Genomic DNA, 144,179 nt, shown 5'->3' with positions numbered 1-144,179 from the left:
TAGGAAACCAGATATTTCTCATTTGAAAATTTTTGGTTGCATTGCCTATGTACATGTGCCAGATGAGTTGAGATCCAAGTTGGATCCAAAAGCTGAGAAGTGCATCTTTATTGGTTACTCTCTGCAGCAAAAAGGGTATAGATGTTATAACCCTTCTACTCGTAAGTTTACAGTGAGCAGAGATGTTGTTTTTGATGAGATGAGTAGCTGGTATAAACCAGTAAATGTGATTGATGATGTAGATGCACAAAATGGTAATGCTGCACAGAATTCACAGCAGCAGTCACAAAATATTAGTGGACCTGGAGCATCCTCTAGCAATGGTTCACATTCTTCGCCATGGACAGGCAGATTGAGATCGGGAGAATCTTCTGAAGGCAGCGCAAATAGTGGTATGCAGGTATCACGAAAAGGAAAAGAGAAGGTAGATCAGCCCATGTTTGATGTGAATGCAGGTCACTCTTATGTGGATGGTGAATCCAGTGGCTCAGAACAGAGCATTGATGATGAGTTGGGTATTCCTTCTATTGTTACACCTGGAGTAAGGAAGACCAGGGATGTTTTGAGAGCACCTGGGAGTGAACCCACTTTGCGCAGGTCTACCAGAGTTAGGTATCCTGTGGATAGGCTGAAATATGATGGATTTACAGCCATTCACTATGCATATATGGTCAAAGTGATACAGGAACCAGAACCCACTTCTTTTGAGCAAGCCATGGAAAAAGAAAAATGGGAGAAAGCCATGGATGAGGAAATGGATGCCTTGGAAGCAAATGCTACATGGGAGTTAGTACCTTTGCCTAAAGGTAAGAATGCAATTGGCTGTAAGTGGGTTTATAAGGTGAAGCACAATGCAGATGGTTCTGTAAATAGATACAAGGCAAGATTAGTAGTCAAGGGGTATGCACAAACATATGGCATTGACTATGAAGAAACATTCAGTCCGGTTGCAAGGATGGCAACCGTAAGAGCAGTCATTGCTATGGCTGCATCAAAGGGATGGTCTTTACATCAGATGGATGTAAAGAATGCCTTCTTGCATGGTGATTTGCAAGAAGAGGTCTATACGGAGCAGCCACCAGGTTATGTGCATGCTGTTCATCCTGAGTTTGTTTGCAGGTTGAAGAAAGCATTGTATGGCTTGAAGCAAGCACCTAGAGCATGGTCTGACAAGATAGGACAGTATCTTGTCACTATTGGCTTTCAGATTTCCAAGGCAGATTTCTCACTTTATGTGAGAAAAACAGAGAAAGGTATTATGCTACTTGTCATTTATGTTGATGATCTGATTATGACAGGTGACAGTGATGAAGATATCCTTCATGTGAAAATGCTATTGAAGCAGAAGTTTGAGATGAAGGATTTGGGAGAGCTGCGTTATTTCTTGGGCATTGAGGTGATCAGATCACCAAGTGGGATACAGCTCTTGCAGAGGCAGTATGGATTGGACATGCTGTCCAAATATGGGATGACAGGCTGTAAGCCTATTTCAGTTCCTTTGGAGCAGAATGTGAAGCTGAGCACAGATATAGGTGAGCTTTTGGAAGACCCTACTATGTACAGACGCATAGTAGGAAGTTTGATTTATATGACTATTACCAGGCCAGATTTGAGCTATGCTGTTGGATTGGTAAGTCAGTATATGCAGGCTCCAAGGAAACCACATTTGGATGCGGCTAGACGCATACTCAGGTATGTGAAGTCCACATTGCAGTATGGACTATTTTATGAGACTGGGGTTCAGATACAGTTACATGGATACACTGATGCTGATTGGGCTGGTAGCATTTCTGATAGACGATCTACCAGTGGATATGTGTTCTCTTTTGGGAGTGCTGCAGTCACTTGGAGCAGCAAGAAACAGCCTACAGTTGCCTTGTCGAGCACAGAGGCTGAGTACAGGGGTGCAGCAATGGCTGCATGTGAGGTAGCTTGGTTACATAAGCTACTTTATGATATGCATCAGTCTACAGATGGGCCAGTTGTTATTTATTGTGACAACATGAGTAGTATACACTTGGCAAATAACCCAGTCTATCATGCTAGAACAAAGCACATTGAGGTGCATTATCACTATGTGCGAGAGAGGGTTTTACTAGGTCTTATTGATCTAGTTTATGTCAGCACAGAGGATCAGGTAGCTGACATATTCACGAAGGCATTGGACGCAGAGAAGCTGCGCAAGTTCAGAGACCTGCTTGGTGTGCAGGAATTGGGATTGAGCTCGAGGGGGAGTGTTGAGATATCGAGCTCCACTCGTGATACGCCAGGGTGACCGTTGTGTATTTATGTCACCGACTTGTCAGTTGCAGATGCGGTTGGTACACCGCCCATGAATAATAGCTACATGATAGCTATCCTTATCTACTCTAGTTCGTGGCTCAGTTAGTATGCCACCTTAGTTAGTTGAGTTTGGTTTTGAGACCCATACATAGGGTTCTTCTATTCCTTTGTACTTGAGTTCTTTTGGCTTACACAACTAAGAAGAGGAAAACTGTTTTCAGCCTCCACCCTTGTGTGTCTTCCCCCATTTTGCAAGCAAGAAAGCTTCAAGCGAGACTCCTTCCTTCTCTCCCACAATCTTGACATATATTGATGGCATCTTGGTAGAAAGTTCTGTGGTAGACTTGGGCTCATCTATAAACATCACGAGTATGGACTTACTAGAGAGGCTTGGTTTTCCCATTCAGAAGGATGTTACGACTATCCTAAAAGTGGCTAATTACGGTTCAAGATAGACATAAGAAATAGTCTCTCAAGTACATGTAAAAGTAGCACATATTGAGTGTGTTCTTGATTTCCCAATTATCTAATTTGCTGGGAGACCAAGCTATCAGTTACTCTTGGGATAGTGGTGGATATTATACTTCAATTTTTGGTAGAGATCACAGCTAGTCAATTGACCTCTAGGCATGGATCGAGGAGAATGATTTTGGATGCTTACCTTGAATGCCCATTGAATGAAAGGGCACCATCTCCCACTATAGAATGGGAGGCACTTGAGGGCACCTCTACCATTGGAACTTCAAGCTCCATTCAGTCTAATGAGGGTTCCACAATAGAGGAAGACTATCAAGTGTATTTTAATGAGTTGATAGGGACAAAGTATTAGATACGCGATATTAATGTAATAGAGTGGGATCTTGGGACTCCTAATGATCCTTGTTCAATCAAACTTAGTACTATATTATCTAATGATGAGCATACAAATTATGTATCACTCCTATGAAATTTTAGGGATATATTTGCATGGATCTATGATGAATTGAAAGGGATTCCCCTACTGTTGCCATGTACACAATCCCATTGAAAGAAGACAATAAGCCAGTAAGGTAGAAGGTTAGACGAATGTATTTTGAGCAGAGAGAGCCTCTCTTTGAGGAATTGATGCACCTAAGGAAGGCACGTCTGATCTTTCTCGTTGAAGGCACTAAATGGTGCTCATCGATTGTGATAAGAAAGAAGAAGAACAATCAAATACACCTATCCATAGATTTTAAGGAGTTGAACAAGTAGACAATAAAGGACTACTACCCATTGCCCTTTGTTTACTAGATTTTAGATTAGTTGGCAAGGTGAGAAATGTGCTCCTTCATAGATTACTTTGTAGACTATAATCAAATGGCCATAGCTTAAAAGGATAAGTTGAAAACGATGTTCATTACAGTCTTTGGTACCTTTGCATACCGTGTCATAGCTTTTGGTCCATGTAATGCTCTTAGGTCTTGGCAAAGAATAAGTTACAATATGTTTGCTAATATCTCCCTTGAAGAACTTAAGGTTTTTATAGATGATTTGGAGGCAGCTATCACAACTCTGATAGACAACTCATCATTCTACATAAGTTCTTTGAGCATTGTCGTGAGTAATAAATAGCACTAAATCCTCGAATGTGTGTATCAGGGTTCCTTAAATCTTATTGTTAGGTCATGTTATGCGGGTGGCTGGTATTGCCATTGATCCTGAGAAAGTAGCAATAATTGTGGCCATGAACCCATCCATGAGCCCTAGGGAGGTTCACAACTTTGTTTAATCCGTGGGCTATTATCATCAATTCATTAATACATTGGTTGAGAGCTCATTACCTTAGACAAATCTCCTGGTGCACAACCATGTTTTTGAATGGACTAAACCATGTGCAATGGTGTTTGAGGATATTAAGATGGAATTATCCAAAATGCTAGTATTAAAAGCTTCAAAAAGGGGTAAGACTTTCTAAATCTTTACAACTACAATAAGGCATAGTATTAGTTGTTTCCTATCACATATTTGGAGATGCAACTTTATCATATGATCACTTTTGCAAGTCGAACATTAGGCATTTCAAAGCTCCATTATAGTTATTTAGAAAAGTATGCTTGACTATGGTGTTCGCCACCAAGAAGTTTAGAAATTGAATTCCTTATAAGAAGGTGGTTTCTTTCATCAAGGCATTGAGGGTCTACTCTTATTGTTGAACAAGCATCAACCCTTTGATTGCCTAGCCAAGTAGTAGTTAATCTCTTTTCAAGAGTTTGACTATGAGATTCACAGTAACCTGCCATAATTGCAGTGAATTGTTAAATGTTTAGTATATTTTGGTGAGTCTAAGGAAGAGTGGGATGATATTAGTGGTTGCAAGTATATATGCAAGATTGATGAAACTTCAATACCATCATGGTATGCATCTATCATACATTATCTATCCATGGGCAACCTAGCAAAAACTCTTTCTAGAACTGAGAAGAGAAAGATTAAGTAACAAATACTTTGTTTTTCCATTATAGTTGGCATCTTTATAGAAGGGGAGTGGATGAGGTGTATCATCATTGCATAGTGCCTAATGAGGTACCATTCATTTTACTATGATTCAGTGCGTGGGGTCATTTTGTTGGTTAGCTTACTACCTAGAAAGCTTTACGTGCTAGCTATTGGTGGCTGACAATTTTAGTGATATTTTGACTTTTATTTACAATCTTCTTCCCATAATTAGATTTGAAGAGTTTTAGACCACTAAATAGAGGTACTCTCCAATAAAATAATCCAAAATTCATCATCTGACACCTTCTAGGGCCAATAAGATCTATAGACATCTATCACGAAGAGCACCATACGCATGGTAATCATGGACCGTAATTCAGAACAACTGACTAAGCACATTTAAAACTTAGAAAGTAAGAGAAAGCCTAAAGCTTTAAAGCCTAGAGAAGACGATAAATAGGCGCTTGCTCCCCCCCTTTTCTTAAATGAGAAAAAACAGTGCCATATTTCTCTCTCTCTTTCAAAATTGGGAGATGTTGAAACCATTAAACAAAGCCTCAATTCTCCTTCTCAATCTCAGTAGAAGACTCCAGTAATCTCCCCCTTTTCTCAGTTCGACAAGAGGCCTAGATTGGAGTAACATCATCCAAAAGCCAAGTGAATCACTCATGGAATCTTTGGCAACCTCTCTAGACCTCAAAGATTAGATCAACAGTATCAAATTGCATCTTGAAAGCTTTTAGATTGCTAGATTGCCAAAATATCCTCCACAAAGAGCTCCTCTTCTTAGCCACAATCCATAAACCCCCTCTTCTTCAATTTAACTATCAATATGGGGCATGAGGAGCCATTGGGGAGGAGGCAGCCTGATCAAAGAGAAGAGGCTCTTCTCAAACCAAGATTATAGAGCAAGGGGGAGTGGGGAAAGAGGAGCGTGAGGATGAAAATTCTTGTCACAAAGAGGAGGATACTCCACAATCCCTTGAAATCAAATCTCCCATCCCTTATACCCTCATTTCCCTGAGGAATCAAGACTCTACTCGATTTTTCTCAATTCCTAATGATCGTCATCCCCCATCGATCCGATTGTGACAACCCCCAAGCTCTATTACCAAAATCTCATCTGCAATCTCTAATTAAAGACCATGGCCCCAAAGAAGAAAATTATGAAGGTCGCGGAGGTAGGAGCTGCCAATGATGCTATGGATACAACCACTACAAATGGAATATCGAGTACTGGGATTACAAACGAAGCTACGAAAACCATCAACCAAGCACTCATCATAGATCCCCAGGTACCATATTTTGATATTAAAGGTGACTAGCTAATCATCATCCTATGAGTTGGTAACAAAACGCTACATTCGTAAAATATGACCTTTTTTATCCCCTACATAAAATATTTTAAAGAAATTCTTAACCATAAATTCCAAGGGATAATTTGGGTTTGTACAAGAAGTTCCAAAGAGAAGTACAAGGAAGGTACATTGCTCTAAAAATACTTTAAAATTTTGATCTGTATTGAACTAATGGTACCTTTGATGGATAAATACGGTCACTAATTTTTCGTATGAAAAAAAGGGACCTTGAAGTATAATTTTCATAATAAAACTAACCAATATTTTTTTTTAGCAAAGACCCACAAACTCCGCTGAGAAAAGAAAAGACCGTCACGGGAATCGTTCTCAAAAATAGAATTCTTTTTTAGATTCGAACCGGACTAGATCCCAAGGGGAGGCTAATCCGAGAAGATTATTGGAAGATATTGCTACTTACGCTAAGTTTTACCTTGATATTATTAATTTTGGGAAGGAAAGAATTGTCTCAGGAATAAATTTCTTAAAAGCTTACATATAATGCATTCGAAATAATATGTTTGTGATTGTAAGTTAGGTACTAATCTTTTCTAAAATCATTAGGCTAAAAGATGGATGATTTAATACAGATCGCCAACCAATGCAGTATTCCAATGAACACAGAATGCCGACTGAGGTAGTGTTTTTCGATGGTGGTACTAGACCTCCCCAATGCTAGCATGGATAAAACCTACTCCAAGGGTTTTTTATTTTTGTGTTAGCAAGTATAGATCAATCATGGTGCAAAAGGTCTTATTGTAGGGAACTCTAGTTGGCATGAGGAGGTGTAGATACTAGGGGGCTCTAGTCATAAACTCCTTAGACTCTTACAAACTGCCAACTACCCTTCGAATTCCAAATAGTATCCTTGAAGTTTCAATACTAGTTTAGGAACTGAACTTGGAGAGAATAATGCATTTGGGTTGACATCATATCTAGCTAGAACAGAAAACATTGTAAAAAGCTATTTTTGTTAAAGAAACTATTGAGAAGGAATTGCTTTACTCTGTCTTTGTGTCGTGAAATAAAGGCGTGTAACGAATTTGTATCAGGAGATAATCAAAGAAGTTATTTTTATATGTTGAATCTAAGGTAGTAGGTAATTAGGTAATTAAAAATACTCTTTTGAGGGAAGTGGGAGGATGGATCCTTGACGGATCCAAACCTACGGTTCGATGGACTTGGTGGTGAGAGCTTTTCTAAAAATGAAAAATTTACACATTTCTTAACAGGTAATGTATGACCACCAGAGATCAGGAAGCCTGACTTGCATCTTTTCAGGGCCCGGAATGGGATTTTGCACCATGGGCAAAAGGGATCGAAGTGCCACACTCCTCTTCATCTCCCATTCTCTTTGAACCAAGTACAATGCAAGTCCATTTCAGTCAGGTGGTAATTTTATAAGAAGTGGAAACTCGAACTGTTGACACTAATCAACTGTTAATAGTTGATTTGACTCATAATAGGAACCAAAAACCCAGGTGGATCCTCATGGGAATGGTCGGAACTTCCACTGCAGGATAGACTCAAGTAAGCCTAGATAGCAAACTCCCAGGTATTTCATCAAATCCTGGATGGCATTTTCTAGGACATCTCTTGAAGGGCTACTAAGAATGTGTCGACGAGGAAGCGGCTCGGGCGGGCACATTACAGTTGGTATCAGAGCACATGTTGATACAGGATATGACACAAGAAAATAAAACTAGTTATAACTACAACATAAAATATCTTAAGTTGTTAAAATCTTCTCTTGTTAATATATAATCTTGATTTTTGGCAGAGGGAAAAACCTTGGAAACGATTCTTGATTTTCCAAATTATGTTTATGTCAGCAATGCACTCCTCTAGTTTCAGCTAGAGAAATTGGATGATGCGAATATTAGATTAGATATACATTCCTTTGCCCTTGTATTATGAAAGACAATGGATGTTAAGTGGAGGGTATTGTTACATTGACACAAACCATCTTGCTTACCTCCAAAACAATTTAAAGAGGCTAAGGTGGATGGAAACCCTTAAGGTTGCCAGGATTTATCTCTTATATGAGGCCAGAGTAAACTCAAACATGTTCACTAGATGATGAAAAGTCAAATTCAATCGATACATCTATGAGGAGGTTACAAAGGTTATACCGATTTACCAATTCATGATTGTAGGACGCTCCAATTGCTGTAACTACAAGAAAGATGGATTACTTGATCTTCCCCTAAAATATAAATTTTTGGATATCTATTCCCAGAATCCTAATTACTATGTAATGGATGTAGCATAATGCCATGCCTAGGTTGTAGTAAGGAATCCTCTTCCAAGAATAATATGAGGTTCTGAATGACTCGAATAATATATTCCCTTCCTATTGACATAAAGAATTATTTTTGTCCACCCATTATAATCAAAATTGGTTGTCTCCTTGGTAATCAGGAATAGTGGGAAGATATTATCCATTTGATGAAATTTTTAAACCCGAGTAGAAATAGAGTTAACTAATAGAGGTGACGAATTCAGAAGAAATTCCCTGAATTTGAAGTCGTGTATATATCTGCCAAGCATTCAAATGGAGAAATAATTTTTGACTATTTTGTAATGAATATACGGTTCTAACCTCTCCTATCCAGAATGGAAATATGGGATGGATTGATTCATTGAAGCTAACCGCCCCGACTATATCATAGATAAATCCAATGGATGGAGGACTCAAAGGCTCGTTAAACTACCCTTCCTTAACAGGACCCCATTCTTCATACTAACGATTGATAGATCAGAAAATCATCTCATAAAATAAGAAAACCAACTAAGTTTGTCTCGATCGATGGAATTGCTATTTTAGGGAGTAACCCTCATCATAAGGATATCTAGACCTTCCCACAAAATATCAAGATATAGATATACGCGCTATAACTCCAGTTCGGTGAGGTCTGCTAAGTTACTAGAGATCCATGAGTAAGTAGAAATAATTTCTAACTAAGATTAAAACCCTCTTTTAAAGTGTAAACCGTGGTTATTATCAGAAAGACTAAGTAGTACATAATACCCTTCCTAAATTAGTGAGGTAGATTGAGCAAGTTAACATCTTTCTGAATATTGTTGGAGAGAAAATTGATAATGAAAATTGCATAATTCCCCAGAGCATCACCCCGAATCTCAATATTATAAAAGCTCAAGAGAAGAAATTTCTTCTCAAGCGGTACAAGCCACCGGATTTTGATGGTAAGGGGAGGGATATTCCAACTGACGTAGAAACATGAATAGAATCTATGGAAGACTATTACATTGCTACAGGGACTACACCGTCAACTCAAGCAATTATCACCAAACTAAAACTCATAGGAGATGCATGTCTTTGGTGGAAACAGTGGTGCAAGGACCAAAGAATATCTGAAAGTGCTATCACTTGGGACAAGATAGTGAAGCCAAGGACCAACTATCTTGACTAAAAGATTATGAAAATGTTTTTCTGGAAGACCTGACAGAGCTTCCACCAACAAGAGAAGTAGATCACAAAATCCAACTCATTCCAAGCACTGCCCCCATTGCCAAACGGCCCTACCAAATGTCAATTCCTAAAGCTATTGAGCCAAAAGAACAATCCAAATAGCTATTAGACTAAGGATACATCTGACCAAGTAATTCACATTGGGGATCCCCAATACTATTTCAAGAAAATAAAGGCGAAACACTCTGCCTTTGCATTGATTACCGTGGATTAAACCAAGTGACAATGAAAAACAAATATCCAATCCCTAGGATAGACAAGTTGCTTAACTGACTCCAAGGAGAAAAGGTCTTTCCAAATATCAATCTTAGATCATGCTACTATCAAATAAGAATTAGGGAGGAAGATATCCCTAAAATTGCTTTTAACACAAGGTACGGTCATTATGAGTTTATTGTGATGCCATTTGGATTAACAAATGCTCTTGCCACCTTCAATAGGTTGATGCAAGACATTTTCTGACCCTACCTTGACAACTTTTTCCTCATCTTCTTAGATGGTATCTTAACATATTCCAAGAATGAAGAAAACCATGGACCATAGCTACGAGTAGTTCTTGAAACAATGAGAGCCCACAAACTGTATGCTAAAAAGAAGAAATGTGCCTTCTTCAAAAAGCAAATTGAATATCTAGGATTCATAGTATCAGTACATGGCATTTCAATGGATCCTACCAAGGTCCAAGACGTACAAGATTGGCCATCCCCAACACCGGTCAAGGAAGTGCAAATCTTTCTAGGGATAACAGCTTGGTATATAGTCTTCATTAAAGACTATGCCTCGATCACCACACCTCTCATCAACCTTCTCACAAAGCAGGTCTTCATTATATGGACATCCACTGAACAATCTAGCTTTAAGAATCTAAAGCACAATTTGGTAACCACCCCTATTTTAAGGCTACATAACCTAAGCAAAGAATTCAAAGTCATAACTGATGGGAGCTCTCTAGCTTTGGGTTGTGTGCTTATGAAAGAAGGACATCCGGTTGCCTATGCTTCAAGAAAATTAAAGATCCACGAAAGAAACTATGCCACACATGATCTAGAATTACTTGTGCAATTCATGCCTTTAAATTATGGAGATATTACCTGCTTGTTAATAGGTTTTCTCTAGCCATTGATTATAAAAACATGAAGTGGATTTTTACTCAACCAGACCTCAATATGAGACAATGCCGATGGATTGATACCTTGCAGGAATTTGACTTTGAAATCAAATATAGACGAGGAAAGGAGAATGTAATTGTGGATGCCCTAAGCTGAAAATCATTTCTTAATAGTCTAATCCTAGAGGAAGCCTTTGGGGCATGAACTCTTGCTACAATGATTTTAATACCCAATAACCCTCTCATAGAAATGGTTAAAGAAGAAGGAATGAAGTATCCAAGCTATCAAAGAATGTTAAGAGATATTTTCATTAAGGATTCAAGTCCAAAACTCAAGTCTAAGTATCAAGATTTTTCCATAAACGAGAAGCTTTCCTATTTTAAGACAAGACTATGTATTCCTACAAGCCATGACCTCAAGAAGAAAATACTCTCGAAAGCTCACGATTCTCCATTTTTGGGTCAACTTGGATATGCTAAAACTCTTAATACAGTTAGAAGAAGCTTCTATTGGGAAAGACTCAAGGGTGATGTACTCAAGTATGCTATCGAATGCCTAAACTGCCAATAAATTAAGGCCAAACTTGTCAAGTTGCTAGGAAAGCTTCAGCCACTTGACATCCCTCAAATGAAATGGAATTATATCAACATGGACTTCATAGTTGGATTACCCCAGGTACAAGGAGGATATAACTCCATAATGGTAGTCATTAATATGCTAACAAAAGTTACACACCTTATTCCTATAAAAACCAATTACAAGGCTTACGATATTGCCAGGCTTTTCATTAAGAAAATTTTTAGATTACATGGATTACCCCAAAGAATCATTAGTTTCCATGATTCTCTCTTCACATCAAACTTTTGGAAGAGTTTGTTTGAAGCTCTAGGAACCTATCTCTGCTTCAGTACTACTTAGCATCCCCAAACCGATGGTCAAACAGAGTGGCTTAACCAAGTTATTGAAGACATACTGAGAGCTTATTGTAATAGGGAGCCCAAATAGTGGATCCAATACCTAGCCTTAGTTGAATTTGCCTACAATGAATCATACCATCAAAGTATTTAAATGAGTCCTTTTCAAGCACTATATGGGAAAGGTTATCTTACACCACTAAATTTTCCGACCCTACGCTACGGATAGAAGCATCTAGGCAAATATTGAAAGAAATAGATCAATAAGTGAAGACTATAAGGCAAGATATTCAAACCACCAAGGATCGACAGAAAGCATATTCCGATCGACAAAGACAAGAATGTGTTTTCAAATAAGGTGATATGGTTTTCATTCGAGTTTGTCCAAAGAAAAGTTCCTTATCTTTGGGGTAATTCAAGAAACTAAGTCCCCGGTTTTGTGGACCATATAAGGTGCTAAATTTTCTAGGACCAAAATGCCTACAAGTTGCAACCCCCTAACAACTTGAAAGTACATAATCTATTTCATGTCAGCCTATTGAAAGCATGTGTTCCTAACCATGACCATGTACTTAACGACCAAAAAATTGTGATTCCATGCCAAGAAGTCCTCAAAATTCAACCATAAAATATACTTGGCATGCAGGAGAGAACTCTAATAAACAAAACCCTTAGAGAGTATCTCGTCTAGTGGAAAGACTACCCTGAAGAGGATGCCACTTGGGTTGACCAAAAATCACTATGTAACAAATATCCCTAGTTTCATTCGAGATGAGGATATCTCAATTCCTCTAAGGGAAAGAGGATGTGATATTCCCACTTTAATTTTCAATCTTCTTCCCATAATTAGATTTGGAGAGTTTTAGACCACTAAATACAGGTAGTCTCCAATAAAATAATCCAAAATTCATAACCCAACACCTTCCAAGGCCGATAAGATCTATAAACATCTATCATAAAAATCACCATATGCACAGTAGTCATGGACCATAAATCAAAACTAACTAAGCATATTTAAAACTTAGAAAGTAGGAGAAAGCCTAAAGCTTTAAAGCTTAAAGCTTTAAAAAAGAAATCTTATGGAAGGAGAACATGACGAATAGGTTGTTGCTCTCATTTTTTTAAATGAAAAAAAAGGTGACATATTTCTCTCTCTCTTCTCAAATTGGGAGATGCCAAAAGTATGAAACAAAGCCTGAATTCTCCTCCTCAATCTTAGCAGAAGACTCAAGCAATCTCCCCCTCTTCTTAGTTCAGCAAGAGGCCTAGATTGGAGCAACATCATTTGAGAGCTAGGTGAATCAGTCATGGCATCTCTAGCAACCTCTTTAGACCTCAAAAATCAGATCCCCAGCATCAGATTACATCTTGAAAGCTTCCAAATTGTTGGATTGCTAAGATACCCTCCACAAAGAGCTCCTCTTCTTGGCCACAACACATAAACCCCTTCTTCTTCAATTTAACTATAAATATGGGGCATGAGAACTCATTGGAGAGGTAGCCTAATTGAAGAGAAGAGGCTCTTCTCAAACTAAGAGTATAGAGAAAGGGGGAGTGGGGCAAGAGGAGCATGAGGATGGAAATTCTTATTGCGAAGACAAGGAGGATACTCCACCGAATCTTGGAATTGAGTTCCCCATCCCTTCCACCCTCACTTCCCTGTGGAATCAAGACTCTACTCGATTTTTCTCAATTTCTAGTGATCGTCATCCCCCATCAATTCGATTGTGACAACCCCAAGCTCTATTGCCAAAATCTTTTCTATAATCTCGTAACTAAAGACCATGGCCCTGAAGAAGAAAATTATGAAGGTCGTGGAGGTAGGAGCTGCCAATAACGCTATGGATACAACCACTACAAATGAAATGGCGAGTACTGGGATTACAAACAAAGCTACAAATACCACCAACCAAGCACTCATCGTAGATCCCCAGGCACCATATTTTGTTATTAAAGGCGGCTAGCAGATCATCATCATATGAGTTGGTAACAAAACACTACATTCATAAAATAGTACCTTTTTTTATCTCCTACATAAAATCTTTTAAAGAAATTCTTAACCGCAAATTCCAAGGGATAATTTGGCTTTGTACGAGAAGTTCTAAGGAGAAGTACAAGGAAGGTACTATGTTCTTAAAAAGTCTTAAAAATTTTCATATGTATTAAACTAGTGGAACCTTTGATGGATAAACACGAACACTAATTTTCCATATGAAAGAAAATGGTCTTGAAGTATAATTTTCATAATAAAACTAACCAAGTTTTTTTTTTAGCAAAGACCCATGAAGTCCATTGAGAAAAGAAAAGACCATTACGGGAATTATTCTTAAAAATAGAATTCTTGTTTAGATTCAATCCAGACTAGATCCCAAGGGGAGGGTAATTCAAGAAGATTATTGGAAGATATTGCCACTTATGCTAAGTTTTGCCTTGATATTATTATTTTTTGAAAGGAAAGAATTGTCTTGAAAATAAATTTATTAAAAGTTTACGTATAATGCATTCGAAATAAGATGTTTGAGATTGTAAGTTAGGTTCTAATCTTTCCTAAAATCATCAAGCTACAAGATGGATGATTGGATACAAATTGCCGGCCGATGCACTATTCCAATGAACACTGAACTCCAACTAAGATAGAAGCATGTTCTTTGATGGCGCTAGACCTCCCCAAGGTCAACATAGATAAAACCTACTCCAAGGGGTTTTTTTTGCATTAGCAAGTATAGACCAATCATGGCACAAAAGGTTTTATCGTAGGAAACTCTAGTTGGTAAGAGAAGGTGAGGATACTAGGGGGCTCTGGTCATAAACTCCCTAGACTCTTACAAACTGCCATCTACCCTTTGAATTCCAAATAGTATCTTGGAAGTTCCAATACTAGTTTAGGAACTGAACTAATTGGAGAGAATAATACCTTCGGGTTGACATCATATCTAGCTAGAACAAAAAACATTGTAAAAAGTTATTTTTTTAAAAGGAACTATTGAGAAGGAATTTCTTTACTCTATCTTTGTGTCATGAAATAAAGATGTGTAACGAATTTGTATCAGGACATAATCAAAGAAGTTGTTTTTATATGTTGAATCTAAGCTGGTAGATAATTAGGTGATTAAAAATACTATTTTCAAGGAAGCGGGAGGATGAATCCCCAATGGATCCAGACCAACAATTGGGTGGACTCGATAAGCCACGAGCTTTCCTAAAAAGAGAAAAAGATTTACACTTTTTAATAGGTAAATGTATGACCACTAGAGATCAGGAAGCGTGACTTGCATTGTATTAGGGCCCAGAATGGGATTTTGCACCATGGGCAGAAGGGATCAAAGTGCCACACTCCTCTTCGTCTCCCATTCTTTTTGAACCAAGCATAATGCAAGTCTGTTTGAGTCAAATAATTCTATAAGAAGTGAAAACTCGAACTACTGACACTAATCAATCGTTAGTAGTTGATACGACTCATAATAGGAACCAAAAACCTAGGTCGATCCTCGTGGGGACAGCCAAAACTTCCACTATGGGGTAGACTCAAGTGAGCCTAGATAACAAACTCCCAGGTATTTCATCAAATCCCAGATGACATTTTCTAGGACATCTTTTGATGGGATACTAAGAACGTGCCGACAAGAAAGCGGCTCGGGCGGGCACATTACAATTTTCGAGGATGCTTTTGCATATGTTAAGCATTGTGATGTCTATTAGAGACATGATACTAGGAAAAAAACATAGGAGGCTACTAAACCCTATTCTAGTTACCTTTTGAGAAGTGCATTATTGACTTTATTGGACCTATAAATCCTTGGTCTACTACACGAAAGCGTTATATCATTGTGGCAACAGACTATATTATGAAGTGGTTTGAAGCCCCTCCTACAATGATAAATAATGCCAAGACGACTACTTTTATTTTGGAGAAAAATTTTTGTCATTTTGGTCTGCCTTTCTAACGAGCTCGTGTTTGACTTTGGGATGCATTTTTTGAATAAAGTGATTAAGGCTTTGATCAAAACTCTAAAAATTAAACACAGTAAGACCACACTTTATAACCCCCAAGCAAGTAGAGAGTACCAATAAGCAACTTGTAGGGATTTTATCTAAGATGGTATTAAAGGTAAGTTGATTGGAATAAAAAGTAATATGTGGCTATTTGGGCTTATAATATGACATTTAAAATAGGTACATGCCACACCCCTTTCAAATTAGTATATGAAAATGTCTTTCTCAACTATGGTCGTGAGTGCCTTTTATAATTTCCTTCTGATATTAGTCTAGGGCTACTATAGGGACTTCTTGTTGGTTGTCGATATGCCGTATTTTGGCTCACCAATGGTTAGTATGGATCATGAGTCAGGTAGTGATTGACCATCTTTCTACTTTTTCATGGACGCTTTGGATCATCCAACAACATATTCGTCAAACTCCCCTTTCCATTTATGCAAGGAACTTAGGTAATAATTTTATGCATTTAGTATAGGGCCTGAGAGCAACCCATCCCCTTGGTCTAGTTTTGTGCTTCGGTAGGATTTTATGGGGACCAAGGGTTTGCTTTCAGTAATAGGTTGCTGAATGATGCACTTTATGGTTGATTCTATTAGGCTAGCAGTGTCCTTTTTTTAATAGTGAAATGTTATATTTTGTTAGGCCAAAAGGGCTATTTCTTTTATAGAGAAATGATTTGTCTCATTAGGCCCAGAGGGCCATTTGTCTGTTTGATGCAAGTGCATTTGATGGTTCTTTGTTTTAGTTGCTACACTACATAAGTTTGAAGGAGCACTAAGAGGGAGCCAATTGTTGCATGGAAGCTTTCTATAGTTAGTCCAAGTGATATCTTTCCTTTCTAAGTTATTTTCCCTTAAGAAAAATGTGTTATGTATACTTTGGGGGTTTTTCTTTCTTGCGTCAAAGATCGACAATCAAGGCATGAAGACCCAAGATTAGGCTAGGTATCTTTGGAGAGATTTGAGCAGTTGTCACCTTTTGTGAAGACATTGTCGGGCATGTAAAAAGTTGTTTTAGAGGGTAGTCCTAGTGACCCTATCGTTCTAGTCTACTAGGGGGTTGGTACTAGGAATCCATGTTAGTTGTGAGGCAACTAGGAAAGCCTACTAAATAAAAGAGAAAATAGTAAATATATCTCAAACGTATATAATACAGAGGTGTGTAAAAAGGGGTTCTAACCCCTGCAATAAGGAAGTAAATAAGGAAATTTTTCAAATTGATAATGTTCATCACTATGTGAAGGCCTAGTAGGTTCCTAGGGATGAGTTAGGTGCCTTGTCCTCCTTAGGGGTAACATCTAGCCAAAAGGAAATAAGAACGGTTGAAGCGAAAATAAAAGTGAGTGGGAATAGAAAGAAAAATTATGTTGCCTCGTGAGAGCTTGGTAGGTTCTTGGTACTAAGACTGGACCTAACACATTTGATGCCTTGTTTTCCTTAGGTCACGATATGCTTAGCTCCCTCTTTTTTACACATCTGAGTACATCTGAGTACAAAATAATAAAGAATAGAAACTGATATGTGTGTGCGTGTATGTGTGTGTGACAACTATAAGAGTACTCACCTAGTAGGAGTTTCTGATCCACTTATCCTAGGTCAAGTATGTGGTGACCACCACTTAGAATGATTCATTTTATAGCTCTTTTATCTACTCTGTGTTGGAGAAACTGGTTATCAACTCACTTTTGACTTCTTTGTCAAATTAGGCTTGGCTTATCCCTTGTGGAATTCATGCCTTGATTTTTTCATGGGTAGAGCAAGAGTTGTTTTGTGCTATGCTATGTATTTTATTTGAAGTAACTTAATGCTCTTTACATTTTGTATATGTGCATATCAATTCATGGATTCAATAGGCTGAGTCTCCCTATCCCATGGTCACCATTAGAGCTGATTTCAAGACATAAGTTAAAACGCAAAAGTAGCCCAAGAGTTGTAAAAGTGATGGTTTTGGTAGGGAGCTGGTGTATTTTTAGGTGGATTTTGACGCCATGAATCCAATGTAAGTGTAACTTCGTCAATTTGGGGCCCATTTGACCCCCCCCCCATTTAATGGCCATAGGATTTGGCATTATAAAGTAGCTACTTGATCGAGAAGCCAAAAAGTAAGTGACAAAGGCTAGGATAATAGTTTTTTATGCCAAGAAGCCAGATGTCTAGTCAAATTGTGAGTCCAAGGCCATTTGCCCCTCCATTTGGCACGAAACCACCTATCGGGTAGTATGAACGCAAAGGAGATGAATGTTATAATTTACCAATTAGTATTTAATTAGGAGTAAAAGAGCAAAAAACTCAAAAACTCAACAAGATGGGGAGAGGGTGGGGATGCAATGTTGATAAATATGGCATATCCTAAGCCATATCCTATGGATGTATGTATCTAAAATAGAAGCATATGTAAAGTGTCCTTAAGTTGGGGGTATCTATCTTTTGAGGATACCACTTGTTGTAGTTGACCTGGAGAATGGAAGAAGAATAGTGGAGGAGAAGATAACATGGAGCTCCGGACCTCTGATCTGATCTAATCTATCTCACAGACTTCACTTCAGTTTATCATTTTGGTATCATAGCAGAATTTGAGGGTATGAGAATAAAAGCAATACCAAGAGTATCGACAGGAAGAAGAAGAAGAAGAAGAAGAAACAGCAAAACAAGAGGGAAGGACACTTGAGGTAAAGTTATGGCGGAGCACCTGACTGACGACCAGATTGCTGAGTTTGAAGAGGACTCATCATCATGATTGGTCGAATTTTTGTCGGATGACATAGGAGAGAGAGAGAGAGAGATGAATCTTGTTTCACATTAGCTGCCCTTAGATCTTGTGCATCGCAACGAAGACACAGAGAAGCTACCAAAAAGCACAAGACCGAAACAAAAAAAAGAAAAGAAAATCATACTATAGGATCATGCAAAGATCACATTCAATGGTGCAATGCGAGGAGTAGAGTCCCACAAAAAGAGATCAATCATACCAGAACTTGATCCCTCCATCGATCCTTCTTCAAAAAGCTTCTATTGATCAGGAAACAAAGCAAGAGAATGAACAATAATCATATTTCTAAAATTTAGCTCAGAGATTAGCTTGGAGACGCTGCAACGATCTTGATCCTGCTCTCACCAAGGTCACAAGACACCCAGGAACGTCGCCAAGGGCTCTTCTCAACTGTTGGAGTAAAGACATAGAGAATACTTGCTTGGGTCTCTTTCTAATCTAATTAGCCATATCTCAATTAGGCTAGCAAGTTGAGACTTGCTGATTCCCACGATGAAATGAGCAGACTCTGCTCATGCGTTGTCTCCTTGTAGCATGAGAAGCACAGTGTTCATGAGAATCCTAAGATGATCAAAAAATTGTTCTGGTTTGGGAAAAGCAAAAAGGACTCAGAACAAGAGGACAGCAAGGAGAAGGTTCCTCCGCGAAGGCAAACCATATCAGGGGGAAAGGCCAATTTGTTAAAGCACACAACAGACCTAAGCTGACAGACTATGACCGACTATGACCAAGCCCGATACATGACTTTCAATTTGATGCTTTATCTTGGAAGTCAAGAAGAACAACCGGTCTATTCTGTGTCGTAGGTAGTAAAAGGACTGAATCGAATCCTCGCTTTTCTGTACTCTACCATAATCTGGAGGCAGGTCCAGAAGTCTAACAGAGTAACTAACGATAGGTTTGGCTTGGCTGTTGTCTGTTACATCATGAACGCAGGAGCAGGGACAAGAGTAGAGCTTTAACATAGTAACTGAGGGAACTCTTTGGCTTTGTTTGGACATGCTTACAGCTTAGTTGGGCCAGTATTGTCATCACCAATGACAGCAGTCCCACAGACTCAAGAAGGACAGCATTTTGCTACACCCACAATGAATGATTTACTTGTAATTTTGGGTCATGATGCCATGATGCATTTTGGGTCATACGCACACCGTTTGGGATCCGAATTCGATATTTCTTGTTGGGAACTAAATGTATGATAATCATATTGCTGGAAGCTATTTTTACATGCGTTTTTGGACTATTTTTTATGCTTTTTGGTCTCAGATTGGACCATTGATGTTTCAGATTGGGGCATACTACTAAATATCATTTGTGGACAGTTTGTATTGCTGTTTTTTTCTGAATTTGCAACAGCCATAATGTCTGACACAGCACAGATCACTCAGATTGTGAGAGACAAATTGACCAAAGACAATTATAGTGTTTGGTCTTACAAGATGGAGAATTTTTTTATGGGGTAGAGGTCTATGGGACCTCATAGCAGGTGATGATGAATGTCCAAAAGTTCCTAAATATCCAACTCAAGAGAAAAAGAAAGTGTACAAGGATTGGACAGGGAAGAACAGGAAATTTTTGCATTGGATCTCCAAATGTATTTCAGAAACATTGATTCCTCATATCAAAAAGGAAAGTACTTGTAAGGAGGCATAGGAAAGCATAGAAAAAATGTATGGAACATGTACAGAGGCTCATAAGATACAACTCAAGCAGAGATTGCATGGTGCATGGAGAGGCATAATTTACATATGAGTAATTTTATGTAAAGTACCATCAAGCAAATTGCAGAAGACCTTGCATCCAATAATGCACCTGTTGATGATGATGATTTAGTGTCAGTGACACTAAATGGACTTGGACCAGCTTTCAAATCTTTGAATACCTCTATTTCAGTTAGAGGAGGCTCTATGCCTGACTTTGAGGAGCTTATTGGTTTGCTACTTACAAAAGAAATCAAGTTGGGACTGAATGCATCTAGCAGTGGCAAAAATGCAGGTAGAGGTAGTGTTTTCTATCACCAGAGAGGTCGTGGCAGCTCATCTAGAGCTAGAGGCTCTTCACTTGGTCATAGTAATTATGATTTTGCTCGTGGAAGAGATAACTTTGGTCGTGGTGGCTTCATGCACAGAGGCAGGGGGAGATCTTTTTCTAGAGGTAGAGGACGGTCTAATCATTCTTCACAGAGAGATGGCACTTGTCATTATTATGGGCAGTTTGGTCACTTTGAGAGAAATTGTTATCAGAAATAGAATGCCATGTCTAGGGGTCGTGGAAGGACCCAATATGGCCACTATGCAGGCACTTATGGTGGTACAGGTTATGGACCTAGAGGTGGATCGCCTAGAGGTCACCTATTTCCTATGGAGCATGTGCTTGGGAGCATGACTCACCCTCTTCGTGATAATAACTAGTTTTTGGATTCAGGAGCTATAAACCACATGACTCATCATGCTGAGTGGTTTGATAGCAAGGAGCAAATGCAGAATGAGAAATATGTTGCCACTGGTGATGATACTTTACATAAAATTACTCAAATTGGTAGTGTACCACTTGTTACTAAAGATGGGATTGAGAACAAGCTTGGTGATGTACTTTATGTTCCCACAATAATTAAAAACTTAGCATCGGTTGGTCAAATGGCAGATCAAGGATTGCAGGTGAGATTCAATAAGTTTGTATGTTTCATTGAAGAGTTCCATAATGGGAGAACTGGCAGGGTGTTTGCTCATGGTAGAAAGAAAGGGAGATTATTTGCTTTGGATGTAGGTACTTCAGTGATTCAAAACTCTATGTATGTTGAGAGAGGACATGGGCAAGATAAGGATGTCGAATTATGGCATAGAAGGATTGGTCATGTCAATTTGCAAAGATTGAAGGAAATGCAATCGAGATAGATAGTCCGTGGTGGTCTACCGCATTTTGGATATGTGAATTTTGATCATGTATGTGAGGCTTGTCAATTTGGCAAGCAGTCCAGATTGTCATTTCCAAAGAGGGGGAGAATAAGCAGCTATCCTTTGGAAATAATACACGCAGATAATTTGGGCCCATGTCAGAATGTTTCCATGAGCGGAAGATGTAGATTCTATATCACTTTCACTGATGATTTTAGCACAATGACTTGGGTGTACTTTATGCAGCTTAAAAGTGAAGCATTTGAAAAGTTCTTGAAATTTAAATCTCTGAAAAGCAGTTTGGACACTACATAAAATGTTTGAGGTCAGATAATGGTGGAGAGTACATGTCATATGAGTTTTGTGACTTCTTGAGAGATCATGGTATCAAAAGGCAATTGACATGCAGGTACACACCTCAGCAAAATGGTGTGGCTGAAAGGAAGAATCGGATTATTGTAGAGGTTGCAAGGGCAATGATGAACCAAATGAACATGCCATTGTCATATTGGGCAGAAGCAGTGCATACTGCAGTTCACATTATGAATAGAACACCTACAGCCTTGACTCATAATATGTCACCATATGAGAGAATGTATGGCAGGACACCCACTGTTGCATACCTTAGAGTCTTTGGATGTGTTTGTTATGTTCATGTTCCGGATGATTTGAGAAAGAAGATGGAACCAAAGGCTGCAAAATGCATTTTCCTTGGATATCTTGATGAGAAGAAGGGATACAAATGATATGATCCAGTGAGTAAGAAAGTACACATAAGCAGGGATGTCAAATTCAGTGAATATGAATCATGGTACAAGCCCAAAATTGCACTGGATGTTGAGTCCTATGAAAGCAATGATGATGATGGCTATGGAAGGAAACTTTCAGCAAACAACAAGGCTAAAAATCAGCATGTGGAAGATGCTTCAGGACCTCAAGAGAATGTGGAAAGCAGTGGCAGCTACAATCCATGGAGTGGTAGATTGAGAAATGCACAAAGGAGTGCAGAAGTTGCAAAAGGAAAGAGACCTATGGCTAAAAGTTCAGAAGATGAATCTATAGATGACGAGTATGGCATTCTGCATGTTAAAACACCTAGCACTAGAAGTGCAGGAAAGTATGTTCCACCACATGCTAGATCATATGAGATACATGGTAGTGCACCTCAATTGAGAAGGTCAGAAAGGGTAAGGTATCCAATTGATAGATTGACTAATAATGGATTCATGAAGATGCATTATGCATACATGGTTTCTTATGTACAACATATGGAGCCTACTTGCTTTGAAGAAGAAGTAGAGAGCAAAGATTGGAGAAAAGCAATGGATGAAGAGATGGATGCACTAAGAAAAAACAAGACTTGGGATTTGGTGAAATTACCTCATGGCAAGAAATCCATTGGATGTAAATGGGTTTATAAGGTCAAATGTAAGTCGGATGGTTCTCTTGAGAGGTATAAAGCAAGGCCGGTTGCAAAAGGATATGCACAAACTTATGGTTTGGACTATGAAGAAACATTCAGTCCAGTAGCTAAAATGACGACATTGAGATCGCTAATTGCTTTGGCTTCTATCTATGGTTGGAAGCTTTATCAAATGGATGTGAAAAATGCATTTTTGAATGGAAACTTAGAAGAGGAAGTGTACATGGATCAACCAGAGGGCTATGTGGATCCAAAATACCCACATTATGTATGCATGTTGAAGAAGGCTTTATATGGACTGAAGCAAGCACTAAGATCATGGTGTGATAGAATCAGCAAATTCTTATGCAGTATGGGATTTCAACAGAGCAAAGCTGATTATTCACTTTATGTGAGGCATACAGAAGATGGTATGGTTGTTGTTGTCATCTATGTTGATGATCTCATTATTACAGGTACACTTGAGAAGGAGATTACTGAAGTCAAGTATGGGTTACATAAAGAGTTTGATATAAAGGACCTTGGTTTGTTGAGATACTTCTTGGGTATTGAGGTTATTAACACACCTCATGGTATATGGCTGATAAAAAGGCAATATGCATTGGATATGTTGGAAAAATATGGCATCAAAAGATGCAAACCGGTTGATACACCATTGGATCAAAATGTTAAGTTGATGGATGATGGATCTTATGTTGAGGATGTCACTATGTTCAGAAAGATGGTTGGTAGTCTTATCTACTTGACGACTACAAGACCACTTGAGTTATGATGTTGGATTGATAAGTCAATTTATGCAGAAACCATGCAAATCAAATTTGGATGTAGTGAGAAGAGTTCTTAGGTATGTGAAGAAGACACCTGGATTTGGCTTGTTTTATGAAAAAGGAATCAAGCCTACATTGTTTGGATACTCAGATGCAGACTGGGCAGGTAGCTATATGGATAGAAGATCTACTAGTGGCTATGCATTCTCATTTGGATCAGCCATGGTAAGTTGGAGCTGTAAGAAGCAACCTACAATTGCTCTATCAAGCATTGAACCAGAGTATAGAGGCATTGCATTGGCAGCATGTGAGCAGACATGGCTGAGATTGATCTTATATGACATGGGGATAGAGATTGATGGTGGAGTCATTATGTATTGTGACAATGTTAACAGCATTATGTTGGCAAAGAACCCAGTCTACCATGCAAGGACAAAACACATAGAAGTGCACTATCATTTCATTAGAGAAAAAGTCATTGATGGAGAGATTGACTTGGTCCATGTGAAAACAAATGACCAAGTTGCTGATATCTTTACCAAAGCATTAGGTAAAGATAAGTTTGAGTACTTCAAGAGTGCACTTGGAGTCTTATGTGTGCAAGCTCATTGTGAGCTTGAGGGGGAGTGTTGATAAATACGACATATCCTAAGCCATACCCTATGGATGTATGTATCTAAAATAGAAGCATATGTAATGTGTCCTTGAGTTGGGGGTATCTATCTTTTGAGGATACCACTTGTTGTAGTTGACTTGGAGAATGGAAGAAGAATAATGGAGGAGAAGATAACATGGAGCTCTGGACCTTCGATCTGATCTGATCTATCTCACGGACTCCCTCCACTTCAGTTTATCATTTTGCAAGGGGGCGCATTTTTCGATGTATCCCTTCATGGCCCCAAAAATGTGATTTTTCACCCCATCAAATTAGGAGAAACTGGATCTGCCATGGATTCTTGCAATTATTCACCTCAAATTGCCATAACAAGCACAAAAAATTATGTATTCTATTGAAATGTCAAATTTTAGTATTTCTCTCTCCTCTTTCTCACGTGCCATAATTGATGTTTGTATGGGCTGAAAGAATGAGGGGGAATGGGTATTGGATCATAGCAAAATGCAAGGATGGAGAGAGGAAGCACAAAGGTGGTCATGATAGTGGCCATGTGATGGTATTAGTGGCTCCATTTTCTCAAAATATGATATGTCACATATGCAGGATTTAGAGTAAGTGCAAAATTATTACATATTATGTCATATATCTTATGTCTATCTCATGAAAAATGGTTGAAAATTCTTGGTTTATATTTGCAAATGTGTGAAACCATTAAAAAATTGATCACTTTCAATCGTTTTCATTAAAAATATTAAAACCTCAAAACCCAAGATGTGAAATTTAATGCAAAAATAGATATTTTATTAGGTTTTGCGGGTCCAATGTTGTTCAAATGGAATAATAATTGATATGTTGATGGATCATAATCCATAAAAGTCACATAAATCAAAAAATCAAGAAATTTTTTAATTGATATTCAAATAAATAAAAATAAGAAAAATAGTCATTTTGAGGGAGAAAAATAGAGAAATTTTAGTTTTAATGCGCTAAAATTTATCAAAAATTAAGAGTGTGTATGTGGATGTATAATGAGGGTAGGGCATGAGAATTTTCCTCATCCTATCTCCATTTATGTGTGAAAAGTTTATATTTACTACTTATTCATACAAAAATGATGACAAAGTCCTTTTATACCTATGCACAAAAGCAAAATCTAAGCGGTAGGAGAAAAAGAGGTAAAAAGAGATAAGATTTGAATAAGTTTTGATTTCATTGCATATTGTGCATATAGGCTTCGATTGATTTAAGTTTCAAGAGGAATAGTAGCATGGGTTAGCCCGATACTATCCCTTTACACTGCAACATAACATTAGGAAAAAATATCATTGAAAGACTGTTTTTGCATAACACTTGGCTGATTTATAGTTAAAATTGTTTGAGCATAATGAGTCATATATGTTGCATTTGCATTCAAGTATGGTATTAAAAGGAAAACTCCTAGATACATGGTGCATGAATGCCTAATTGTGACCATTGAGTATGTGAGATACCTTTATTGTAGGATAGCATGATGATATTTGGTGAGACGTTATGTGAAGGTAATATATCATGGATTGTTATATACATCATGAGAGGATTTTTTCATGTTTTTTCTTTATGTTTGAGATGGCACATCATGGGGCCCAAAATCCTACGATGTAGGAGAGCCATAGGAGCCATAGCAATTAGCTCTAGGGGTGCTCTATTTGTGTGTATAACAAGGTGCTAGTCACCTATATGTTTGGGATAGTCCCTCTACTTGGAGTCAAATTGGACTGTATATTGGACTATATTTTGATACTCATATCTACAAACACATTTGTTAGATTAACCATTCTATAGCATCCAGATGCTCCTTGCCACAAGGCCATGGGGATTGTTTGGAGTGTGTGGGAGCCCAGGTAGAGCCTTAGAGCTAGTGTCTGGCCCATTTTTTGTCTTGACACCATGCTACATTATCTTACTTGGAAGCATTTTGTCCTAGGGAGGTTGCATGGCATTAAGACGGCCAAAGAAACAAGGGATCATACTCAAGAAAGGATAATTATGGGCATTACATTGAGGACAACAAACACAATACATACTATTGAAAATTGTTTGTTCATAGCATAATGTTGATTTGAAAAAAATACAAAGTGTGATTGGGCACGAGTGCACTTGAGAATCTCAAACTTTAACTCAATGGATTCATTAACAGGATTGAAAGCTTAGTTGTACACGTGTACTCATTTATCATTATCAAGGGGAAAGAACTCCAAACACCATACATGCCTTGTAACAAAAACCATTCCAACAAGCATACAAGGAACAAAATGTGAGTACTTCAAACAAAATTAATGAAGAAACATAGGAAGTGCACATGCAAAATAATGATAAGGAAATAGGGAACCACATTGCAACAGACATAGACAAAAGAGAGACTAACATGTCACCAAGCATTGTCAAAGGGAGATAACTAAGAATCTATGGGAGAAAAAACTAAGGAGTGGCCACATCTAAGAAATATACCTCAATAAATAAGAAGTCACAAGGATGAAGGGAAGCATGCAAAAGAACAAGGGGAAAATAGAGACCATAGAACTTTAACAAGCCATAATAGCCATCAAGGAAAACTAGGCTGTGCAAGAACACCTGCACACTGCATGGTGTCATCTTACCTCATTCCATGCTTGTGACAATATTATCCTCTACCATAAATAAGTTGCTAATGCCTCAAAGGTATTGAAACCCCTCTTTTGATTTGTTGTGCACTCCTCTCATAGCTTCCTCATCATCTCCTTGTCAAAGTGTGCTCTTGTCCAATGTAGCTCCTCTTGTGAGAGGCACATCAAGTCCATTATCTCTATCTTCTCCTTGAGTCCTATTGATGGTTCTGTGTCACTATTGTACAAGAATCCTACACTAACCCCCACCCATTGGGCATCTTATAAGGGTATTAGGAGGTGCTCAAGATGTTCTAGAACATCTATTTGTCCACATGTGAGAGCAGGTCCTCTAGGACTATGCATGTTCGCAAAGTGGTTGTGTACATTCACCTGCAATGGTTGAGGTGTCCTACTTCTCTCCATCTCTATGTGCTGGCTCCTCCCATGCTCCACAACATGAGGATATGTGAGTGGAGGATAGATATCTTTTCTTTCCCAAGTTGAGGATATGCTCCAAAGGGTGAGGATATATGAGTGGAGGATAGATAACTTTTCTTCCTCACATCCCAAACTACTGTTGCTAGCTATCCCAGTCTAAAATGATAGTGCCAAGCATATGGGACAATGCAAGTGGGAGGCTAGTCCAAAACAATAGTTCAAAGCATATTGAATAAGCACATGAGAGAGAGAGAGAGAGAGAGATGCAGTGAAGGAAAAACATAAAGAGTGATGATAGCTCTCCTCCTAGTCTTCCTTTCCCTCTAAGTATTTATACATTTATTGGTTTGCATTGTTTATGAGCCCTCTTCTTCTTGTGTCTATCCCTATCCTATGTATTGGACTCAATCTTTCTCATTGTCATATCTTTTGAAGTTACCTCCTACACTGAGGACATTGCAATGTCTTCCTGGGTACCTATTACCAACTCCCTGAAGTGTTGAAGTCATTTAATGCTTCTTCAATGATGGCAATTAGTCTACCCCCGAATGCAACCATGGCAACTTTACTTGTAGCCTTTCCCCTTTTAGGTTTCCTACTCCCCATAGTGGCCTCCTCAAACTTAGATACATCATTGAGTATCTTGGCTGTTGAATGTATTGTGCTTCCTATGTACACATTCAAATCCATGTTTCTTAGATGCCTTGTAGCCAAATCTTCATACATGTTTAGGTGGATTCTATTCATTGTGCTAAGTTATGGCAAGTTCTAGAGAACATTTATCAACTTGGCCTGCAATCTTAGGCTTGGTTACCTTAGCTTGATTGCATCATTACCCATTTTCTTCTTTGTGAACTTGAACTTTGCCACAACATCTATTTTCTCTCAAGTTTCTCTCTGTGGATGCTTTTGTAAGTCTAGGGCCTATGCACCAGCTCTACTGAAAGGAAAATTTCCACTTTTAGTAGGCCCTCTACTATTTTTATAGTGATTGTCTTGGTTCTCTTGCTCCCATTATAGTTAGTTAGGAATTTAGTGCATCTACTAGGATGGTTTATCTGGGCTCCAAAATTTTCCACATATCTAGACAAGAAACACATCTCCACTAGTTCTCGTGTTTTCTATTCCTGATCTACCACCTCTCTAAGGTTATGTATTTGCTTGTACCTTATATTCCCATTCCTCAAAATGTACATGTTCATGTTGTACCTTGCTAGCTCTGCTTTTGTGAAAGGGATTTGTGGCTTCCCATGCCTTTCACATATAGCCTTTTCATAGACTCCTGCCATTTTTTTATATATTTGGAAGAAAAAAAGATACATATGATGAGAGAGTAAGTTGAGAATACATAACCCCAAAATTTTTATTTGTTCAAAAATGTGTGTTGCCTAATTCTTTAAAGAAAATAACCTAAAGAAAATAGCCTCTATCGACCCCTACCTTCAAGAAAATTTTACAATGCTTCCTAGTTTGTAGGGGAGGGGAGTCATGTGATACAATGTTGCATGGCTTAAGAATGTGTGTTAAGTAATGAGAAAGAGAATCAAATAAAGTGAAAGGAAAAGTGTGCATATACAAAACGATTATAGTATTTGTGCAAGTAAATTTAGACTATGTGTATGATATAGGACCTTTCTACTGAAGCCAATCATAAAAGTTACAATAGTATTCCATGGAAACGTAATGATCCATGTCACTTGGCTTGATGCCCACATGAGTGATGTAAGTAAGTATATCCATGAGGAAACCTCCTATGTGTAGGAGGCTAGCAATGTGAAGTCCTCCTCATAGAGTACTCTATCCAAATATGGATGTAGTAGAACATGGTCTTCTAGTGGTGTCATTCATGTGATTGCTAATATGTAGAGGGAAATCAAAGTAGTGTAAATGGGATCATCCTTAGTTGTTTTGATGGCTTGACATTGTTTGGTGTTTGTCATTATCTAACAATTCCACTAAATAATACCATCCCTTTTCCTCTTTATATTATCAATGCTACCTCTTTCTCAATTCATGTTATTAAAAAGTGTCCTAGCCCAGTTTCATTTTGGCTAGGTGGTTCCCCTTTTCCCACCCTTAATGAGGAAAGAAATGACACTTGTGAAAAGGCCATAGAGTTGGATTTTCTCCGTCATTGAATGGTTCCCCCACTAAGGAAATTATACAAGAAACCTTTACTTTCTCTCTTAGAGGTGAAATTTTCTTTTTCATAAGTTTTTTATTAAATATGAAAAATGGTAGTGTAAGAAATCAACCATTTTGAGAAAATATGCCATTTAGTTTCTCTTTTAGAGGTGAAATTTCCTTTTTCATAATTTTTTAATTAAGTATGGAAAATGTTAGTGCAAGTAAACCATTTAAAGAAAATACGCCATTTGTGCCATCTCGTTTCCAATCCATCCACATTATTTTCATTAGGGAAAGCCACTTTAGCAATGCATTGATCTCATGTTTGGGCCACAAAAAGATGCATAAATTAATGATTTTGTAGAGTCATTTATCATTCCACTCATTACCTACCAAAACTCATTTAATGTCTTACTCTTCAGCTTGCAATAGCCAAATTCCATCCAACTTATTAAGAATATAATAAATCTTAATCCAAACTTAATCTTTGTCTTATTTTGAACAATACTAATCTTGCAAATTTTCAAAGTTTCTTTAGTTGACCAAGGAAAAATGCCATTGATTTCATGGATAACCTAGAGATTGTCTTTTTTTAATCTTAGAAGAGATGATGAGGTAACAAAGCTTCATGGTTTACCATTGGTTCTCAAGGAGAGCAAGAGTTTGGTATCAATGTCTAAATGATGAAACCAAAGTGACTTGGGAGGGCCTCAAGTATGCATTTATTCTCCAATATATAGGAGGTGATGCCCCAAAGGACTTATAGAGATAGTTCTCAAAATTATGTCAATATTCGCTAAAGGACAATGCTAGTCATGAGTCTAAGTTTGTGAGCATTTGGATGCAATGGTTAGATACCCTTCCCAAATGGAGAACAGGCCCCAAATTTCCTTAAGAGAGAAAATTTTGTGACTAACCCTTTCCCCCTCCTCCAAGAGAAGGTGAAGAGCAAGTTTCTTGCTACATTTGAAGAGATAATAGAGATAACAAGGCCTAAGGATCATCAATTGAGATTCCAAGTCCAAGTATCAAGGATGAAGTACCTACAATCACAACCCATGCTTGCGGTGTCCAACCACCACATACAGTTCCCACAAACCCTCAAATAGGGGATCATAATCAAGAATTACTAGAAATAATAACTAATCAACCAGATAATCTTTCAATCAACTTAGTATATTGTGCTAGGATTCCACAACAAACTCTTTCAATAGCTTGTGGCAAAAATGATCGAGTTCTAAGAAGGCTAGCAAGGGAATATTTTTGCTATAATTGTCATGAAGTGGGGCATGGTACATATTTTTTCCCTATCCAAGAAGGACCACAGGAGATGCTCACACCAACAACAAGTTATAGCTCCTAGAGTAAGGCCTCCTACCCTGTCTCACAACCCCTTTTACAAACACTACCACAACCACAAATTCTAAGGCCTCAAGTAACATCTCACCCAGTGGCTATAATTCCTCCCTTGCCAACCAATCCATAAGATTGTGTTGTGAACATGATTTCTTTGGTGGAAATAGGAAAATGAAAATGAAAAATGGTAGAGGTGGATACCATGCCAATCAAGAAAGCTTGAGTTAATGAGTCTAAGAATTTGCACCATAGCAAGACCAAAATGGGAAATGGTAAAGGTACTTCAAAAGAGAGTAAGCAAAGAAAGAAGTGATTGTATCACTCTCGATGCAAAATAGGAATCAAAGATTATCCATTAGGAGAGGAAGTTGAATCCTATAGTCTAATCAAGAATTAAGTTCACAAAGACCAAAACTCACATGGCCACATGTACTACATCTATCACCACAAGTGTGACAACAATGGGCATGTATGGTGAGTGTAAGAAAAGCTATAAAGAAGGTGTTGGGCTTAATCAAGACCCAAGGCATTGAGGATGTGTTACTAATAGTAAAGGCTTATATCAAAGGACAAAGAGTATCCAAGGTATATGTTAATAGGGTGCACAAATGTGTGTAATGAGTGATAAGGTAATGCATCATTTAGGTCTAGAGGTGAGGGGAACCTCTACTTTTAAGGCAAAAATGGCAAATAATGTTTATATCAATGTTTTGGTGTGATAAAAGGTATGAAATTTATAGTATATGGCATTGAAGTAGAATTGGATATGTGTGTTGCTATCCAAAGGGGAGAGCTATCCAATTATACTAAGAATACATTGGCTCATTGATATGAAAGCAAGGCAAGATTTGGAGCCTAGTACACTCATGTTGTAACTAGAAGGAAGGGTTCGGAGCCATTGTGTACAATCTTCATGAAGGGAGACAAGAGAGTATAGAGTTGGAAACTTCAGAAGATGAGTGGAGCTCAAAGAAATGCTCCTCATCTAATGAAGAGACGTCTGAAGAAGAAGATAGTAGTTCATTAGAAGTTATGGGAGTTTTCCCAAATGAACCACAACTGATGGAGGTGAGTCAAGCATTTGGGTGGAGCCAAGTAAAAAGGAGCTAGAAAAGATGATGGCCAACGATCTTTGTGTAAAGAAGAATGAGGATTACATGGCAATGTTAAGAAAGCATGCCATTCTCTTTATATCTAATTATGATAACATTGCAAGAGTGACCATTGTGGAATGCCACATCAACTTGAAGCTAGTAATATAAAAGTTGCAATGGTTGGGGGTCATACAACAAAATGCTCTTCTAGTGGAGGTAAAAAAACTCTTAAGGGTGTAAAAACATGGATCTAGAACATGGCTTGAGATGGAAGCTATGGAGGTTGGAAGAGAAAGAGTGAGTTCATGAAGACACTGACATGACTGACTCTTACACAAGTGAATTAGGTTCCAAGATTGAAGCTTGGACTCATAAACACAATCTTGTGTATAGACTGATAATAACACAAAGACCTTACTGAATGACAAAAGTACTATGACATTTTTTAGAAAAGAGAGCAAGTACAATGCTTTATAGGAAACTGGATGGTAGCACTTCTCCTACTGTGCTTATGGGATTCTAGTCCTGAGCCCACACTGCTCCATACAAAGAGTCTAAGTAGGTGTGATTGCAAAAATCTCAACACCCCTCCTCAATCACAACCAGATATACAAAGTGAGTAGAGGCTTTAGTGAGAGCAACACCTGCAAAGTGTGGGCACACCATAAACATGGCAAAACACTAGAGGTTGTTGCAAAAAAGGCTAAGTGTGGATACCACAAACATTGTGGACATCCAGAGGCTATAATAGGGGCCTCACAAAGTATACAGAGGCTGTAGTACAAGGCTACATGAGGATTTTACAAGCGTATAATAGAGGCATTATAGGGTAGGTAGAGAAAAGCTAAAAAAGTCTATCAGAATAGTGAGAATAGAAGGACTGGTGAGGCTTGTCCTTCTGATCCTGGTGGTCTTCTTCTTCTTCCTCCTCCTTTGGTCCATGGTCTTCTTCTTCTTTCACTGTAGCAAGATATGCCTTTTGGGACCTCTTTCTAGCGTGGCAGAACTTTTCAGTGTGTCCAGCCCTTTTGCAAAAATCACAGAATAGCTAGTCCTTGCCTTTGTACATGTTGCCAACATATAACATTTGTTCATCTCTAGAGGTGCTTGGTTCTTCTTTAGATTTCAGCTTCTTTTTCTCCTCTAGCAGTAATGCCTGGATATCAACAAGCTTAGGATTTGGCATATTGATTAAGGTTATTGATACATTATTATATTTAGGATGAAACTTTTAAGCAGAACACCAATACTAATATTGTCATCCATTTTCAAATTTATTCCTGCTAGCTGGTTTAGAAGTCCTTCCATGTAATTTAAATATGTAGCAAGAGGTGTGCTGGACTTCATGTCAAGCCTGAAGAATTTAATCAAGAGACCATACTTTGATGACTTAGACTGTGTACCAAACAAAGTATAAAGTCTCTTCCATGTATCATGTGAAGTATCACAATTATCCACATGGTGGATATAGATGTTGTCTAGCTCCACTTTGATAATGGCCTGAGCCTTATCATCATTCTTTTGCCAAGTGATTGCAAGGTCCGCACCATTGCAAGGTCTACATCATTGCAAGGTCTGCATCATGAGGCTTCTCTTTGCCACTAGTGATGGCCCAAAGACCCTTCTTCATTGGGATGAGCTTGATGCGGGTCTGCCAGGTGTGAAACCCAACCCCTTTGAAGCGAACTATCAAAGAGTCCTTGCACATGCTGGAGTTGGAGGATTAACGACAAATCAGCTTCAAAATTCTCAGATTTCAGTAGTAGAAGACTTGATCTTGAGTGTACTTGATAAGCACAACTGCCAAAAGACACTAGATGAGTAGTATCAAGAGATATTGATGCTTGTGGTTCGAAGCTTAAGACCTTTAGAATGACCTTCAGAATATCCCCTCCTTAATTTGATGTAGAACAAAGTGCTGGACAACTTCAGATTCATTGGATCAAAGTGGCAAAGGCTTGGGTTGAGTGTCATGAGAGAGAAAATAATGAAAAGATGAAGCTTTGAGTTCTTGGCTATGGCAGTCACAATTAGGGTTTGCAGGGCAGTCTGATTTTTCACAATTGTAGGAGCTGTAGTGCATCATTTCCAAAAAAAAATTATAGAAATGAAGCTTACTTCAATGGCTATAAATTCCCTATGAAGGTGCCCTAAATCGCAGCGTGTACAGAGAACGAGATGAGTATGAATAGGGCGGGTGCAGTTTTGAGCAGCATGCTGAAAAATTCACAATATTGGGCTATATACAACCTAATGTCGAGGTCATAGTGATAGGAAGAAGCGCCTTGATGTGGGAAACAAGTCCTCAAAAGGAAGCATGAGGAGATATTGCGCCTAGATGTGGAGATATACGAGCTCCAAGCAAGGTTGGTATTGCCTGGCTATGGCTACCATGGAAGGTTGGTGAAGATAGAGTAAGAAAATGAACTCATTGGTTGAGCTGAGTTGGAGAGAGGCTGGAAGGGGGGTTTACTGATGTGAACTGATGTATACCATGCTCACCATGGCTCTAATATCATGTAAAAACATGGATCTAGAACATGACTTGAGGCGAAAGCTATGGATGTTGAAAGAGAAAGAGTGAGTTCATGAAGACAATGACATGACTGATTGATACACAAGTGAATTAGGTTCCAAGATGGAAGCTTGGACTCATAAACACAATCTTGTGTATAGATTGGCAATGATACAGAAACTTTATTGAAGGACAAAAGTACTATGACATTTTTTTAAAAAGAGAGCAAGACAATGCTTTATAGGAAACTGAATTGTAGCACCTCTCCTACTGTGCTTATGGGATTCTAGTCCTGAGCCCACACTGCTCCATACAAAGAGGCTAAGTAGGTGTGATTGCAGAAATCTCAACAAAAGGCAAGTTATAACTATCCTTTGGAGGATTTAGAATGGGTTTCACAAGTTGTAGTAACACCTAAGAAAACTAGAAATTTTCCTCTTCCATTTCAAGATGAGATTCTTGATGACATAGCCGATCATGAAAGACACATTGTTTGTGATAGATAGTCAATATATTTTCACATTTGAATTGCCAAAGAAATTCAAAGAAAAACAACATTCATTACTCTTGGGGGATACTTTGCATATAGGGTCATGCCTATCATGAATCTTGTTGTGGGATACTTGCTTGAGTTACTGTGTCGAACACACTCAACATACATGTTGAAGCCCACTAAAGAACACAAGAAGAGAGATGGAAGAAAAAACATTTTCTTGTTGGTTTTTTTGTCTTTCTTCGTCAGACAATATAATATACACAAAGTATAGATAAGATACAATATAAAGAAAAATGGCCTAGTAAGTCAAACACTACATAACTGACTATACTAATTGATTGGTGTTACAACTATGCCAGCTATAGGTAGATGTAACAAACTAAATATAACAAGTAACAAATCAGTGGGACCATGTAAGGATCATAATGACCACTAACATGCTAAGTGTAGATATATGCACCCATCTAACCAAGCAATCCATGATCAATGTCTGTACGTATTGAGCCTTCTATCTCAATACTTCCCCTCAAGCTCAAATGCATCTTTGCAACTCCAAATAAGCTTCAAAAATGTCAAAGCTTCCTTATATCCAATGCCTTTGTGAAAATATCAACTATATGATCATGTATGCTGACATATACCAAGTTTACATCTCCTACAAGTACCTTCTCTCTCACAAAATGTTAATGCACCTCAATGTGTTTTGGCATATTTGGTTTCTAGCCAACTATATACTACTCATGTTATCATAGTGAATGAAAATTGGACCATCACCTTGCACATTCAAATCATCCAATAACTTTTGCATGCATAACATCTCACATGCTATCACAATAGTACATCTATACTTAGCCTTTGTACTCAATAAAGCAACTATTGGTTGCTTTTTGCTACTCTAACTAACTGCTATACTACTAAGGAAAAACCTGAATCCACTAGTAGATCTTCTATCAAACTTGCTACCAGCCCAATCTATATCTATGTAACCAAACACTTATACATCCTTATCTACCTCATAAAGAAGTCCATACTCCAAGATGGACTTCATATACCTCAATATACATCTAACTTCATCAAAATGAGGCTTCCTAGTACTTGCATAAAGTGATTCACAAGTCCAACAATATAGCTCAAGTCTAGCCTTGCAATAGTCATATAGATCAAACTCCCTACTATCTTCCTAAATATAGTATAGCCTTCTATCTCATCCCCAACATCATCATTCAAGTTTACATTTTGCTCTAATCACACTAAAAGAGGCTTACATGCCATCATACCATGCTTGGATAACATATCCATGTCATACTAGCTTTGGGACAACCATATATCATCAGCACATCTAATCATCTCAATACCAAGAAAGTGCCTTAGCTCACCCAAATCCTTTATCTAAAACTTTTGATTTAAAAGGCTCTTAGTATAAGCAATCACACTGTCACTATTATCCATAATCATCAAGTTATCCACATAGATGACTATGACAATCAAACATGCATAAGCCTTCCTCACATAAAGTGAGTGATTTGCATCGAAAACATAAAAGCCAATGTTGATAAGATACTCTTCCATATTTTCAAGCCATGCTATAGGTCCTTGTGTTAGTCCATAAAGTGCATTATTTAACCTACACACATACGTAGGATGCTCTATATCCTCGTAACTTGTTGGTTGCTCCATATACACCTCTTCTTACCAATCACCATCTAAAAAAGCATTTTTCACATCCATTTGTTGTAAACTCCAACTTTGGCTACTATCAAAGCAATCACACGTCTAACAATTGCCATCCTAGCAATTAGACTGAATATCTCCTCATAATCTATGTCGTATGTCTGTGCATACCCTTTTATAACTAGCTGAGCTTTATACCTACTCATAGAACCAGTGGATTATGCTTTATTTTATAGATATGCTTACAACCAATAGCTTTCTTACCCTTAGGCAAAGTACTAGATCTGAAGTCTTATAGGTCTCTAATGCAACCATCTTCTCATCCATTGTTGCATCCCAATGAACATGACCAACAGCTTACTCTGTGCAAAAAAAAGAGGAAACACAAGACGCCCAAACGGAGCAAGAATCATGGGCTCAACTCTCTCTCACTGTGTGTGTGTGTGTGTGTGTGTGGTTTCACAAGCAATGATCAAGACGAACCCTGATCACAACCTAAAAACATCCAAGAAAAAGGAGTGCCAGAAAATCGAAAGACTTTGTTTATAAATGAAACTCAACAAAATCATTTTTTTAGCAGAAAGAAACCTCCAAGACAGGATTCAAATAGTTATAGAATACAAAACACAAAGCAACAATTTTTTTCATTAAGTTCATATCTCAAGGTGTCAAAAAAATTTTAAAAATCCACAAAATTTATTACATCCTTAATGTAAGAAGCTTCAAACAAGCCAAGCTCTATATCCAGTTTTACATTCAAGTGACCCTCCTCTCCTCACATGAACAAAATTAATCTCAAGATAGGGGCCCATACTTCTTAATTTATTATCCTTATATAGTTTTCTTCTCAACATATTTGTGTGTTTGTTAAAGCATAAAGCTAAATCTTTTAGCTTTTAGAACTTTCATTCTTCTTACGTTTGGGCTTTTCTTAAAAAACCTAAAGCTTCACCACTTGGTTTTAAGGTAAGCAATTGTGCAGCAAATGAACACCAAATCCAGGCGACTCTGATAAGCTTCTTTTAATCAAAATAATTCTTCCAACCTGCAACTCTTTTCCTATGCATTAATCATGCAATGCCACAATGATCAACTCAAAGCAGTGTTTGAAAGAATTTAGTGATGCTTCAAATAGCTATTGAAAATTCTCCTATGATAGTCCCATGTGTGAACTCAACATGATTAGTAGCCCCAATTATCTTCCTCCCAATTGTCACATCACCCTTTCCTCTTGGTTGACCCATAATCAATAATTTTCCTTCTTTCTCTAATCGATAGGCAGCATTTACGCCTCACATGCAATTTGCATATCGTGCCAATCTAGCCTTATTTTTTTAATCAATATTAAAAACATTGTCTCCTCCTCCCCAATCAAAATCTCTATGTTCATGGAAAAAGAGCATCATCGCCAACTTAACTTGAGGATAGTGTCATGCTTCTCTCCAATCAACTATAACAAAGTAACAATGCCACCAAGACTCCCGCACCAAAACCAATGTTCATAACACATTGTAGTAGCTCATATAAATCACTTTTTGTAAGAATGCACTCTCTACCAAGCCCATCTACCACCATCAATGAATCCTTTGTAGTTCTACTCCCATGGACTACTTCTAGCTCACAGTGAAGTTGATACACAACTATCACAAAACATACACTCTTTTTTAGCCTATTTGTATAGGAAGGAGCAAAGACTCATTTCTAGTGAATCCACACACAAGGGAAAAGTAAGGGATTCAGCCCCAAATCAAGTAGCGGGCCCGTGTATGCATTTATAGCATAAGGAATGAGAAAAGTTTCTTCTTGTATTAAGGCTTCTAGTGCACAGAAAATCTAATCCACAGGTAACTAGTGCGACTACTGAAGCTGTAAAAGTGGAAGACCCACAAGAAACTCCAAGCAGCTTTCCCTAGCACCTCGATATGCAAAAAGATTTCCAAGCATCATTGCAAAAGCGAGCCAAGTCTAGATCTCCTTGCCTATATTGCATGTCTCCAACCATAGAGTTAAACTCAAGCAATTGGAATAGAGCTCCCTCTAGGCACAACAAGGATCCACAGTTTAAGCCAGTTCTAGATATTTCTTTAGTGAATGTCCATATCTGTACACTTCATGTGCTTTGTAGGATAATTGAAAAGCTTGTTCATCTTTATATAGGATTTGCATGAAAACTGAAGCCATTATCAGCTAGAACAGATACTACAACAAAGATTGAAAAAGTCTTATCTACAATTCGTTTGCATGGTGGTAATGTTGTTATTGAACCAGATCTTAAAAAGTCTAAGGATGGCAATTGTGTCCCCAAAAAGCCATCTATTGGTGAGTGAAGGCTAGAAGGTTCCTAGACTTTCATGGGAGACTTGGTAAGATTAACTCTAGGAATGGTGGCTCAACTATTAGATACAATCAATGGAAGTGCTTACATAATGCAGTTAAGGATCATACTGATAATGGACAAGCTCGGAATAGAAAAGCCAATGTTTGGAAAACACTAGACAAAGTATTCTTTTACTGTGATAAAACAGAGTGGAATGATGATTATCTTAAAGACTTCAAAAAACCAATTGAACCTTTTTAAAAATGCAATGACAAAAGCTTGGAGTAATCAACACTTCACGCATTAAATGGTAAGAAATTTACATATGTATATCTCTTTATTGTCTGACTTATATAGGGTTTTTTAACTGAATATCTTTATTTGCTAACTATGCAACATATTTTATATAACCATGCTCCATATTTTATCAAGAAATATGGATCACTATCTATTTGGTCAACCCAAGAAATGAAAAAATCACATTATCAAGCAAAAACAAAATATTTTAGACACACAAGACATGGAGATGGAAGATACAAAGTAAAAAGTTTATTAGAGGTCTTTCAATGATTCTACATACAAATTTGGTACAAATTCAAGCTCAATGACACAATCGCATCATGTAATACATCATCTTTGGCAAGGACTATATCCACTATTACCCAAATAAGAAAAAGAGGATATTTAAACTATTGTGCAAAGCAAAGATATTCCGAATGGTTACAAACTCGACAGAGAGATGAAAAAATATGGGTTTCAAGAAACCCTTAACATCTTTTAGTCTGACTCTATTGTAGAAGAGTTTTTAGTTTCAGGGAATTCACTAAGTCCTCTAAGGGAATCTTTTGTTTCATCCCATTCGATGAGATCTCTACATTTTAAGAACTCTTGTTTCTTATAGCTTGGAAGGAGCTTCAAATTCTTGGCATCTCCTACATGGAAGAGCAAATAACAGGCAAGAACTCCAAAGTATTGTATCCATGCATGAAGCCAAAAACTTTTACAACTTCTTTCTTCTCCACCAAAATTATCTTGTCTGAACCTGTATTGAAAGCTTGGGATCCAATCACCTTGGAGATATCTTTCAAAGCCATTATTGGTAAACTTGGAGAGTTTAACAATCTGCTATGATAAATTGCAATTGCTTGATTATTTAAGCTTCCAATATAATGACGAAGGCCTTGACTTTTGCCAAGTTTCAATGGCCTTGACCCCTTGGCTCTTCCAAGAAAGTTGTCCACATCTTCAATTTCTATCTGCACAATAAATCACAATAGTATAATATGTCAGTAGGTAAATATCTAAAAATATTCGTCTATAATGCATAGCATACTTTAATATAAATCACAATGGATATCTTAGAATTATTTTTCATACCTTAGGGTTTTCATCTTCTTCAAGAAGACTATTATCATATAGATTTATTGAACTTTTTGGTTTTTCCTCTAATGGAGACTTCAATTTCTCTTCATACCCCATGTTATCAATACAAAGTCTCTGTTGAATTTGTAAGTACTCTTCCTCTGTAGGTATCCCTCCCTTTTCATATTCCACGATTTGATTAACACAAGATTGCAAGGCTACAGAACTTCTTGAAAATTCTCTTCCTCAACATCAAGAGTTACTAGCAATTCCTCTTCATAACCTATAAAATTCTTATCAATTTGATCCCATGTAGCAAGGATTGCCAAGCAATAATCTTCTCTAAGATCAAAAAGGTGTTGAATATCATTTAGCAATATATATCTCTTTTTGTTGATGAGATAACTAGGAAATGTTGGGACAACACTCTAGCTTTTGCGTAGAGTTTGGATCAAACGAAGATTTTAATACACAAAGCATATTGGATAGTGCGCCTAGGAATCCAAGGATCTACATTCGAAAGGTTGGGGTTATAGACATAGAACCAAGAGATAATGAGATAATACATCTTGCCTATCTCATTGTCAAACTTACTAAAACAAGAGAGTATGTTGTTGATGCACTCATCAACAAAGGAGGAGACTTTAATATTTTGACCAACAAAGCATGGATTAAAATAGGCAACTACAGCTTACACCAACCAACACAATCCTCAATTCCTATAGGAGAAAACCATGTTCTCTCTTAGGGAAGTGCCAAACCCTCAATAGTTATTGAAACCAAAAGCCTAACCACCTTATTCCATGTACTTCCAAAATGTGAGGATGTAGAAAAGAAAATACTTCGTGGTAGATCTTTCAAGCAAGCAACAAAATGCAAGGATGATTATGCAATGCAATGGATACATCTGACACTCCCGAATGTGAGGATAACTACGTCTTTCAATAAGGATAATCTTGTTGATCCTCAAGGAAAGGGTAAGGAGAAAACCTCTAACTCAAGAGAGATGCCAAATGGAAGAAGCAAGGAGATGCTTAAGTAGTTACTTTGAGCACACCATAAAGAAAGAAAACCTATTAGCATGATCATTCTAGTTGAGGAGTAATGCCACAGATACAAGATAGACCTACAAAATCAAAGAAAGCCTCAAAAAAGACCCAAACCTCATTGGCAAATACATCGATGAAGATTTAGTACACAGCGATGGGTTCCACAATCCCTCTTGCTTGCACAAGGATACTATGTGGAAAAGCATTAGTTGTGGTTGCCTAAACCACCTACAAAACCACCTCTGTCACCCCACACACGAGTGCCTCCTTAACAGAAGAAAAACAAAACTCGTGTGCCTCAAAGACTAACCTATGAATGAATTAGCAAGGATGGTAAAAACGTTCTTGATCAAAGTTTGGAAAGCTGAAAATGGCACTAATCGCATTCAATGGAAGCACGGTCAGAATGAATGAAACCAACTTGTAAATTGTCATGGATTAGTATCATGAGAATGGGATTGCATTCTCTCATTTGAGAAAGAGCAAGGCGAATATCTATGTTCTCGCCATTCATGTGCTATCGAAACAGACCAAAAGGGACATCTAATCTACAGATCTGGAAATGAAAGGAGGCATCATCCAACCAATGTTCATGTAAAACAATTGTTTATGTTCAACCATACATCCGGGGAAATTTTAGCCTACAGAGGACCCACCTCTTGGTGACCCTACCAAGGAAGGGAACCAACCTAGTGTTCTGGTTAGCAAGAGCCCAGACTTACACACAGACACCATGTGAATATAGGTGTCCAAGAGAGGCAGCAAGAGGGAAGATCAATACATACCATGTACACCATCTCACTTTGAACTGTACTAGCACTGATAGGCAATTTAGCATAAACAAAAGCATGTTGCTTTGGCATATTACAGCCAATCAAGGCCCAAATTTGACAGCATCATGCTTGTTTTTGGTTATTTTGACCATCCAAACAAGTTTTTAAAAGATTGTATCTATCAAACATGCCTCGTTAGATGTTGTCTGACATTTTTTTCATTGATATTATCGCAGATACCTAGATTTCACATGGTTTGAGGCTCAAACTAGATAAAAGAGGTACCACAGAAAACTTACATGTCACATGAAATAGTGGACACACTAGCAAATTTAGGCCTTGCATGCAAGCTTCTGGCCAACTAGATGATGCAGTGACAGGGAGTTACAAATACATAGACAGGCATAACATAAGCTTGGCCTCACGATTTTTGATATCTTATCACTCCCTATTATCTTGGATGCGTGTATCAAAACCTCAATTTAACTGCTCTCTCCAAACCAGCCCTTATAATTAAGCAGTTGATCTTGTTTATGGTTCATGCTCTTATAGCCCATAATTGCATGAAGAAACTAGAAGAGAAATTCTTCCCAGAACTTGCATCATCTTACATAGAAAGACACTAATAAGTTACTCCTAGACTTGTATATAGAAATTTAAAGTGCTGAGAAACCTGTCAAAAGATCACTCCCTTAATGAAGGTTCAATTAATAGGTGCATAAACTTTGAATACAATCTTGTTCAGGTAACTTATGAAGTCCTAAGAGTGAGGTCACGCGCAGGCCTACTACACCTTTTACATGTCATATAGGTGAAGTATGAAGGTGTGAGATGTCTTTTTTTCTTTCTCACTTAAGTAAATATGTAATCATCTTTAGGTGAGGATGCAAATACAGACTAACCGTGGGGCAGCACTCTAAGCTTCAAAACGTCTATGATCAGGTCTGTTGAGTAAAAGGTGGTGTACAAAAAAGGGCTCCCAAAATAGTCAAGTCCAAAAACGTGATTTATTTCTGAAACCTGACCATTTTGGTGGTATTACAGGCCTTGGAAAGCCCAATAATGGACTCTCATTAAGATGGCTGGACTTTGCCTATCCCAAACTAAACACTTACCAAAAATAAAAGAGACCAAGAATGTGATTCATTCTTTTTTACAGAAGAAAACTAATGGATGTAAAGGAAAGGCTGTTAATACCTCAACCTTATCGACCAATTCTTATTCCCGAAACTCCTGTCAAGCTCAACTTTGATACAAGGATTCTTGATAAAGCTGGAGGCCTGGGGAACCCCATAGCTGCACTGAACTCATTAGCATATTTGATGAGCTTTTCCTTGTCGATCGCAATCCCCTTCAGGGACTGATAGTAGCCAATCCAAGCTGTATATGCCTGTTCTCTGATCTTGGTATCCAGCTGTGAAGCTGTGATGTGGATCTGCATAGCATTCTCAAAATATTAGCCCAAACTCCCTCTCTATCGCACGGAAAAGGGCTTAAAAACTACAAAGGAGGACTCACTTTCTCTTCCAATTGTGAGCTCAGCTGCGGAATGGGAAGCTGTTGAATGGGCAAGTTCTTTAATTTGTCCAGAAAGAAACTCTCCCAGGGAGCAAGAATTAGTAAGCCTTCACCACTCTTGCCTGCTCGACCTGTTCTGCCAAGCCTATGAACATATTGTTCTGTCTCAGTCGGGATGCCAACCTGAAACAAAAGCACCAAGTTTGGGTTGCATTCTCTTTGTGAGCACAGTAAAGGCATCTAGCTTGTATAGGATGATCATAGAGAAAGCATTCCAAGAAAAATTACTGAATTGCAAGTTCCCCGTACTTGTTCTTTACAGTTATCAGGGTTTAGCCATTTCATAAGAGAACAGATCACCCAGGCCAAACCTGCAGGCTTCTTATGGAGATATTCTTGAGGGGATAGCTTTGACGGAAATATAAGTAGTTTTCCAGCATGAATTTGTTAGTTTATAATAGAAGATATCATTCGGAAACCACAAAAATCATCTTATAATCCTGCCTATCGAGCTTGTGCACACAAAGAAAGTCAAACTTTCCCCCTTTTTCCTGAAGGACAGATTTTTCATAAGCAAGGAGCTAAGAAAGTTGGAAAAAGAAAAAAAGCAAGACGCCCTAATTAAAATCCTGCCAAAAGAATCACTTTTCAACTCTCTTTCTCCGTATGTATGTATCTTGTTTCTCCCTTTTCTTATCCTTCTGCTTTTAGCATGCCAGGCCCTTGTCTTTTTTTACACTCTCATCTATTAAATTCATCAACACGTGGGAAAGTCCTTCAGAATGACCAACTGGGCCCAACCATTATTTTCTTTTTACAGAACAAGAGCTTATAACCCCCAACCACCCCCCGGGGGCGCAAAAGGCATACAGATTTAAGCATTAACCTTCTACAAGTAAGATGTAATATTAGAAAGGCGGCATGAATGGACAGAAAGAGGTCTTTCTCTTAGTCAAATAAAGACTTAAGCTACTTAATTAGCATTATATCTGAATAATCGAAGTACTCTTACTCAAATAAAGACTTAAGCTACATAGTTGGTGCAATACCTGAATAACCAAAGTAACATTTGGATAATCAACTCCTCTGGCTGACACATCAGAAGTAAAAAGTATGATGCCACCCTTGGAATGTCGGAACTCATCAGAGATACGAGTCCGATAAGATTGGTCTTTTTTTGAATGGATCTCCCTGGAGTTGAAACCAAGAAACCTGAAAAGTTGGGCCATGAAGCCAGTTGACCTGGCAGTCGTGCAAAATACTAGCACCTGGAGAAACTATATTAGCACCATGAAAAATATTTCATGCCAACAGCTGCTCTGCAAAATCAACCTCCATACTACCTTATACTGAGGCTCTGCTTCCATATGTTCTTTCAATGCAGAATACACAACTCCTAGCTGTTTGCCGAGAGGAGCAAGAATGCACTGTTGCTTCACCTGCAAGCATTAAAGCCAACCTTGAAAATGCTGACCACGAACACAAGAACAAAATAATAGATTTGGAACTGTGTCAAGAGAAAACAAGATAGTTGTACAAGCAAGGACGAGTCGAATGACGACATCAACAAGACCTCAGATTTTGAGAAACAACTGGCAACAAGGTGTAAAAGAATTAACCATGTTATCTAGTAAACTACTAAAATTTAACCAGACCTTAGCATGTGTATCTTGGCTGTCACTCCCAACAGTATCGATGAAAACATGACCACCTTTCAGAGCCACTTTTGCCATACTATGCACCTGGAATGCATCATAGGAAATGCATCATAGGAAACAAAAGTACCAATTAAAAGCAAAGATTATGTACAAGATCCTCATAAATACCACTTAAGTTTGAGACATACTTCTTTTGGGATGGTGGCAGAAAACAGTAGTGTTTGCCGATGAGAGGGTAGGGCCTGCATTATTTTCTTAAGACTCTCTCTAAAACCCATGTCCAACATATGATCGGCTTCATCCAGCACAAACAGCTTTACACACTTCAGTTGCCTTGCAAAGTCTGGAGTTCTTGTGATATGGTCCACCAGCCTTCCTGGTGTGCCTACAAGGATCTGCACGACCAGGTAGGTCAAAGCTTTCACAATATCTCACTGAGAGCAAAGACTTTGTATATCAATTAAAAACGCACACAGCGCATAAAAATTGAGATTACTGAATCCAAGCATTTCACAGCTCATAACTTCAGTAAGTCCCCCAAGACAGCACATAAAAAATGAGAGAACTGAATCCAAGCATTTCACAGCTGATAACTTCAGTAAGTCCCCCAAGACATTGCCAACTGCACCCTGTTCTGATAATCAGGTGTCACTGTGGACATGTCATTACAAAACCAGCTCAGTCAGGATCCAATAGAGAAGCTTGGTCGCACTAGGGCACTCCTTGTTGATGCTATGACAAGGAGGACTAATTGTGTATTCAAGTGGGTAAGAGCCCCCGAGTTTCACAAATGCACTATGTGAATATGTGTCCAATCAAGTATGCACCCAACAAGACATGGTTTACAACCTCACGACCCTGAATCCTAAGTTTGGACCACCAGGCCACCACCTTTAGACTCTTCAGTGATAGTTCTAGCTCCCTCGTCTTCTTTCTATTATCTATAGGAGACATGATCAATAAAATCCTCATACACCTAAGAGCATAGACTTGAGCACCATCTCGACTCTATCAACAGCGATACGTTTAAATCAACTGCAGTATTTCAATAATAAGAAAATTGCTACTAGTATCTAGGCAGGCAAATCAATAAACAACATTCAGCATGCATTAGCCACACAGCAGAAGAAAGTCGGGGATATGTTAAACATACCTGACATGGATGTCTACTAAGTTCAGTCTGCTCTTTACGAATTGGAGTGCCACCAAACACTACTTGAGCCCCAAGACCACTATGGAACTTTAATAAGGTTCTTGCTTCCGCTGTAGCTTGTTGTGCTAGCTCTCGAGTAGGGCAGACTATAAGAACATTTATAGGATTTCGATGTTTTCCTCCTGATGATTCTCGTAATATCACTTCTATTGCAGGCAACTAAAAACAAAAGGAGAGAAGAACTTTGATCCACAGTAAGAACAGTTTCAAATTTAAACTGGAGTTCTACTTTAGAGACAATCACTCACCAGAAAAGCAATAGTTTTCCCTGTACCAGTCCTTGCTTTAGCCAGCACATCGTGGCCTGCCCTTGTACAATAGCAAAGATACCTTGAGTGAGACATGTTGTAGTGACAGTATCATGTGTCATCAAAAAATGCATTCCACTAAATGCTAGCTAGAGGCAAGCCGCATTCATTGTTCTTAGCAAGTAATTACACATAGGTACCAGAAAAAGAACGTGATATTATATGAGAGAGAAAGAGAGGTGTATTAGAAAACAGTTATACATCAAATATGTGTACGAGAGAGAGAGAGAGAGAGAGAGAGAGAGAGAGAGAGAAGGAAAGAAAGAAAAAACCATATATCAACATCTACTAGAGGCCAAATTTCCTTATGGATCAATACGCCATAAGTCCCTGTCCCAAGACACACCAAAACTGCCAAGGTTGAAGGAACTAATTAAATATTATAATCACAATTCAAATGCATCCCATGTCTATTCCCTAGCTAGCATGCTACAAGGGCACAATTATGATATGAAATCCACCATTAAGCTCATCCATCAAGTGCATGGGGTGTAATATGTCAAAGATGGGGAAGAATCTGTTGGGTATTTCACTTACACCAACGCTCACATAGTTGTGTCAGTGATCAATAGGATACTGGGGCACTTTTTACTCTCCATAGGAGAGGTTTTTTCCCCTAGACTTATGGTATTATTCTGTATGTGCTTATGACACACACTTATGAGCACTTACCGTGTTCGGGTGTGAACACCCGCTACAATCCTAAGGTTTTAAAGGTTGTACCTTGTACTTTCAGTTTACACTCTTTAGTCTATTGCATTGGGTGTCGTGCTTCACTCTCACACTGTCTACTAAGTTTCTGTGCTGAGCTTAGATCCTGCCTTCTTCTCACATTTGGTATCAGAGCAGCATTGGCTCTGTTCAGCTGAAGCTCAGGTTCTCCTCAGCTCAACTCTGCCCCGTCAGATTTGCCACGACCTGCAGCAGCTCAATTGCTCCTTGTGCCACACACCAGTCTGCCCCGAGACGTACGTCAGCTGCTGCCTCACCAGTCCAGACTGCACACGCCCCACGAGTGCCGCCCGTCAGCAGACGCCACGCCCACCTGCGCTCACCTGGACCAGCGCCCGCCCTTGCATGCTGCACCATTCCTGTTTGACCATGCCAGCTCACAGCAGTTCTGACGCCCGCTAGCCTGCGACGTCCAGCCCGCCCGACTGTACTCACATCAGCCATGTCACCCTCCCTGACACTCGCCTGTCATCAGCGACAGCCCGTCATCACAAAGGTATTCTTTTTTAAAAAAACATTATCCTTTTATTCCAAAATATATTTCTGGAAAGAGGGGTTCCTACGCAGCAGGCACAGAATTCAAGGAACGTGTCTGGGACACATTGGATGGAAATTTTTTGGGCACATTCATCAAAAATTTTGGGGCTTTTATGTTTTCTGAGGGCATTGGCATATGTACTGCAGTTACAGTCATTGATAGACTGTTTTGAACAAATCTGAAGCAAGAAATTTTGGGGATTTTGCTGATACAGTGTTGTTGAACACTGATTGCACCTTGGATTGCATACATTACAAACAGTTTTGACAGAGTGCACCTCTGTATACTAATTGCAGAAAGTTATTTCCAGCAATTTCTGGGAATTTTCAGATTTCCAGTTTGGCCCCGCTTCGACATTGTCTTTTGCCTCTCTTGGTAATTGATTATCATGGCAAATCAGGGAGGAGATGTCTTCACCTATGTATCCAAGGAGGACAAATTGGATGGAAATAACTATTCACTTTGGTCCTTCATGATGAAGAATGTACTTGTGGCGAAAAATCGTTGGGATTATGTCAGTGGAGAAGAAGCTAGACCTGGAGTTGTGGCTCCAGCTACTCCTCCTCTAGGAGGACGTGCACAACGAACACCTCAGCCTATTCCACTCCAACCACTTCCACAAAGATCAGCAGCTCAAAAAGCATGGGATACACGGGATGCACAAGCGTTGTCGCCGATTGCATTGGCAGTTCAACAGTCAATCATTCCCCACATCCGTTCAATAGCTTCTTTACGAGAAGCTTGGCTAAGTCTCGAGCAGATGTTTGCACCCAAGTAAAAAACAAGGAGGCATGCAAGCCAAAAAGAACAAATGCCATTATTGCAAGAAGCCAGGCCACTACATTACTGAGTGCAGAAAGCGCATTGCCAAGGAGGAGGAATCAAGAATGTCTGTTTCTAATGTTCCTTCCACTACTACTGAGTCTGTGTCCTTTGTTGCAGATAGGGACTATTGCTTTTACACATGCAGTTATGACACTTCTTGGGCTGATCAAGCATTTAGCTCTACTGAGGATGAAAGCACTTGGTTATTTGACAGTGGTGCTTCTAGACATATTACATCTCACAGAGACAGTTGGCAAGTCTGTACAGTGTGCCAACAATGCATCATACCCTGTTAGAGGTATTGGGGAGATTGTGCTCACAACCATTGATAGCTCTATTCTCCGCCTATAGGATGCTTTGTTTGTGCTAGGCATAAAGAAAAATCTGCTCTCTATTTCTTCTTTGGCACGTTGTGGATTGCAAGTCACATTTGATGATGACAGATGCATAGTGAGAGACAAAGAACACATGACTTTAGTCTTGACAGGCACTTTATGTCATGGGTTATACGAGTTGGATGCTCTTTCAATTGATCAGTCAACGTACTTGGCATCCACTCTTACTCCTGCTATGATACAGGTAGAGTTATGGCATGCTAGGATGGGGCATGCGAACTTAGGCAGCTTGATGCTCTTACAACGTATACAAATGCTAGATGGATAACCTCTACTGGAGAGACCTCCTGAGCACTTGTGCGAAGGATGCATTTTGGGAAAAATGCATCTTTTTTTGTTTCCCTGTGATGTTGCTTTTAGAGCAACAGTCAAGTTGCAATTAGTGCATTCAGATGTATGTGAGCCTATGCAGACAAAGTCATTGGCAGGATGTTACTATTTTGTGACTTTTATTGATGACTTTACTCGATTTTGCTGGGTCTACTCTTTGGTTAAAAAGTCAGAAATATATGATGCATTTTTTGCTTTTATTGCACTTGTTGAAAACCAGTCTGCTTGTAAAATTAAAACTCTCCATTCGGACCTAGGGGGGAATACATATCCTCTATGCTGAATCCTTTTTTGAAGCAGAATGGGGTTACAAAGAGGAAGAATCAATCACTCATGGAGACGGCAAGATATATGCTGAAGGCAAAGAGCTTGCCTCACAGTTTTTGGATGGAAGCCGTCATGTGTACTTGCCATGTTTTGAACAGATGCCCCATCAAAGCTTTGAAGAAAATTACACCTTTTGAGGCTTGGAACAATCGGAAACCTTTTATTGGACACTTTTGTACATTTGGGTGCCTTGCATATGCACACATTCCACAAGTACTCAGAAAAAAGTTGGATAACAAGGCTGTCAAATGCATTTTTGTGGATTATAGTAGTGAAAGCAAAGGCTACAGACTCTATGATCCTATTTCTAAAAAGGTGTTTGTCAGTAGGGAAGTACTAATTGATGAAAAATCAGAATTGTCCCTGGTTGGTTTAGACACATATTAGGCTGCCTGTGATGTATTTGAAGGACTACTGCCCATTACATTTGGTGATTCAACTAGAGTTTCAGCAAGTGAACTCAATGTTCAGCCAGCTACTCCTTTGGAAAATGCAGAAAATCAGCCATTGGCTGATCTAAATATTCAGCAAAGTGCTGAAACTGAAATTCAACAAGAGCTTATGCACAGTCAAGAGGCAAAACAAATGCCTAGATGGTATTTACAGACTATGAAAGATAGTCATCTGGATGCACCCATGGCTGGTCATACTTGAAAGCAAGCTCGTATACATGATATTGCACATACCATGGAGTCTGTTATGGTAGCAAGCACCCTTGATGATGAAGAGCCTGAATGTTTTGAGGATGCACAACAAAGTGTGCATTGAATGGCAACAATGAAAGCGGAATTGGATTCTATCACTAAGAATCAAACATGGGATTTAGTGTCTTTGCCATTTGGGAAGAAACCCATTGGAACAAAATGGGTCTACAAGCTGAAACGAAATGCAGATGGATCGATTGACAAATACAAGGCAAGGCTTGTGGCTAAACGCTATGCACAGAAGAAAGGCATTGACTATGAGTAGACATTTGCTCCTACTTCCCGCATGACGACCATCAGGTCTGTGGTTGCTTTGGCTGCTCATTATGGATGGACTGTGCATCAGTTGGATATTAAAATTGCATTTTTACATGGGAAACTTCATGAGGAAGTATATATCCAACAGCCCATTGGTTTTGCAGTTGAAGGATCAGAACACTTGGTTTGCAAGCTGAAAAAAGCTTTATATGGTTTGAAACAAGCTCCTAGAGCTTGGTATGCAAAGATAGATGCTTTCTTGCTTAGCCAAGGGTTCATAAACAACTCATCTAAGTCTAGCCTTTACGTATATAAAGAGGGGGGATCCATGCTAATCATTTGTCTATATGTTGATGATCTCTTGCTTACAGGGACACATGCTAATCAAATTTCAGTGTTTATACAAAATTTGCAGCAAACTTTTGACATGTCAGACTTGGGATCTTTGCATTATTACTTGGGCATTCAGTTCATACATGATGCTAGAGGTATTGGGCTATCACAGTCAAGATACATTGGTAAACTTCTTGAGAAGTTTGGCTTACAGAATTGCAAGCCAGTCTGTATACCAATGGTGTTAGACTTCAAGCTCATCTTTCTGTCTTTGGTATGATTGTACCCGACACTTGAATTGTCCAGCTGTACTACATGATGCGGACATTAAATAAGTCAGTGCTTAGGACTTAGTTGTTTGGTGTGAATGGTCCTTGTGACCTTAGGTTGTAAACAATCATTTGAGTTATGGAAAAAATACATAATGGAATATACGTGAGAGAGTAGATGGCTTCTCACTATGTGTTAGCTCCAACCTCTCTCTTTGACTTTTAACATGGTATCAGAGCCATGAATGGGCTCTCTAGAGGATGGCAATGGTGGAGCAGACCCTGAAGCTTAAAGACAAAGTATGTCCCTTGAAAAAGCAGGCTGCCATTGACCTCATGTAAAAGGTATGCATTTCAGTTTGAGTCTCTGGAACTGTTAGAGCTTGTTAGGGGTTGCTCGAGGGATCAAGAACATATATTAGAGCCTACGTATGATGTCATTCATGCTCAGTATGAGCAGCAAAATACAGACGTGGAACTGGAATTTTTGCGCCTGTTTTTTATGGGAAGGATTGGACAGCTTAAGTCATCCAATGGTGCACTCTATTGCTCATGAAGGAGGAGCAATGCTATGTAAAGCTTAGAGAAGCTTGTTTGAGCATGGTAAAGTGGATGCTAATCTTCATAACCAGCAGGTCTGAGGCAAAAATATATTCAGACAAATCACATATTTGGGGCTGATTGCAACCTACACTATGTTGGTCTAAGTGTATGTGGTGACACTAGAAGCAAGGCAAAGCAAAAATCTCAAATTGTTGTGAGATATGGTGTGTAAGCATAGCACTATATATTCTGCACATAAGCCCTTTAGGGTCGTCCCACTGCTTTTTTGTGCACATAAGGCCATTTCGTACCTTGTTTTAGACACACAAGGTTGCTAACAACAGTTTCAAGGTATATCACAATTTTGGCTGTGTCAGCCCAAAGTGGGTGCACAAGTTACAAATTTCAAATTTGTAAGTTTTGAGTTGTTTGCCAAAAAGAAAACATAAGTCTTATCTACGAACAGGTTGCAAATTGAATGTATTGTTGACCAGTCACTAAAAAGGCCTACTTGGTGTAATGTTCTATACTTGTTGTGAAAGGTTGCAAAAGACTTGCTTATTGTTTTATATCATTTTTTTGATGATAACAGAGAATAGTGGAAACCCCATTGTTGAGAAGCTAGACAAGAATAACTACCCATCATGGAAGTTCTGTGTAACGAACTTTCTTATTGAAAAAGACTTTATGAGTTTGTTTCAGGTGAAGAAAAGAAGCCAACATTGAGTAACCCTACCATGTAGATGTATTTAAGCACTTCAAAACTTTCAAGGTTGCTATTGAAATAAAAACAAGTTTGAAAGTTAAGTGCTTGAGATCAGATGGAGAGAAAGAGTATTTCTCTAATGAGTTTAGCGACTTTTTGAGGTCTCATGGGATAAAGAGATAGTTTACTTACACGTATACCCCACACCAAAATGGAATTGCAAAATGAAAAAATAGGCATATTGCAAAAGTTGCACAAGCATTGATAGCTAAAAAGAATATGCTATAATATTTTTGGTATGGAGTTGTTCATACTATTGTCTATATTAAGAACAGAACTTCCACACCTACAATTCATGAGATAACCTCCGAAAAATGCTTTACAGGCAATAAGCCCAATGTGTCACACTTGAAAGTATTTAGTTATATTGCATATGTTCCTATGTCAGATAAGCTACGAAAAAAGCTTGATCCAAAGGCTAAAAAATGTATTTTTATCGGATACTCTTTAGGGCTGAAAGGGTATAATTGTTATAACCCTATCACAAGTGAATTCAAAGTAAGCAAAGATGTTAGTTTTGAAGCAATTGATATGCATCTAGTGGTAATGCATTGAACGATGATGATGATCATGATAGTTATGTGCAAAAAGAAAAGCAAGAATCATGGAGCCTTAGTAAATCAAAAACACCATCCAATACTACATTTACAGTTAGCCCTTGGTCTAGGAGACTAAGGAGTAGCCCCACATCTTCAGATACATCTACAAGTGTTACTATTAAAGACAAAGAGAATAAGAAAGTTTCCAATGGTAGTGATGCATCTACTAGTCATTTGAGATTTAATGGAAATTCTAGTAGTTCGAAGAGTTTGGATGATCAACTTGGTATTCCTTCAGTCCAAACACGAGGTGTACAGAGAACACATGGTAATGTAAAGGCTCTACTAAACGATCCAATGATACGCAGGTCTAGTAAGGTTAGATACCCTATTAAAAGATTTGGCTTTGAAGGTTATGTAACTCATCATTATACTTATATGGTATAAAGGTTGTTAAGGATGTTGAGCCCACTTGTTTTGAGAATGCTATTGGTCATGCTCATTAGGATGTAGCAATGAATGAGAATATGGCTGTATTAAAAGCCAATAAGACTTGGGATTTGGTACCCTTGCCTAAGGGCAAGATAGCTATTAGCTGTGAGTGGGTTTACAAAATCAAGCATAATGCAGATAGTTTGGTTAGCAGGTATAAGGCTAGGTTGGTTACAAAAGGTTATGCTCAAACATATGGCATAGATTATGAAAATACCGTCAGCCCAGTTGCTAGGATAGTAACTGTTAGATACGTGATTGCTTTGGCAGCAACCAAAGGTTGGAGTTCGCAGCAAATGGATGTTAAGAATGCCTTCTTGCATGGTAAATTGCAAGAAGATGTGTATATGAAGCAGCCAACAGGCTATGAGGATTTAGAGCATCCCACATATATGTGCAAGTTAAAGAAAGCACTCTATGGGCTGAAGCAATCACTTAAAGCATGATTTGACAAGATCGGGGAGTATCTTGTCAATATTGACTTTTATATTTTTTATGTCAATCGCTCAATTTATGTGAGAAAGGGGGATACAAGTTTGGTCATCATAGTTATCTATGTGGATGTCTTGATTATTACAAAGTGACACTGACAATGGAATTGCTGAAGTTAAGAACTTTTTGAAAAAAAAAGTTTAAGATCAAAAATTTTGGTGAGTTGAGATACTTTCTTAGTCTTAAGGTCATCAGATGCGATGATGGTATATGGCTATCCCAAAGACAAAATGGCTTGGATATGTTATCCAAGTATGGTATGATGGCATGTAAGCCTCTTTCAGTACCATTGGAGCAAAATGTCAAGTTGAGTGTTGACGTTGGGGATGAGATAGAAGACTCCACTATGTTCAAAAGGATAGTAGAGAGTTTCATTTACATGGCTATCACACGGCCAGACTTGAGCTATGTTGTTAGCCTTGTCAGTCAGTTTAAGCAGATGCCTAGAAAGCCTCATTTGGATGCAGTTAGATACATATTGAGGTATGTGAAGTCCACTTTACATCATGGAATTTTTTATGAGGCAGATAAGGATGTACATGTGTTTGGATACACAAATGCAGATTGGGGTGGTAACATGTCAGACAAAAGATATACTAGCAGATTCATATTTTCCCTTGATAGTACAGCAGTTGCATGGAGCGACAAAAAGCAACCTACGATTGCTTTATCAAGTACAAAGGCTGAGTAGTGCAGCAGTTACATGGAGCAACAAAAAGCAACATACGGTTGCTTTGTTGAATACAAAGATTGAGTAGTGCAGCAATTATCTACTAGCGGATTCATGTTTTTCCTTGGTAGTACAACAGTTACATGGAGTAACAAAAAGCAACCTACGGTTGCTCTATTGAGTACAAAGGCTGAGTATAGAGGTGATACTATAGCTGCAGGTGGTATGGCTATAGAAGTTATTGGATGATTTGGATGTGCAGGGAGATGGTCCAATTGTCATTCACTGTGACAACATGAGCAATATACAGCTAGCTAGGAACCCAATGTTCCATGCTAGAAAAAACACATTGAGGTGCACTACCACTTTGTGAGAGAAAAGATTACTTGCAAGAGAGATTGACTTAGTATATGTCAACACACAAGATCAAATAGCTGGCATTTTCACAAAGACATTAGGTCCAGAGAAGCTTCAAAAGTTTCGAAGCTTACTTGGAGTTGCAAAGATACAATTGAGCTTGAGGAGTGTTGAGATGGCAAGCTCAACACGTGCAGACATTGATGATGAACCGTATGGCTAGATGAGTCTACATATCTATACTTAGTATGTTGGTAGTCATTAAGATTCTCGCATCGCCACTGACTTATCACTTATTGTATTTAGTTTATTGCACCTATCTACAACTGACATAGTTATAGCGCCAGTCGATTAGTATAGTCAATTATGCATTGTTTGACTTAGTAGGTGACTTTCCTTTATGTTGTATCTTATCTATATACTTTATGTGTATTGTATTGTGTGTAAGATGAAAAAAAAAACCAGCAAGAAAACGTTTTGGTCTCCATCTCTCTTCTAGTGTTCTTAAGTGAGCTTCCTTTTGCGTGTATGGTGTGTATTTGGTATAGCAACTCAATCGAGTCCCCCACCATGCGATTCTTGACGAAGAGTAGCAACTTTGTCATGGATATCAACCACTACATACATGTGATGGCACTAAGGTATTCCAAGTAATACATCACATCTTTCCAATTGTGCTATACAAAACTCTTCCTTGTCTACATAACACTGAATCTACAAGCGACGCTTCCCGATTATGGAAGTGACAAGCTCTATATATTCCTTACATGCCATACCAATCTCTCCCATGGGATCCATCTCATCCTCTCTTATGCCTAAATGGACAACCATGTCTATAGAAATAAAATTCAAATCTGCACTAGGACCAAAGGTAATCAATGCATCTTGATCTCTAATCTTACGCCAAGCTCTGCAAAGTTATGTAGCATTATCATTAAGCTAATTTGTCAACACATCACGAACCAAATGAGTCAAGGTTTGGGGCTTTTTTCCATTGCGATCTCTCTTATTTTCAGCCTTTTCACTTGCTACCTATTAGAACAATCCCTTGCCATGTGATCCGCTTGTTCACATACAAAGCATTCATTTGCAACCATTAATTTTTTGCGTTGAATAATTGATTTTATAACATACATACAATCTCAATGAGAGTTGTGACATACCGGTCATAGTGATCTTTATACAAAAAATTACCAATTTCCTTGAGTAGCCAATAACAACACTTCTCATATTGCTCCATCCACTCAACTTATTCCAGAAGTGGAGTGGAGAGAGCGAAAGAGGAGAGAGAAGACTGTAGAAGAGGGAAGAACGAGTGCAAAAGAGAGAAAGAGTGACGAAGAGAGAGAAAGACTAGAATAGGAGAGAAGATAGAAAAGAGAAAGAAGCCATTGAAGCTGTAAGCAAGGAGAGAGAAGGACAGTAATGTATTAATGTGTCAAAAGATTTAAAAAATTACATGTCCTCTCCTTTTATACCAATGTCAGTGTGACATGGCAGAACATCAATATTATTTACATACTAAATCCTTATTCTTCCCAGCTTCTTACAATCCATCCCACCACAAAGGTTTTTGCCCTAAAAAACAAACTATAAAGACTGGAAAAAGACGGATAGAGGAGAGCACTACTCTGGTACAAGGGGCTACAAAAATAGGAAATGCACTAATATGTACCAAGTAATGGATGGAATCGGAAGTAGAAAAGTGAATAGACCATACGAACATCCATTTGAAATGATAAAACTCAAAACTAAACCACCATAACTCTAAGAAAAGACGCCTGTAAACAATGGGCAACTTGCTATCAAAAGAAAGCTCATCGGATATACTTGCAGTCCACATAGGTATTTCTCTTCTGTAATCAGATCAGAATTGAAATTGAGCCAAAATAGTATGCTGTCTAGAAACTTTCTGTAATAGAACAAGAGATAAATTGACTAGTTTTAGCCAAATAAACCTTTGAAAGATAAAAGATTTTGCACCCCAATATGGATGTTGGCCTAATGAGGATGCAAAATCCTACCCAAAACCTCCTAGATCAAAAGGTATACCATCATAATAATGATCAAGAGGAGAAGATTTATCATCAAACTTATAATCTTGACCACCCGAGTCAAATGGGTAGGAAGAAAGATCCCCATAATTATCACCATAAGCATATCCATCATCCATCATATTATAACCATCATGAATCTCATGTACATCCTCATTATCAGCATACCAATCATCAAAATCATTATCCAAGTTTTCATAACCATGATCGTATGCATTCAACTCCTCTTCTAGTTGATGTAGTTCCTGATTGAGTGTGAACTAATGCATATCCTCAACTAAACCATCATAAGCATGATCAAGAACTTTAGAGTCTTCATTTTCAGCATGCGCATATTCCTCCTCAAATAGTCCAAAAGGCTGATCGCTTATCAAGTGATCTCAATATACATTGGCTTCAACTACAGCATCAACTTGCTGATAAGCTTGGTCTTCTTCATATGGTTTACCTTCATGATCTTCATCTTGGTCATTAACCTCTTCATGTTCTTCCTCTTTCTCATCATAGAACCCATTGTCCACTTCACCATCATCATTACCTTGAAGAGACAAAGAATTCAGCACTGCAATTGGTCGATTCTCATTGATTTGTTGTCCAAGATCTATGGAATAATCCTCTTCATCCTGGCTTTATACAAAGTATACTTGATGTCCATGATTTACTTCTACAAATTTAGACATAAGCGCAGCATCAAAGTATTCAAAAGAAATAATCACACTTGTAGAGTAGGCGGAGCACTATCCTTGAAGTCGTTACACCAAGCAAGCATTTTCTTTTTCCATGAAGCATGTTTCAATAAAATATTAATAGCCATCTTTACACAATGGCAAATATCCTCATGGTAAATACAAAGACGAATCAAGATGAAAGCAACATATTCCTTTAGCTTGGTAGAGGATTTCCCAAGAAATTTGACCAATGAAATCATACCAACATCCAAGATTTCCCATGCTAGCTGTCCTTCTAATGAATTCTATGATTGCTTACTATCCAATGGAGGTGTATGAACCATCCTAGCCCACTGATTAGTATCAATCTTAGCAAAGAGAGTAGAAAGCAATACCAATGCGAAAAGGCCAAAGAAACTGAAGATAAAGCTCAAATCTCCATCACATGAACTGCCAATCCCATGGCTATGATCTCTTTGTTGATTAAGCTCTTCCAATGGAGTTTCCTACCCAGAACAATGAAAAATTTTCATGCTGTCTTGAAGCAAAAGTTTATTAAACACTCCATAAAATGGTGCTTGATCTCCTCTAAATCACGAATCAAAGGTCCTCCAGCAATTCCTTGATATCAGTAGGTGAAGATGAAGGAGTGAGATGAAGTAGAGCCTGTGGTTTGCCATGAAACTTGGAAGAGGCTTGGGAAAGTTGAAGAATAAGAAGAAGACTCTTTGAGAACTAACTATGAATACTAGCTTCTAGCCTTGCATCATTTAGTAGTTTAAAAATATGTGTGGTTGAAACTGAAAGAACTTCATGGTATATTGTCACTATTCTTGCTACTACATTGACCATTACTTGATGAACGCCAGGGACTGATTCTCGTATTTTCTTCACAAAGGGGACCTCTGCAGCAGGACAGCAAATTCCAAGAACATCTATTGTAGTCTTTTGCAACTCAAATAGTGCAACTTCGCTATCTATTTGCAGTTTTACATTCGCCTACTGTAGCAATGTCTTTCTTGAGTCACATGCCTGTTCTATTGGAGGAGAAGTTGCAAGAGTTGACAATCTGGCTGCAATAACATCTGTGCATAGAGCCTCAAAACTTACTCTAGTGATAGAGTAGCAACATACTATGCAAGTTTAAGATTGCTATACCACACATAATCACTAGCCTCCAGCTGTACCAAGATAGCAGCATTTTGTACAAGCCTGACTATTGTGCCACGTGTTAAGGTTGAGAAGCAACAATTGAATTGCCAGTTAAGGGTCTTATCTCACACTGAGATACTTGCTGCAAAGAATGTCATTGACAGCATGCTCAGAATAACTGTAGAAATACTCTGTACATGCCAGCATCCCATACTCTTCTCTCCTACAATACTTGGAGAATTAAGGGATTACTTCTAGTAGGATCACTGATCTTTCACCTAGAATTGCTTCCAAGTAGGGGATTTTGCCTCTATTATAGTAAGCATTCTATCTACAACAAGGCTCTTCAAATTTGGTAAGATTGAAGATTGTAAAGCTATGGGCTTCAATTTAGAAGCAACATCTTGGGGCTTCTGATAGCAACAAGTTGGAAACTCATTACTCTTTTTTGAGCTATTGCATGTTGAAGCATTGTATGGTACATGGATTATGCTGATGGCATATTTGTGGTAGCATGGGATCTTCAATTAGCCACTTAAATGCTTATGCGGATCTGTCTACAACAATGTTTTGCTATTGTTGATAGTAGTGATAAGATGATGGTCACATAGTCATTGCAAACAGTCATGTCAGCATTAGTCGATTCATCTTGGCAGTGATTCAATTCATACAATGATTTCAGGACATTACTCCATCGTAGTCACTAAAATGGATGGTATGGGACTTTGTTTACATTTTATTGATCGTGAATTGATGTCTTGGTACCGTACAAAGTCCTCTCAATTCTATTTGTGAGTATTCAAGGTTCAACAAGGTCAAAGTTGGATCCATAGACCTCTTACAGACTCATTCAAAATAGGACGGGTTGTCGACAATTTTAGTCAACCAACTTTAGGCTATCATATCTTTTTCTGACCTGCTCTGAAATTTACCATTAAGGGCTCTAGAGATTCAAAGAGGAAAGTGTTAGCTTCAATTTGAATCAAAAAGTTTGTCAATCGGAGCTTTCAGTCAAAAGTTATGGCTGATTTAATACCTATAGGTACTACAGGACTGCACTTTCCATAGACAAGGAAATAGAGTATTATGGATCTAATTAGAGATGTTGGTTCTAATAGGTTGGATATTCCTTTGGTAGACATTATGAGTACTTTGGCACATGCTTTTATGGCTTATGATGACTCTCAAATGGCATTAGAAGTGATAGATGTGAGTCTGGTTGAGCAAGTACTTATCCATCAATTGCAACCAAATACCTCTCAGTTGGTTCAACAAGGTGTAATGCAAGCTCTTATTAATCTCTATGATAATAATATCTTACAAGGATGTATATATAATGTTAAAGATAAACGCATGTTGTTGGGATTACTAACCATGGAGAAAGTGGAGTTTCAAGCTAATTTGTGGACATCAATAAAGTATTTTTACAACAGCGGTACTACTCTTTTGCAGTCTTTTCAAGGCAAGGATATACTACACTGGTTGATATCATTGCTTAATCAATCGTCTCATCAACAGTTAGAATATGCATTGGTATTGCTTTCTACTCTCTTTGCTGAGATTGATGCTAATCAGTGGGCTACAATGATTCATACACCTCCATTGGTTAGTAAGTAATCACGGAATTTGTTAGAAGGACAGCTAGCATGGGAAATCTTGGATGTTGGTATGATTTCATTTTAAGGATATTTGCCATTGTGTAAAGATGGCTATTAATATTTTATTGAAACATGCTTCATGGAAAAAGAAAATGCTTGCTTGGTGCAATGACTTCAAGGATAGTGCTTCGCCTACTCTACAAGTGTGATTATTTCTTTTGAATACTTTGATGCTGAGCTTATGTCTAAATTTGCAGAAGTAAATCATGGACAGCAAGTATACTTTGTATAAAGCCAGGATGACGAGGATTATTCCATAGATCTTCGACAGCAAATCCATGAGAATCGACCAATTGCAGTGCTGAATTCTTTATCTCTTCAAGGTAATGATGATGGTGAAGTGGACAATGGGTTCTATGATGGGAAAGAGGAAGAACATGAAGAGGTTAATGACCAAGATGAAGATCAACCATATGAAGAAGACCAAGCTTATCAACAAGTTGATGCTGTAGTTGAAGCCAATGTATATGGAGATCACTTGATAAGTGATCAGTCTTTTGGACTATTTGAGGAGAAATATGCGCATGTTGAAAATAAAGACTCTAAAGTTCTTGATCATGCTTATGATGGTTTAGTTGAGGATACGCATTACTTCACACTCAATAAAGAACTACATCAACTAGAAGAGGAGTTGAATGCATACGATCATGGTTATGAAAACTTGGATAATGATTTTGATGATTGGTATGCTGATAATGAGGATGTACATGAGATTCATGATGGTTATAATATGATGGATGATGAATATGCTTATGGTGATGATTATGGGGATCTTTCTTCCTACCCATTTGACTCGGGTGGTCAAGATTATGAGTTTTATGACAAATCTTCTCCTCTTGATCATTATTATGATGGTATACCTTTTGATCTAGGAGGTTTTGGGTAGGATTTTGCACCCTCATTAGACCAACATCCATATTGGGGTTCAAAATCTTTATCTTTCAAAGGTTTATTTGGCTGAAAACTAGTCATTTTATCTCTTGTTCTACTGCACAGACAGTTTCTGGACAATTTACTGTTTTGGCTCAGTTTCAATTCTGATCTGATTACAAAAGAGAAATGCCTATATGGACTGCAAGTATATCCGATGAGCTTTCTTTTGACTCATAGAACACTTGATTTGGATATGCCCATCAAAAGATATCTCAATCTTACTACAACAGGTTCTGTAGTAGACAGCAAGCTACCTATTTGTTTGCAAGTGTCTTTTCTTAGAGTTATGGTGGTTTAGTTTTCAGTTTTATCATTTCAAATGGATGTTCATATGGTCTATTCACTTTTCTACTTCCGATTCCATCCATTACTTGGTACATATTAGTGCATTTCCTATTTTTGTATCCCCTTGTACTAGATTAGTACTCTGTTCAATCCATCCTTTTCCAGTCTTTATAGTTTGTTTTTTAGGGCAAAAACCTTTGGGATGGGATGGATTGTAAGAAGCTGGGAAAAATAAGGATTTAGTATGCAAATAATATTGATGTTCTGCCATGTCACACTGACATTGGTATAAAAGGAGAGGACATGTAATTTTTCTTATCTTTTGACACATTAATACATTACTGTCATTCTTCTCTCTCCTTGCTCACAACTTCAATGGCTTCTTTCTCTTTTCTATATTTCTCTCTCCTATTCTAGTCTCTCTCTCTCCTCGTCACTCTATTTCTCTCTTCTACACTCTTTCTTCCCTCTGCTACAGTCTTCTCTCTCCTCTTTCTCTCTCTCCAGTCCACTTCTTGACAAGTGGTATTAGAGCTTTGGTCTTTGGTCCATTTTTCCTTCTATTTCAATCCAATTTCTCTCCATCAAAATCAATTTCAGGCGAGTACTTGACAAAGACAGTGACTAGTAAAGAGTTGCAGACCATCTACAGTTAGCAGGAGACTACATCTGGAGATCTTCAAGATCAGATATGGTAGTGGAAGATCAAAATAGCAGGTCGTCACTTTTTAGGTAAATTTTAACAAGCAATCATAATATCCTAGAACTACTTACCAATTTCAACACCATTTTAGAAAAATGGAGCTAAGATTTTGTCTTATACATAGAGGTATGAAGTTACACTCTCCCCCATTTCTCACTCTCTTGAATGAAGTGCAATGTTTACCCTGCTCTCACCTCTGAGTGATAAAAAGTGATCTTTCTTAGGCAAGCACTAGACTGTTGTTATGGGTGACCTATATCTTCCCTTGTAAAGGGGAACCATGATTCCCATGTTCAACTAAGCCCAACATTTCCTATGGAAAGAAGGGACTGCGTTGTGCATGGACACAAATTTTGGTCAACAACTAGAGGATTCCTCTAAGCTTGATAGAGGAAGCACCTCATAACTACTCATGCACAAACTCACATATGAATCTACTAATATGCTAATACCCTCTCTCATATCATGGATGATCTAGTATAATACAGTACACAATGTTAATGACTTATCTTAGTACACACAACAATGATCATCAGCATGAACCATGGATGGATACCCAAGCAGTGGGTCATCAAGCAATCATTAAAGTACCTTAGAGAGATCTGATGTCAATGTCAATCATACCAGCTCCCAAAAATAGAGAGAAATAATCATAGCAGCTCTTTATGTCTATTAGCTATGCATCTCCAATAGCATACATGACCATCCTCTAGGAAATGCCTATAAGCATATATAACCATGGATTCCCAGCCTTCAACCAAAACTACAAAAGTATCCCCTCATGTGAGCTTGGATTAGGAGCAAAGCCTAGTCTCTATGAGATAACATCTCATCATAAGTCTACATGTCAAACCTAGCTCGGAGACTTCGAAACCTACCAAACTTATAGTCGATGCGAAAAGGAAGCCTCTCTTTGGATCCGTTGCACCTAAATAGCTATATAGATGAGGCTCAATTGACCCACCTTACTTTCCTCTCATGTTGGGCTTTACTCACGCCTACACTCACATGAGTATCAATGATCCACACATAGAACACTATGGCACTATTTACTTTCTATAAGAGAGGTTTTCTCCCCGAGTCACATTATTCTTCATTTGTGTATTTATGTTGTATAGTTTGGTCACTTACCGCACATTACACACATCTGTATGTTTATGCACTTTAAGTCACTTACACAACCCTAAAGTCTAAGGGTTGTACTTTGTAATTTATACTTTGTACCTCGCTTTTGCAATAATCAATCAAGTGTCAATCAATGACCACACACACTCTCTCAACTATTGTTGATAGTCTCCCAAGCTAAGTTACTACTGTTATTCTCCTCCAACAAGAGATATCAGAGTGAGCTCAGCCACTCATTAGCCACCTCAGCCACCCTACAGCTCAGCTAGCTATCGCCCTGTCGTTGCTAGTCCTGCACATTGCACGGCCAGCAATCAATAAGCTCCGCCCACCCTACAATCCGCAGCTCCGCCCTCACTGGCCTGCCAACTCTACCAATTGTGCCACCCTATCCTACACCAGCTTGACGCCGCTTGCAATCCGCCCTATGCATGGCACCACCTGCAACCATACCTACCAACCCAGCTACGCTACCTGCATCCCACCTGCCAAGAGCAGCTACGCCCGCCAACTCGTTAGTTCTCCACAATCTCAACTAGTCCTGCGACAACTCTGCCAGTTGTTCCAACACCTCCAACTACCACATCAACGTTCTTGCAGCTTGTCCTCAGCTGCCACATGTATATTTTATTATGTTATTCAAAACATCAAAGCCCCTCTACCAAGGAAAGGTCGATTTTTACTTCAGCAAGTGCTTCAGTGCACAAATTGCAGAAATTTGCAAGCATTTGGGTCAGTAAATTTGAGCCTTTTGTATTTTTGGCAGACATTGGCATATGTATTGAAGTTTTAGTCTGAAATTGATTGAAATCTTGCACATTGTACGATCAAATTTTGGGACTTTTGCATTTTAGTGTTGTTGAGCACTCTTATTGCATTGGGTAGCGAGTTGCTTGCTGAAATCTGACAAATTTCAGCACATTGAGGTAGTAGTAGTCAACTGTGACACGATTTAGTTTATTACAGCTTGGCATTTGTTGTAATTTCTGGAAATTTGCAAATTTCTAGGTTATGTCAGCTTTTTTTATTGCTCTTGTGCATTTGGAAGAGTGACATTTATCATGGCAAATCAAGGACAAAGTGATGTCTTCACTTATGTATCAAAAGAGGATAGATTGGATGGCAATAACTATTCTCTAAGGGTCCTTCATGATGAAGAATATGCTTGTTGCAAAAAAAAATTGAGATTATGTCAATGGGGAAGAAGCACATCCTAGTGATATGGCTCCTACAACTCCTCCACAAGGAGGTCATGGTCGAAGGCAAGCTCCCGCTCAGCCACCATCCCAAAAGAATAGTTGCACATAAGGCTTGGGACACTAGGGACGCCCAAGCATTGTCACTTTTGGCATTGGCAATTCAACAGTCAATAATCCCACATATCTATTCTACTACTACTTCATAAGTAGCATGGCTTACACTTCAGCATATGTTTGCCGGAAAAAATGATGCTCGCATTTCTTTTTAGAAGGAGCTTGAAATTTTGAAGATGGAAGAAGGTAATTCTATGCAAAATCACCTTAATAAAATTCAAGACTTGCACGAGCAATTGATGAACGTAGATGAGTGTTATTCTGATGCTCATATGATCTCTATGACTTTGAACTCTTTGCCACCTTCTTATTTGGCCTTTCATACGCCATTGAATCTTACAATGCAGATTTCTACGCAGCCACTTACTTTTCTTCAGTTGGTTAGCTTATTATTGGAAGAAGAGCAAACAAAGAAGGGATAGTGGGGTGGATGTTGTAGCTTCTGAACAAGCCTTTATGGCAAGACTAAAGGGCAAGGGCAATCAGTCCAAGAATGCTCCGTAGATTTTTGGAATTCTAGAACTTCCAAACAACAAGAAGCAAGGGAGCACACAAGCCAAGAAAGGCAAGTGCCATTACCATAAAAAGCCACATCATTATATCACAGAATGCAAGAAACACATTACCAAGGAGAAAAAGGAATCTGGGATATCAATTTCAGATGCACCTTCTACCACTATTGTTATAAAATATGCATCGTTCATCATTGACCATGACTACTTTTTTTATATTTGTAGTTATGATTCTTCTTGGGCAGATAGAGCATTCAGCTCTACGCTAGCACTTGGTTCTAAGCACGTTACATCCCAGAGGGATTTTTTTACTTCTATTGTTGAAACTCCTATTGGCAAATCCGTGCAATGTGCCAACAATGCATCTTATCCTATTAGAGATGTTGGAGAGTTTGCTTTGAAAACCATTGATAGCTCTCTCTCTGTGTTTACAAATTGCTTTATATGGCCATGGATAAAGAAAAATTTGTTATCAATTTCTTATTTCGCAAAATGTGAAATGCAAGTCACTTTTCTTATTCGTGACTTTGGTACTCACTAGCACATTATGTCATGGACTTCATGAGTTGAATGCTCGTTTGGTTGATCAATCAATTTATTTGGCATCTACTATTATTCCTGCTATGTCATAGGCAGACTTATGGTATGCTCATATGGGACATGTGAATTACGACAATTTGATGCTTATGCAACATGCTTAAATGTTGGAAGGCTTATCTCTCTTGGAGAGACATAAGCATATTTGTGAGGGATGCATTTTGGAAAAATTGCATCAGTTTTCTTTTTCTCGTGATGTTGCCTTTAAAGCTACGGCCAAGTTGCAGATTGTGCATTCAAATGTATGTAGACCCATGCAAACAAAGTCATTGGGTGGATGTTATTACTTCGTCACCTTCATTGATGACTTATATATTTTTGTTGGGTTTATGCATTGGTTAAAAAGTCAGAAGTATATGATGCATATTTGGCTTTTACTATACTTGTGAAAAATCAATCTAGCTATCAACTTAAGACTCTCTGTTCGGACTGAGAGGGGAAATATATGTCTTCCCTGTTGAATAATTTTTTAAAGCAAAAAGGTATTACACATCAATATACTACAACATATACTCCATAGCAAAATGGGTTTGTGGAAAGGAAAAATCGATCAATCATGGAGATGGCTAGATATATGCTGAAAGCTTAAAAAATGCCACATGGATTTTGGACGGAAGTAATTACATCTGCTTGTCACATTTTGAATAGGTGCCCTACTAAGGCATTGAAAAATATAACAACTTTTGAGGCTTGAAACAATCGTAAACCTTCAGTTCGTCACTTTCATACTTTTGGGTGTCTTGCATATGCTCATATTCCTAGACTATTGAGAGAATAGTTGGACAATAAGGCTATCAAGTGCATATTTTTCCGCCATCACGTCGCAAGCTGCCCCCTGCCTCCATCTATTCTGACACCACACTAGTAATCTCCCCCTGCCTGCACCAGTCCCCCCCCCCCGACCTGCGCCAGTCCTCCCCCCCCCCCCCCCACTCGACAGTCCTCCACCTCCCTCTCGCTCAACAATCTTCCCCCTCCCCCTCTGCCTTGTGGCCACCTGCCCACCCGGCGCCCATCGCCTATCAGCCCTATCCTCCTTGCCTGCCTTGCGCCCAGTCCCCCCGCCGCCTTGCTCGCCCCCCCCACCTTGCGGCAACGTGCCTTGCCCCCCCTCCCGCCTCCAACCGTGCCTGCCTTGCACCCCCTCTGGCCTACCTGTTGCCCTACACCCGCCTTCCCCCTGGCTGCCCATGGCCCCCCCCCCCCTTGCGTGCCTCTTTCACCTTTGAGGCCCGTCGGCCAAGCGATCTTACCACCTTTCAGAAAACAATGATCCCCCCTCCCCTCCAACTCCCCTCTCCTCGCCATCAACTCCCCCCCCCCCACGTCCAGTTGCTCCCTCCCCCCTGCAACAACTTCCCCCCCAGTAGCACGCCAACGTGATTGGTAGGTTCCCAACAGGGACACACAATGGAAACCCCTGGTCAAATGCCGGCGCATTCTGCAAGTGCCCCCCAGTCAAACACCTTGCGCATCATCCTCTCTCAGGAACAACTCTTAGCCATCCGGGCCCAAGAGTTGGAGCTGAAAGAAACAACGATATTTAGTCACATCATTGGACACTCCCCATCGAGGGCCCAGCTGTGGGACTGGCTTCTCTCCACACTGCGCATTGGCATAGCACAGATCGTAAAGACAGTCCTCATGGGCCGAGGTATCTTCATGGTTTGCCTCACCTCTGCGGACGCAACTCGTGAGTTAATGGAGAGCTCGCCCTATGCCTCCACGAAGGGGGTCATCTACATGGTTTCCTGGTATAGCAACTTCACAGTGGAGACATTTACGCTCCACAACAATTTTCTCAGACACCTAGTCACCCTACTTTTCCCCGGACTGGCGGTAGAGTACCGCCAGTTAGTGGAGGACTTTGGATGGCTCTTTGGCTCAGTTCTTCCTACCTCCTTCACAGATGCGGTGACAACTACAGAAGTCCCAAAGATACGAGTGGCCGTGAAGGACACAAAGAGTATACCAAAGTTCTTGGAGATTGAGGAGGAGGTCACTCCTTTCGGCGGGCAGGTCATTGTGACTGGGCAACCGCGGCAGTGCCTACGCTACCATGACTTTGGGCATCAGGCAACAGATTGCACACTTAGGCAAGGTGGTTCCGCTGATAGGCCCACAGGTGGACGCTGACGGATTCACACGGGTCCAAAGACAACAGAGAGAGACGTCAAGGAAAGCCACAACCAACTCCTCAGACCCAACCTTAACAGCAAGGAGCAAGAGGGCGGGCGACGCGTCCTCGACAGAGCACTTCACAACCCCCCCTGCTTACCCCCCCTGGCAGGACTGCAGTCCCCCACACCCACCACCTACACCACAGATTGCCTCACCTAAGATTCCACAACCCCCACACCCACCCCCTCCCCTCCCATGTCCCCCCTAACCCTGGCCTGCAGCCCCTCCCCTTCCAAGACCACCAGTCCCCCCCACACCTGCCACGTATCTCCGATCATCCCACCATCCCCTGACCCTCTTCCCCACCACCACCTATCAAAAGATGGCATACCAGCGAGTCAATAGGGTATGCGGTGAGGAACACGGAGTAAACTCGTCAAACATGGAGAAGAGAAGAAAAGAGAGAACAAACTCTGATGAATGGAATGATGAAGTTCCGAATCATGGAGTAAATGTGATACAAGGGAACAAGGGTGCCGTAGCACAAGGAAGATGATAAAGACAGCCATGAACCACGAACAGCAATGTCCTCCTGAAGGGGTGTGAGGATAGTGGAGAGGCTGGAGAGAAAAGGTAACGGACTGAATGAATCAACCGTGAGGAATGAATGAGACAGTGGCCTATAAATAGGCACAGTCAATCTAGGATGGCGCCCCTTTTTGGGGCTGCAAACTCTAAACGCAAACCCTAAAAGCAAAACGAAGAAACGCAAAAACGCAAACTGTAGGTGAAGAGTGAAGGGTTTTTCAACACTCCCTCTCAGACCCAAAAAGGGAAACAAGAGAAGAGTGAGGTGGAGATGTAATGCCTATGCAATAGATGCCACTTGGAAAGTGTCCCTCGTGGGAAAATTGTTCACTTGCCCAAGCGCACTAGTACAAAGATGATGAAAACATACAATGCATAGAAGGAATGTCGAACTTTATGTGGCGTCGAGAACCATAAGGATATGCCCGTACTCAATCTCGGGAGATGGCTCCATGCTCACCAAGGGACGAAGGCAAGAAAAAGAGGAGAAAGAAGATATAGAGAATCCCGAAGATCCAAGATTTTCACCGGAAAGAGAACCTGCAATAAAGAACAATAGACAGAGTAAACTAGAGAATCCAAAACTCAACCTCGAAAAGAAGCCACTAGCTCCATGCATCCATGCTGGAAGGAATACAAAGGTCTCATCACCAAGTCACAATTGAACCTCCGAGGTCCTGATCTAGGTGGTACCTGAAGATCCGAGGTATCAATAGAAGAGATGACTGGTCAAAGAGAGCCACCCTGAGAAAGTAGAGGATGAGTGAAGAACTTCATGTGGAGTAGGTTTCCCCTCTGAGGTGGGAGGTGGAGGGGCCCCCGCTGAAGTCAAAGAAGTAGATGCCTCCACTGAGAGCAAAGAAATAGCATCCCCCTCTGAAGTAGATAGGGAATCCAAAAACTCATGGATCACAGACTCCGAAATGTCTGATGACGTAGAAAGTGCAGCCGTCGTGCTAAAGAAGGTATCCGGGGTGCCGAAGAGCTCCCAGAGGTGGCCTCTTGAACCTGAGTAGTCGAGGGTGGGGAAGGGTGGGGCTCAGAATAAACAAGAGGTGGGCAACAGTCGCTATCTCTCAATGGAGCGGACTGGGTAGCCAAAGAAGAGGAAGGGTTCGAGCAGCCATTGTCTCTTGAAGAAGCAGACTGACGAGGAGACGGTATCAAACAATCACTCTCTCTCGATGAAGTGGACTGCAGAACCGCAGGCCGTGGTAGCCACTATACCCGAAAAGAGATGGGAGAAGACTGTCGTTGGCATTGTGACGATCTCCAAGAGGTCGTAGCGCCGATCAATCCTCCATGTTCTTAAAAGAACTTAGTGCGCATCGGATGCGTCTTATTGCCTTGAGCATAATACTCTGATAGCCAATGCAGAACGATCTCTGTGGTCCAGAAAGAAGAGGTGGCACAAGGAGTGCCTGGTGAAAGACGCATGTACTCCGGAGGGGTTGGGAGCAAAGGTCAAAATCGGCAAGCATAGATGGTGTGTCTGGTAATGCCACAGTAGAAGCACCCAGTAGTCTGGTCATCTGTTGGTAAAGAAGCCATGGATAAAATACACCCAAACTTTTCTGCTATAGTCATCAATAAAAGTGACAAAATAATGACAGCCTCCAAGAGATGCAGCTTTAGTAGTCCACACATCCGAGTGGATTAATTCCAATGGCTTCTTACTCTCTTGAACATGTCTAGGAAATAGTTTCCTTGCCTGTTTTCCAAATTGACAGGCTTCACATACCTTATGCATTTCTGCAACCTTGAATTTAGGCAATCCTGCAACAATATTTTGGTCTTGCATTGATTTAAGTCGCTGTACATTAACATGACCAATGCGTTTATGCCAGATATCAATATCTGCAACTACACCAGTCCCATGTGCAAACATTGCTGCACTCAATTCACGCATGTCTGCATCCAACGTAAACATTCTGCCCTTCTTCTTTCCTTTTGCTATCAAGCGACCTTTATTTTTCATATCCTCAACAAAGCATCCATGAGAATTAAATCTGACCTGCAAGCCCTGCTCAACCATTTGACCAACAAAAACCAGGTTCTTGGTGATATTCGAGGAAGAGGTCAGCCACCATGAAAACGAACCGCAAAGTCCGCCTCAAGGGGTGTGATGACAGTGTGAAACAAGAACCGCAATGTCCGCCTCAAGGAGTGGGAGGGTAGTGGAAGGGCTGGAAGTGAGCTGCCAGTGGGAGAAGGATGTGACCAGCAATAAGAGGTTGCAACCAGTAGAAAAACGCAGGTGAGGAGAGAGAGACTAAAAACGCAAGAAAAAACAGCAGCAACAGTCAATATGCTGAAATCAGCTCCGAACAGTGTGTGATAGGCTGGAAACAGACGCCAAGCTGTTCGAGAAAGCAATGGCCAGCTTGGACCACGATGTTCTCCACGTTCGGGGTGTGGGCAGCAAGCTGAAATACCTGAAATCTGCAAAAACGAGATTGTTTTCTAAATGGAGAGTGATCAGCAATAGTCGCTCTTCTGTAAACAGAAGAAATTTGCGGGTGGAAGGCTGGAAACAGGCGCTAGACTGTAGATGACAGCAAGGGACAGCTGAGACTGCGATGTCCTCTGCGAAAGGGGTGTGGGCAGCAAGCTGAAAACACCTAAAACTTGCAAAAACGAGATTTTGATGCAACGGAAGAAGAAGAGAAGTGGATACCGAACCCAGCACCGATCTTTGCCTTCACTCGAGTGGAGGATCTTTGCCGCTGTTTAAGCAGATCCAGCTCTAATACCTTGTCAAAAGACGACGTATCAGCGAGAGAGTAAGGTTTGCGAGGAGGAACACGGAGTGAACTCGACAAACATGGAGAAGAGGAGAGAAGAGAGAAGAAACTCTGATGAATGGAATGATGAAGTTCCGAATCATGGAGTGAGTGTGATACAAGGGAACAGGGGTGCCGTAGCACAAGGAAGATGATGAAGACAGCCACGAACCACGAACCGCAATGTCCTCTTGAAGGGGTGTGAGGGCAGTGGAGAGGCTGGAGAGAATAGGTGATGGACTGAATGAATCAGCCGTGAGGAATGAATGAGAGAGTGGCCTATAAATAGGCACAGTCAGTCTAGGATGGCGCCCCTTTTTGGGGCTGCAAACTCTAAACGCAATACGCAAAAACGCAAATTGCAGGTGAAGGGTAAGGGTTTCTCAACACCACCTCCCCTACCGAGTACCCCCCCCTGATTTGCACCCGATTCAGGTGATCCCCCCAAACCCACCCCCCCTCCTCCCACAGGAGGTGATGAGCCACACACGCCTATATCCTCCTTGCACCAACAATCTTCCCCCTCCCACACAGCCACTAGCTCATCCGCCCCTGCCGCCCGTCACACTTTCTCGAGACAAGCACAGTTGTTGCCACAGTTCTTCCGCAGTGGCCCATGGTCCTACCTGAGAGTTGCGGAGCACAGAGAGTTCCCACTACCTCCAGAGGCGGGGATCTTCGTGGTTTGTAAGTCAAGGAGGGGCAAGGTCCATCTACTAGCACCACCGGATGGACCAAACTACACTTTTTCCCTTCAATCCTCTCACTCAGAGGAGTGGACGACGACACAGATAGAGGAGAAGTTGAAGAGTCGGGTAGCAAACCATACCTCCCAGTGGATGGGAGGGGAAGGACTAGCATTGTTTGCACAGCAATGGCCTAGTTGCATGATGGACATTAACTGGTGCGCTGGTGCCGAGGTCCCATACTTGAGCATTATCTTTCGAGCCCCTCCACAATGGAGAGCTCTGCGGGATGTGATCAAGTGGCCCCTGGCACAGGCGGCCCATTTTTACCAATGTACAGAGTCACGACTCTCAGCATGGCTGATAGATGCATTGATAATACCACCCGGAGCATCTATTACCCCTATGGTCCGATCGAGGGCCACCACGTGGGAATGGAGTTCCCCGTCCAGACCGGCGGCAAAGCGTACTCGTATGCCCCATAGTTTTTCCTCCTCATCAACAGCCTTCACACTGAACAGATGCCTGTTTCGGTCAGTCACAGGTTTCCCCATGAGCTTACACCTTGCATCCTGGAATGTGAATAGTCTCCACTATAGTGGGGCATATGGTTCCAAGAAGTTGATTGCTTGGCAACAGCGAGGCATGGGAGGTCTTTCTATTGGCAATCGGACCATGCAATGCCTGGAGAGACCCTGCCTTTCACAGGAAGAAGAGGTCACTGTACTTCTCTTGGGGATACAAGCGGCTAGGCAGAGTCTTACTGGAACGGTTGGACAGGTTTAATGTGGGAGAGTGGGAAAGCTCTCGTGGAGGCCAAATCAAGCAATTGGTGGGCACCACGCTATCCGATCATTGCCCGGTTCTCCTGACACTTGATCTCCCAGTGTCTACCCTAAACACACAATCCTGTCGGATCCCTAACTCAATCTATAGGAGGGAGCAGGTAACGAGACAAATAGAGCGAATTTGGACCAAGGATTGGGGCAGGAGGGACCGGATTGCAGAGGAGGTTGCAGAGGCCCTAGCCGAGTCGAGCAGAATCTGCTAAGCGGCAGCCATACAAGCCAGAGAGCAGAGCTGGGAGGAGGAGAGAGCACTCTGACGGGACCTCGCAGTCACGCAGAGATTATTACAGGAGATACCAAGGGATCCTACCCTCCACGCATAGGTGTGCACGCGAGCTACCATTGCTGACCTAGAGGACAAGCGTTCGGAGAAGTTGGACCATGCGATGCCTGGAGAGACCTTGCCTTTCACAGAAGGGAGAGGTCTTTGTACTTCTCTTGGGAATACAGGCGGCTAGGCGGAGTCTTACTGGAACGGTTGAACAGGTTTTATGTGGGAAAGTGGGGAGGCTCTCGTGGAGGCCAGATCCAATCGGCAAGCACCACACTATCCGATAATTGCCCGGTTCTCCTGACACTTGATCTCCCAGTGTCAACCCTAGACACACGATCCTGTCGGATCCCTGACTCAATCTATAGGAGGAAGGAGGTAACGAGACAGATAGAGCAAATTTGGACCAGGGATTGGGGCAAGAGGGACCGGATCGCAAAGGAGGTTGTAGAGGTCCTAGACGAGTCGAGCAGAATCTACCAAGCGGCAGCCATACAAGCCAGGTAGCAGAGCTAGGAGGAGGAGAGAGCATTCCGACAGGACCTTGCAGCCATGCAGAGATTATTACAGGAGGTACTAGGGGATCCTACCCTCCACGCATAGGAGGTGCGCACGCAAGCTACCATTGCTGACCTAGAGGACAAGCGTTTGGAGTTCTCTTTCCGCACCTCAACAACCTTCTGGGCACGGAAGGGAGACACGATGTGTAGGGAATTCTTCCAGGTGCACCAGCCTCGCACCGCAGGAGAGTAGATACGTAACCTTTGGGATCAATATGGGAGGACTCTTTCTAGCCCAGACGAGGTGATGGAGATTACCACCGACTACTACAGGTGTCTTTTCCAGCAAGAGACGGCCTCAGCTAGAGGACAGTGATGTAGACAACAAGTCTGGGATCACATCCCATCCCTCGTCACAGAGGAGATGGGATGCTTCCTCCTAGCCCCCTTCACATAGAAGGAACTAGAGAAGGCTTTCCATACATAGGATGGGCAGAAATGCCCTGGAGAGGATGGCCTCTCTAAGGCCTTCTTCACTACCTACTGGGAAGTGGTGAAGGCTTTCCATACACAGGATGGGCAAAAATGCCCGGGAGAGGATGGCCTCTCTAAGGCCTTCTTCACTACCTACTGGGAAGTGGTGAAGGACCCCCTCCTGATGGCCTTCCAAGAGATTTTCACTTCACGACACATGCCAAGGAGTCTTTCAGCAGGCCTTATTAGCCTTCTCCCCAAAGAGGGAGACCGATTGGAGCTTTCCCAATGGAGACTGATCACCTTATTGTCAATGGCCTATAAGGCACTGGCAAAGATGATTAATAGGCAACTATGCTCCATACTTCGAGACATCATCCATGACACACAGACAAGCTTTGTCCAGGATAGGAGCATCCTGGACAATGTATTCACCTTCTTTGAGGCGAGACAGAGTAGAGTCAGCACAGTGGGTAGAGACTGGCCGTACTACTCTGGGATTTTGAGAAAGCTTATGACAGGGTGGACTAGGACTTCCTAGAGGGCACCATGGTGAGGTTGGGTTTACCTCAGGCTTGGATTCGCAAGGTCTCTGCACTTTACAGATCGGCCACCAGCAGGGTTTTCATAGGTAAAAGGCGAGGAGAGGAGTTTCCGCTGGAGAGATCGGTCCGTTAGGGCTGCCCCCTGGCCCCATACCTGTTTCTACTTTTTGCAGAGGCGAAGTCTCACTTCCTAAGGTCACATATGAGCGGATTACGCAACCTCTGACTTTCAATGAGAGAGGAGACTGAGTTGTTAGACTCAGAGTATACAAATGACACAACACTCTACATAGAGGACGATGAGTTGATGCTAGAGAGAGTGATGCTGGCTCTTGACGTGTTCTGTTCTACAACCGGGGCGAATATCAACTGGCGAAAGTCGGTTGGTTTCCTCACAAACCTGGACTCTAGCACGGAGTGAGGCGTCCACTTCAGAGGGCAAACCGTCCGGTACCTAGGGTTCCAGGTGGGACTCGACATCACTTCAGCCCAGCAATTTCTTCCTGTCCTTGATTCTATTCTGAGGAAGCTAACATACTGGAGCACGGCTCGCCTTTCACTAACCGGCCAAGCCCTAATGGTCAACCAGGTCCTAGCGACGGCCCGGTACATCGCCTCGTGTCGGTGCTTCTCCTCATCCTGCGTAGTGCAGCTTCACCGCCTAGTGCGAAATTTTCTTTGGTCAAGGTCAAATGGCTCCGAGGACTCCACGGCCAAGGTGGCGTGGGCGATCATCATACGGCATCGGTCACAGGGAGGGCTTGGGATCATAGACCCACAATATTTGAGTATGGCCCTTTTGGACAAGCCTGTTGTCTGCGGCCTCACACCAGGCAGGCAAACCTGGAAGGTCTTGTTGTAGGAGGGTCTTCAAGCCCAGATCACCCCCCTCCCCCAATCACCTTTTCTACGCAACTTACTTCGCGTGTGGCAGGGCCTCCGTAAGGCCCTAATCCAAAGCCCCCCAGGCTACCAGGAGAAGATAGATCATCAGCCGGTGATCTGGAACTCCCAGGTCAAAGATCGGAAAGGGGCACAGATTGGGGAGTGTCTCACATCCAGTGGGCTAGTTGGGAGGCCAGCCCAACCCGTACCATCAGGACTTGGCAAGAGGTATACAGGATGGCGGACGAGGAGATATTGCAGCGTGTATTAGGCTACTAGAGAGGAGTAGAGTTGAGGAGAAGGGAGATAGACGCAGCAATACCTCTGGAGTGGCTTGCTCCCCCAATACGAGAGTCGATAGAGCCCGGGAAGGTATGGGCCACTAGATTTTCACCAACAGGCATTCCCCTACAGGTGGCAGGTAGGGTGGGCGACACCACACAGGGGATTTTCTTCACCGTTCAGGAGGGGGGGGGGGGGGGGGGCGTCTGGCCCTTGACAGAGGGCAGCAGGATGAGGGGATAGCTACCCTTTTGTGGAGGAGGATTCGGGTGGTGGGCCTTTAGGGAAAAACATGGCGACTGGACCCCTATGTTTTCGGGAGAGACTCAAGGATTGGCGCCTTTGGATTTGGGATAGCAGACCACTTGATGAGCTGGAGTGGAATCCAGGAGAGTGGCTATGGCCGGCCACTGCGATTGCCAAGAAGCCACCGAGATTCCTGGAGTACACTGTCAGGATTGGCAGACACGTACTGATGTAGAAGGATATGGATTGCGTGTCGTGATGTAGCAGGTACTAGGCGAAGCACAGCATCACCGAGCCTTTCCGACGGACTTTCTGGCGCCGCCTATGGGATAGCTGGAGGCCAAGAAGGATATCGTATTTTTTATGGCTGGTGGCACATGGAGGCTTGGCGGTGGAAAGTTGGCTTGCCCAGATACAAAAGGAGGGAGGTTGTAAGCGCTACATACAGCAGTCTCTAGAACCCCCAAAGCACTACCTTTGGTCCTGTAAGGAGGTGCGGCTCGTGTGGAGAGGAGCATGCCGCATCCTTCGCCAAATAGCACCCGACCTTGGATGTATCTTATGGGGAGCTTTCTGCTGGCAAGTAATCACCCACGGCCGCCACCTTCTGTATGAGGCCGGGATACAAAACACGATATTCATTATCGAGACAGGGTCGTATGCAATGGTCAGTTTGGAGACCCTACCTATCCGCCAAGTACTGGAGCCCACAGCAGACCGCTCTGAGGTATGGGAGATCATAGGGAGTTGTATTGGATGGCATATTTGAAAGGCGCGGTGTCAAGAGGCTTTTGGCGGAGAGAGACTTTCAGTACAGGCGACCTTAGCAGAGCTCTGGACCTCCATCATCCACTCCCTCCGCAGCCGATGGGATCAGGTGTAGAGCAAGTCCAAGGCTCGTTAGGAGCTCCGTTGTCAGTTCATGCGCACTTGGGGCGGTCTGGACCTGTTCTTCATGATGCAAGCAAGCAGCCCCAAATAGCAATACACCCCCCTCCATGGCTTCTTGCCCCTATCCCTCCACACCGCCTTGAGAGGCCTGTATACATGATGTAATTGTGACTTTGCATCAGCTCCAGCTAGTCTGTTGAGCATGAGCACTCCATTGTAATCAGGTTTTTTGAGTAATATAATCAACCACATTCTACTTGCAAAAAAAAAAAAAATCAAGTGCATATTTGTGGGGTACAATAGTGAAAGCTGAGGGTACAAATTGTACGATCCTATTTCCAAGAAAGTTTTCGTAATAGAGATGTGGTTTTTAATGAAAAATCAGAATTATCTCTTGCTGGTTATGACACATATCAAACTACAAAAGATGTTTGAAGGGCTATTGCCTATTTCTTTTGGTGATACAACTAGAGCTTCATTAAATGAACAAAATGTTCAACCAACTGCTCCATTAAATAATGCAGAAATTCCACCTATGGATGACCTAAATATTCAACAAGATGTTGAACATGAGGTTCATCAAGAGCATGTACATAATCAAGAGGCTAGATATATACCTAGATGGTACTTGCAAACTCTACAAGACCATAATTAGGAGGCTAGATATAACCTAGATGGTACGTGCAAACTCTACAAGACAGTCATTTGGATGCTCCTCTTGCTAGTCGTACCCAAAGACAAACATGTCTGCATGATCATGCTAATGCTATGGAGTTTGTTATGGCAGCAAACACACTTAATGATGATGAGCATGATTCTTTTGAGGATGCACAACAAAGTGTGCATTGGACGGCAGCAATGCAAGCTGAATATGATTCTATCATAAAGAATTAAACATGGGATTTAGTTATATTGCCTGTTGGAAATAAAGCCATTGGTACTAAATGGGTCCATAAGCTCAAACGAAAAGCGGATGGATCCATTGATAAGTACAAAGCCATTGTAGCAAAAGGCTATGTGCAAAAGAAAGGCATTGATTATGAGGAGACATTTGTTCTTACATCCCGTATGACCACTATCAGGTATATGGGTGCATTGATTGTCCATTATGGTTGGATTGTACACCAGGTTGACATTAAAACTGCATTTTTACATGGGAACCTCATGAAGAAGTGTTTGTTCAACAGCCCCTGGGATTTTGTAGTTAAAGGATCCGAACATTTGGTATGCAAGCTGAAAAAGTCTTTGTATGGTTTGAAACAAGCTCCACAAGCTTGGTATGCCAAGATTGATGCCTTCTTACTTAGTCAAGGGTTCATTAGCAGCCCATCAGAGTTTACTCTTTACGTATAAAAAGAGGGGGAATCCTTGCTGGTTATTTGTCTTTATGTGGATGATCTTCTACTCACAGGGGCACATGCTGATCAAATTTCAGCGTTTAAGAAAAGTTTGCGGCGAACTTTTGATATGGCGGATTTGGGATCTTTGCATTACGATTTGGGCATTCAATTTATTCATGATACCAAAGGCATTGGATTGTCACACTCCAAATATATTAGCAAACTCCTTGAGAGATTCGGCTTCCAAGATTGCAAGCCAGCCAGTAAGCACACCAAGGGAGATTGGACTTAAGCTGTTACATGCTTACAATGATTCTGATTTGGGCTGGAGATATTGATTCTCATCACTCTAGAAGTGGAAATTGTTTCTTTATTGGGTCTTCTTGCATTTCTTGGCTTAGCAAGAAACAATCCATTGTTTCTACATTGTCTTGTGAAGCATGTATATGGCTAAGACGTTTGTTAGCTGATCTTGATGTATCTGTCACAGAGCCTACTCCTTTGTTATTGATAGTCAAAGTGCCATTTCAATGGCACAAAACCCAATGTTTCATTCAGTATTTCTTTATCTTGTATTGATTTAGGTTGAAGTACAGTGAGAAATGGGCTGATCTCCTTCAATCTTCAATACAAATTGCTGTCACAAATGACCAGCACCACTAAGAATCAACTTGCCCCTTGATTAGATTACAATTTGGGCACAAATTTCAAGATCTTGCATGCAGACTGACACACCTTAAAAGAGACACATACAGTAGCAATTTCTCTATTAAATGTCATGAATACACCTATTCCACCTTGCAACATGGTCAAGTTTAAACTCAAAACTTATGTGTGTTACGGTGTTTTGGCAAGTCTTGTTCAATATTTGAGTTCCCCTTAGAAAAATCACCCATAGTGTTTGAAGGAGCTCCAATCCCAATACAGCTGTCATGCAAAGCCCTAATAAAGCCGTTTAGCACAACCCTTTATGGCAGCAAGTCCACCTAAGCTCTCATGGAGCCTATTCCAATACGGCTTTCATGCAAAGCCCTAATAAAGCCATTTAGCACAACCCTTCATGGCAGCAAGTTCTTCTTAGAAGCCTATTCCAATTGAGCCACCCTAACAGAGCATTCAACCATGTGGGGGCTCCCTCTAGTGTCTCTCTCACTCATCAAATACCTATGAGTTCCATGCATGGTTCAGCCCTCCTTCCTTTCCCTTCTCTTTTCCAACAATTCGATCGATTTTCCCAACAATTGTGCCATTGATGAGACATATCCCAATGGAGTGCCTTTATCCATGAGTAGTGTTCTCTCCCTCCCCTTCGACGTTGGGGTGCTTATACTCCCATACCTCCCTTAGGATGACAAAGAAACACAAAATGTCATTTTTAACAACTGGATTCACTTGTGTCCTCTAGTGTGTACCACAAGAAAGCTAGGTAGAAAAGCGTTGACATAATGGCAAAGTACCTTGGGCTTTTTAGCTCCAAACATTCAGATAATGACAAAGTACATTGGACTTCTTAGCCACAAGTAGCCAAAAGGTACACAACAGGCTTAGTCTTCCCTGTTTGAGTAACAATGTCCATGCTTTCACACCTTCCAACTAGGTGAATATGTGCTCAAAGTGGGAGAATCACCAAATTATAATCATTCCATGCCATCCTAGTACATGGCACTCAACAAGCTGCTTCTCGAAATTTGGCAGCTGAAAGGATCCTTGCCGTAAGTGCAGACAGTGGAAAATAAGAATCCTTGACAAAACCAAGCAGACAAGGGACAAAGGCAGAATAACAAAGCCACGAAAAAGGATCAAGTACACCTTTCTCCAATCCTAATGGGGAACACTAGTAAGTAAATAACTCACAGACAAGGAGTTGGAAGCCTGCAGAAAGGCTTCCATTGTTGAAAGCATGGCCATAAGGAAGACTTCTGTCCCAAGAATGAGAGTGCAAATCCATAATGACTTCTAGCTTGTGGAGTCGGTTAGCCAAAACCTATGCTAAAAAAGCAAGCTATAAGAAGCTCACAGCTATCTCATGTTTGCTTGTCTTGTGCCATGATGATGATGGATGAGTCCATGCTTGCAAATTCAGTTGTATCAGCCCACACAACAACATGAAAAAGTCTTTGACAGGCTGGTGGTTGTAGTTAGCTCCAATGGAAAGTGGCTGGAGGGTAGCTAGCCCCCGTGTGTGGCCACCTGCATTGGTTAGTGGGGTGGTTGTTTGATCGATAGTGGCCCATTTCATACTGATCAGCAGCTTTCATGATTAGAGATGATTAGGATGGAATTGTTGAGGGTCTCTCCTCATTGATGGTCATGATATAGTGAATATGATAAATGAGATAAGATGCTAGCAAAATGCTAATATAACAGGCATTTTATAAGATACAAGATAAGATGCTAACAAAATCCTAATACCACAGGCATAACAGAATCATCAATCCCAAAACAAATATTGTCTGGAAACATGAAACCAGAAGTTCTAGCACCACAACTGCATTTAAGATGAGCAACAAAAAAAGAATAAATACCTTTCAGAATTACAGGAAAAGTTGTCTCTTGCACTGTTGTCATTTTCTCATATTTGAGTACAGTATGTAAAGCTTTAATTGAAAGCGGGGAAATTTTAAAACTGTCAAACCTGTAGCATAAAACTGAGTGTTATTATACAATTTGTAGACAGTCTGTACATAATGCATTGGCAACTCCTGCAATTTTACCACTATTCCATGTATACTAGAGGAAAAGGATCTGGAAGGAAAATAGTAGAAGTTAAAAGAGACTCTACACTAAGAGCAGCATTGTACTATGTTTAGAAAACTGCAAGAGTTCTAAGCAATCAGAGTGACCAACAACTGTCTTCGCTAAATGTCAAGCAATGGGAGCATTTGAGCTCTTTCTTTTTGTCTGAATGCTTGCTGATTATAGCTTAGCATGCAGGCAGTTGAAAAGCAAAGATAAAACCACAAAATGTTCAGAAGAAGATGGAGGCCTTGTAGAATAAACAGACCCAATGGAAGATATGCAAGTTTTCACGCATAGATCAGCTCCTAAACGAGCAATTTTGAGGTGCCTCACATGATATATGGAAATAAGGACAATGCACAGCATTGTACTACATTTGGAAAACTGCAAGAGTTCTAAGCAATCATAGTGACCAACAACTAGCTTGCTAAATATCAAGCAACAGGAGCATTCGAGCTCTTTCTTTTCTCTAAATGCTTGCTGATTATAGCCTAGCATATAGGGCAGTTGAACAGCAAAGATAAAACCACAAAATGTTCAACAATTGATGGAGGCCTTGTAGAATAAACAGAAACAATGGAAGACATGCAAGCCTTCACACATAGATGAGCTCCTAAACGAGCAATTTTTGGGTGTCCGCACTGATATATAGAAATAAGAACAATGCACTTATTTTGGCATGTTACAATATATACAAGTGCAACAGGATAGTGGTAAGAAATAAGATCTTGTGAAATTACAATCCACCTCTTCTTAAATAAGAAAACACATGTTGTACATCACTAGGTAAGTTGATCGATCCACTTTCCTGTGTAAAGTCACAAAAACAACTACAGCTTGGGAACATTCCCTATCTACCATGGTTTTAACTTTGCACTGTTAAAAGTTAGAGGTGGCAGATGATCTCTTGTTTCATGGCTAATGTTAAATGATGGCTTTGGAGTGAATGGGGATCCATGAACTCCTCCAGCAAAGATACTTGTACCAATTGTACCCGTTGTACTATGAAAGAAGCAGCTGTTCAGAAATGTCAATTATTCATGTGTCCACAGTACCAATGAAAAGAGCAAAATCCTTCTAGGGGTCAGAAAATTTCTAAATGATCAAGCTCATCCCATGTGTGTCTTTTGCCTATTACAGACCGAGAAACTGTCACCAAACCTAAAAATTGCTTGACTCTACTTGGTTTGGGTTGGATGCTAAACTAAGAATCACTTGTTGCATGCATGAGCATAAGATGTATAAGTGGCCTTGACCATGAGCCCGAACTTGCTGCTCCTCATATGGCACACCATCATCACCAAGGAAGCTTGTGTGGCCAAAGTTGCATCCCCCCCACAAGGATAATTAGCTATCTATTAGAAGCACCAACCCGTAGCTCACACTCCTAATGCAAGGAACTCACCACCCCAAAAGTAAGACCTTGGCATAGTAACAAGGAACAGCCATCCCACACCCCCAAGACATGGAGACACGGTCCAAGATGGATATGCCAAAGGGGACACCAAAATGAGATGGGGGACATCCCTTGTCATGTCCCTAACAGCCGTCCCGCATCCTGGCCATCCACTACCCTGTCTCCTTGTCAAGGACAGCTGATATGGGACGTTTTTTACTAGAGCTTTTTTTTGGTTGGTTTTGGTATTTTGGGCTCTCTCGGTCTTCTTTCAAGAGTTTAACATTATAGTTATCTTTGGTTCCTCACTATTTTGTGTCACACAAACACATACAAAATCACCATACTCTTGTATGAAAAATCAGCCCACATTACATATGCACTTCTACATTGAAAAATACATGTATGTGTGCATGCACATGCATATGGTCTTTGGTAGTACACATTTCACCTACACATCTCCCCACCACATCACATGCATGTGGGGCCAACAAGGTGTCCAATGTCTAAGAATGTTATGGTGAAGTGTGCATTTCAATTTTTATTGAACCTATTAATTGTTGTAATTAAGTGCTTGATTAGGTTTTACCACCCTCTCCAAGAAGGAGAGTTGTTCCCCAAAGACCTTCAATGGTGCACAAGATAGGCTGAAAGCTGACTTTGATTCAATAGTTTGATGTAGCCTATTTGTAAGGCCATTTCACTAACTCATATCAGAGTCGAAAGGCAGCCACTTTCTTGAAGAAAAATGCATTGCAATGGTGGTTTGCACTTCTAATGTAAAATAGAGCACCGTCAATATAAGCAAATGTTTGCTTCTAATTGGTTGGCGAGCACCTTTGAAGTAGATATTACAAGTGCTTGAAATAAGTTGGATGTATCACAATGCAAAAACTTAAAGCAAATGGCAATACAATCAAAAGTTTTGGGGTGCATTACTGCCCATTACTTCTTATCGAGCTTTCCCTCTTCATGAGCAAGTGAAGAAGTATTGTGGGCTTCCTAAAGGAATTAGGGATTTTTGCATAAAGACCACAATGACCAACATGTCACAAGTCATAGAGACGGCAAGTACAACCGATGCTTTGCTGCATGGAAAAGATTCGAGCTTCCAAAATGATGAGAAGGTGGCATCCGAGAAGTTTTCAAAGGCTGAAAGGAGGGTCAAATCTGAAAATAGGGCTAAGAAAAGGCAAAAACAATAAGAAAAAACTTGGAAAACACTTGCACAATGCAAGGAGTTAATGGCTGCAAATAAATGCTTTGTATATAAACAAGAGGGGCACATGGCAAGGGATTGTCCCAATAGGCAGCAAGGTGAAAATAAGAAAATAGGAGGTAAAGTTTCCACGAGGTACTTGGTGGAACTTCAAAATTATTCACCAATGGATGCAGATGGATGGAAGAGGATAACTTGGGATAACTTGGCAAACCAATCTCAATTGTTGCAACTTTACCTAGAAGCCTTTTGGATGGAACCGACTTTAGATCAGGCTCAATCAAGCTTAGTAGAGCTTAGAAGGCCTAGAGCATTGCCTAATGCTCAAGGGCATTGCCTAATACTCAAGGGGAAGATAGCACTTTCTTTTCTCTAGTGATGGACAACTCTATTATATTGTGGATCTCTAAGTGTATTCAACATGCATCCAAGGCATTGTTTGCTAACAATATGTTTCCCAAGAGATCACAAGTTAGTATACTAGTCACTATAGTTGGTATGCAAATGGGTATGGTTTTCACTGCAGCTCTGAAATTGTACATTTGCATTAATGTACGATCATTATGTTGAGATGTCAAGCTTTACATGAGCTGGCATCTACTACATGCCTTGGTAATGTAGCAAGATATTACTCATTGGTATGTTAGGTGACCGACATAAGGATACACTAGTGATTCTACAACTGGACTACACCCACATAGTCTACCCTTGGTTATGGCACAATTATTGTGCCACATCTTTTTTTCTAAGCAGGCTCACACTTAGTGACCGCGTGTACATATATTAGTTTTATATTATGTTGTAGACTTAGTTCGTTTGTGTGGAAGAAGAAGAAAAAAGAAAAAGAAGATTTCAGCCCTATCTCTCTATGTGCTCAAGCCTCCATTGTTTTGTGTATATACTATTGGTTTCTTCACCTCTCTCCCCTCTTATCCATTTTCATCGTATCAAAGTTGGCCCATGGATCCACAGAGCTTGGTTAAAAGCTGAGGTGAAGGCATTGAAGCACGAAAGCAAGCAAGCAAATATGTAAAAAGCTCTTCCACCTTGCTCAATTTGCCTTGGATTATAGCCGCAAGAGACTCCTGAGGCAACAAGGCTACAGTCTTTGATTGCAATGAAACTTGGTGAGCAGGAAGAACAAGGTATATATTGCATATCAACCCTTTAAGGCTGTCCCACTATGATTTTTTGCATCTAAGGTCATTTCAGCCTCCATTTTAAACCTACAAGTGGTCCCACAACAATTTTTGGATATACTATAGTTTCAATTGCATTGGTCGTTTACAAGTATATAGATTACAAATTTCGAATTAGTAAGATTTTAAGTGTTTGTTGGGTTGCAAATACAAAAGGCATCTACATACAGATTACAAATTCCAATTGTTGTTGTGCAATCAGTGAAAAAGGTTGCATGATTAGTTGTGGTGCACTTGGTATTAGCTTGCTTATTACAGACTGCAATGTTTTGCAAGTGTTTGTTTTGTCACAATATCTAACAACTTCAACCAGATTGTCTACAAGAAGCTTGATTAGAACAATTATCCTACATGGAAGTTTAGGATAATAAATTTCTTAAAGGACAAAGGTGTTTGGAATTATATTGAAGGAGACATGGCAATGGCACCCGAAGTTCCTGTGCAAAATGCTACTGCAAAATAGGTAAAGGCTAGGAAAGATTGAGAGTAGACACAGAGTAGAGTCATATATTGGCTATCTGTCAATGTCACAAATAACATGATATGGGCTACTTGTAGGAATCTAATACCCCCACTATTGCATGGAAGAATCTAGCAAGGTTGTTCGAAGTAAACACAAAGGCTAGAAAGCTGCAAGTCAAGTCGGCACTTAACCAAGTAAAAAGAAGAAACCTATCTATTAATGATTATGTCTTGAAGATCAAGAGTATTGTGGAAGCTCTTGGATCTATCAATGTGGTAGTTGATGATATTGATATTAGGCGTGCATACTTAGATGGACTTGGAGATGGATGCAAGAGCTTCAGGTCATCTATGAATACGAGAGATTATATCCTTGCTTTTGCAAACTTAATTTCTATACCGATACTTAAGGAGAAGAACCTTGACTTAGATTCCTCTTCTTCTCAAAGCATAAATAAGTCTAATCATGTGATTTACTCTACTAGCAAAGGTAGAGGTTGCGGTACAGGCCAAGGTGGTGATTGTGGTCAAAGTTATGATGCACAGCAGAATAAAGAAGGGCAATCTCAAGGAAGGGGAAGCCAAAGAGGCCAAGTTGCAAATTCTAATGGGCAACTAAATTCTAGTATTAGCAAGGAATACTGGCATTATGGTTAGAAATGCCACATTCCTAAAAATTACTTTAAAAAGAAGGTTGAAAGTAGAAACCGGAAAAAGCAGCAAGGCAATTATACATCCAATAGCAAAAACAATGATGACAAACTGAGCAATTATTTGTAATACAGCAATTTATGAATACTATGACTATTGATGGTTCATCAAAGAATGATGTATGGTATGTAGACTTAGGTATCTTTAACCACATGAAAAGCATGGCTTCTCTTAGAGAGTAGTTTAGAGATACATCTCATAGAGAGTAGTTTAGAGATGCATAATCGAGAGTCTCCATGCTATGTGGAGGTAGGGGATGATACAACTCATCCCATTACTCATGTTGGAAATGTTCACTTGACTATGCAAGATAATAAAACTAAGTACTTGGCTAATGAGTTGCATGTAACAAATATTACAAAAATTTTGATTTCTATTAGTCAAATGGTAAAACAAGGATTACAAGTTTGATTCACCTTTGATGGTTGTTATATAGAAGTTCCTAAAAATGATTGTCGGTTGATTGCAAAAGGGAAATGTGCTAGTAGACTGTTTACTCTTGATGTAAGTCTGTCTGAAATGTTTGCACAAGCTTCATGTGTTGCGGCTAATATTAAAATTTAACATCAAAAAACTTGTCATGTGAATGTGCATCAACTAAAAGAAATGCAATCAAAAAAAAAAATCGTGGATGCCACTTGAATTGATATATTCTAATGTGTGGAATCCCACAAAGGCTGCAACTTAAATGGTTGCAAGTATTATGTTTCCTTCGTTGATGATTACACTCGGAAAGTATAGGTTTACTTTATGCAGAAGAAAAGTGAGTTGTTCACTCACTTTAAAAGCTTTAGGGATCTGGTTGAGAAGGGGGCAAGATTGCATATTAAATGCCTAAGATCGGATTGAGAGGAGAATATCTCTCCAACGTGTTTTTTGATTTCTTACAAAAAAATGGTATACAGAGTCAGTATACATAAAGATATACTTCACAACAAAATGGAGTTGTTGAGTGAAAAAACAAGCATATTGCAAAAGTGACTCAAGCATTGATGTTAGAAAGAAACTTGCCTCATTACTATTAGGCTAAAGCAATTGCTACTATTGTATACATTATAAATAAGACACCCACTACTATTATACATGGTATGACACCCAAAGAGAAATTTATAGATAGAAAGTCAAATTTGTCCTATCTAAAAGTATTTGGATATATTGCTTATGTGCAATTTCCTGATGAGTTACGCAGTAAATTGGATTTCAAAGTAGAAAAATGTGTATTTGTGGAATATTCTCTTGAGCAGAAAGAATATAGATATTATAACCCTGTTACACGTGAGTTGAGAGTTAACAGGGATGTTTTTTAGGAAATGAGTACCAGGTATAGTAATGTGTAGAATGTACTTGGGGCTAATAAGCATGAGTGTAGCTATGCAAAAAACAGGTCGGCAATTAGACGTTACTCCACCAAGTACATCACAAATGTCAAGAACTCATATTGATGTTAATTCAAATGGCTCTGAGCAGAGCTTGGATGAGGAGTTAGGGGTTCCGTCAATTAAAACACCTGGTGTGCATAACACACAAAGAGGATACTAAAGCACCTAGTAGTTGTCCAAGTCCACACAGATCAAGCAGAGTAAGAAAGCCGACGTAGCCATTAATATATGATAGCTATGTAACTCATCACTATGCATACATGGCCAAGATTGTGCAAAATATGGAAGCCACTTGTGGGTAATGAGTATTGGGATCGTGCTATGGATGAAGAAATGGTTGCCCTTAAGGACAATGACACATGGGAGATGATGCCTTTACGTAAAGGCAAGAAAGCTATTGGCTACAAATGGGTTTACAAGGTCAAGCATAAGCTAGATAGATCTATTGAGCGCTATAAGATATGACTAGTTACCAAAAGATAAGCGCTGACTCATGGTATTCATTATGAGGAGACTTTTGCTCTAGTGGCTAAAATAGCCACTATAAGGATTCTCATAGCAATGGCTATATCAAATGGTTGGATCACGCATCAAATGGACGTTAAGAATGCCTACTTACAAGGGGAGTTGCAAGAGGAAGTTTACATGGAGCAACCACCTAATGGGGTCTGTCGAGCTAAAATTGCATTAGCTTGACTTAAACAGCCCAAAACATGCTTAATTAATGAAGAAAACTGTTTACTTTAAAAAGAAATGGAATCCTAGAAAGTTTTTGTATCCCACATGCAAAACCCTAATTTGGGTGCCCCAAACTTTCTATAAATAGACATGCAGCCCACCACTCTCCCTAATCTCATTTTTGCATATTTCAGGTCTTTCAACTTGCTGCCCACACCTCGGACGCAAAGGACATCAAGCTGGCCATTGTTGTTTACAACAGTCTGGCGTCCGTTTCCAACCTACCACACACTATTCGGAGCTGATTTCAGCCTGCTAACTATTACTATTGTTTTCCCTGCTATCACCAGCCTGCCACATCATCTACCAGCCTGTGTTTGCTGTCTACAGAGTTGTCGTCTTCTCCTGCAATGTACAGTATTTACTCTCTGCATAGTGTGTTTGCTGCATGAGCATTGTATATTCACCAGTCATTCATTTCATTATTATCTATGTTCATTGTCTTTGAAATACCCTAATCCTAACTTTGTTCTGTGTTATGGGTTTGTGCTTTGTTGTGTGATTGGTATTGTGTTTTAGTGTTTAGAGCATCTCGTCACATGGAATCATAGCCAAGTTCTCTTTGAGAAACCTTGGGCTTGATCACAGAGCTCATTCACAGAAGCAATAACAACAAAAGGTTCAAATGACTTCAAACACCGACACACCACTCTAGACTCCACAGCCAAGCATGTCAAGAAACAAGTAGGAGTGGGCCTCCCAACTTGCCCCTGCTAGATCTGGCGTGGGTGGAGAAACTTCGGACTATCATGGAGTCCATCAACTGTACGAGCTTTCAGCCGCCGCTGAGTATGATCTCATCCTTATACATAGGGCTCAGCAATAGATTGAAGGTAAGCTTGAGTTTTCCTCCTTTAGATTTGGTGCATAGAGCTATTGACCATGCAAGTACGACAGAATCTTCACTTCAAACTGGCCATCCTCAAGTGGAAACTTGCACGAATTACATACCACTTTCATCTTACTTCTTTTCTCTAGTGCCAAGTATGCATAATCTTGTTTTTGATTCTATGCTATATGATTCTTCTATTCCTCATGGTTCCGAAGATCCTCTTAAAGAAGATATAATACATAACATCTTTTGGTTTGGAAGTAATGAGGAAGATAGATATTCCTTTGAAAACTCCAAACAAGGTAAGAAAAAGAAGCAAGAGCTTATAACTTGTTTTTTATTCTATGCTATATGATTCTTCTATTCCTCATGGTTCCGGAGATCCTCTTGAAGAAGGGATAATACATAACATCTTTTGGTTTGGAAGTAATGAGGAAGATAGATATTCCTTTGAAAACTCCAAACAAGGTAAGAAACAGAAGCAAGAGCTTGTAAATATCCCTTCTCTTCCTTTTCCTTCAAAAAATTTTGTTTCCCATGGTCATACTAGAGTAGGTGCATCTCATTTTGTTGCATTTAATGGACAAAAGGAACCAATGATGTTTCCCACATTTGCATCCATCACAAATCCATTCGGGCTCTCACCCATCCCTGGGGGGGGGTGGTTCCTCCTCCATTAGGCACAGCCTTTAGGACTCCTTTCTTCTATTCGAGTGGTGTACCCATGATATGCATCCATCACAAATCCATTTGGGCTCTCACCCATCCCTCCCTCATCTTCCACTACATATTCCTTTCAGTCTCCATTAAGTGCACCTATATATTCACCACACCCAACACCAGGGGGAGGGGAGAGGTCCTCCATTAGGCACAGCCTTTAGGACTCCTTTCTCCTATTCAAGTAATATACCCGTGATTTCCCCCACACGCACTTTTGAGTTTCCCCCCTCCAATGCATTCTTCAAGTGTGGATCATTTGGTACCACAATTTGCCTCTATGGCTTTACCTAGAAGATAAGAAAAAGAAGCAAGAACTTGTAAGTATCCCTTCTCTTCCTTTTCCTTCAAATAATTTTATTTCTCATGGTCATACTAGAGTAGGTTCATCTCATTTTGTTGCATTTAATGGACAAAAGGAACCAATGATGTTTCCCACATCTGCATCCATCACAAATCCATTCATCCCTCCCTCATCTTCCGCTACATATTCCTTTCAATCTCCATTAAGTGCACCTATATATTCACCACACGCCACACTTGGAAGGGGGGGTTTCCTCCATTAGGCACAACCTTTAGGACTCCTTTCTCCTATTCAGGTAGTGTACTCGAGATTTCCCCCACACACACTTTTGAGTTTTCCCCCACCAGTGCATTCTTCGAGTGTGGATCATTTGGTACCACAATTTGCCTCTATGGCTTTACCTAGAAGGTAAGAAAAAGAAGCAAGAACTTGTAAGTATCCCTTCTTTTCCTTTTCCTTCAAATAATCTTATTTCTCATGGTCATACTAGAGTAGGTTCATCTCATTTTGTTGCATTTAATGGACAAAAGGAACCAATGATGTTTCCCACATCTGCATCCATCACAAATCCATTTGGGCTCTCACCCATTCCTCCCTCATCTTCCGCTACATATTCCTTTAGTCTCCATTAAGTGCACCTATATATTCACCACACACCACACCGGGAGGGGGGCCTCCATTAGGCACAGCCTTTAGGACTCCTTTCTCCTATTTGGGTGGTGTACTTGCGATTTCCCCATACACACTTTTGAGTTTTTCCCCTCCAGTGCATTGTTCGAGTATGGATCATTTGGTACCACAATTTGCCTCTATGGCATTACCTAGAGGACCACTTGGTCATTCTGTTGTGCCCAAGCCAACTCCTAGATAAGGCTACCGTATCCCATTGCCATCACCTCTACATTTGGCACCTTATGGAAACACTTTTATTCCAATGCCTCCGTATAGCAATCAGCACTCTTTGGGCATCAACAGCCCACTACATTACACTTATCCCCCTCCACCAACACCTCATGGTTCTAGCTCCTCATCTACCAAGAACTCATTCAATAACAAGACTTGTTTCAACGCGTCTAACTACACCACCTAGTCTAATTTTATTGAGACATGTCCTAGACTTCCAGAACCTATGGGATCTTATGCACGGTTTGAAACCCCAACCCAATCCTGCACTTGTTACATATGAGATCATCTACTCATGGAAGGCTCGTAATGCCTCCGCTATAGTTGAGAGCTAATGTAGGGCTTACTACCTAAGTTTCATTCTCAGCTTTAGCATTTCAACTTAGCGTCTGAGCATTGGACACACTTGACTCACCGCTATGCAGCTCGAGATAGGACCCGACCGTTGCATTAATCTTGACCATGAGCATCAGATTTTCACCATTAATGATAAGGATGACCTTAAGGACAAGTTGTCTATGTATCGCCGACTCCTCGATGAGTTCTCTACGACGGGGGCAATTAAGTTCCCTAGCGACCAGGTCACACTATTCCTAAACAAGCTGCCAAATTATACTTTTGTGCAGCAGGTTATCTCACAACCCACTATGCTCACATTCTATGAATTTGAATGTCAGCTCTTGCAATATGCTAGGCGGTTCAATCGGTTTCACATGGCATCTCCTGTCGTGGAGGCCCTTGTTGCCACTTCTCAGAAGGGACAACAAGGGAAGGGTAAGAAACCTCAAAATTCCACTCAAACCTCATCTAGTGAGACCCAAGAGAATAGTCAATCCTCTCTTAAACCAAGGTGGCAGAATGCACCTAAGAAGAATAGATATTGTTAACATTATTAGAAGGTTGGCCATTTTGATGACGAGTGTTGATCAAAGGCAAGAGGCACACAGCTAAAATCCAGGTCTTAGACCCCCGCACCCTAGCAGGGTACCCCCCAACAAGGGAAGTAGGGTGGTAGCAAACTGTGACATTAAAAGTGACATTTAATGTAACATTAAGGTAAATCTAGGGGAACATGCACGAGAATGACCGTCCGGGCTCTTGGGCGCCCGAACGGGGTTAAGGGGAGCCTAGAGAGTAAGAGAGTCCAAAAATAGTAGGACTTACCAAAAGTGGACGGCTGGCAGAGGAAACGGGGAGAGAGGTGCCAACACTTATCTAGGCGTGGTTGGGAGGAGAATAATCACTCGTGCTCACCGATCTGGACTGAAAATTTTCTCTTCTGGCTTCATCGTTTTCTGTCTTGGCCTGAGTCATCTTTCATTGGTATCAGAGCCTATGGTTCAACGGACAGATCCGTCATCCACCAGGTCGTCAGTCATCTGCCAAGTCGTCAGTTATTCGCTAGGTCGCGCGTCACCCGTCATAGATGAGTACTGGCCGAAAAGAGACGCCGTGAAAGCGTGACGGGCCGTAAAGAAAAAAAAAAAAGATGAGACGTGCCACGTCACGTAAATGTGACACGTTACGGGCAGAAAAAATGTTCAGGCGAAACGACCAGGCGTGTGGTCGTGAGGTGAAACGTGACACGACTGTTGTCACGACTGCTATGAGATGGAGGCAAAACGTGAAACATGACACGACTGTTGCCACGACTGCTGTGAGACGGACATGACACGACTGTTGTCACGACTGCTGTGAGAGGGACAGAAAAATGTCATGGAACGGACAGAAAAATGTCATACACGACTGAAGTCAGGAAATTGAATTTCCAGCATGACTGCTTCACTGCTCTAGTCCGGGAAGATAAAATTTGTTCCTTACTCTTCGGGTTTCTTTCCAAACCAGCAACCACTGCCTGCCATTAAAATCAGGGAAGTACTTTACTTTGTATGCAAATTTCTTATCTTTGCTTTCCAATTCCAGTGTATTAATGGCAGAAAAAGGGAAAGAAAGGGTAATGGAAAGCTCTAGTTCTGGGGACCAACCTATGGTAGATCCCCATGAACCAGAAATACAAGAAGAACAATGGGAAGAATTTTTTGCTACACGAGAGCAATTCGATGATCTTACTGCTCGTGTGCAAGCTCAGGGGGTTCAAATGGAATTTTTAACTCAAACACTCACTGAAATAAAATCTCAATTAACTTTATTGTTGGAAAGAGATAAAAATAAGCTAGAAACCTCGGATGTCCCATCTTCATCGAAAGATTTAGATGTGACTATGCGAGATCCTAAGGAACCCCAACCTTACCATAAATTGAGGGATAATCCAGTTCTAAAGGATATGAAACCACCTCAATTTTACGGGGAGGAAAAAGATAGGAATAAAGACACAATCTTTAATTTCCTCCAAAAATGAAAAGATTTACATAAACTAAAAAATACCCCACCACATCTCCAAGCACTGGAGGCTAGTTTAACTTTGGGGCCCAAAGCATATAAGTGGTGGCGAACTTTAAAGGAGGCGAATAAAATACCTGAAACCTGGGCTCAATTTGAATCCGTCTTTTTGAAAGAATTTCTTCCTGAAAATGAAATGGAAAGAAATTGGGAAGATTGGGATTATGTCAGACAAAAGGGAAGACCCCTGCTAACATATCTGGAGGAATATCGTGAGATAATCCTCAAATTGGAAGGAATAGATGAATTCCAAAAAACAAGAGAATTCATTAGGGGACTAGATAAAGCCTGTAAAAAGGAAGTAAAACGGAGTTTACCTAAGACGCTGGAAGAGGCAATTAAATTTGCATTAATTCATGAAGATAGTATGCGCCCAGGTACACTCACTAGTCTCACTGATACGGAGCCCAAGTCTAAGGAATTGGAAACCTCAAAATTTGTCGGCAAATTTAAAAGGAAAATGCCATTCTTTAAGGGTAAAAAACAACCTTTTGAAAAGAAACCATATATGAGGCCAAAGTTAAATCCTGATGACTTTGATAAGGCCAAAAAAGAAAAGTTGTGTTTCAATTGCCTATCCCCTAACCATGCTGCTTGGAATTGCCCTCAAAAGAAAAAGGGGAAAGACAAAGAAAAGGATAAGGACAAGGGCAAGGGAAAAGAGAAACAAATCCATGTAGTGCAGACCTTAGAATTAAAGGGCCATGAAAAGTACAAATCTTTAGAGGTCTTGCACATGGATGTACAACATAAGTGTTGTATGTCAACTTCTATGTGGCAGCCTACTTTTGGGCCACATAATATGCACTTGTCAAAAATTTGAAACTTCCCCAACAAAAGAGTGGGCATCAATATGTTGTTCGTATGATGCAAGGCCAAGACAATAAAATATGGGATACAATGGTATCTAATTTGGAAATTGAGATTCAAGGATATAAAGATAAACTTGATTTCCAAATAATGAACATGGAAAGAGCTGATATTGCTCTAGGGAGGGAGTGGCTATGGGGATTGGAACCATCCTTAAAACGTAGTTACCATCATAATACACTGGAATTTGAAAGGGATGGTAAGACTTTTGTCATTCAAGGTGAACATGAAGTATCTGATAATCCTTTGCTGTGTTCTACTGAAGTTCAGAAGCTGATAAAGAAGGAAGTTTGTGAGGTATATATGTTATGGTCTCTTCCTGTACAGAACACTTTTACTTTCTGTAATATAAAGCAACAATTTTCTTATGTTTGTGAGTTGAACGTTAATAATGAATTAAGTAATTTGTTAGATGATTTTAAAGATGTGTTTCCTTCTGATTTACCAAGTGGCCTTCCACCAGATAGGGGTGATATAAATCACCCAATTGATATAAATAAGGATATACATCCTATTTCTAAACCACCGTATAGGTTAAGCGAAACACAGCATCAAGAAGTTGAAAGACAAATTAAGGATTACCTGAATAAAGGGTTTATTCAACCCAGTAATTTACCTTGGGCTTCACCAATTTTATTGGTAAAGAAAAAAGACGGTTCTATGCGACTTTGTGTTGACTATAGAGCACTTAATAAAATAACGGTGAAAAATAAATTTCCTATGCCCAGAATGGAAGATCTTTTTGATCAATTACAAGGGGCAAAATTCTTCACAAAGATAGATTTAAGATCAGGTTATCACCAAGTAAGAATTAAAGCACAAGATGTTTCCAAGACAGCATTTCGTACTAGATACGGGCATTATGATTTTTTGGTGATGCCTTTTGGCCTCACTAATGCACCAGATACTTTTATGAAGCTGATGAATAGTGTTTTACGGCCCTATCTAGGACATTTTGTAGTAGTCTTCTTGGATGATATCTTGATCTTTAGTAAATCAAGAGAAGAACATTTGGAACACTTACAATTAGTATTCCAACTGTTAAGAACGCATTCCCTTTATGCAAAGAAAACTAAATGTGAATTCTTTGCACAAGAGGTCAAATATTTGGGACATATTATCTCGAAAGAGGGAATCAACATGGATCCAGAAAAAGTAAGGGCAATTATTGAATGGCCACCTTTAAGAAATCTGGAAGAGCTGCAGATCTTCCTAGGTTTATCTGGATTTTATCGTAGATTCATTCAAGATTATACCAAAATAGCTATTCCAATGACAGACCAACTTAAAGGGAAAGGAAAAAGTTTTAATTGGGAAACAGACCAAAATGAAAGTTTTCAAAAACTTAAGGTAGCTATTGCTACAGCTCCAGTACTATTAATAGTGGATCCCAATAAACCATTTGCGGTTGAAGCTGATGCCAGTGATAAGGCAATAGGTGCGGTCTTATTACAAGAAGGTCGACCAGTTGCTTTTGAAAGCAAGAAATTAGACCGTGCAAAACAGAATTATTCTGTTTATGAGAGGGAGCTGTATGCAATAGTACATGCAATGAAGAAATGGAGGCACTATTTGTATGGTGCCAAACTTTTGATTTTATCGGATCATGAAAGCATTAAGTGGCTTAATGATCAACCGGATTTACACGGGCGTAAAGCCAGATGGGCCGAACTCCTCCAAGAGTTAACTATGAGATAAGATATAGAAAAGGAAAGTATAATATAGTAGCTGATGTACTCAGCAGAATGCCCATCATTAATGAATTGAGTTTTACTCAGTTCACTTCCAACTTGCTTGAATCCTTAAAAGGGAAATGCCAGGTTGATCCGGCATATTCCAACATATGGGAAGCAATAAAAAATGGGGATCCAAATGAAAGTGCTTCTACTGAGGAAGGAATATCTGAGGATGTTCAACAAGGAAATGGAGCATCAGGGGTTGCTCAAACTGGATTCAAGTGGAAGAATTTTACCATTGATAATGGTTATTTACTCTACAAGGGTAGGGTATGTGTCCCGAAAGATATAGAAATAAGGCGCCAGATACTCTTTGAGTGTCATGATACCCCTAGCGCGGGACATCCAAGAGTTAATAAGACTTATAGTCTTATTAAAAGGCAGTTCTATTGGCCTGGAATGAATAAGGACGTCCTTGACTATGTGGTCAAATGTAATAAATGCCAGGTTAATAAAGCTGAAAGATTAAAAATGGGAGCACTTCTCCATCCACTAGAAATTCCTTCGGGAAAATGGGAGAGTATCTCCATGGACTTTATTGTTGCTTTACCTAGAACACAGAGGGGGCACGACTCTGTGTGGGTGATTGTGGATAGGTTAACCAAAATGGCTAGGTTCATTCCAACTTCAACTGATGTTAAAACACCAGAATTGGCTAGATTGTTCGTAGAGAACATATACCGATTGTATGGCCTTCCGGCAAATATAGTTTCTCATCGGGATAGAAAATTTGATAGCCATTTTTGGCGTGCGGTATTTAGGAAATTGGATACTAAACTTAGCATGAGTACGGCGGATCATCCGCAAACAGATGGGCAAACTGAAAGGGTTAACCAAATTCTTGAAGATATACTTAGGGCATATGTAAGTAAAAGGCAAACTAATTGGGAAGAGTATTTACCGATAGCAGAGTTTGCATATAACAGTGCCAAGCACTCTTCCACTGGATATAGTCCATTTATGTTAATGTATGGGTTTCAGCCCAGAGCTCCTTTTGCAGTAGAACTGCATAAGGAAAAGGTTCAGGCAGCTAAAGACTTTTTGGAGGATATGAATAGTATGTTAAAATTTGCTCAAGAAAATATTAAAAAAGCTCAAAATCGAGCTAGAGCATATGCAGATCCTCACCGAAGAGACATCTCCTTTGAAGAAGGAGAATTGGTCTATCTTAAGGTGCCTGAACAAGCTAAAACTATGAAAAAGGGACAATGTCCAAAGCTTTCACCAAGGTATTGTGGTCCTTTCATAATACTTAAAAAGGTGGGAGAATTGGCTTACAAGCTCCAACTACCTGCTGGTAGTAAAATACATCCAGTTTTTCATGAAAGTAAATTAAGGAAGAAGCTGGATGATTTGGATAATCTAATCTTAAATGATGATATTGAGGAGCTATTCAATGACTAATCTAATCCACATGAACCAGAAAAAATATTAAATGTTCGTAATAGACGAACAAGGAATACTATTTATCAAGAATGTTTGGTTAAGTGGAAAGATTGTTCAGAAGAAAGCTCAACATGGGAGCGAGTAAGTACTTTAAAGAAAAGGTTTCCCGATTTACAGTTAGACCTTCCAAGTATCGTTTTCGAGGACGAAACCGATTCTTAAGAGGAAGGAAATGTGACATTAATGTGACATTAAAAGTGACATTTAATGTAACGTTAAGGTAAATCTAGGGGAACATGCACGAGAATGACCGTCCGGGCTCTTGGGCGCCCGAACGGGGTTAAGGGAAGCCTAGAGAGTAAGAGAGTCCAAAAATAGTAGGACTCACCAAAAGTGGACGGCTGGCAGAGGAAACGGGGAGAGAGGTGCCAGCACTTATCTAGGCGTGGTTGGGAGGAGAATAATCACTCGTGCTCACCGATCTGGACTGAAAATTTTCTCTTCTGGCTTCCTCGTTTTCTGTCTTGGCCTGAGTCATCTTTCACAAACAATCTCAAGGGCCGTGGAAAGCTTAGTCTCACATTGCCACCGGTCAGCCATCACAATCGACAATGTTCTCAACACCAAAGGGCTTGTCTGACTAGTTTGTAGAGACCCACATTGTCTCTTTAGAGGCATTAGATGTGAGGTTGGTCCATATCTATGAGCTCTCTTCCGAGAAGATACTCACAAAGGCCCACTTGTCACAACCAAGCACTTCTGCTCCTGCATGGATTGTGGACAGTGAAGCTTCTCATCACATGACCCCTATAGATGACATTTTTCTCACCAAAGATCCTACAACTAGGAGAGTCAAAGTAGGGAACAACTCCTCGTCAAGATCCAAGCATGTGGTCGCATCAATTTTGCCACTGATTGAGGGTCAAAATCGCACTACGCTGGACAACATTTATCATGTCTCCCAGCTTGGGCTGAGAACTTATTTTCTATTCAACAGCTTTGTCAATTGAGGCAAGCAGTCTTCTTTATATCAACCACAATCAAAGTCATTGATGGCACGATTGGTTTAGTAGTTGCTCACAACAAGGCATCGAGATATGACTCTCTTTATGAATTGTCACATTGCCAAATGGTGTTCCCCGCCTGAAGCTATCTCGAGAGGTCAGTAAAGCATGTCAACTAGGTAAGCAACACTGTACCCCATTTCCACAGCAGTCCACTCATACAGCTAAGGCTCCATTAAGATTGATTTACGTTGATCTTTTTGGCCCACCCCCACTGCCACCTTAAATGGCACGCTTTACTTTTCTTTGAGAGTGGATGATTTCTCTCGACACATGTGGGTGTACTTTCTCAAGCACAAGTCTGATGCTTTCACCTATTTCAGTGCTTGGGTATTGTTGATTCATAACCAAACTAGACATCGTATAGGTACCATGAGGAGTGATAGCGGTGGCAAGTTTATCCCCCACAAGTTTTCTAAGTTTCTATAAGAGCATGGCATTTCTCAAAAGTTCACCTCTACCAACTCACCTTCCCAAATGGAATCGAACAGTTTTGAACATGGCATACTTTATGTTGTTCGTAGAAGAGATTCCCGATCGTCTCTAGCCGAATAGTTGACAAGAGGCTATCCAAGACCCTCTGTGGTGTGAGGCCATGGAGAGAACCTAGATAGCATTGACCAAAATGAGACTTGGACCTTGGTGAATCCTCCTAGTCACAAGAAGATCATTGAGACGAAGTCAATTTTTAGCACCAAGCTAAAGGTTGAAGGAACTCTAGACAAGTACAACGCTCACCTTGTAGTACAAGGTTTTCACCAAAAGCAAGGTATTGATTATAAGGAGACCTTCACACCCGCTGCTCGAATGACATCTTTCCATCTGCTAGTTGCGCTTGCTACTCACCGCGGTTGGCCGCTATACTAAATGGATGTCAAGAGTGCTTTTCTGAATGGTTTTTTGGAGGAAGAAATCTATGTGGAGCAACCACCCGGGTTTCCTTCTACAAACCATTTGGATAAGGTATTCTGTTTGCGAAAAGCTCTTTATAGGCTAAAGCAAGCTCTGAATTCTTGGTTCTAGAGGATAGACAAGTTCTTGCAAACTCATGGATACCATTCTAAACCCTTGATCCACATCTCTAAGTGCACATCACATGCGCAAGGGTCAGCTATATCCTATTGTACGTCTATGACTTACTTATCACCGACTCCAATTCTACTGCCACAGCGGAAATTAAGGCCAAGCTTTGTGCTACCTTTTAGATGACTAATCTCAGTCTGTTATCTGATTTCTTGGGAATAGAGATAATTCATTTTGGGGGAAGTATTTTTGTCTCACAACAAGTATGCCATTCAACTAATGGAACAATATTGCACCAATCAGACACACCATGTGGCCACACCTCTTGATCCCAGTGTCCATCTCTCAAAGGATACCCTAGGTCAACCCTTTGATGCACACCTATCAATCTGTTGTAGGTAAGCTTCTCTGGTTGATTCATACTAGGCCAAATTTAGCATACTCAGTTACTATACTTTATTAGTATTTTTCGGTACCTAAGATGTCACATTGAATTGCTTGTCTTCGTGTGTTAAGATATTTATAGTGTATTTTTCATTATGAACTGACTTATGGACATGGTTTATGCTTTTGCAAGGTTACACCGATTTTGACTAGGCAAGAGATCCTAACACCCAACATTCCCATGGCGGTTACCTCTTTTCCTTGGACATAGCTCCCATTGCTTGGTCCAACCGTAAGAAGAAAACGATGGTAGCTTCCACCGTCAAAGCTGAGTATAGTGCTCTCTTTGATGGTACCACTGAGGCCATCTATCTGAGGAGCTTGATGGCTCTGCTTCAATTCCCCTGCAATTCTTTTATAGTTGCCTATTGCGACAACCAGAGTGTCATTGCCCTTGCGAGCAACCCAATCATCACACCTCAAATGCAACATGCGGAAGCCACTTCCACTTCACCAAAGAGTAGATTGACCTAGGCACTATTCGCCTATAGTCTGTATCTTCAAGCAACAATTCTACAAACATTTTAACCAAAGCAGTCAATCAACCGATACTACAATACATCCTATCTCGGATCCACCCTGCTCTACTACTTCTTCAAATGGACGAGGAAAGAGTGTTTCCCTCCTGCTCCTCCCTCCAGTTTAAGAGGGGATGGTTTTTTCTCTTATTCAATAACAGTGATGATATTTACAATTTAGCTTTAGACTTTGTATTATACTTAGGACATTTGAACCTTGATCTACACCATCAGGATAACATAATTGTAAAAGAGCATTGAGACAAGTAAACAATTCCCCTACGAGGGCACTATCCAATGGCACCATTGCATCACATTCTGCATGAGCATGAAATCTTGCATCCCTTTGCATTACCCCATGCATTGGCATTCTGTTCATGTAAACATACATCTGCACGCATTTATTCCTTTTTTGGTCTTTCATGAGTGGTCGACTTTGGATCCACCATATTCGTGGCATTGCACATGACAGTTCTCCCTGGCAACTTCCCCATGCTTGCTTGCTTGCTTTGCTTGTCTTACTAAGCTCACTATTATCTTTTTTGCCTCCTCACATATTTTCCATATGATTGACACATACACACTTAAGTATCCCTAGGCACCTATCCTAGTAGTATGTGGGATTGCTTTGCTTGTATAAAGTTAGTGGAGCTATCCATCCTTATTTTCCTGTACTTCGGGGCATAGTGGCTCAATAGGAAAAAAACTGATTTCAAACCCTCACTGCTAAATCTTTTGAAAAAATCAAACCAACCGCCCTTTCCAACCAAAAAAAAAGTCCATTGATGATTCCATCTGCCTTTGCAATAGTTGGTAGGCCCCTGGGCAGCCGATGCGCACCCTTGGTCCGATACCCTACCCTCTTTGGGGTGATCACTAGGTTCCCTTGATAATATAACCATCGCCTTTGTAGTCTTGGTAGGTCATTAAGCAACGGACGTGCACCCTTTGCCTGATGCCCTGGCTGCTTTGGGGTGGATGCCTTGGGGTAAAAGACTATATATGTTAAGGGCTTATTTCTCATGGCTCTGTTTTGGACTTGAGAGGAGGTGTTGAGGTAAAAACGCATTAGCTTGACTTAAACAGCCCCAAAACATGCTTAATTAATGAAGAAAACCTTTATTTTAAAACAAAACGAGATCCTAGGGAGTTATTGCGTACGGCATACAAAACCCTAATTTGGGTGCCTCAAACTTTTTATAAATAGGCATGCAGTCCACCACTCTCTCTAATCTCGTTTTTGCAGATTTCAAGTCTTGCAACTTGATGCCCACACCTCATACGTGGAGGACATCGAGGTCCAAGCTGGCCATTACTGTTTACAATAGTCTAGCGTCTGTTTCCAACCTACCACAAACTGTTCGGAGCTAACTTCAGCATGTTGACTGCTACTACTGATTTTTCCTGTTGTCACCAACCTACCACGTCATCAATCAACCTGTGTTTGCTATCAGCAACTATTGCCTTCTCTAGCAAGCTGTCACCTAGCCTTTATTGGCTGCGTTTAGCAGTTTTCTCTCTCCTACAACTATCGCCCAACCTAAACAAGCTATGTTTCATTGTTTTCTCTCTCCTCACCTACGTTTTTAATCTCTCTCACCTACACTACCGTGCATCAAATCCAAGCTTCCTTGGCTACATTTGCCAATGTTCAATATCTGAAAGCTACCTTGCTACATTTCGAGATCCATTCAAAGTACGACACACTTTCCAACTCGTTACCCTTGTCCTAATCCTCGAGATACAGGAGTTTATGGTACAATATTCACTCTTTGCATAGTGTATTTATTGCATGAGCATTATACATTTAGCAGTCATTCAGTTCATTATTATCTATATTCATTGTCTCTGAGTTACCCTAACCCTAACTATGTTTTGTGTTATCAATTTGTGCTTTGTCATACAATTGGTATTGTGTTTTTGTGTTTGGAGTATCTCATCACAGCATCCACTAAGTGCCTTGGTGATATCGCAGGATATTACCCACTGGCATGTTATGTGTTGATATGAGGATACACCAATAATTCTACAACTGGACTACACCCACGTAGTCAACCCTTGGTTATGGCACATTTATTGTGCAACATCTTCTTTCCTTAGCAAGTTCATACTTAGTGACCACATGTACATACGTGGTGGTACTTTCATATTAGTCTTTTATCATGTTGTGGACTTAGTTCTTTTGTGTGGAAGAAAAAGAAGATTTCAACCCTATCTCTCTGTGTGCTCAAGTCTCCATTGCTTTGTGTATATGCTATCGGTTTCTTCACCTCTCCCCCTTCTTGTCAATTTTCACATTAGAGTATGGTCATCAAATTATGATCATCAAAGATTGATTAGCTGATTTTCAGCATATGGTCATTACTTTTCAATGGTATTCAACTGGTTTTGATAGACAGTAGCATGTGAAGTAATACCAATGATAGTACAACCATGGTTTATACTTGGTTTATGCTTTATTATGGTTGTTTCATCTATACTCTACCTAGTCAATCTCCACGCCAAAGGGGGGGACCACCTAGAGCTAGCCTAGTGGCAAACCGCGGTCGATCACCTTGTTGTCAATAGCCTATAAGGCACCAGCAAATATGATTGGCAGCTAACTCCACCCTTCCCCCAAACATCATTCATGACATACACACAAGCTTTGTCCAAATTAGGAGCACCCTCGATAACATCTTCACCTTCTTCAAGGCTACCAAGTGGGTCCAGCATAGTGACAAGAAAGTGATGGTAATCCTCTTGGACTTCAAGATTTGGTAGGGTTAACTGGGACTTGCTAGAGGGCACACTGGCGTGGGTAGGATTTCCTCGGCAATAAATTACCAATAACTTTGCACTACATAAATCAACCACCAGTAATGCTCATAGGGGGAGGAGAGGTATAAAGTTCCAACTAAAGCAGTTTGTTCAATAGGGCTGCCCCCTAGCTTCTTACTTCTTACTTTTTGAGAAGGCAATGTCTTATTTCCTTTGATCGAGAGTGAGTGGCCTACTAGGGCTCAAAATACCAATGCGAGCTAAGACAAAGTTAGTAGATTTAGAGTATGCAAATAATATAGCCCTCTATGTTGAGGATAACAAGGTGAAACTAAAGAGAGTGAGATTGATGCTATAGGTGTTTTGCATGGCAAGAAATGCAAAAATGAACTAGTAGAGATGCCCCTTGGCTTCTTACATATTCTTACTTTTTGAGGAGACAATGTCTTATTTTCTTTAATCTAGAGTGAGCAACATGCGAGGTCTTGGGCTACCAAGCGGGTTAAGACAAAACTATAAAATTTGGAGTATGCAAACAACACACCTCCCTATGTTGAGGATAGTAAAGTGATACTTGAGAGAGCAAGACTGACAATGTTCTATGCGGCAGCAAATGCAAAAATCAACTGGTGAAAGTCAATTGTGTTGGGGGTAAAGGCGCCTCCGCCTAGCCGCCCATGTATTACTACACTGACAGTACTCGCCACTGCACACTACAAGTGGCGGGCATCCATCACAGTCACTTATTCTTTATTCTTTTAGTGACAATTTGAATAAAGGAAGGCCCGGCCACACATTGTGGTTGTTGGAGTTCCCACTTTGAGTTTCACTCTCTCTCTTGCTCTTGCTCTCCATCCGCCATAGCTCTCACCGCCAAGCTTCTTCTTCACACACAGAGAACACATGAGAGGAGGGGCTTACTTAATAAAATGAGGGATTTTCAAATCAATTTTCAACACATGTTGTATGTAGAGATGTGTATTATTTAAACTAAGTATTCAAAATTGAATAGAAAAAGGGTATATTTTATTCATGAAATTTCGAAGGATTATAGTTTTTCTATATAGGCTTTGAATAGAAGCAATGTAGAGTTTACATATGTAGTCTTTCTTACTTTATCCAAGATTGAAGTTCTTATATGTGAGTGTCATGGTGTTAATGTAATTAGAAATCGCATTACTTTAATGATGGTTACATCACCAGTAAAATACATTGGTTTCTTTTTTGATATCAAATCATGGATTAGTTTGTGGTGAATTTCATATGGAACTATATTGATAGTGTTATATGATGCATTCATGCAATCACGGGGCTACAGCCCCAGTGCTATGGATCCGTACTTGTATACGAAGAAAGCCCGTAACGGTTCTTTATTGATTTTGATACTCTATGTGAATGACATGCTTTACGCAATGACAGCTCATGAGAAGCTAGATGCTCTTAAGGCTCAACTCAAGAAGAGCTTTGAGATGAAAGATCTGGGACAGGCCTCTCATTATCTTGGTATGCGCATTACACATGATAGATCTCAAGGACTACTCTATCTGTCACAGAGGGAGTACATTCATAAAGTCCTCTCATTATCTTGGTATGCGCATTACACATGATAGATCTCAGAGACTACTCTATCTGTCACAGAGAGAGTACATTCATAAAATCCTTGGGCGCTTCCATATGCAAGATGTTAAGCCTATTGGCTGTCCATTATATTCTCATGTGAAGGTTTCATAGGCCGATTGTCCGCAGACAGATGAGCAGAGGGCCGAGATGGCCAAGATTCCCTATGCATCAGTCGTGGACAGTCTTATGTATGCCATGATAGCCACCCATCCAAATATTGCTTTTGCAGTTGGGATTGTGGCACGTTATATGGCTACACCTGGCAAGAAACATTGGGATGCCATGAAGGGTATCATGAGGTACCTGAAAGGCACAACAGATATGTGTATTTGCTATGGCAGCCAGGATACAAGAATCGTGGGGTACACTGACTTTGATTATGCAGGACATACAAATAGTAGAAAATCCACTTCTGATTATGTGTTCACTTATGCTGAAGAGGCTATCTCTTGGATGTCCAGGGTGCAAAAGTATACGGCTCTTTCTACTACAGAGGCCGAGTATACTGCAGCCACAGAGGCTTGCAAGGAAGCTATCTGGTTAGGCCATTTGATTGCAGACCTCGGTATGACAGGTGCTATGCCTACACTGCATTCAGATTCTATGAGTGCCATTCAGTTGGCCAAGAATCCGATCTTCCATGCGAAGACGAAACATATTGAGATGAGGTATCACTTCATTCGCCAAGTCATTGAGGACAAGTTTGTGGACCTTGTCAAGATTCCGACTGATCAAAATCCTACAAACTTGTTCATGAAGAGCCTCACTACAGAGCACTTTGCCTTCCTTAGAAGATTGATGGGCATTGAATGAGATGACGTCTTTTTTCTCATCCTGTTGTACATGTATACGTGTTGTACTGTCTTTTCTTTTATTTTCTCTCACTGGGGCAGATTCGCCTTTAAGTGGGAGGTTGTTGGGGGTAAAGGCGCCTCCGCCTAGCCGCCCGTGTATTACTACACTGATAGTACCCGTCACTGCACACTACAGGTGGCGAGCGTCCGTCACAGTCACTTATTCTTTATTCTTTTAGTGACAGTTTGAATAAAGGAAGGCCCAGCCACACATTGTGGTTGTTGGAGTTTCCACTTTGAGTTTCACTCTCTCTTGCTCTTGCTCTCCATCCGCCATAACTCTCACTGCCAAGCTTCTTCCTCCTGGGTTCCACTTCCCTTTCAAATTAGTTTACCTAAATTCAAAGACCGAGTGGGATATACACTCGGGTTTCAAATGGGTGAGAAAGGATTAGACCGTCAAGTACCTTGGGTTTCAAGTGGGACTTGGCATCATAGCACCCCAAAGGTTTATCCATGTGCTCAACTCCATCTGTTGACCTACTACAACATAGTCTACCTCTCCTTGGCAGGTGCTAGGCAGGGCCCTTGAAACCAACCTTTCTTCGTAGAAAAGGTGGTAATTCCCTAATTAAGCACTTAATTATAGTAAACAATAAATTAACATAACTTAAAATGCACAAATTACCTTAATAATCTCGGACATTAGACACCCCATTAGCCCCAAAACTAGTGCCCCTTTTGGTATTTCTTTAACTTGATTGCTAATGGAATGAGTATAAGCTAAGATTTCCAATCTCCTTTGCAATTCCAAAAACCTCTTTGCTATAGCAACAATCAGCAATCAATTCGGCCAATTGCACCTTGATTTTTTACCCAAGACTTGCATGAATGGAACCTCCAATTGGCCGAATGCTACCCCAAATTACAATAAATGGGCTGGCATCTGAATTCCCTAATAGTTACACAAATTTGAGGTGCTGAATTTAGTATACAATGCCTTCACTAATTGGCATGGATCTTGGCATGGATCCCCCGGTGACAGTCAAACCCTGATTTTTGCAGAAATTTAGGATTTACAGCAAAGATCTCTCTACTATCCACCAAATTTGGTTGAGATCTACTCAAATTGGTCGAGAAATGTTGAGATCTCCTAAGAATGGGCTGGAGAATATGAGAGAAAGCCAAGATGAGAGAGAAATCTGATTTTCTTCACAAGAAAACCTTAAATTTTGCTTGTTGCTTGCTCCAACTTGCATTTAATGCAATCACCTACTGCCAAACACCTCCAAAATCCTGTCACCTAATCAGCAATGTTGTTACCAGCCTCTAGAAGGTAATTCCTTGCTGTCCCTTGCCTATTGAGGCCCCCAAATGGCTATCTTTTACAACAAATTGTAGTTCTCTAATCAGAAAATGAACCAACAGCTCTAGCTCTCTCTCCCCCAAGCTATAAACTAATTAAATAGCTGAGACCCAACCCCCAAAAATGTTTTCTCAGTTTGCATGGGCATTTTTGCCAAGTGGTAGACTTCTAAACCCATTTTTCAACATTATCTAGCCAATTAATTAATTTTCAAAGTGAAATAATCCTAAAAATTAATTTCAATCCTTTAGAACCTACCCAAAATAAATGTGCTCATCCATAATTAAATTGGCTAGGCCATTTGCAACCTAGAGCGGTCCCCAACCTCTGTTGATCCTTAGACGTGCATTAATTAATTAATTAAGGCTAGTCCCTAGTGTCACCACTAACATTTATTGGCCAAATAACTGTCCTAGGGTCAAAACTAGCACGAATTGACCGCCAAAGCCCAGTTGGCAAAACTTATCACAACTTTTGCCTGACACCCACTACATCCTCGGGGTCCTTTGCCTGCTACCATGAAATAACTGCCGTGTGCATCACATGTACAAAATAACCTTGCACATTTGATTAATAACTTAATCAAATGTTATCGGCAAGATCGAAGCATTTCAAAATTTCATGTCCCCATGACAACCCCAATGGTCAACTAGGTTCAATTAACGACAACCTGGTAGCATTGTCTTTTGCTAGTATTTCTCTTCATCATGTGTAGCTAAGCTGCGCCGCCTAGCTCCAAACTTTCTGTGGTCTTGCTTGGATGGGTCCAAGGATTCCCATACTAAGGTGGCTTGGGAGATAATCATCCTATTGAGAAACCACCTCTTCCATGTATCCCACCTCAATTAGGGTTTCACACTAATAGCCCCAAAAAGAATTGGTACCCTCACTCGGGGGCACTTTTGTTAATGGGCACCCACACAACAGTGCGCCACCCTAGACAACTAAGGCCTATAAATAGGCCACCTCTCCATTTATTTCACATCTCTCTTCTCATTCATTCACCGCTCTTCTTCCATTATTCTAGCATCCTTCTCTCTCTTTGCCATTGTTGCTCGCACCTCTATTGGAGGACATTGCAGTTTGTGACCACCTTCCGCCTTTCATCCATCCCCACTTAGCATTCTACTGTCACATTTTACTACTGCGTTTTACTACAGAATTCTACTACCGCATTCTACTGCAATGTTCTACTACTACTTGAGCTAACTCCCTTGGCCATTTCAACCTATACAAGTCTCTTCTCTTCCCATCTACAAATTGTGTATTAAGTCGCTGTGAGCATACATTACAAGACAAGATAAAGCTGATTTTCTCGCATCACACTACAGTTTTTATAATATGCTTGTTCATAACATCGCATGATGAAGTTCCACCTTAAAGGACTTTGGGCCTTATGAAAAATAAAATCTCAACTCTACTTTGTGTGTATCATCACTCAGAAGCTGAAATACCCTGGGTGTGAACCATTTCATCTTTCGCATCTACAATTCATAAGATCATGATCATTAAACATATTGAAGTTGTGTAGTGTTCGGATATGGAAAGTGGTTCTAGCACTAATTCTAGTTCTGAAATATTCCATTACCCTCCCAAGGGGCAGCCTTAATGTAGACATCACCCACAAAAAGCTCCTCATTGCATGTGTCAGCAATTAACCTGCACCAGTGCATAGAACTTGGGTGCTGATCAGCACATCGTCCAAATCTCTATTCATGCAGCAACCAGCCTGCCACTGTCTAATACAGCCTGCGTGCAACTTACATCATTCAAAGACCCAAAACCAGTGAAACCCTCATGCACTACCAAGCAAATATTTGTGAACAACCTTCTTGAAGCTGTTGATTTTCAAACAAGGAGACAGGATAGCATACCTTCTAACAAATTTTAGTACAGAATGCAATCCTCTCCACCCCACTGTCCGAAAACGAACCCCAAAGAAAAAGGGCAAAAACTTGTCCTTGATAACAATGAACCCACTTGCTAGACCACTACCATCACCAAAAACTATCTTCCTCACCTGATTACCAAATATCTTTATTCCTTGAGTGGCCGCTTAGCTTTGATGCCACCAAGAGCTCCATGTTCCCCAATAAGCACCAACAATAGCCACAGCTAGAACTCTGACTTCACTCATGCAGCCCACACATCTGTTAGAGCCGCATGCAGCCCCTAACAAAACCTACAGCTGCAGAGAAGCCCAAATGGGCTGTCCATTGCAACTTGCAAGCTCATTTTCCCCTAACTACCCAACTTGAAAATTTTTAGCATGTGCAATGGACCCATACTTCAAACCAACAAAGAAAGAACCTAAAAACAAGATGCCCCTATTTCTACATCAAGAGGAGCATGCATCAAATCTAAAACACACTATCAAAAAGATTGGCAATTTTGAGAGTAAAGTCCTTGCACAGACAGTGGATTTTCAAAACAAGCTTGCAGTTTTTAAGGGACCAGGTATCAACAGTTAACAGTGGATAACACATCCCACCAGCACATAGCCTCAGATAATGATGGACATGCACTAGAAATCATGTTAGTTACAAAGGCTTCAGAAATACCGTGTGTTTGTAAGGTGTGATGAGCTCGATTCAACATTTTCAAATGGTAGCACAGAAGGCTTCTTGACTTCAACCTCTGACAGGTCTTCTTCACTATATTTTTTGTCACCACGAGATGATACTTTTTTTGATCTTGTGTTTTCAGACAGAGACTCTGAATCAGACTCATCAAAGAAGTCCAACTCTTCTTCCAATGTTGTTGACTTACTAGCTTTATGCAGTCTATCAGAAGCCTCTGAATCAGAGTCAGATAATAACTTCCCCCTAGTCCGCGCCTTGTGCAACTTCTGCTTCCCTTCAATGGCCTCTGAGTCAGATCCTGCAATATCACTGCCATGCAATTTTCTTGTTTTCTTTATCTCAACAAGATCGTCTGGTGTCAACTCCTGCCACCCTCGCTGCACTCTTGCAGCTCTACGCAGAGGTGCATATTCGTCAAGGTTGAATTTGGAATTCTCCCAATCACTTGTATTTTCTTCTTCTGCAGTTTCCCGTTTTCGTCTTGAGCTGCTGGACTTCATAGCTGCAGCCCTACCAGATTTTTTTGCCACCTCTTTTGAAGAGGATGAAGATGAGGTCCTTCGCCTCCTTGGAGGCTCTTCTTCAAAAACTACTTTACCGATACATTCTGAATCTGAGTCATCCTTGGGGGGAGGTGGCACTCGTTTCGTAGGCGGTGGGAACGGGCTTCCCTTGTTTGCAGAGCCCTCCTTGCCCCATACCATGCCCTCAAACTCATCGGGTTCACCATCACTAAAAGCTGCATGGTAATGTCTTGTGGAATTCCAGGTATCTACAGAAGAAAGACTCGCTCTTTGCAGATTGCCACTCTGCGTAAGCAATGCAGGCGAAATGCTTCGCAAAGTTTCACCTTTTGGGGGCACTGCAGGACAGCGCCTGCCTAAACTTCTCGAATCTGCAGTCTCCGACTTTGAGAATGCAGACCTCCAACCTTTTGCATTACTGAGAATGACACCTGCATTCACATACCCGAAGGCATCTCGTCTGCTGACGGAACGGCAGCGTTGGCGGTCAACTTGACAGGAGGAGCTTCTCGAGAAAACCACCACAGGCAAGTGAATGCACCTCGAGATTTGTTGTCGAGAGAGCGCAATTCTGTGCAGTACCTGCAAAGACATAGCTCGGCAGGAGCCGAAATGGAAGTGTTAAGAGAGAGCAAAAAGATGGTAGGATTATGTGGCCATGGTGCTGCTACAGACGAGGTTGAGCGACGTAATGCAACACGCCCCCTGTGGCAGAGATAAAATCCTAGTGCTCGCTCGTTCGGCGGCAGAAGATGGTGGCGGCCTGTAGGACTCCCTCTCTCTCTCTGTGTCTCGGGTAGGAGGAAGACGAGAACGAGAGAGGGGTTTAAGGAGGGTATAACGTAGGGCTTTTATCCCGAAGATATTTAGCACTTTTTTCTTGCCAAGCCTTTTTAGGGTGGAGGAGCTAATAAAATAACGCCTACCTAAAGCCATAGTATCCATGCAAGCGTAGGTCTTCGTTCTTATGTAAGCATGGGTCTTAACGGCACATGTAACACAATATGGTGGTGGTGTATGCATCTCTCTCTCTCTCTCTCTCTCTCTCTCTCTCTCTCTCTCTCTCTCTATATACCTTGATCACAAAGATAACTCCACTTTTAAAATAAAAATGATTAAACCATACAGCTTTAAAAACCACAACATACGCACCATCATAGACACAAGCTTCCTGAACATCCCAAACTGCGGCTTGCTCAACAATGTTCCGGACAAGGAAGCGCTTCACAGCCCTATCTTGTGACATGTGACATCCAATGCACAAGTCAACTACCCAGAATCCAACTCCCGTGAAATATAGCACAGGTTCACATTAAGATCATAAAGGAGCCACGCTGTAAAGCCAGCACAAACCCCAACAAACATGCTGTTGAATCTGAATATATATATATATATATATGCAAAGTGATTCAAAGGTCATTGTGCATACCTTACAAACTAAACCTTGGATGCTCTCAACTTAGTGGCACCATATTGGGGAGATTGTAAAGTGGCAATCATTTCATAGGCCCTCTTCATCTATTTGATGTATGTTTCAATTTTGTAGTCCATTGTATGAGCTAAAAGACCTAAAATCCTTGAGGTAGAAAATATAAACTGGCAAGCATTTATCATCAAGACTTGACTAAAACCAATACCTCTTGGTATATCAATATAATAGGCCAATTACTAAGTACAACGATTATGACCCTAATTTCATTATTATAAAACAAGTGCATTTTGGTGACCATCACATGTTATAAGTACAAATAGAAGGTTCATTGATATAGTTCTAAGTTAAGTTAGTCAAATTGACAAATACTTGGATCATTGTACAAAGGAATCAAGCCACTCAAATCATGTTCAATAGCAATGTTTGTAAGATGACAGGATATAAATCGATTAAGTTTTAAAACGTTTTAAAAGCACATTAAATGCTTTTAGCATATATAATAGATGAGATATTTACATTGGCTACATTGGGAAAGTCTTCCTTTGTTTTATTTTCAAGATCCCTACGAAATTGAACTCAAAACTGACTTCTTACAATACATAAAAAATGCACCACCCTCTCTCATTATTTTCTCATAACATAATGCATCTCTAACAATGTTCAAACATGGTCATACACATGATATACTCATCATTATCTTAAATTTTTCAATTTGTTAAGTAATAAAAGAGATATGTATGTAGGAGTAAATTGTGAGGAAAGGGAATAGCATGAAGGGAACAAAGAATAAAATATTAGATAATGAATGTACATACAACCAGAAACACTGATATACTGTCATTTAACTTATAAAGAGTTTCACTTTACTAACTATCATTATACACCCTAAACTAAAAGCCAAATGATTACAAATGCATTTGCAATTAATATGTTTAAATGTCAATATCCTAAACAAACATAAAACCCATGTGCATAATTTGTATGAAAGTTGAATATTCACTATCATTTGTAAACTTATTGATTTGTTATATATACTTACACATGAGCATTAAAATGGTTTATTGTTTAGTATATACACAAAAATTGCAATGCACTACGAGGTATATGAATATATAAATTAGCAACTTTTGATTGTCCTACTTAGTTACTGTGGGCGGCCTCAAATTTGGTGGCCCAAAATAGCATTCAAAGAATGGCAGCTAAAAGAGGTCATCAATACTGATGGCAATAGCACAGTAATAGAAGGCAATGGATTAGTCATTAATTATGGCTGATAGACTTCAAGACACCATGGGCACTAAAAGCTATAAAAGATCAAAGAAGAACTGTTGTATTCCTCTTCGCTTCCCCTTCACCCCTCTTCAACTCTCTGTTTAGGTCTTGGACTTTCCTAATGGCAATCATGATTGTCTAGTCCATTGTCATGCATTCCTCTTGAGTGATTACCCTTTGGAAAGTACTCCATACTCTGAGTCCGCTATTGAACTCTATTAATCTTTGTTAGAATATATGAGCATCTCTTCCTTTGGTTAAGTGTTTGTCTCAGTTAGTGCTGCAAATGGTAGTCTCTTTTCTCGATTTGCTATACTGTTGAACCTGCAATGTTAGCTTACCCCTATGACGAGTCTAGGTACGTTAAGCATCTTCCATTCAACAAAGTTGGTGCAATCAATTTGCATTGGCTAAAACATGGTAGTGCCACACTCCAGAGCTACACAACTCACTTTAGGGACTTGAGAGGACGTATGTCTTAGAACACCCCACCCAATGGTGAAATGTTGCACTCTCTATATATGCAAGACTTGAACCGGAATATCCGCAAAGCTTTGGCTTTGGAAGACCTATCATTTCATAACCTAGATTCTTTCTACTAGTGCATTGGCTGCATTGACATATTTACAGCTAAGGAAAAGTCAGAAAAAGTAAGAAAATCGATCAAACGTGCTGACAAACCCTATCATATGCAACCCGGTTTCTCTGATGATACGGATTGAACCTAGAGGAAGCGAGTAGCAGTTAGGAGAAGGACTTTGAGGAAGAGGAATACTGGAAGCCCATTAAGTCCAAGAGAAAAGACAATGCCCACAAACCCTTAGAGGGCACTAGAAAACCTTCGTCAAAACCCTTTAGTGTACCGAGTGTAGTCATCCGGGTTGCCTAGCTCTCGAGTGAGGTCTCAATAAGCAGTGGTGCGGCATATGCAATATGGTCATCCACAATACAAACATTTTCCAGTATAATGCCCACAATTAGATGGGAAATGTTAGGTCTTGGCAAGGCACAAAAGGAGTGTAGGTGGCCCATTGGTGAATAACCTCAAATCATTTGCTATCGTGGCCCTGGCAGTGGCATACACACAACAATATTATACATCTCCCAACATGGGCCAAGGAGGATGAGGAAGACATTGGTAAGGCAAAGGAGGATATTATGGCCCCCTAAATAAACAATGCTTCTTTTGTATGCATGAAGGCCACTAGATATCAAAGTGTCTCGAAGCTCAAGAGTATGATGCTCAGAAGTGGTTGAGTCAGGATCAACCTCCATCGCCATCTATCAATACGATGGAAATCAAAGAGCTACCGGAGCTAAAGGTCAATGTAATTACCTAGTCAAGGAAAAAAACTAAAAGGCAAAGTGGAGAACCCCACAATAGTTTCTTGGGCTAGATAGGAGAAACACCACCACCACATGGTTACATGACAACAAAGGAATTGACATTGTTGAGAGATTTGTAGTCGTTTCTTGTACCAAATTCAAGACTTGTAGGTGTGAAAGGGACTGCAAAAACATTGGTAACATAGTAGAGATTGCAACTAATTGTAGGTCCAAATTTGTAAAATCGCTAAATCCATCCAAGGAGGAGTACATCTTGTAACCAGTAACCTTATCGAGAATGCTATCAAGGTAAGAAATGGGAATGGATTTGAAATGGTTACAGCATTCAACATCTTGTAATCTATATAGATTCATAGCTTATTGTTTTTCTTGGGGACAATAATGATAGGTGGGATCCCCTCTACCCAATCCACTAGAGCGATGAAGCTGACTTGGAGGAGTCGATCGAGCTCTTCTTTAACTAACTTTACCATGTGGGGATTTATGCAATATCTCTACATTGCAAACTAGCACATCATTTGGTTTAAAGGGGAATCTGGTGCTACTAAAATCGGGGATCTAGTCCCTTTATTTAAGAGTAATCCCAAGCAAAGATGTCTTTGAATTCTATCATTTGGTCTTGGAAGTTGGCTGCAGGTGAGTAGTAACCTTTACTACCTTTGTCTCTTCTGGACTTAGGTAGACTGTAGTGAGGGCTTCCTCCATGACCCTTGTAACATTTTGCATTTGTGCTTCAAAATATCTCTCCTTTTTTTAGCACATTAGAAATTTCTAAGTTGGTTATAGCTATAGCTAGAGCCACTTTTACCACCATGAAGTTACCTTTTGGATTTCTGTATCATTCAAACTCTGGTCCTATGTTGAGATTGACTCTTAGGTAGGGTGGAATGGGGAGTGCAGGTCTAAGTACTATTGATTGATCTGCAAAACATCCAATAGACAAAATGGTTCTAAGTAAGCATTAGCTGCCAAGAATGCAGCTTCCTTATCATCATCCTAGGCCATCCACCATGTTGACCATTTCTATGACTATTTGTATGCAGGCTATTGATGAAGGTAGAATTTTGTTTAAGAAGATTCAGCTTTTATTATGACCTTGGTGAGTTGTTAGCTAAAGTCACAATCCCAATTATGAATGACGTGCTTCCTTGCAACCAGGGCCATCCAAATAATAGGTAGTAATCTTCACATGTATGCTCCATGCTAGAGTATTACCAATGAAATCAAGAATGGTATACTTACTACCTCCATGAGAATCGATTGGATGATGTTAAGTGGCCATACTCTTTGTTGGTTAGCCATTTGGACTAAGAAGGGGGCTGGCTCTCAATCCATCATCTCAAATTCTTTGCAAGTGGCCACATCGATGATGTTGACTTTGGACCCATTGTCTACCAAATATTGTTGATGACTTGATTCTCGAATTGTAGGGAGATGACCGAAATTATAGGATCAGACGATGGTCTTGATGTAACTGACTCCTTCTGCACCTCTTGAACTACCTCCTCTAGTGGGAATGCAATCAAGCCTGTAACTTTTGGTTTTAGAAATATAGGCCGATTCGATTGGATCGTATGTAGCAAGTGGTCCTTAAATGTTGGGACTAGATTTAGTAGGTCTCATAAGGGGATATATCACGGCTTGGGATGTATTGGTATGTACAATAATGTGGTTAGGGGGATGAACAATACCTCAACTTCCTTCTAGCGGGATATGTAGGGATCTTTTGGGCCCTACCTGATAGACTTCATGTGTGTATTTATGGACAACTTCAGTGTCTTTAGCACATCCTACTTCACTTGTATCATCTTTGGCTCTGTTTCACCAAATACCAAGAAGTCAATCTAAGTTTGAACCCCATGAAATGCATCTTTGCGATGAAAGATGGTGTTTTGTTGGGTCACATTATTCATGGTGATAGCATTGTTATGGATTCCAACAAGGTAGCTGCCATCATGTAGGCCCCCATACCCAATTCCCCAACTGTGATGTTATGGTTTCTAGGTAAAGTCTCTTGGCATGGATGGCATTTGTGTCTCCTAGCCCATGTAGCTATCCCTCTCAATTGGCTAGCTCACACTCCCAAAGCAGCCTTGAAGTGGAACGAGGTGGCGGACCTAGCATTCTGACATCCCTGTCTACTCTTGTCCAAGGTCCTAATCCTTGCCCCACCAGATTGGAAAAATCCTTTTCATGTACTTGTGGATGCCTTAGATATGGCAATAGAGGCATTGTAATGGAACAAAATGCCAATGGTTAGTTCTGACCCATTTTCTATGCCAGAAGATGGCTCTCTGCTGCAAAGAAATTTTATTCTATAACAGAAAGGGAATGCCTTAGAATTATCTATTCCATGAATAAATTCTGTCATTATCTGCTTGGGCATTCCTTTATCTTCCATGTGGATCATTCTACTCTAGTGTACTCAGTCAAACAGTAGAATGTCACAAGAAGATTGGCTTGATGGATTCTCTTGCACCAAGAATTCGATTTCAAGGTGGTGCATAGACCTAGAGCACAACATATGATTGGAGACTTCCTTTCTTGGCTTGATTTCGGAGAAGCTCCGCTTGCAGTCAATGATGACTTTCTAGATGTCCAATTGTTTCATGCGGTGAAGCTAATAATCCAGAACCAGACCCACCCAATCCTCCCTGGATAAGGTATGAGGAATTATTGGACTTCCTTGACTCAAGACAAGTCTCAAACCATATTCCAATGGACCAGAGCAAACAATGGCTCTCCAAAGTCAGTATTTTGAATCTGTCCTAGTCTAGCTCTACCACAAAATACTGTCTGAAGTATTATAAACGTCGTTCTTTCTACGGTTATGGAAGAAGCTCATCAAGGTATTGTTGGAGGCCACTTTGTAGGAGCAAATTTTATGATCATAAAAATTCAACAAGCAGGACTATGGTGGCCTAGCATGCATGGAGATGTCAATAGATTTGTTTAGAAGTGTAATGCCTATCTTGGTCAACCCCTATTCTAGGATCACTTACCCCTTTACCTAATCTTAGCACTGGAACCCTTTCATAAATGGACATTGGACTTTATCAGCCCTATCAAACATGTGGCATCCTACACCAACAACAAGTATTTTTGCATTGAACTATTGTACCAAGTGGGTCAAAGCATGGGCACTATTATTGAATAATATAGTATAGGTAGTGCTAAAGTGCCTCTTCAAAGATAAAATTTGTAGTTGATTGAAAAAGTGATTTTGTAAATAAGATCATCAAGCATATGACTTCTTTCTTCATGGTAATTTATAAGAAATCTTCTATGTACTACTCGCCACAGTCCAATGGCCAAGTTGAATCCACAAACAAGACCTTGCGCAAAATTCTTACAAAGCTAGTCGAGCATCATAGGAAAGATTGGGATACCAAGCTCCCAGTGGCAATATGGGCTTATTGCACTTCCTTCAAGGTGGCAATAGGCCTCACTCCTTATAAGCTCGTGTTTGACAATGAGACAATTACACCTCTAGAATTTATAGTTCCCAATCTCTGGAATGATATCAAAGTCGCCTCCTTTCTCAAGAATCCCTTACCTGCGAATTAGAGTATATGACAGAGTTAGACGAGGATTGGATTTGATGTTCTTACATTTTTTCTAAAGTCCAATCCATGCAAAAAAACTAAGTGGATTGCCTTTCTAAGAAGCGGCTCTTCCAATGGAGACAAGCAATGCTAGTCTTTTGAACTCATATATGGGCAAGCTTCCAAGAAAATTGAAGATAAGATGGAGTGGTTTGTTTTGGATATTCCATACAACCATAGCCAATTCTTTTTATCTTATTGATTTATAGGGAAACCTCCTTCCTCATCCCATCAACATATTTTGATTGCAACATTACTATACTAACAAACTAGTGTGTCCTTTTCCATTCACTTTAAAGTGCAATCCTAACACAGTAGCAATAGCTTCTACACACACTTCAGAGATCTCCAAACCCAGTTATGAATCCCCATTGATCACTAGAATCCATATTGAAATCAATTTTGATACTGCCATTTGCGGGGTGACATGGCTCTTATTAATTGTCCTTCATCATATTGTTACTCGGTTCCTATTACAGGCGACAGTACAATGCATTGAGAAGTGCACTAAACTCATTATTCCTTATGGCCATAATTGCTAATATGGTAAATGTGTATTGGTGACATTCAAACCCCCCCACTTGCTGTGCATCCAACCCTCTCAAAAGTAAATCTTTCATCGTCTTTCTCTTCATTGTGATTTCTGTTCTCACGCTTTTCTGCCCTTGATGCACTATCACACTTGTCATTGCTTATCTCTTACCAAATACAGCCATGCTTTATTTTGTCATTTGTCTCAACAAGGTCCCCTCTATGCTCCAAGAGCATAATGAGTTTGTCAATGTGTGGGCATACCACTTGCACCTTGATGCCTTCCTTGTACTACCATGGGAAATCACCCCAATGCACCTTGAGGCCGAGTCCATTTTGTTGCAGTTATATGAAGGTCCTCATGTTGAAGTGGGTGGCTATGCCCATGAGCTCACCCTACATAAGTTACCACATATTGATAGTTGAAGGCAATACAAGAGGATGTAGACCACACTTCTGTGGAGCATCCCAAAGAGGAAGTTGCAAAAGATGTATGCCATCATTGAGGGGACTAACCATGCTACCTCCCACACCATCTCAAAAGTAGCACCTTTTAGCTTCAACTAGTGTAAGTTGGACTTTGAATTTTGTTGTGCTTTGCTCATTCAGTAGTCCCAAGGCAAAAGCACCCCAAATAAGAAGACTTACTAGCCAATTGATTGCCAATGGCACTGCAATTGCCATCTATGTGGTCCCAACCACCACCATGTCCCCATAGCGAGTCTCTTCTATAAGAAAATCCACTGACACCAATAGTTGCAACAGTAGGTTCAGATGTTCTAGGAAAAAGTGGAGCAGGTATGGCATGATAATGAGGCCATGCAGGCCCAAGTTTAGTAGTAGTAGGCGAAGCTTGAGGAATAGCACTAGTGTTTGCATGCCTATTGCGAGGCTAGTTTAGACTTGGTCAACTCCATCCAAGACCAGCTCCAATAGGTGGCAACGGATTCTGCATTCCTGCATTGGTAGTTGGTTACAATTACCAATCCAAATGGCACAGTGCTCGTTGATCTAGAGACACTACAAGAGTTGCACACAAGATTCGAGGTGGAACTGCATGATGTCTGGTAGGATGCAATCCAGAAATTCTGGGTTGCCCTCATGGATCCTTGTTCCCTAGCTGCTATTCCTGTCATGTCCGGAGGATAATCTAGATGCTGATGCCTAGTCCCAACCTTTGGCCCACAACTTACTTTGACAACTCCTACCATGTCAGCTACTAGCCGTAAAGCCATTGCCCCCTCCTCTTCCACCCTTGTAGCCTCTCCATCAACACTCTAGTAGGATGCCGTTACACAAACTCCAACCCCTGTTCTCCAAGGCATGCCCGCAAAGCTTGGCAAGGCAACAACAACTTCATCTCCTAGTCCAGTTGTGACATATATTGCAACTTAAGGTAGAGGAGGTCTTAAACTATGTCTCATCCTTGGAGCTCACACACAAGAAGGAAGGAAGCATATGCCTTATGAACACCCTTCGCACACCCTAGAACCTCATTGGTGCCATCCTTAGCTATTAGCAAAAGTAAGACCATCATCAAGGAAGAACCCATCCCCCTCGGTGATGATGAAGCTCCCCAAAGAAGCCTTGCCCAACCTTCTCTGACTTCTCAACGTGCACTTTCTCTAAGGATCCCAAATGGCTTTTGCTCATAGAGCATTGCAAGGCCCTTTAGCAACAATGTGACAAGAATTTGGAGCATATTGAAGTGTTCCAAAATTATAATTGACAATTGTTGGTTGATGCAGACACAAATCGTGGGCACCAAAAGCTACAAAAGGATCATAGAAGAAGTGATGTGTTCCTCTTTGCTACCCCTTCACCCATCTTTGACTCTCTCTTTGGGTCTTGACCTTTCCCAAACTCTAGGATCACCTTACCTTATTCCATATATTGTAATGCTACAATTGCAACCATGATTGTCTAGTCCATTGTCATGTATTCCTTCTAATAATTACCCTTTGGGATGTACTCCATACTTTGAATCTACTATTGAACTTTGTAAACTTTTGTTGGAATATATGTGCATCTCTTTCTTTGGTTAAGTATTTGTCTTAGGTAGTGCAAATGGTAGTTTCTTTTCTTGATATGTTATACTATTGAACCCATGAAGCTAGCATACACCTATGACAGGTTTAACTATGTTAAGGCTCTGGTGTTCCGCAGAGCCAATGCAACTAGTTTGCACCTAGCAATCACAAATAGAACTTGGACTCAATTATAGTTACCATGTAATCAAGCAAAATCCCCCCTCCCCAAATAGATTGCACATGAAATTTTAAGAGAGAATGACTCTATCTAAATTCTAATTAGAAACATCAGTATTTTTATGCCCAAGGTTGATTGCAACCCCTTTAGAAAGTAGCATAACACAAATTGTTTTGAAACGTCTAGAGGTCCATTAGTGCATGTATGATACAAAAGGTGTCAAGCTATGGAGATAAGGTACAAAGGGTCCCTAAGGTTCATGCTTGAACCACTTCTTGATATCATGAATGATATGTAGAGAAAGCTACATTTGCTCATTAGATGCCTTGCAATAGGTCTATCATATAAACAAAATGGAATATTCTAAATGGACATAAAGCATTCCCCTATAACTTCACTTCATACTACCACTATAGACCTAAACTCAAAGGGGACTTGAACCCCAAACACACCCATCAAGTGTGCTACCCAAGTGCTTGCCTGTAAAAACTAAAAAACAATTTATATTAGGGAGATGGATGATTGCCTTTCAAACATATTGAAATCATCTCTCTCTCTCTCTCTCTCTCTCTCTCTCTCTCTCTCTCTCTCTCTCTCTCTCTCTCTCTCTCTCTCTACATGGAAGAATAACCCTCAAATGCAACCTTTAAAGTAGTGTTCCCCTTATGATATGGGTCCATCACATGCTAATAATCAGATGTTAACCCAAGTTGAGATGGCGGAGAAAGATGGCGGAAAAATGAAGGAAAAAGAGAAAAAAAGATGGAAAAAGAGCAAAGACATGCAGGCGGCCTCTAAAGCTAAGCTGGGGCAAAAAGTGCAATTTTAAATTAAAGGCACCTCAAAAAGCTCTAAAAACTCTTGTAAAAGAGCGCCAGGTTCCCTCCTGTGCCAATTATAAAATATTAGACGGGTGTAGGCTAGAAGCACAAGGCTAGAAGAGGGAAATAGAGAAAGGACCTTGCCACAACGGCTGACCATGTAAAAAAGGGATGGGTGCCCATGGGGATTTAGGGTTTTGTATATAAAATCCAAAAAGTGAATGAGAGCTCATTCTTTTGGTGTGTGGCTAACAAGAGTTCTCTTCTTCTTCTCTTCTTCTCTTCTCCTTGCTTGTGTGTGCTCTTGAGAGAGGGAGTGTGAGAGTGTGAGGGAGTGAGGGATCAAGAGGGTGAAGCTCTTCGCTATCTCCTCTTCTCTTCTTCTCTTCTCTCATCTTCTCTTTTCTCGTGTGCGCGGCTATGGTGGATGGAGCTTGGAGACGGAAGAGGCTTGAGCATGCTTGAGCTAGCATCTAGGATCGTGGAGCTACCGGTGTGTGTGAGAGAGGAGGCAACTCATTTCAGCATCAAGGTAAGCTCACTACCCTCGTAGGATCGATGATGTGTTGGCTAGGTGAGAGATAGCCATTAGAGCTCTCTTGGAACACTTGAAACAATAAGCGGTCCGTGGGTCTTGATGGTTGAGCGAAGTCTCCCACACTTTGGTTCTGTTGCTGGGACCAACGGATTCAAGCTTGAGCACTTGTGCGCTTCATATCAAGCATCGAAGTAAGGGATTCATCCCTGAACGGAGCTTGAGATAGGTAGGAAGTTGGGTTTTTTAATCTTCGAAGCAAGTAAGTATTTTGGGTTATTTTGTTTGTTTGATGATTGGAAAATATGGAGAAATCATTTCAATTTTTTGCTTTCGATTCTTATTGCATTTAGCGTAGGTTAGGACTAGGAAATCGAATCGGAAAGGGTAGGGTTTACCGTTCCAAAACATGGCAAAATAGGGCACAAATCATGCAAAAAATGGCAAAAAGATTGCTTGGGATGCTTAATGTCAGAAAGTGAGTGATTGGGAGCGTCCAAACCTTGCCTGGGAAGGGGTTAAGAACCAAGAGGCCAAGGGAGAGCTCATTTGCAACCCTTGTAGAGAGAGAGAGAGAGAGAGAGAGAGAGAGAGAGAGAGAGAGAGAGAGAGAGAGAGAGAGAGAGAGAGAGAGAGAGAGAGAGAGAGAGAGAGAGAGAGAGAGAGAGAGAGAGAGAGAGAGAGAGAGAGAGAGAGAGAGAGAGAGAGAGAGTACGGAGAATTGATTCAATCTTGTCGCCAGGGAGCCTACCAATCGCTTTAGGTATATCAATCACTTCCCCTTGCACCCTAGTTGTGATCTGGAAGGTGGTGCATGAAATGATTAGCTAAATCGTCAGTGTTGATTAAAATCGCCTCAGTGCTGCCGCGTCACGTGCAATTCCGCCCTTCCGAGCGGCCGGCTTCTTGGCCGAGTCCCAGAATCGACCCTCAGCTCTTTGTCTTTCGGCCGACCCGGCCCCAAAACCCTACTCAACCCGTTCGAGTGATGATGATTTTGGGCTGAGTCCTAGAATCGACCCTCCGCCCATTACCGCTCGGATCACTTGACTCAGACCACTCGACTCGGATGCGTCGAAATTCTGCCCTTGGCCCACTCAACTTGAACAACCACCGCTCGGCCTGTCCGAATTGACCATTCGGATCAACTTTGAAATTCGGCCCTTAGCCCTGCCGACTCGGCCCGACCCCACTCGAACAAGTTGACATTCGGCCCGGCCGAACTCAGCCACTCGGCCCTCGGAAAACCACACTCAAACTAGCCGAATTAGACATTCGGACTAGTTACATTCGGCCCTTGGCTCTTGCACAAGCCAAATCGAGTATTCGGGCCCCTGCAATTCGGACAAGTTGGGCCGAGTGTGGACATTTCCAAATTTTCCAGAAATTTGACTAGACCTAGCTAGAGCTTGGCCGCACCACCTGTCGCGAGTCCTCCTGACACTCAGAACTCAATTTTGGCACAAGGAATAGGCAAAATCGTAAGGCGTAGCCGCTTAGCAGCTTGTGTAGGCTGTCTCGAGACCTAGAGTCCTAGAGACAATCCGCTGAGCCATAAACCCTGACCGGACCAAGAACGAGTGAGGCAACGTGGCAGGAAAACCCGAAACCCTGTCAAGATGGCCAGAGAATTGATCGACGAGCCAATCAGGCCCAAAACAAAGCGAGAGTGTGTGAGATACTTAGATATTGTTTGCCGCACTCACCTTGAATTTCCGCACTTGAAGTACACTTAAGGAAAACTGAAAGCTTGATTGAGCATAAGTGCATGGGAAGGAACACGCACACTGAGAGGAGATAAATTGAGGATTGTATTTAATAAGTCAAGGAACTCACTCAGATAAACAAATTAAGGAATCCACCAATAGGAGAAAGCCCCAAGGACATATACAAACTATCGACACACAGAGTAGGACCAAGCAAGCAGCGCCAAAGAGGTGGATTTGACAAACTTACTCAACCTGATTGATAGCTTGGTGGAGCACGAGAATACGACGATGGCAGAAGAAAACCCAGACCGCAGGCCGAATGAGGAACTTGACTTAGAAGTCTTCCCAGAGGCGATTCAGCAAGAGGAAGCTAGCCCACAAGGCACTGCAAAGCATAGTAGAGTACAACAAAGACCAGCAGGCTAGGAGCCAAAGGCAAAGCACAGAATCGCGCCAAGTACAGCGGGTGCTAAACCTAGCCGGTAGAAACTGAACTGATCATGAGAGAGCCCTGGAAGGAGACTTAACGCTGAGCGAGCTTCTCATGAAGCGACTGCTAGACAACACAACAACGGAGCAAGGTGCCACAACACTAGCGACATCACTACCAGTAGGATTAGGAGCAAACCAAGGCTCCAAGAGCCAGTCCAAAATCCCAATCGTTGCTAAGCAGCTCGACAAGTACCAGCCCCACGATGATCCATATAGTTTCGTAGAGCAATTTGAACAAGTTTGCAAAGCCAATGGCCTCACCTCCGACCTAAGTCAGAGCTCCCAAGTGTTCGGGCTCTGCTTAGGTGACAAGGGTAGGACTTGGTATACGAGTTTAGATGTCGCAAAGTGAGCCAACTTCAACGGCCTCAAGAATCTCTTCATTAAGAGATTTGCCGAGCCTTCAAACCTTATGAAACAACTTCAACGGCCTCAAGAATCTCTTCATCAAGAGATTTGCCGAGCCTTATGAAACAACGCATGGTGTCATGGCCATGAAAGGAGAGAAGGATCGAAGCTTGCACTTGAGAGCTATGGCGGGAGAGCAAGAGCAAGAAAAAGAGAGACAAGAAATGGGAACTCCAACAGTCACAATGTGTGACCGGGCCTTCCTTTATTCAAACTATCACTAAAAGAATAAAGTGATGGTGACGGGCGCCCGCCACCTGCAGTGTCCAATGGCGGTGACTGTCAGTGTAGTAATATACAAGCGGCTAGGCGAAGGCGTCTTTACCCCCAGCAACCTCCGAGTTAAAGGCGAATCTGACCTAGTGAGGAGTGAAAAGAAAAAGAAAAAAAAGATAGTACAACATGTACACATGTACAACAGGATGAGGAAAGACGTCATCTCATCCCATGCCCATCAACCTCCTGAGGAAGGCAAAGTGCTCTGTAGAGAGGCTTTTCGTGAGCAAATCTACAGGATTCTGGTCAATCGAGATCTTAACAAAATCAATAGACTTGTCCTCAACAACCCCAAATATGAAGTGATACCTCACCTCAATGTGTTTCGTCTTCGCATGGAAGACCAAATGCTTGGCTAACTCAATAGCACTCATAGAATCCGAATGCAATGTAGGGGTAGTATCAATACCAAGGTCAGCAACCAAACGACCCAACCGAATAGCCTCCTTGCAAGCCTCAGTGGCTGCAACATACTCCGCCTCTGTAGTAGAAAGGGCCATGCATTTCTGCACCCTGGACATCCAAGAAACTGCACCTCCAGCATAGGTGAATACATAGCCGGAAGTGGACTTCCTACTATCTGCATGTCCTGCATAATCAGAGTCAGTGTACCCCACGACTCTTGTAGCCTCGCTGCGATAGCATATGCACATATCTGCAGTGCCCCTCATGTACCTCATGACACCCTTCATGGCATCCCAATGCTTCTTGCCAGGTGTAGCCATATAGCGTGCCACAATACCAATTGCAAAGGCAATATCTGGATGAGTGGTGATCATGGCATATATAAGATTGCCCACTCCGGATGCATAGGGAATCTTGGCCATCTCGACCCTCTGCTCATTTGTCTGCAGACAATTAGCCTGTGATACCTTCACATAAGAAGGCAATGGATAGCCAATAGGCTTTACATCCTGCGTGCGGAAGCGCTCAAGGACTTTATGAATGTACTCCCTCTGTGACAAGTAAAGGAGTCCCTGATGCCTGTCACGTCTAATGCGCATACCAAGTATGCGAGCAGCCTGTCCCAGATCTTTCATCTCAAAGCTCTTCTTGAGCTGAGCCTTAAGAGTATCTAGCTCATCATGAGCTTTCCCTGCTATCAGCATATCATCCACATAGAGTACCAAAATCAATAAAGACCATCACGGGCTTTCTTCATGTAAAGACACGGATCCATAGCACTCCTGTTGTAGCCCTGTGACTGCATAAAGGCATCAAACTTATGATACCACTCCCTAGGTGCCTGCTTCAAGCCATAAAGACTTTTCTTCAATTTGCACACTAGGTGCTCCCTGCCAGGTTTTGCAAAGCCCTTAGGTTGCTCCATATAAATCTCATTATGCAAGTCCCCATGCAAGAAAGCCATCTTGACATCCATCTGGTATAAATCCAAGTCAAGCTGAGCAACCAAAGCCAAGACTAAGCGCAGGGTGGTCATCTTAACCACATGAGAAAAGACCTCATCAAAGTCCACACCATGCTATTGCTTAAAGCCCTTTGCTACCAATCTAGCCTTGTATGCCGGCTTTGGGTGTCCAGGGGCACTTTTCAGCTTGTACACCCACTTTCATAGCAAAGCCCTCAGGCAAGGAAACTAAATCCCAAGTCTCATTCTTATGTAAGGAGTCTATCTCAGACTGCATAGCCCTTTCCCAGGAGTGACTGTCACCCCTGCGCATAGCCTCATCATAGGCAAAAGGCTCTCCTGCATCTGTAACCAAGACATAATGCATCAAGGGTTGAAATCTATTAGGTGGACGTCTATCTCTAGTAGACCATCTCATGGTAGGCTTTGCTTCCTGCCCAGCTGTTAACCCTCAAACGAACGAAGGTGGAAAATCCGGAAAAGCTAAAGCAGAAGACAAAGACAAAGGCCAAGGCAAAGAGAAATGGAAGACAAAGACGCACAAGGAGAAGAGTCCTAAATAAGGGAGAAAGGCGCACAAGGAAAAGCGCAAGTCAAAACTTTTGTAAAAGAGCGCAAGCGCATCATGGTTTAATTCAAGGAGCGCCGGGGCTCTCACCCGTGCAATTTGTAAATGTAGACGGGCGGTGGAAAGGAAGCTAGGAAGATAGAAGGACAATGGGAAAAAGGGCCTAGGCTACGGCCGGCCATGTAAAAAAGGGGAAAAGGGGATGACCGTCCAAAAGGGATTTAGGGTTTTGTATATAAAGTTGAAAAGTGAATGAGAAGCTCATTCTTGTGTGTGGCCAAAAGTAGCTCTCTTCTTCTTCTTCTTCTTCTTGTTCTTACTTGCTTGAGCTTGTGCTTGAGAGAGGGAGGGTGAGAGTGTGAAGGAGTGAGTGTGTGAGGGTGAGGGACCGAGGAGGAGAAGCTCTCCATCTTCTCCTCTCTTTTTCTCTTCTCTTCTCTTCTCTTGTCTTGCTCGTGGCAATGGAGCTTAGAGCTTGGAGCTTGGAGCTTGAAGATGGAGCTTGCTTGAAGCTTGCACTTGGATCGTGGAGCTACCGGAGTGCGCGGGAGAGGAGGTAACTCGAACGGCATGGAGGTAAGCTCACTACACCCGTAGATATGGATGGTGCGTCGGTTATGTGAGAGGTAGCCATTAGTGCTCGGTTTGGAATGCTTGAAACAATAAGCGGTCTGTGGGTCTTGGCGGTTGAGCGAAAGCTCCCACATTTTGGTTCCGTTTCCGAGACCAATGGATTCAAGCCTTGAGCACTTGCGAGCTTCGAATCGAGCATCAAAGTAAGGGTTTTCCCGAACCGATGCTTGAGATAGGTAGGAAGTGAGGGGGTTGAAGATGGTATTTGATCTCCTTGGCAAGTAGGTTTTTTGTTTTGTTTGAGGTTTATGTTGTGAGATGGAGTAGTGTAGGTATTTACTTTGTGATTTGGATGCATTAGAGTAGGAGAGCGCAAAGAAAAACAAAGAAAATCAGTATTAGGGTTTCTGTGTCAAAACAGGAAAAGAGGATTGATTTGCTTGTCGATTTGCATTTTGGAGTTTATTGGCTATTCCAGGTATATATAACTCTTCCCCTCCATCCATAGCTTTGATCTGGAGATATGTATGACAGGCCGTGACCTGAATCGTGTGATTCGGGCGATTTATCATCGCGCCGGCAAAAAACGCACCGTGCTCGGCGTGTCCGAGTGACGGCGATTCTGGGCAGAGTCCCAGAATCGGCCCTCGGACCACTACCACTCGGACCACTTGACTCGACCCACCTGATTCGGCCCTCGACTGCGGCCGACTCGGCCCAAAAACTCATTCGGCTAGTCCGAGCAACCCACTCGGCCCAGCCGACCGGCCCTCGGACATCTAGACTCAGACTGGCCGAATTTGACATTCGGACCAGTCACATTCGGCCCTTCCTACTCGGCCCTCGAACGGTCCGAATTGGGCATTCGGCCCCTGTAATTGGGACCTGTTGGGCCGAATTTAGATTTTCTCAAATTTTAACCTGAAGACAGTGAAATTAAGCGAGAAATCATACAGAGCCGAAACCATATCATAGATCGATCACTGGGCTGAAACTTAGAGCAAGTAGTTCAAAATTTGGCTATAAACGGTCCTCCAAATTGCGCATGGTGTTTACCCTAACGGCCCTGCGGGCCGGGGGGGACTGCCCCCCCTCCCGGACCCCCGCAGAGGGGGCTCTGCCCCCTCTGCCCCCTTCGCACCTCCCCCAAGTAGGTTGGAGGGAAAATGCGCGTCGTGACAAGTCCTCCAAATTGGACCCTAGTGAAGTAATGGCTCTACACGAGCATGGATTCTTGCTTGCAAAAGAGCAACCAAAAGCCCATACCCAAATAGAGACAAATAGAGACCTTAGAACCTCAATGGGCCCATCTAGCCAACAAGGGCAAAAAGGCCACACTGCAAAAACACATACGTGTTGTATTCGGGCTGCATCTAGTCAAAGTGGAAAGCAACAACATCAAGCTACAATAGTGAGAATGACTAGATATGACAGTCCTGATGAGAGATGTACCTTGAGCAACACTGCACAGATGACCCAAGACATTAGTGGAGGATCCACATTTGGTCGTGCAGTTGAGAACTCAAGGGCATTTGTCAGAAGGCTTAAATTTACAAGCCAAGACCCGGAAGATGAAGACATAGTACCACCTGCTTATCTTAGGGTCAAACTCATCGTGAAACAAGAGCATACTATTGATGCTCTAATTGATGAAGGAGCATATTTTAATATCTTGACCTATGAATCATGGACCCTACTGGGCCAACCAGAGCTCACATCGACTAGTGCAACTCTTAGCCCTTATGGGGGACACCCACAAGCACTCATAGGGAAGTGCAAAATCCTTGCGACAATTGAAACGGAAAGCTTGCCTATCCTATTTCATGTTCCTCCAAATAGTGCTAGCTGCGGGAAAGAAACCCTCCTAGGAAGACCCTTCAAAAGGGCGACCAAATGTGAGGTTGACTACGCAGCTCAGAGGATACACCTGACGCTACTGGGTGTGAGGATAGTCACAACCTTTAGCAAGGGTGACCTCATCGAACCTCAAGGGAAAGGCAAGCAAGCTGCTGACATAACAGCCAAGCCTGCTGACGAGAGCAAGGACTTGTTGGAAGAGTTAATACAAGCACATGTCGAACAACGAGAACCAGTGAGTGTGGCTAGGCCTGGAACAAGAAGGTCAAGAGACAATGCCAAGGATGGGCTTTGGACTTACAAATATCGTAGAAGGCCCCAAAAGAAGCCCAAACCTTATAGACGCAGGCATCGATGGGGGGTCAGCACAATGCCACGATGGATATCCAAAGCGTTGCTACGTGCTCAAGGGTACTACGCAGGTAACCGATGGATTTGGGTACCAAAATCCCTTGCTGAACCACTTCTATCAGCTGAAGGCCAGAGTGCATCAAAAGCAACGAAGCACAGGAGGGAATCCAAGAGAAACTCTAGGTCTCAAGGCAAGAAACTAGACATGATTGTCCAAAAGAAAGAGCCTCAGCCTAGCATGCTAAATAGACTGATGTCATATGTAGCCATTGAGCACGCACAAAAATCATTAGTGCCCCAAGAGCCTTTGATTTCCCAAGGGGAGAACAAGCATCATAGGCACAACATTGCTCATGGCAAGGCTGCTTGCTCAACCAAGCAAATGGCACAATCGTCTAATAGCCTTGAGCAAATCATTCAGCCAGTGCCAAGTCCACCTAAGAGTCCTAGATCTCCTACATCCTCTTTTTCCAAACGGACACAGGACGGACAACAGCGGGGTTGTTGAGGGAAACTGCTCAATTCCAATCTCTATCTCCATCTAAGCTTCCAAATGTCCAAGACGTGGGACATGACGCCATCTATAGCTCCTGGTCCAAGGATATGCCTGTGCAACCCAATGTGACCAGATCAACTCATGCCCGATCTACACAAACGAACGCTCAAAGGGCAACAGAGGATGCGACCACTTCCGATCGTCCTAAGGACATGACACTGCAATTCACCAAGGGTAGCCAGCCCACTAAACTAGTTGCTACTACTTCCAATCAGGGATCATAGTAGTCACAGCCCTTGGCCATGACAATGCCCTATGTGGAATGTGTCCTTAGTAGTTTACCTCTGGAGCATCGCATGGCCCAAAGCACATTCATGGGCCACGCTCCCTTTCTGGGTCAAGCTCTATAGTTGGCTCACGGCAGTCGTTACCTCAATTGTACCAACATCGTGTGTGTCGCAAGGAGGTTTGCAATATCTCAAGTGTATCTCCCCATCTCAACAACTGCTTCTCTAACAATGAGGCTAGGGTACAATCATCATTGTAATATCCATTTCCTGAGCCTTCGAAGCTTGACATTTTCCAACCCATTGAAAGGCTGATAGCCTCAACATATTGTAATGGTTGTACTCAAGCAAGTCCAAAAAAAAAAAGAAAAAAAAAGAAAAAAAAAAGAGAAAGAAAGAAAAAGTAAAAACAAAAGAAAAAGAAAAAACGAATGAAAAGATAAGAAGCACCCACAATCACAGCACAACACCTAGGGGTCCTCAAATTAGGTACGTCCAGTGACCTTGGTCGACTGGCTCCGTCCCTGGTCCCCTAGCCCTTTACCATCACCCACAATTGTTCAGGGCACATCAAGGGTAGGACATACCTGGGGAGCTTGTCTCGCCTATGGTTAGACCTGTCACCCTGACCCACTTGCACAATTCTCTCTTGCACTCTGCTTTAGTACCATTGCAATCAGTGGTGATAAGCACCGCATGATTGGCCATGAAAAGTGCACCGTACTCATCAAGCAAGTCCAATAGTTTCCAGCTACTGAAAGTGCGGTGTCCCTGTATTCAATTATGCTACGTTGTGCAGTCACAATGCAAAGGATGTCTCATATAGCTTCACATGTACTTCTTCTCTACATGGACAACTTTGCTTCATCTATGCATTGTTATGAGAAACTAGCCCGCGGTCTTCTAACTACGTAATATCTAAGTATGCACGAGCACTCACATAATATCTGCACCGAAGTATATCCACAGTTTGGGTCCTCAAGTGCAGGACAATACTCCAGGCTTGCTTAGAGTTCGACCTGTCTCCCAAACTAATCAAAATATGTCTTGTGCACGATAAGAAGACTAGCACTACCCCTTAAGGAGAGACCACATGCGAGGTTTTCCAATTGCAGGTATAAGGTGTTGTTCGCTCTTCATCAACACTCAACTCTGAATTCCTCTATCGTTATCACCCTGTAAGCCTGCCAAGAATCGTCTTGTGCAGAATCCCCAACAAACCAACACTTGTGCTGGCCATCAATGCAATCCCCAACACAGAATAGCCCTACCACCAACTCCAACGACCTTCCACCAGCCACCTTGGCCACCAACAGGCCCCCAGGACCTTCTGCCACACCACCACCAACACTCCTCCACGGAAACCACAGGCGTCCTTATCACCCACGTCTTCGGTGCATGCTACAGCCCGCTACATACGACGATGAGTGCCATGGGATTGGCACTCATCTAGGAGGGGGATAATGTTAACCCTCAAACGAACGAAGGTGGAAAATCCGGAAAAGCTAAAGCAAAAGACAAAGACAAAGGCCAAGGCAAAGAGAAATGGAAGATAAAGACGCACAAGGAGAAGAGTCCTAAATAAGGGAGAAAGGCGCACAAGGAAAAGCGCAAGTCAAAACTTTTGTAAAAGAGCGCAAGCGCATCATGGTTTAATTCAAGGAGCACCGGGGCTCTCACCCGTGCAATTTGTAAATGTAGACGGGCGGTGGAAAGGAAGCTAGGAAGATAGAAGGACAATGGGAAAAAGGGCCTCTAGGCTACGGCCGGCCATGTAAAAAAGGGGAAAAGGGGATGACCGCCCAAAAGGGATTTAGGATTTTGTATATAAAGTTGAAAAGTGAATGAGAAGCTCATTCTTGTGTGTGGCCAAAAGTAGCTCTCTTCTTCTTCTTCTTCTTCTTGTTCTTGCTTGCTTGAGCTTGTGCTTGAGAGAGGGAGGGTGAGAGTGTGAAGGAGTGAGTGTGTGAGGGTGAGGGACCAAGGAGGAGAAGCTCTCCATCTTCTCCTCTCTTCTTCTCTTCTCTTCTCTTCTCTTGTCTTGCTCGCGGCAATGGAGCTTGGAGCTTGGAGCTTGAAGATGGATCTTGCTTGAAGCTTGCACTTGGATCGTGGAGCTACCGGAGTGCGCGGGAGAGGAGGTAACTTGAACGGCATGGAGGTAAGCTCACTACACCCGTAGATATGGATGGCGCATCGGTTATGTGAGAGGTAGCCATTAGTGCTCGGCTTGGAACGCTTGAAACAATAAGCGGTCCGTGGGTCTTGGCGGTTGAGCGAAAGCTTCCACACCAGCTGCTTGTCCAACACCCTGACCATAAGCATCTGCTGCAGCTGTAGGTTGTCCACAATTGGCTATGCGGGAGCTCTCGGCTTCTCCTGAAATATGACCCTGTGGATATCAACAACTCTCTGAAGCTGCCGATGCATCTTGTCTTCATGGAAGACTACATCATGATTATGGATGACTTTCTACGCCTGCGGATCCCATAGACGGTAACCCATCTTGCCTGCATCCCCATAAAGTCCTTCAGGATTTAGCTTTAACTTGCACTAGGTACCAAGATAATCAGATGGGAATAATCATTCATTATCTTGAGCATCAGTATATTTAAAGCAATGTTACCACAAAGGTCAAGTGATGTGGGGGAGTAAAGGTTATTAGGTTATTGAGTGGCAAGATGGATCTTTCATGTGGAATATTAAGGTGTATTTCCACCATTGGAAAAGGATTCTGATGAGTATTCCTATCGATTTCAGCAAGGAAGGAGGAATTGTACTTGTCATATATCCTCTCTCTTGGCTTGACTTTGATTATCATAAGTATGAGTGAGCGGAGTCCACCAGTGAAATCTTGGAAAAAAATGATGCCTGCAGTTGCCCTGACATCTGGGGCCACTTTCCAGTGCTTCAAATTTAGCATCTGGCACAAGGTAATCTTCTTCAACCGATGTAATATGCTCTTATGATGCTATGATCACACTCACAATATCTAAGATTGTGCCATTATATCTTCCAATCTCTGCCATTGTTGGATGCACATCCATGTAATCATAATCGATCAGGTCTTCCATTGAATCCCTGACTAGGTTAGAAAACAACTCTTGTTCCTTCATTTCCAAGTATTGTAGTACATCTGATAGAAGCAAGTCTTGTACACCATCTACTTCAATGGGTGTCAAGGAGGCAAGGTTGGGTTTGTCGACTTGTGGCTATTCTGAAGAAGATAGCACCATGAGAGCCAACCCTTGCTCTGCCACCACTCGATGTTCCTCTTCAACATTTATGAGCTCTTCAATCGGTTCTTCTCCCGTGTATGTGCTAGAAACAACTTGTGGAGTTGTATCTTCATCGCTCTCCTCCTCTAGGGGTATATCCAATGCAAGGAGGTAAATTGCCAATGCGCAATCACACTCCACGAGATCAAAAGGTGATCTACCTGGTGCACTTCCCATGGGAACAGTGCATACTCTATGCAAAGGATCCACATGGGCCAGACACCTATTCACCACTTTTTGGTGATTCTTCCCTGCCCAAAATACCATGAGCTATTCCATTCCAAAACATGAAGGGGGGGATCCATTGATGAGAGCACGCTTTCAAGGTTGAAGTTCTTAGAGAAAACCTGGAATATCTTGACACCCTGGTTGGCAAAGATAGTCTCGTGGATCCACTCATCAAAGTGTCTGCGAGCATCCATCGTAGCAGGTAGGAGGGATGTGGTGGATATAAAGAGATGAAGAGAGAAAGTGTGAAATGAAACAATGAAACAGGAACTAAACTAGTTCTACCTTAAAAACCTTAAGTTTTAAACCATTAAGGGTTGTTCACATACAATATTTAGTTATGGCTTTACTTACATCTTTGTAAAGTTTACATGCATATGTAAATGTGTTGATGTGGAAAGTGTATAACAAGTGTATGATTTCACATAAATACCATAATTTTAAAATATTGCAAGTTTGTAAGCGACAATATTCTATTGGCAAAAAAAATCCAAAAATTTATAGGTGTTGGATATTACAACTTGTGGTGTTGGGATTTTTAGGGAGACTCTACAATTTCTAAAACATGTGGAGCAACACACTTTTCACTGATAACAATATCCTCAGCTCGGCTTCGAATTTTCCTATCTGGTTTAAAATAGAAGCTAACATGTGGATTTTACATTAACATTGTAATTTTCTGGTGCATTATACTCAAGGGCCAATCATCCTCCATTTGCAACACTTGGGACTCGCGGCCCTCACAAATGACAGTAACATCCACAGTTGCACTTTCACGCATGTCTTGATCAAGGCACAACCATTTACCCTTGAGCATCCTCCATCTACGATACTTGAGCACTAGGCATAAAGTTTGTCGTGCGACAAAGTACTTGTAATTGGAAAGGAAAGTTAGCCGATTCATCCCAAAGTAAGATAATAGTCAACTAAGAGAGAAAATTTTTACCTGAAAGCCATGTCCCTTGTTGTGACTCGATACTCCACTGTGTCAGGACTGTGAGTTATTTTTGATGTCTAAGTTTTTCCTAGAATCCTTGTTACATAATCCTCTGATGTATTTTTTATGATGTATGTGCTTTTGGTACGTCTCAAACCCTTACATTCCTTGAACATGTGTGCAAAATTGCAATCGGTATGAACTAGCTTAGATGTACATTCTTTGAGCCGATGCTTGGCTTCATAGAATTCAATATGTCTGTTGAAATTTTTGTGCTACACATGTGCAAAATGTCGCTACTACACAATGGCCATTCTATGCTATCGAGAGATTCGATATGTGCATAGACTCAAGGGTTTCATATTCTTGACTCCGTTTAGGCAATATGTACTTGGAGTCATAGAAAAAAACAAGGTCCTCTGTGAGCTGCTTAGTTGTACGCCCCTCAAAGAGCAATCTACCAATTTTGAGGTGGTAACACTTAAAAGAACCAGTGAAACTCTCAACATTTTGCCACTCATAGCAATCTGAAGGGTATACTTCTGTAAACAAAAGACAAGTTGTTACATAGGTATCATGAAATTTCTCATTCTCAATGAGTTGCAAATACTTACTGTTTGTAATGTTTCGTTGAAAGGGCACAGTGGGCGCAATATGTATTTGTTTTTGCATGAATACATGTTGTACAAATACCTCTGTTACAAGGTGAGAATCAACATTCCTTTGTTTGAGAGCTAAAATTTTACCCTTCAGTGCTTTGATACATTTGCAATTGCAGATGCTTTCACCCTAAAAGCTCCCTTCATACTTGGATGCATATGTACCCAAGATGAGCAATGATATGTATCAGTGATCCAATTCCCTTCTTCATCTTTTCTTTTATGTACTTCTATCGAGAGAATGCTTGTTCTTCTCTCAGGCATTATAACCTATGCATTAGATGTAAAGAAGTATGTATTAACCCCTAAATAATAAGCATTTTAAGTCTGTCCAGTAATCACCAATATGCCATACAAATTAACATGGAATTAAGAGGTGCTTACACTTTTGTAAACAGACATAAACATCGATATTGAAACACATGTGGATATATACATCAACACAAAGTATAGATTTACTTTCAAGACATCACTTTAATCATACCATTTACATGAAATGTAATGAAAAGAATAGCACAAGAAAACTCAGAGAATTTTGCCAAAATAAATTTTATTATAATGAAGAGGAGTCTAATTTGACTCAATACATTGTATGAAATATGGGTATTATAGAGTAGTTGTTACAAGGATAGCAGCCACATGGCATGCAAATCTTAATAGGCACATTGGATTGACACCTGAGATATTCTAAGACTCAACATATTGTGTGTTATATGGATGATATGATACAAGAGTTTCATGGATCATTGCCAATTGGCATGGAGATCCAAATGGACACATAGGACCAATAAAGCAGAGGATTTTTGAACCATCGACTTCCAGCAGATCCATATCATCCAACACAAAGGAATCACTCACCACATCAAAATAGTTGATGGAGAATTATATGCTTCACCTAAACCTTGTACAATACCTTCATGTATAAAAAAACACATGCATGAATCCCTTTTAACAAAAATACTTGCATGAATCTCTTTTAGCAAAAAATATCTAGATAACTCCATGAATAGAAGCAATACAAAACATAGCCAATTTACCTATAAGTTGATCTGCTAAAGATAAGATTGAATCATTGCTAATCAAAACCCATTGCAAATGATGGACATAAGGAAACATCAATCCCATCAAACATAAAAGTCACTAATTAAATGAATAAATTTTGGCACTACAAAATATGACATATTTACCTGTAAATTGAGCTACAGAATCTTAGCTTTACCTTGTGTTAAGTGTTGCAACAACAATTGATCTTTAAGTTAGAACTAGCATCAAACCCTATTGTAAACATAGTAGAAAAGGGATAATGCAGAGAGGAAGAAAGAGAGTGTGTGAGTATACGGGAGAGAGAAAGAAATGAGCACCTATCCAATCTTGCCCAAATTGATCTCTGCAAAAGACAATAGCAAGAGTTAGTATTTACATGAAGGTATACTGAAAAAGTAGTAGAAAAGAGGAAACATAGGGAGAGAAAGAGAGAGGGAGAGAGAGATAAGCACTTGTGCAATGTCACCCAAAATGATCTCTACAATAAAACAACAACAAGGTGTAGAACTAACATTATGTTGTATTGAAAAGATATCAGCAAAAAAAAAAACCAAAGAAAAAGAGAGAGATTAACACCTTTGCCTCTTGCTCCAAATAAACTCTGCAAGAAAACAACAATTAGAGCCAACATCAAATTCTATTGAAAACACAACATAAAAGAGAAACAACACATAGAGAGAGGGGGAAAAGAAAGGAGAGAGAGATGAGCACCTTTGTCTCCTGCCCCAAATAACCTCTGCAATGAAACAAGAACAACAGTAAGAAATGACATCAAACCCTATTGAAAGAGTAGTAAACAAGAGAAAATGCAAAGAGAGATGGGCATCTGTCTTTTGCCCAAAATCTGGAGCTGCGCGGAGAAGAAAGTACAGAGGTAAGCAGAACACTCAAAACCCTAATTACTCTCAGCAGGGAGCTTCAATGGAGACGAAAATTCACGAGTATAGAGAAGAGAGGGAAAGTGGTTTGTTGCTCAACTTTTGGGGATTGATTTCGTGAGAGGGAAAAAAACCGAAATTGAAAATTCTCCAAAAAAGGGGGGAAATACGAGGTGAGAGAAACTCAAATTTTGTGTACTATTCATTCTCCCTTTTTTTAATCCCCAACTACACCTTTTTTTAATAGAAAACCCAAGATTTGGAGAGAGAAGATTCACCCTCCATGGATGTCAACATCTAGCCTTCCTATCGAACAATCCAAAAGGCCCACATCTTAAACTATATTATTTTTAAGGGCCCATTTGTGAGTTCATTTTTTTCCTAATGATTGCTTCTCTTTAGGATAATTTCACATTAAAGTTGAAAATTTTGCCTTGCATATACCGCATATAGTGTATGAATCTTGTCTCCAGCATAATTTTCCAATTTGTTGAATTACAAGTGCATAGTGTACAAATGTTCTATATTGCGAGTGCGTATTAAAAAAACTCTCGCAATTGGTGTCTTTTGGAATCAAAATAAAGATGAAAGTACATATATAGATGATAAGGAAGACAATTAATTGGTCAAGTGTTAGGCCCAAAATGTGTGAAGAAGATCAACATTGACATGTCAACAAAATACAAGGCAGATATGCCATGAAGCACCCTCAATGAATCTTGAGCCCTTCTCCCAGCAAGTGTGCAATAAGATAGTGGCATTGTTTAGTAAATTTGGACTCTTTCTTTATGGTTGACTCAGGCTACTGTGAATATGGCATAAAATTGCTCAATTTTAAATTGTTTTCTTAAATTTTTGGCTTAATAATTTGCTAAAATTTTTGGGTTAAATTGTTTTCCTAAATCATTTGCTCAATTTTAAATCATTGGCTTAATGTTAGGGATGACACAGTGTGAATTCATACACTAAGTGCACCTATTTCAATAGTGTACAATAAGTAAAAGGTATGAAATTATAACAAAAATATGCAAGATTACCATTTAATCAAAACGAGATAGTAGTGATGATTATTGAAGAATCAACAAAGGAGGTTAAACTTGTTGAACTAAGGGAAACCCCTAAATGGGTCTATGTAGTTGATGACCTTAATGCAAAGAACAAACAACAACTAGTGAATTTGCTCAAAGAGTATTATGATGTCTTGTTGGGAGTAAAAGCACATGCGGCTAGCTACATCACTCTCACTTTATTTTTTATTTTTTTAATGAATATTGAATAAGGGAAGGCTAATCACACATTGTGACTATTGATGTTCACATATATAGTCTCTCTCTCTCTTACTCTCTTGCTTCATCTACCATAGCTCTTTTTTTGCTCTTACTTTCACTTGTCTGCTTCCACTCAGGCTCTACCTTTCAAATAAACTTAGATCTTGGAGTTGAGGAGCTTCTTCATCATTTGCTTTAGCCCAAATTTGAAAGCTTTAGCTGAAGATTTCATGGTATCCATGGCTTCTTCACTCTTGGTATGCATTGATAATTTATCTTCTCTTGACTTGCTAGTGCTTGTCAAGGCTTGCTCCATCAGCTCAAGGGACTTTATTCATCATTGCTTGAGGCTATAAATTGAGCAATAGGGCAAGAAAAATGGGTGTTAACATCAATGTGATTTGCACCAATTTTCAGCTCCCTATCCCTGACATTCTCCAACACTACAACTCATGCTTTGATCTTCCAGCACTTGACATACTGTTTGGAAACTTCCTGAGATTGATAGTTGCTCTCAAGAATCATTTCAAAGCTCCCCAATCTTTGTTGCTACTATAATATTTAGAGAACTTGTTGTGTACATGTCTCATATAGTTTTACTTCAAGGTTTGGAGATCATTTATGCTTTTACTTATGCACATATGCCCATGTATTGATGCTAGATCATTTATGGATGTCTTGAAGTGCTTTGGGATATATTTGAGCTTGCATTGACTCAGTTTTGATAGGGTATTCATTGCTATAATAGTGTGGTTATCAAGCTTCTACTGAGAATATTTTATGCCTATTGTGCCTATTGAGGTTTGATGCCATTAAGGTATACTAGTTGGATGTATTGATGTTTAGCATTGATGTATGATCTCGAATATGGTTATGGAATACTTTGGCACTTGGATTTGAGCTAGATTTGATGTCTTGGAGCTTTGGCTATATGCTTCAATTGCTTTAATGATTGTCACTTTTACTAGTTTGAAGAATTATTGGGTTTTATACTCTCGAATGTAGTGTTTGATTTCTTTGGGCCACTCAGATGTATATAACTAATGTACTAAGTCTTATATTTCTCTTTTATACTCTGGATACCCTTTGTGATATTTGCATTTACTCGAATACTTTGCTTTATAGCTTTGGATCTTCTATATAGTTGAGCTTGGTTTACTAAAACAATGGGACTTTGTCATATGTATATATTCTCTTGGATGCTCTTGGATGTTAATAGGATGTCAATGATGTATACATGCTTCTTGGTTATGCATTGAGCTTCATTACTCTCTACTTAGTTAGTTGTGTATCTGATGCCTCTCTACACTTGAGCTTGAGATCTCTTACATACAAGACTTTTATGCCTATGGAATGTATTGTTTATTGACATTTTGAGTTTATGATAAACTTTAGCACCAGTTGTATGCCTATTTACTGCTAGTTGCTTTTACATGTTCCAATTTTTACTTGGATATGCTTGGTAGTGGGAGCATGGTATTTCTTGATTATTTACCCACAATGGTCTTGTCATACTACTACATTTATTATAGCAATCCTATAATTACATTTTTTAGTCTTCTTTTTGGAGAGGAGATAGTTTGTTTTAGCACTCTTTTGCTTGCAATTTGTGGATAACTCTAATCTCATTTGTTATCCCTCTTTTGGTTGCCCTTTTGGATCAATTTTGGGATTTTTTGCTAAATTTATAACAATTCCTACTCTTATCATTTGCAAACATTTTCCATCATTATGGTGGGTTCATCAACCGATAGTGCTATCTTCCATATTGAAAAGCTTGATGGTAATAACTTCCAATATTCAAAGATGCAAATATGGGAAGTCTTGATGTAGAAGAGGGAGGCTAAACCGTTAAATTTAGAGGGCATAAAGCCTGATCTTTATGATGCAGAGGATTGGGAAGAACTTAATGAGCTATGGACCTATGCAAATCTACTATCATTTTATCATTATGAATGTAGGTGTATTTTAATGTCATTGATATTGAGGGTGGTGCTTATGCATTACGAAAAAATATTTGTGATCTTTATGGCAAATAAAGTCTTGCATCTCAATCATACTAGTTCAAAAAACTTGTGGACCTTCACATGAAGGAGAGTATGGCTTTGTCTACTTATTTAAATGAGATTCATACCATTTGCAACCATCTTGTATCGCAAGGTATTCAATTTGAAGATAATATGAAGTCTTTTTTCTTGCTTGTTACACTATCTAAGTCATGGAACATCTCTTTACTGCTACGAGTGCTCATCCCCTTATGGTGGTTTTAAATATAGTGATGTAGAGAGTACTCTACTAACCAAAGAGGTTAATATGAAGAACATTGATGCGACCTACACTTCTCATGCATTGACTATTAGAGGCAAAAATGGTGGTAATAGTAGTAATAATTGTGGTATCGAATCTAAACTCAATAGGGCCAAGTCTCAATCTCATGGGCAATTTTGCAATACGTCTAGCTGTGGACGTTAGTCCTCTTTGAAATGTCATTATTATGGGTGTAATAGGATCATACTTGGCCATAATGCTATAAAATGCACAATGATAGGTAGAATAAGAAAGGCAAGGAAAAAGTATAGGATAATGCAAAGTTTGATTATCATAGCATTGTACCTAGTAGGTATAGGGTGAAGATTGAAGAGATAAATGTAGTGCAGACTAAGTTTGATGATGACTATATCTTAGTTGTTTTATCTCTTGATGCTACTCAATTGACTAATGCTTCATCTACTTGCTCTCATGGTGGGCTACTTGGATCGGGGCTTTCTTTCCATGTTTCCATGCATTGGCATTGGTTTCATGCCTATCGCAACATTATAAGTTCTATGAGATTGAAAAATGATATTGCATTGGATATCATTAATGTTAGGGATGTTAGACTGTAGTTTTCTTCAAGTAGCTCTTTTGTTTTACATAATGTACATCATGTACTTTTTTAAATTAAAAGCCTACTCTTTGATAGACAGTTGGATGATGCATGTTATCATGTCCCTTTTGGTGATATTGCATGGAAGATAACCTGTGGTTTCCTTGTTTCTACTCAAGGTGCCAAGGTTATAGCCTCTACCCTTTGTTTGTATCTAGGTCTATTGACCATGTATTGGTTGTCTCATTGCCTTACCACATATATCTTTATGCCATCATCACCTTAGGTACATGTCTTCTAAATGAATAAAAGTCTTGACATTTTTAATATTTTCCACCTCTTGATCACTCATATTTTGATTCATGTGATCATTGTCTCTATGGAAGACCAACTTGTAACTTTCATAAGAAGTTTTTGGCTCTATGTGCATGGGTGAGCCTTTAGATCTTGTGCATTTCAATGTATATGGTCCTATGCCTTGTCAGTCTCATTAAGTTGCATGAAGTACTTTGTGATATTTATTGATGATTATTCATGTAAGATCTGGGCTTATCCTATTAAGCAAAAATTGGATGTTCTATCTACATTCAATGCTTTGTTGCTCTTCTTGAGAACCATCTAGATATAGAGTAAAATGTGTGTCTAACAATGGGGATGAGTATGTCTCTAAGGAATTTGAGTAGTTTTGCAATGAATGGGATACTAAGCAGATGTCATGTTGACTATTCCATATATCCCACCCCAAAATGGTATTGTAGAGCATGTAAACAAGACTATTCAAGAAACAATCCATTGTATTATTAGTTAGGTAGTTTTGCTCAATATTTTTAGATTGAGTTAGTTATTATTGCCATGTATCTCATTAATAGATACTTGTGCACTACTCTTTATTGTCACATTGCATAGGAGTTATGGTCTGGGAAATCTTGGTCATATATTCATTTGTGAGTCTTTGGATATGAGGCTTTTTACCATATTCCCAAAGACAAGCACAACAAGTTGGATTGGCAAATGCATCTTTCTTGGATATGGGGATGTAGGTGAGATGGGCTACCACCTTTGGGACCTACAGGCTTGAAAGGTTATCCATGGCCATGATCTGATTTTCCATGTGGAGAAGATGCATAAGGAGCTTTAGTAGGTATTTGAGGTCCACAACGTGCCTTTCAGGAGGAGCCTCTTATTATAGTTTAGCCAGATAGATAGTGTGCAATTGTAGTGACCCAAGATCTACCTATTGTGCAAGAACATGCTATTACATAGAGAGGACATATTTTACAACCTCCATAGGTAGCTTTGAGATGCTCTACTACACTTTATGGCCTCCTTCTTGCTATGAGTCCTCTATGGATTAGGTCATGGTGATAGGCTTTGCTGAGCCACTTACCTATGAGGAGGCTATGTGTAGAGATGTCTCATTCTTGGGAGAGGGTTATGTAACCAAAGTTTGATTTGCTATAAAAGAAGAAATGTACATGGGACTTAGTTTCCTTGCTTGATGGGAAACATCCATGTAATGAAGGACAACATTACATAAATGGGACCATTATTAATTTTTTTGTAAAGAGGACAATATTGCAAAAGGAGATTATAATTATAATGCATTATTTTAGGAGTACAAACATGGGCCTTAGTTCCAATGTACTTACTTTTTACTCTTTTTTAAAAATCTAATAAAAACTCCTACTTCACTCATTACAAGTGCATACAAGCATCCAACATTTTCTACAATGAGACAATTCATTTGCTAATACCTTGAAACCCTTGTGATGGACCTTGGTAGTCAAAATCTCCAAGCAAGAAAAAATTCTATGAGTAGTGATAGTATGCCTCTCGGTGAAAGAGTTCAAGACAAGAAAGTCCCAATAGGGCTTACAACACTACCATGAGAGATGGCTGTGAAGACATAATTGATAGGTCCATTGGGACTATAAGTGTGGATGAGCATCCTATGAGTGGTTCTCATGTTGCTCCTAGAAAGGTTCTTGAGAGAACTTTGCCATCTATAAGTGAATCATGCTCTCGGGTGGATGTTGTTCCTCTTAGTAAGAGCATGATGCCTATGAGTGAGAAGTCACAATGTGGATAGAGGAAATAGAGGCATATTGTATGAAGATGATGTAGAATGCCAAAGGTCTACATGTGTTGGATGGAAGTCATAAGTGTGTGAGACCATTCAATCATAACAAAGTCCGCATTGAGTCCATTAGACTAATGTGACAAATTGAGGCAATGCAAGAATATAAAGAGGAATGTGAAATGGGTTTGGATGCCCAAAATCTCTAAAAGTGTGGTTGGTGTGTTAGACGAAAGGCCAAGAGTTCCAAGTGGAAAAAGTGGATGAGACCAGAGGCAATAATGATACATCTAACACTATGCACCAATCTAGGATGCATCTATGTGATAGGTCTAGGATTGAAACCCTACCTAGTTTGGGTTATAACACTTATACATGCAATAATCCTAATAGGAAAGGTTTGAATGAGAATAAATCTATGATAGCCCATATTGATGTCATATCAATGGGAAGGCTTAGACTTGTGGATATACAAAAGCCCAGGATTAAAATTTGA

At 40.6% G+C, this 144,179-nt stretch overlaps 1 protein-coding gene across 1 annotated transcript; it reads right to left on the bottom strand.

The window, feature by feature from the left end:
• Nucleotides 1-39,282: 39,282 nt before the first annotated feature.
• Nucleotides 39,283-111,154, bottom strand: LOC148019117 (DEAD-box ATP-dependent RNA helicase 26-like). Its single transcript, XM_087660625.1, has 11 exons — nt 109,767-111,154; nt 81,151-81,260; nt 46,536-46,591; nt 46,228-46,446; nt 45,263-45,469; nt 45,072-45,158; nt 44,760-44,855; nt 44,466-44,684; nt 43,417-43,599; nt 43,096-43,333; nt 39,283-39,970 (listed from the first exon to the last, which is right to left on the bottom strand). Exons 1-10 carry the CDS (start codon nt 110,903-110,905, stop codon nt 43,103-43,105), a joined length of 2,547 nt encoding a protein of 848 aa, XP_087516751.1. The 5' UTR covers nt 110,906-111,154; the 3' UTR covers nt 39,283-39,970; nt 43,096-43,102.
• Between the last annotated feature and the right edge of the window lie 33,025 nt (nt 111,155-144,179).

Source organism: Lygodium microphyllum, chromosome 20 (assembly GCF_053477565.2).
Source record: "Lygodium microphyllum isolate KBCC chromosome 20, Lygodium_microphyllum_v1.1.10, whole genome shotgun sequence".
Taxonomy (NCBI): domain Eukaryota; kingdom Viridiplantae; phylum Streptophyta; class Polypodiopsida; order Schizaeales; family Lygodiaceae; genus Lygodium; species Lygodium microphyllum.
Note: the sequence above shows the minus strand (reverse complement) of the source record. Positions and strands in the feature narration are given on the sequence as shown.

What these genes read in the sequence shown, in the direction of transcription:
- LOC148019117 (XM_087660625.1), bottom strand. Translation starts at nt 110,905, where the DNA reads ATGTCTTTGCAGGTACTGCACAGAATTGCGCTCTCTCGACAACAAATC. An exon ending in TTAGTAGACATCCATGTCAG is followed by an intron (nt 45,470 to 46,227) that starts GTATGTTTAACA and finishes CTGGTCGTGCAG; the next exon opens with ATCCTTGTAGGCACACCAGG. An exon ending in GCCAAGATACACATGCTAAG is followed by an intron (nt 44,856 to 45,071) that starts GTCTGGTTAAAT and finishes TAATGCTTGCAG; the next exon opens with GTGAAGCAACAGTGCATTCT.